The sequence below is a fragment of the Triturus cristatus genome, chromosome 3_1, assembly GCF_964204655.1.
Source record: "Triturus cristatus chromosome 3_1, aTriCri1.1, whole genome shotgun sequence".
NCBI lineage: Eukaryota > Metazoa > Chordata > Amphibia > Caudata > Salamandridae > Triturus > Triturus cristatus.
This window is the reverse complement of record NC_140583.1, coordinates 565,674,150-565,818,328: the sequence shown is the minus strand read 5'-3', so window position 1 is coordinate 565,818,328 and position 144,179 is coordinate 565,674,150.

Genomic DNA, 144,179 nt, shown 5'->3' with positions numbered 1-144,179 from the left:
GGAGTCACTCCTTGAACCCAAGGGAGATTTCTTCAGTCCTCTGGTCTTGAGCAGTGTGTCGAAGGTCCAGGATTCAGCTTCAGAGTTTCATCCAGGGTAATCTAAAGTCCTAAGGACAGGGGTCCCATACTTATACTATAGGGGGTTGGCCATACCCTGGGGACCCACCTATGGGACGGCTTGGAAAGAGGGGTAGCTACACCTATTTCCTTTGTCCAATTTCATGCCAGAGCAGGAGCTGGAAGCCCCTGAACCGGTTTGAGCTGGACTATGCACAGGGACACCAAATGTGCCCCCAGTGCAGGACTTCAAAGCACTCAGCGAGTGCTCCCACCCAGCCCCAATACACATAAGCCTGTCTGGGAGGTGGTTACACCTCCCTGTGACAGGAAACCTATTGTCCAGGCCTCTCCTGCCGGAGTTTCGGTCAGCAGCAGGAGGCCAGACCCGTGTCTGTGGCTGCAGCATCCATTTTGTGATGCCAGGGCCCTATTAAGTTTCTACCGGGTAAACCAGTGCTGTCATGTATCTCCCTCTAGAAGGGTGGGATCATACTCCCACACCAGTTACTGGTGTGGGGGTATGATTCCAAGGTGTTAGACACCAAACACGATGTTTCCGTGCAGCCAGTCCAAAGTTAGCATTTACCATTTGGTTCTAATGCACTTAAGAGTATATGGTCAGGCTGCACTGCTGACAACCCAGGAGAAGAGATTCCGAAGGCTGCAGAAGGGCTCAGCTCATACCTGGGCACCCCCTCACATATAACCAAGCACCCTGCCTTCAGGATTGAGAAGGCCTGCCATAGGGGTGACTGATAAGTTTGTATGTGCAGTATATGGTGAGATATAGTGAACTTATATCTCAGTAAGGGGTGCATGCACCACCTTACCCAGGATGCAGTAGCAGACCTAAGGTGTCATTTTGGGTGGCTTTCCAGGGATGGCATAATACATGCTTCAGCCCCTGGTAGTCCTCTGGGGTACCTATGCCCTGGGTACATAGTATACCATATACTAGGGACTTATAAGGGCATCTCAGATACAATCTGAACTGTACCTAAAGTACATGGAATCATTTTAGAGCAGAAGCAGCTAGGCTGGGGCCCTGAATAGCAGGGTCCCAGCCAGACTGAAGTCGAAAAACAGTGAAACACCAGCAAAAAGTAGGGGTAAAGATGTGAAGCAGATTCTACTCTCCTACAGTCCGGGCGAATGTTGCAGAGTTTTCCGGGGGACAGTGGGAGGTGTTGTCCCAGGTCATGATGCATAGGGCTGAACCAGGCAGGAACAGGCAATCTGGTGGTGAAGGATGCTACTACCTCCTTCCTCACACGGTAATTACTATCCACATCTTACTCCTCTGATACTTCTTCAGTGTCTGGTGTGTCCGGTGTGTGTGGCGGTGTAATGGCTGCATTACTGGGTGCCACTGACACATCAGGGTGCGAAGTTGATGGGGCTGCATCACTGTGTGCCACTGACACATCAGGGGTCGGAGATGTGTGTGTCCAAGTTCCCGCTGCAGTTATCTGGGACTGACTCAGTGGCAGCAATGGCAAGATGATGAACTGCAGGTTATGGAAGATCCCAGATACATCTCGCTGGTGTTCAGACGTGGCAGCCATACTTTCAGCCTGCATCTGCGCCATGGTCTCCATTGTCCTCTGCATCTGTGCCAACTCTGTGCTGTCATCGCTGGTGCCTGTCTGACTGGACAGTTCCTGTATCTGAGAAATTGCCGCAGCGAGGTCAGCCAAGGATTGTCGGTGGGCACGGTGCGGACTGGGGTTGTCCGTAAGGGACTGTATGTGGTCCCTGATAGGACTCAGACACCCACGTATGGCCTCGAATTTGGCTGCTACGAGCTTGAAACCCACCTGCAGCTGATCCGCCAACTCCACCTGGCAACCCAACACAAGGCGTTGAAATTCCATGTATTGTTCATGAGGGTCCTGGGATACAGCCTTGGTTGTGTCTGTCCTGCTGTGTGGTCTGTGTAGGTGGTGGGGTCACCTCGAGGCAGCCTTCCTGCCCTGCTCCTGGGGTTGGCTGCGGAGGCTGTCCATTATCCGTTGGAAGGTGTCTTGACATATGTGCAGGTTGTCCTCTACATCATCAATGATGGGGTTTGTGGTCTGCTCTGGAGTAAGTGTTGATTGTCCCTCTACAATGTTAAGGGGAGATGAAGTTTAACAGAGTTTCCCCTGTATATTGATGCTTTGCAGATGTTTACATACAGACTGCATGACAATGCACATTGTGACTGTTTTGGTGGAGCTGGCTATTTGATGGCAGACAGTGGGATTTTCGGCTACATGATGGATGTGTTGTAGAACCCGTACATTATCATCACACAGTGTCAGGCAATGCCAGATGTGAGTGGACAGTTACTACGCACAAGTGGAACCTGTTGTGTCCTCTGTCCTGTGGTGTACGTGTTACACTTTGTACCACATAGCCGTCATTGCGGATTTTGTGGCCTTGTGCATTGTTCGTCTGCTGCATGTATTGGACAGCATACATTGTGGGTGCACATGGATATGTCAGAGTGTGACCTGCTCCTTTATGGATGTAATCCGCACTGGGCCACCTCCATGTCAATTCATGCACCATGTCATGTATTTTGGCTGCTGCCATGCTATCGGTCATACAGTGTCACTTGCATACTGAGTGTGGCACACACAGCCACTGCTTTTCTATATTCATCAAATGTGCATGGCTCGGTTGTTTCGTTGGTGATTTGGATGGGGCCCATATGTGCACATAGTGGATGGGGGCCTACTTGGTGTTCCTATGTGTGCTGCAGTGTGCCAAGGGTATCAGGGACATGTTCCACAAGCATTGCGGGTGTGCAGCGTGCTACACATAATTGTGCATGTGTGCATTGTGCCCATCTCCCCCCGTCCCCCAGTCCCTGGTGGTTACTCACCCTGTTGCTGTTGGGTCAGGTCATTTCGAGCTGTGTCCAGGCCCCCAACTCCTGCTACCGTCTCCACACCAATAACTATGGCCACCATTTGCTCCAGCTCATCCAACTCCTCCTGTGACGCAGAAGGCGCACCTCCAGTCGCCCTTGCTGCCTTCCTTTTGGCGGCGAGCTTCTCCTTGGTTTGGCTGTGCACTTCATACCAGCGCCTCTTGACCTCTTCCTTTTTTGACCGCCTCAACACTCTGACTGCATTGATGTTGGTGACGATGGACTGCCATATTTACGTTTGGGTTGCCAGTGACGCAGTGGAGGTGACGAACAGTTGTTGATGGTGTTCTAGCACCTCTGTGACGATGATCCGGTCTTCCTGAGCACTGAACCCTGTCTTCCTCTTCCTCTTCTCCTTGCCCTTCCCCGAACATGGGGTTCCTGGCTGGTCCTTCGTGGGGCTTGTGGAGTTCGGTTTGTCCTCAGCACTCGCTCCGGGTGCATCCATGGTGCTACGCAGTTTGAATAGGTTTTGATGTTTTTTTTTTTTGCTTTAATAGTGCATTTTCCCACATGACGCATGGGAATTGCAGGCCTGACGCTGTTTTTTGCTGATTTTGGAATCGCGCTTTGCGGCATCGCAACTTTTTGGGCGTTCGTGTTTCGCATTTTTTGTTTGTCGCTTTGGTTTTTACGCTGTCATTTGGCACGTTATCATGCTGCTATCGCATGGTGCTACCGGGTTGGGAATTGGACATTAAGACGGTGTTATTTTCTCGCGATGGACTGCGATATGCAAAGCTGCGTTAAGCTAAATTTGAGATGGTTATCACACGTTCTTGTGACTATCCCCCCATGTGTCTTGTTACTGTTTGTGCTCACTGTACAGACCTGCTCAGCCACACTGACATTATTTGTGAGTTTTCTCATGCATTGCTGTCACTTGAGCCATTTTTGGCTCCAGTATGGTATGTGGGATGTGGAGTCATACCATACCCGATCTGTGCTTCTGATGCCTACCCATTGTGAGTGACTCCTCTATGTGTTTGTGTACAGTACACTTCTGTCCTGTCCACTAGGTACACACCACTTCAATCTCCTGTCACCTACCGCTTGGGTTCCCAGTGTGTGTGCCTCCCCACCACTTCATTTGTTACACTATGCTTTGTGGTACTGATCTATGCACAGGACCAATGTGCCATTCAAGACAGTTTCCCAATTAGTTATGTGTGATTTGCTTGTACTGGTTAGCAGTCATGGTTGCTCATGTGCAGTGCAAATATGTGTGCTGCACAGTCCTCTGGTCATGTTGTTTGCACCTAGGTGTCCCTGAGTTGTGCATCTGTGGATGTTGGGTAAGCTGTATGTGTGTCTGCTGAGGTACTGCTACCCTTCCTGAGTGTGATGTTGTCTGTGTGCTGTGCTGATTTGTGTTGTGGGAGTACATGTTGTGGCACTGAGATGTGTGTGCTACTGATTTGGTTGGTGCACACACTGCTTGGCCTGCATGCAGTGCTGTCAGTGTATGTTTCTTTGTACTTGCCTGGTGTGCATCCCCCTGATGTCCAGCTGAGTTTGCAATGTGATGGATTGGCATGTGCATCTGTTGTGTTTTTGTTGTGGATGTATGCAGTGTTTGGCCTGTGTTGGCTCTTTCTGCTGACAGATGCTGTGTGTGTGTGATGTTCTATTTGTATGACATTGTATGTGAGTAGTTTGTGCATTGTGATACATTATGATGTGTGTTGCATGTGTAGTGTGCATTACTTGTGTGTCTGTCACATGCAGCAAGGTGTATTCTTGTTACTGGGCTTGTTTTAGGTGCAGAATAGTGCTATGTCCTCATATAGTTGACCTGTCACTTGTCAGGATTGTGCATGTGCATGCTTGTGGTACACTATGACAACATGTTGACTTGATGGGTGGTGTGGTGCCCCGGTCTGTGTTAGCTTATTGTCCCATTCATCCCAGTTTGTGTTCATGATTGTTTTGAGATGATGCAATTATTGTTTGTGTTGGGGTATGGTGTTTGTGCATTGGTCCTGACTGACAATGTTGTGTACTCCTGTTCTGGCTGGGGTCCCATTGCCTTTCCAATGTCTGGGTGGCCATATGTGGACTTGTTGGACTTCTGTGTATGTTGTTTGTGAGGTTTGTGTTTGGGTATTGTTGTTGTGTCTGTGTTGGTTCAGGCATCCCTGAGTGTGTGTGTGATGTTTGTGGATGGACCAGTGTGATTGGTTGTCAGTGAGCTCACAGGACATAATTTGCACCATTCTGTGTGTTTTACACTGGTGTTGAGTGCTCCAGGTGTGAGGTGGCTAGAGGAGGGGTATGTGTGAAGGTCCAACTTGGGTTGACAGTCAGGGAGTATGACAATGAGCCATGTGTGTTGTGCTGATGACATACACATGTCAAGTAGCTTGACACAGATGTGTGGCTGATCACTGTTTGACTTCAGACACTTCCTATCATTCCTGTGCCTATGCATGGCTTGACTTGATGTCTTCCTGAGTTGTTGCACAAAGGTCACTTTGGTTTAATTTCACTCACTGTGCCACCCATGTCTGATTTGATGGCCTAAGGGTGGTGTGATATGTTCCTTCTCTTGCATGTGATGTACACATGCTTTGTGGCTTGCTCCATGCCTTTCCAGCACTGTCCACTTCACTTTTGGCTAGCCAATGTATTGTACTCCATTGATGATGACATCTGGTATGTGTATGTAGCTGTGGGTCAGTGTGGGGTGTGTCTGAGTGACTTGACAGGCAGTGTGGACAGTTCAGTGTATGTTCATATGCAGTATGAGTCTTCATTTTGTGATTCGAGTTAGTTTGCTTGACATGAGTGGAAGGTAGGTGTAAGGAGTAGGGATGCCCTGCCCCTGAGCTTCTGTGCAGGGTGTTCCTCTTTACCCCCACCTTTTAAGACTGGCTCCCGGGTTGCTTGGTGTGAGAGGTGCAGGGTCTGGCTACACCTGGAAGATGAATTGTGCAGGTGGGGCACAGGAGGAGCGCACAGCATGTCTCCAAATGGGTGTGGAGGGCAGAGTGTGTGAAGGGTGGAGGTGGGGCCCTGTAAATCTTTGTACACTGCCCATGCCTGGCACCGGCCCTGCCTACTACATTGTGCACAGATTTTGCCACGTCTGCACCGCTGCGGTGACGTGATAGGGACATTGCAGTGATTTCGCGGTTGATGGGTGACCCGGATGCAGAGGGGTGATTTTCTTAAAGGTAGGGCATGTGTGGGTATACTTGGGAATGTGTTCCAGTCTCCACCAGAGTGTCTGGTGTGGACAGTAAATGTATGTCAGCACAGGAGTTGTGTGTTGTGGTTGTGTGCGGAGTTGTGTGATTGCGTACCTGCGGTGTTGTCCAAGACGGTCCATTATTTGCCGTTAGTGGATCAGGAACAGCACCGGAAAGGCTTGTAGAGCTAGATCCATTGCGGTCGAGCCTGGTTGGAGGGGACTGGGAGTCTGGTTTCGCTCTCCTCTGTCGTGCTTCCGCGGTCTCTAGTTGGGTCGTTTCTCCTCTGCAGTGTGACGGGCTGTTTGGAGCATCTTGATTTGTACGGCCGATGGGACGTCATTCCGCACGGCGGTGGGTCTCTTTTGGCTTCCACCGCCGCAGTGGCGGGCGCATATTTCTGGCAGTTCACGTTGCACCGCGGCAGACGTGAAACGGGCTATGTTTGCCGATTGAAATATTACGGGCACAAAGACCGCTGCTGGAGTGTGGATAATGTCATTTTCCGCCACCACCAGCACCGCGGATGTGCCTCCGCCCACCATCCTAATGAGCCCCTTGGTAAACATGTTGGGCCTATAGCTGGTGCTGCTTTATCATTCTCCTGCTTATACATTCTAAGGGGCCCATTACGATGACGGACGGAAAAGCCATCCATCCTCCATGGTGTCGGAAAAAATCCCCCCGCATGACCCGCGGCATTTCTGTTGGTCAAATTACGATGCAATGTACACAAAATCTGAGCACGGCAGATGGATGTCACAAAACACCATCCAGCATGGTCGGAAAAGCTGAAAATCCGAAAGCGGCGGATGGGTAAATCTGTACAATGGCTCAAAAAGACCCCTCCTGCCGCGGCATGACCTCATGGCCAATTACGATGAAGCAGCCCGAGCAGTGCCATCCGACTGCCTCGCACGTACACAGGCCAAATGAATGGTGGGCGTAACCGACCCCACAATAACGCCGAAGTGTGCCTGCACTCCCTGCTGCCCTCAATCCCAACACACACGCCACAATGACACACCCCAACATGCTCCTGGTAGGGAAAGCCATGCGCAGCATGGAAGAGATATCTGGAGGTCATCACCCATGTGGACACACCCACATACCACAGATGAAAACCAACCCTGTGCCAGCAGCCCTTGCACACCACAAGCTGAGACTGAGAGACAGGACATCATTGACTCACACTGCACAACATCACACCCACCTATCCCCACACAATGCCACTCACACCCACACACCTCACACACTACACATATCTACACCATTACCTTGCACCCTGCACCCCTCATTCATTTGTACCATGCCCCCCAAGAAAATGCCCAACATCACCGATTCAGAGTTGAACGTGAAGCCAGACGAGACAATCAGGGCAGAACCACATTTGTTTGGGCACCTGGTCCAACACACCCAACTTGCAGGCAAGAATCAGATGTGGGCAAGGAGCCACAGCAATGCCAATGCCGTAGGGACCACCCTAAACACTGTGCGTGATATCAGGAAGCGGTGGGGCGACCCCAAGGGCAGGGACAAGTATCCAGCCCGGAGGAACCATGCTGCAGCCCAGAGTACTGGTAAAGTCCCTCCCATTCCACCACAAACCTTCACTGAATGGGAGGAGAAGGTGCCTGCCATAATGCATCCATAGAGTCTCACAAGAATCGGGGGGGACTGGAGGCTGGTAAGTAGGGGTGGGCGGAATTTGCGAAAGCGACTTTCGCAAATTATCGCGAAAATGTTTAAAATCTCCGCAAACACGCGGAAATATCGCGAAGATGCAGAAGTTTTTTTCCCGCCCGTTCGCGGTATTTTCTGCTTGTTCGCGGCTCGCCAACTTACCCATGCGGCTGCTTGCGGGCGTGGCCATCTTGTTTTCACTCTTCTCGCGGTGCATGATCGCGAGAAGAAAGACGTGATCGCGCGACGCATGACGTTACTGCGGGCGCGAACTGTCGCGAGACAGCTCAAATGGCTACCAACAATCCAACGTCTCGTGGAGAACGCGACCGGATCAGGAAAACTTGTCGGCGAAAGCGGGGATTCAGGGAAGGCGATCGCGCGCGTGTGAGAATGTATTATTTTCCAGCGCGAGCAAGAACCAAATTATCGCTAAGCTGCGGAATGCGGAAATTTTGACATTTTCGCGCTCTCTGCGGAACACGAAAATGTCAAATTATCGCAATTTCCGCGAGCGCAACGGAAATTTAGCCCAGGCCTACTGGTAAGTACCAACAAAATGATCACATCACACTACAATACACCGTTGTGCACAACAAGTGAGCCCCAATCACCCGCCCACATCAAACTCATGTGGAATGCACGCTTACAATATGAATGAATCAAAAGGACAGCATCCCCTTAATCAGCTCAACCTCACATGTAGGTGGCAGCTCATGCACCCTGGCCTCCCTCCCGAACAGCGTGGCTCACCCTCTCCACCCCATGGCCATGTGGCAGCTAGCACTGTTGACCGTGCCTACCAACAGGTAGCTAGCCATCTCACTGGGGAGGGGGATGTTGAGCCCCGACCGCAACACCGCAACTCCCACATGGCCCTCTGTCTCCCCTCATAAACAGCATGGAGCCAAATGACCCCCACAAGGATGTTGCTGCTCATGAGTCTACAAATGAGTGATTTCCAGAGACAAAATTAATCCGCAAAGGACTTCACTTCCCCACAACGCTCACCTGGCATGATGTCATGCTGTAACTACTCCACCAGTGAGAAGTGAGGAGTGTGACCATGCGCACATCGATGTGCCAGCAGGACGAAGGGCCCGCCTGTGGCAGGGCACGAAAGAAACCCATACCGAGGCCCACTCAGAAAAAGGGACGGTGCACAGCACTTGTGAGAACCGGCCCCCTTAAGCCCTGTATGTATATCAACACCATGTGTGACTGATGACATTCTGACATGAATGCCTTGTAAAGCCAAGGCAAAAGTCATGTCACCTCAATTCAAATGTGGCAAACATCAACAGCTAAGTTGTGCTGTGCGCAGAACATTCTGACAAAGTTACCTAACTCCAAAAGGTTAGCAACAGCCGGCGACTGTGCCATGGATAATCCCAGTCAACCCCCGCCCAGAAGGTGAAGCCTCGTATGCAGAGTCCCTGGTCTGTTCAGGTGAGGAGGACCTACATGGCCACTCCTGCATGCACAGGCCAGGCACTACGCATATGGTAACAGTTGCACAACGTGTCCTTTCTGTGCCATTGTTCTGCTAACTCCCCCATAAATGATTGTGGATAGTCAATCGTGGCTTCACATTCCCACAGCGAAAGCATACTTTAATGAGTGTTCAGGCACAATGAGCCTCTGTGTAGACAAGTAGTCGCTCCCACACCAGCCCAAAGACCTTCGGATATCAGGTGTCTAGACTGTCTTGCACAATTCAGTCAATGCTGAACACGGCTCGTCCACTATTTTCACAGTGAACTGACACACAGAGTATTGATAGTGTCTGATACCGAAGGCTGTTGCATACTTTTTATCAGACTTGTGGGCTCTGACCTTGTCCCTTTCATCCATGCTTTTCCGGAATTACAACCGGGTGTCAGTCCTCCAATTTGCACACTGCATTTCACGCTTTCTGACCATTACTTTGGCTGTACAGCTGAGCGCTGGGTCTGAGATTGCTCTCATGCCATGTCTGACTGTACAGTGGGCCAGGCCGAGCCCGGTCTGTTGCAACTGTACCGTGCCCGCATGCAGCTTCTCGTTGAATGTGCCCCACTGGCTGTGCTGTGCATCAGTTACAGTCTAACATTCCGCTATGCCTACTTCACCTGTATTCAACCTGTCTTTTCCTGCAGAAGATGTCTGTTTCAGTGGGCCATGGAAGTCTGCCTATCAAACACATCCCTTGCTGACCTTGATCATGAGCTGTGGGTTACTCCTTTGTTGGTCCACGTGCAAGACTGCTTTGGTGAGACACGTTTATGGGATGCCTTTCAATGTGTCAGGCAGGCTGACAGCTGCGCAAGTGCATTTGCGCAATGGCTCCTGTGCCATGCCTACATCGAACCTCTCTCAGGTTGCGATGGGATGCTCCTTGCCACCTCGTGGTGCAAGAAGCACATCTGTTCCTTCATACTGCTGGATTGGATGGCAGTCCTCTTCACTGAAAAGGAACTGGATCGTCTCTTGGAACTGATTGCCTTCGAAGCTGCCTGTGCCTTCTTGGATTTATAACTACTTTACAGCAACAGGAACTGTTGGTGACTAATTCAATCATCGTTTCCCTTTCTTCACGCCTCCTGACAAGAATTGGCAACCAGCTCTCTGTCTTTAGCCACTCTGCATTGGCTCAGACTGTGCTGCGCTCTGCGGTCTATTGCGCTTGGTACCACAGACCAGGGCAAGTAGAGGCTGTCATTTGACCGTTGAGGACATCATCGTCTGGCCCCCGATACTCTGAACACACGTGTGTAATGATCTACTCCGCCTGTCATATCACTTGCATGTTGATGGGGTGTTAGTGTTTGCAGTTCCTATAGACAGGTTCACTTGCCTGTGGTGGTACGAGGCTGATGTGTGTGCCATTAATGGCTGCTATCAACATTTGGGAGGCCTCCGAGGGAGGCCCGGCTGAAGGAATCTTAATTTGTGTGGGCCACTGCGTGCCCGAGTTGTCACTTATGTCTCTTGCCAGACCTGCTTCAGGGCCCCACTTTGTCTCTCCTCAGTTTTACAAGGGCCAGGGCGACGCATTATTTCCTTCCAGATTCTGTTACTAGATGTTGTCACTCTCAAGACGTGTGTTTTTTCCATTAGAGGTCCTCCTGATGGGAGGATGAGGTTTCCTGAGGTGGGAGTTTCAGGCAAGTGACACTTCTCATGCTCTCACTCAGGCCCTCCTCCTCGGATTCCCTCCGGCCACCCTCGTCCAGCGCCCCTCGTCTCTCCATGGCTGCTCACTCATGTGCATTTCATTTGTTGTATGGCGCTACTGATATGTGTGTAGGGTGTGACAGTGTTTTAAATCATGCACACATTGTACAGAGACAATCAGTCATGCAAGTATGTGAGTACATCAGTCAACAGGGAATGTCACATGAGCCAATGAGCATTGCAAAGTGTGGTAATCACATGTCATCCATGCTGGTGGGCAGGATTTTTGAGGGAGTTTGGTCAGGAGAATTACTGACTCAGGACGTGTGTGAAGACATTTGCAGGCAGTGGCAGCTAGGCACACTGCACGCCACACCAGTCCGTGTGTTGGGTGTGCTAGGGATTACAGAAAGCCAGATTCTCACCCTCCTGAATAATTCCTTGGCGACTGGCCTGGTCCCTGCAAATTTGAAGGAGGCCAGAGTTACTCCTCAGGGCAGACAGGACCGTATTAAAAATTACAGGCCTATCTCCCAGCTTCCCTTCCTGGCGAAGGTTATGGAGAAACACGTCTTGATGACCATTTCAGCATTCCTGGAGAAACACAAGCTTCTCCATGCCCGCCAGGCAGGCTTCAGAGCCCATCATAGTACGGAGCTGGTTATGCTATCAGTTCTGGATGAACTCAGGATTAAGGCCGACACCAAAGAATCAAACGCCCTGATCTTATTAGACCTGTCAGCGGCGTTCAATGCGGTCTGCCACCTAAAGCTACTCACCCGGCTGACGGACTTGGGCATTCAAGGGCAAGTCCACAAATGGCTAGAATCCTTTCTATCAGGACGAACGCAGAGGATCCAACTTTGCGAGCAGGTACCGGAAAAGGGTAACATCTCATGCAGGGTCCCTCAAGGCTCCGCACTGTGCCCCCTCCTCTTTAATATATACCTGCAGCCTCTGGTGGCTGCGCTAGCCAAAAGGGACTGCCGAGTATTCAACTACACAGATGACACCCAACTCATCCTAAGGATCGATAACTCGGCCCACGCCCAACAGTCAGCCCTGAGCTTACTCAGGTTCACAGTTAACTGAATGACCGCTAACTCCTTAAAAATCAATCCAGACAAGACTGAAGTCTTAGCCATTTCAACTAAAACAACCCCTGGAGCGATCAGTTCTGGTCACAGGAGCTAGGGGTCACCCCTGACCCGGCACCAGTGGTGAAAAGTCGGGGTATCAAGATCAACTCAGAGCTTTCTATGACCAATCAAGTTAATTCTGTGGTCGGAACATGTATAGGTCTTCTTAGACAGCTGAGGAAACTGGTCCCTCTTCTTTCGGTCTCGATAATGAAAACGATAGTAGCAGCAACTATTGTCTAAAGACATGACTATGGCAACACACTTTATGTTGGGCTACCCTAGAAACTCACTAACAAACTGCAGATAGTGTTGAATGACGCAGCCAGGCTCATCTTCAGGCTGCCCAGAAGAACTCATGCCACTCCCCTGCTGAGTGAGTTGCACTGGCTGCCCATTAAGCAAAGAACGAAGTTTAAGGGTTTGTGTATTACCCACAAAGCTTTTTACGGACACGCCCCAGGGTTCATAAAAGAACGATTACTCAAATATGTGCCATGGCGCGCACTGCGCTCAGCGGAAGCCGGACGGCTGATTTGCCCACGCTTTAACACCACAGCCAAAGGAGTGAGAGCTTTTTCAGTCCTTCTGCCACAACTCTGGAATCAGTTGCCCGTTGATCTCCGGAAAGAACCCAGACTGCTCCCTTTCCGGAAACAACTAAGAACCTTCCTTTTTAGAGAAGCTTTAGATATGGCTTAAAGTCCTTCTAGTACCTGAAGACCTTGTCCGACTCCTTGATCATGCTTTCTCCCTCTTCCAGAGCGCTAAGAGACCTGTCGGTGTATATGCACTATACAAGAGAAAATTAACATAACATAACATGTATGTCTGATTTGCAGAGTTGGTTACCTCTGATTGTCTGCCTATGCCACTGACCCTTCACAATTCAACCCCTGGCCAAGAGACGCCAGTCAGATGTCAAGGGATATTCACACAGGGTTTACAGGTTGGATCTTTCATTACACAACATTGGTACAATGCGGGAGACCTTTATCCTTTTTGACTCCTTTCCTCATTTTAGTCCATCTGGCAAGGAGGCATGGCTATGTATGTAATTTCACTCTCCTTTCCTTGGACATTCCATGTGTGTGAAGACTTGGCTCATGGGTCACACTCTCTCATCCCTTCACAGTGTAGTGAGCAGCTGTTCACTGTTTTAGTTGTTCTGATGTACCAACCACTCCCAGAGGGCTGGCTTACCCCCACCACCATGCCACCCAGCACAGGCATCACTGGACATGTGACTCTGCCAACAAACGGATCCTGACGCACATGCCCTGGGCCAGTTCGCCTATACATGTACGGTGTCTGTGTGGTTACTTGGAATGCATGGGTGCTTCGTGCCACACAACATTACACATGGGATGCACCAATCACTTTTGGCAAATGAGCTGTGATGTGTGATGTAATAGTAAGGGTGCCGATACAAATGCAGTATGTGTTCACATGCACGGTAGCTGGCATTTGCAGCGATGACACACATTGGCCACACTCGAAAGTTGCAGGGTTGCGGTCGCAGCTTTAGGGCCTGCAGGGTGTGGCACACACACTGCGGATGAGCCATCAGCGAATGGGTGCCTTCGGCGTCCATGTTTAGATGTTGCGGTGTGTGCGCTTAGCAACTGCGGGGCTCATCATTGGCTTCAATTGCCTTCAGGGGCACAGAGGGTCACTCATTGGGATTAAGTATGCCTCACACTTTGCATTTGGCAGGTTGCCACATTCATTGCGGTGCTGCCATGCTTGCTGGGAGCTGTAGTTGTTCAGGGGTGGCATGCGTGGGGATGTCTGGTACGTACCTCTGCTGTTGAGCACAGCGGCGTCTTGTCTGCTGGAGGTGCAGCAGGTAGTGCAGCGGGAAGGCCTGTGGCGCAGGATCCATGGCGGGTGTGGGGGTTTAGATGGGTACTGTATCGGCTCTTCCTCTCCGATGTTTTATTTCCGCCATCCGCAATGTGGTGGTTTTTACGCCTCGGTGGGAAGGGCTGTCTGCAACATCGTGATTTGCTTGGCAGACGGAACGTGCTTCCGCATGCGGGTCCTGGCCTGTTGGCTCCATCCACCACCCTTGCGTACGCAAAAAATGTGCGGAGCCTGACAGACGCGGGCGGACGGAAAATGGCCTCTGTGGGTCCATTGTGATTTGTTGGTTGCAATTACCGCACCTGTGGTGGAACACATGACAATTTTCCGCCACCAGCACAGATGGGCTTCCGTCCGCCATCGTAATGGGCCCCTTAGTGTGTGAGTGTATGTGTGCGTTGCACTCTATGGGTGGGTAAAGAGTCAGAATTTGGGGCCCGATTCAAAGTACTAACTTAAGACAAAATCCTAAACTTACTACCATTTTAGTATTTACAGAAGGCACTTACTCATTTTGGTATTCACAGAAGGCACTTACTCATTTCAGTATTCACAGAAGTTAGGAGTCCTAACTTTAGGACTCCTAAATGCCTTCTGTGAATACCCAAAGTCTTAAAGTTAGGATTTTTCTCAGTTTAGGAGTAGTAAAGTTAGGAGTCCTAACTTTAGGACTCCTAAATGCCTTCTGTGAATACCGAAAGTCTAAAAGTTAGGATTTTTCTCTGTTTAGGAGTAGTAAAGTTAGGAGTCCTAACTTTAGGACTCCTAAATCCCTTCTCTGAATACCAAGGTGCCGATTCCAATCCTGTAAAACCCGGGTACGAATGGTCGTACGGAGCGTGTTCTCCGTACGACTCGAACCCCCCGGGAAATCCACCATACAAACCAGCAAGTACGATTCGTACAGAAATACCATTTACGTACGATTTGTACAAAACACCGTGCGGCTAAAAAATACCTACTATTCTGATCCTGGACAGCGCGTACGCAACGTCCGTACGGAGTCAGGCAGCGTTTTTCGGACCAGCAAGTACGATTTGTCCCTACGTCATTCCGCACAGCAATTTTATTACGGCAGCTAAAAAAAGCCAGAAACCTGAGTCCGACGCGAAAAAGGAGCCCCGGTACGCAACGGACAGACATGGACCCCATCCTACGTGTCATCCCGGCCCTCCTAGCCAACGACCTGGTCCACCGAACCCGACGCACATGCCGCAGACGATGAGAACAACACCCATGGGTCAAGGGGGGGTGAGGGGCATTAAACATACCCCCTACCCAAATGAAAACATACAATATGCAGGACATACATTACCTCCAGGGTCTGGTCACTTCGGGGTGCGTGTCCACCAATCCCTGCGTACCGCAACAACGGAAGTGGACGTGTACGCGTACCCCTACGGCACCACTACAATGGTGGTCCGGACCGTACCCACGCTCTGAGGGCATGTGTACGGTCCGTACCACGCGTACCCCTACGTCACCACTACAATGGTGGTACGGACCGTACACATGCCCTCAGAGTAGCCATGGGCCAAAATTTCTGTTCTGTTCGCAGAAATTGCGATAATTTTACATTTCCGCATTCCGCAGCTTAGCGATAATTTGTTTCTTGCTTGCGCTGTAAAATAATACATTCTCGCATGCGCGCGATCGCCTTACCTGAATCCCCGCGTTCGCCGACGAGTTTTCCCGATCTGGTCGCGTTCTCCACGAGATGTTGGATTGTTGGTAGCCATTTGCGCTGTCTTGCGACAGTTCGCGCCCGCAGGAACGTCATGCGTCGCGTGATCACATCTTTCTTCTCGCGGTCATGCACCGCAAGACAAGTGAAAACAAGATGGCCGCGCCCGCGAGCAACCGCATGGGTAAGTTGGCGAGCCGCGACCACGCAGAAAATACCGCAAACGGGCGGGAAAAAACTTCCGCATCTTCGCGATATTTCTGCGTGTTTGCGGAGATTTTTACATTTTCGCGATAATTTGCGAAAGTGAATTTCGCAAATTCCGCCCACCCCTACCTCAGAGCGTGGGTACGGTCCATACCATGCGTACCCCTACGTCACCACTACAATGGTGGTACGGACCGTACCCACTCTCTGAGGGCGTGTGTACGGTCCGTACCATGCGTACCCCTACGTCACCACTACAATGGTGGTACGGACCGTACCCACGCCCTCAGAGCGTGGGTACGGTCCATACCACGAGTACCCCTAGGTCACCACTACAATGGTGGTACGGACCGTACACACGCCCTCAGAGCGTGGGTACGGTCCGTACCACCTTTGTAGTGGTGACGTAGGGGTACGCGTGGTACGGACCGTACCCACGCTCTGAGGGCATGGGTACGGTTCGTACCACCATTGTAGTGGTGACGTAGGGGTACGCATGGTACGGACCATACACACCCTATGAATGCGGAGGTATGGTCCGTATCACCCGTACCCCTACGGCACCTGTACATTTTGACTTACGGCCTGGTGCAGCATATTACCAGTATATTGGGGTGTGTGTATGCCCAGGACAGCAGTGTACTGCACCAAGGGGGCGGGTGGGTGGGTGGCTGCATAGGATTCCCAGCAGTGGACAGACATGTGAGGGGTGGGTGCAGAGGAATACTAGCAGTGGACAGAGACATGGGGGTGGGTGCCTATCACTCCCAGCAGTGGACAGAGACATGGGAGTGGGTGCGTATCACTCCCAGCAGTGGACAGAGACATGGGTGTTGTTGCCTATCACTCCCAGCAGTGGACAGAGACATGGGTGTTGGTGCCTATCACTCCCAGCAGTGGACAGAGACATGGGGGTGGGTGCAGAGGAATACCAGCAGTGGACAGAGACATGGGGGTGGGTGCCTATCACTCCCAGCAGTGGACAGAGACATGGGGGTGGGTGCAGGGGAATACCAGCAGTGGACAGAGACATGGGGGTGGGTGCCTATCACTCCCAGCAGTGGACAGAGACATGGGGGTGGGTGCCTAGCACTCCCAGCAGTGGACAGAGACATGGGGGTGGGTGCAGAGGAATACCAGCAGTGGACAGAGACATGGGGGTGGGTGCCTATCACTCCCAGCAGTGGACAGAGACATGGGGGTGGGTGCAGGGGAATACCAGCAGTGGACAGAGACAAGGGGGTGGGTGCCCATCACTCCCAGCAGTGGACAGAGACATGGGGGTGGGTGCCTTTCACTCCCAGCAGTGGACAGAGACATGGGGGTGGGTGCAGAGGAATACCAGCAGTGGACAGAGACATGCGGGTGGGTGCCTATCACTCCCACCAGTGGACAGAGACAAGGAGGTGGGTGCCTATCACTCCCAGCAGTGGACAGAGACATGGGGTGGGTGCCTATCACTGCCAGCAGTGGACAGAGACATGGGGGTGGGTGCAGAGGAATACCAGCAGTGGACAGAGACATGGGGGTGGGTGCCTATCACTCCCAGCAGTGGACAGAGACATGGGGGTGGGTGCCTATCACTCCCAGCAGTGGACAGAGACATGGGGGTGTGGACATCATCATCAGATGACCACAACTCCATGGGTGTATGTACGCATCCCTAATTTTCAACTATGTTGATAGTGCCATAACAACACATCACTGACAGCAGTGTCCCACTCCCAGGAGGCTGGATGTCTTTTCCCCACTGCATGACACACCACATGTGGGTGTGAGGACAAATGACACATGCATACCCACCCCTGGTGGATGCAGCACAATATACACACTGAGATCATGCCACAAGACTGTCTAGTCATTGCAATGCCTACTAAACTAAGAGAGCCAAAGGGAACACACACTGTCAGGCACATCCCAGGACTGATAGGAATGTACAGGTGCTCGGACAGCCACCAAGATGTTGTCTCTCATGGAAGGAATAAGGTGGAGTTCCCACAGATACAATGCCCACAATTGTGAGTCAGGTGCCCAAATACCCTGCAGAACAAGTACCACATGTGTGCTAGGCTGGGATTACACACATGCATAGTGCTGAAAAGGGAGAATTTCGCCATGAAGGCATATCCACATACTCAATACACAAGTACAGTGACTAGCAAGGATGGCACAGACGATGCAGCCGGAGACATTGCTGAGCAGGCATGGCCATAGTTGAAGGGATCCATCACCAACAAAGGAAATGTAGACACAGGTCAGCACAACAATTGTGCAACTCTCTGCAGGGAAGATGTCAGGTGCCACAGAGGAAGGAACACTCCTTGGTACAATGTCTCAAAACACAAATAACACACACGACCAAACATACTTTGCAGAGACCTTGTGATGGCACGCAGATACCATGGTCCACCACATGACCATCAGACTAGAACATTTCTCTGAAACATAACACATTACCACAACACCAACTCCTGGAGCCTCAGCACCAACATCAATACCTGAAATGCAATAGTGTTCAAAGTAAAAAGAAAATGCTTTATTCAGCATAAAACAACATTTTGGAAATAACAATATATACAAAGGCCAATGGCCAGTCCAGAATAGAAGTCCTTGGGGGGGACACATGGGCATGCGTCTCCCCTAGCTTGCCTGCACAGTGGAACCCTCAGGTTCGTCGACCGGGGGGGGCATCATGTGGGGAAGGACCAGGCACCGCAGGGACAGGAGATGTAAGGGTAGATGTGGTGGGTGCAGGGCTGGACGCCTCCACCACAGGGGATGGGGCAGCACCAAAGGTGGAGGTGAGCTCGGCGCTGCACATTTCTGCCAGGTCGTCCAGAGTATCCCCTGCACCGGAAGAAGCCACAGGCACAAAGGAGGGGGGGTCCGAGGGATGGGGTGCAGCGCTTCTGGGGGAGGCGGTGGACATGGGGGTGAACTCAACTCCCCTGCCCGTGGAGTCCCTTGCCTGCTTGCGGGGTGGTGACACAGTGGGGCTGGGGGCCAGCACAGACATGTAGCTTTCCTTGTCTGACTGTGTGGCAGGGGAGCCAAGGGGAGTGCTTTTGGAGGTCCTGGGTCGTTAGGCATGCGGACTCAGACTGTGGCTGCGGGTATATCTGTGTGCCCCTGACCCAGTGGGTGTGCCTTTATCCCCCTGAGTGTGCGTGCCAGGAGGTGTGTGCTTGCCCTTACTTGGTGGTGTGCTGCCTGTGTCTGGTGGGGTGCGTGCTTGGGAATGTCTGGGTGTGCATGGGACAGGTATGGGAGTGGGAAGTGTGGATGGGGCTGGTGTAGGGGGGGACAAAGCGCTGCAGGAGACTCACTGCTGCCGTCAGTGAAGAGTCCATAGACCGCAGCAACATCCGTTGGTCAGACATCGTTGCTGGCATGCCCTCCATGAACGACACCATCTGTGTCAGCAGTGTGGTGTGGCCATGGAGGACATTCAGCATTGATGTCTGCCCAACCTGCAACTGCCGCTGAATGTCCACAGACTCTGCAGTGAGGGCAGCAGGGGTGACAGGGGCAGGGGGTGCAGTGCCTGGCTGGAAGGAGACATGGTGGTGCCCTGCACGGACAGAAGGGACCGGAGCAACTGGGAGGGTGGTGATGGGAATGGAGGAGGCGGGGATAGATGTTGAGCTGCTGCCAGGTGTTGTAGCAGCCTCCGCCCCCTCGATGAGGTCAGCCTCGGACCCGTCAGCATCGTAGTTGGGCTCGCCACCAGACAGGTCCTCCGACTGACTAAACTCGCCCTCCGTGCCACTTGCTCCCGCAGACTCGCCAGCACTGGTGGCACCGGTGCTGGATCCCTCCTCCAGGTCCGTGCAGGTGTCTCCCTCAGTTTCCTCCAATGATGCTGTGGGCAAGGTGAAGATACAGAAAAAGAATCAGTCACCTGTATACATCTGACACATGAGTCCAAACAAAATAGGTCACAGTGCATATCAGGCAATGCATCATGAGTAACATCTAGATGACTCTGCACATATGTAAGCCCTGTGCTCCCCAGTTGGTTGGCTAACCATGCCACTTGGAAACAAGGAAAAGTAGGACACTCCAGCCAGAAACTTGTCTGAGAAATATACTGAGAAGCTAGCGTCTGGGAACAGTTGAGCCCAGCAATAGTATGAAGTCATGCCACCTCTTGTTTACCGGGAATGAAACAGTATTGGTGCACCCAAGGCTAAATACCAAACCTCAATGCTAAAGGTGTCCCCACACTCAGGGACCTGTAAGTACTTTGGAAACCCAAACAAAATACATTTTGATCCCTTGGGAATCACACCACTTTACACAATCGACATGTTTAGAATGTGTGAATGTGCCACTTTGTGAACAGAACACACATGTGCCTGTATAAAAGAAGTCTCACAAGGAGGTGCACACCAAACTACATACACCCAGTCATTGTATACGCTGCCAGCCTTATTCAAAGAAGCCACTGTTAGAAAGAAATGGTGTTTCAGAAAGTACATATACATGGGACCACGGCGGTCTGGATGACTTGACACTCGTAAGTTGGTATCACCAACAACCAAGGACTTGCACAAATTCCACCACACTGTGGGAACATGGATATGTATAATTTGAAAACAAGTCTTATTCGAACTGTGCCTTTCTTTAAAATGTGCCAGCGTGTTCCCTGAAAGTGTAAAGGTGGTTTCTTGTGCACTTCCTTGGGAGACATCGGTCATGCAGGCACATCATTGTCCTTCACAACAAAACATCAAACTCAAGCATTGAAAACATGAAGACATGTTGACAAGTGTAGTGAGTGCCAAGGTACAATACATTTTGACTAACAACTTGAATCATGCCACCTGTCACATGGCCATCCGTACCATGATGACACAGTTGGCAACACATCTGACCCACTGCCTGTCATGTGGAGTGGCACACATGTCCAAACACAGGCCAATGCATAAGCTAACGGGCCTGCAATTGTGTTGTAATAAGGCATACCTGCACTGGGGAGACACCCCCATGGCAATCCTGAATGTCCACACAGATGTCAGCACACAAAGACAAAACTACGTAGCATCTGGACCACACACTGGTGCCAAAAATGGATGAGCTGGAATCGTGTATTTAAACAAAGCACAACCATTAAACCCTGCACAACATGACTGGGTCACTGCATGTTGAGTGTCTGTCAGACAATTATCACACACAGGTCAGACCTGGAAAAGGAGACATAAGGTTTGGACATGTAGGCCTCGCCCGCACAAACCCCCCATACCTGAGACAATGTGATTGAGACAGATCAAGAAGTGACACCTCTTAATCAGGGTCTACAAAAATGTGCTGCAAGAATTCCCAAATGTACTCCACATCACCTCGTGAGGCTGCCAACACATATTTGTGACAAACAACCATCAACAGATAGTTGTGAATAGACACACAGGCACTGCCCAGTTTGAGTATGCACAAGCCAAATGGGGTCACCCTGTACAGTGGACACATGTAGCACACTTTAGATAAATACAAATGAGGCCAGGGAACAATGCCACAGAGGCCAACCTATGCTGAACACACAGAGAATGGGCACAGTGTTGGATGACACACATGATTACGAGGCAAGGGTGTCTCAGGGGACTGTAGTGGGCACTGCTCCATGGTCCTGGAATGATCTGACTGTAACATGAGCAACCTTCATGGCACTATGCATATCTCCCACTCATGCACATCATGTCTGAGGCCACAACATCGGTCATGCATGCTGCAAGTATGTTAATTTGAAACCTCACACTCCTATGTTGAGACTCATCATCAGTGCCAACAAATAGGGACCCCCAAATGACTGAACAGGACAGGGCACAGGCAAGGTACCAACACATGTCACAGACCACCCCCACACATGATACAGAAAGCAATGTGCACTTGGATTAACTGGCAGCCTAGATGACCATGTGCAATAGGGATTACACACAGACCAGGGAACACATGTCAAGGAGGGGAAGGGAGCAATAACAGCACCGGTTGACTGGGGGAACAGGCTATGCACTGCACATATAAACCCTGGCAGTGTATCCAGGCAACTGAGCACTTCCAAAAGCTGGTGACACACAACAAACACACATGTACCTATCCCCTCCTTGCTGCTGTCTCTCCTGAAACTGCCTATCCATGTCAGGGAAGACCACCGCCAGGACACGCTTCATCTGGTGGATCAGGCGTCGGCGCCCGCCGTGGGGGTGTGGAGGTGAGTGCCCCAGCTGGACCCGGGCGATCCTCTGGGTCCAGCACCGGATGTCCTGCCACCGTTTTCTGACTTGGGCTAGGCGCCTACTGCGACCCTCCGCTGATCTCACGGCCCTGACGGCCCGCTTCCAGATCTCCCCCTTCTCGTAGGCAGTTACCTGTGAGGATGACAAAGTGAGACAACATCACTACACCTGCTCCATGTAAGAGAGACACACATTTGAACATCATTGATATGTTGAACAGGGCATAGGATGCTGCGAAGGAATAGCATCTTTGTCAGATGGACATTGTCCTCTGTGGAAGCCCCAATGTAGTACATGGCATTGAAAGTACACAGGTGGCATGAGGGTTGCGACACACTCCATGATCATGGCACACACAGTGCATCACAAGCAACACCAGGCTGATGGACAGCACCTCCAAGCAGTTACATGCCCCAGGCCACTGACGCAACCTCAGCAGAGTACACAGACTCACACAGGCACAGATCAATCACCTGGCATTGGCAACAGTGGATACAAACCTCACTCTGCACATGTGCCACTTGCCTGTGGGGTTTCACAGGTGTGGGGCTAGCTCAGCAAGTCAGACACACAGCACGGCTTACTTCTCACATCAGATGGGTAGAGCTGTAGCCTCCTCCATGCAGCTGTGGTGCAACACTTCACATAGACACTCACCCACATGACAAGGAACATTCACACACATTAATGTCCAGGGGGCGTACACATCACTTGGATACTCTCACCACAGCTCCACTCAACTCACACACATCTGTGGGTACAGTCACCTGTCACACCGGGGGTACCCTGAATCACCTCAGGACTATAGACCAAAAATGCCACAAAGGATTAGCCAGGCTGAATGTGTCATGCACTATGCAGTGAATGTCACAAAAAGCACAATGCAGGTGAGGAGTGCACACATGAACTACATCATGCTCTGCATGAAAGACATAAGCCATTCCCCCACCCCCCCGGACCCACTCTAAACAACATTGCATGCCTGTCACACAATGCCAGAAGGGACAGTCACAAAAAAGGTGCACAGTCAAAGGTAGTGGAGTCAGCACTCACCTGCTCCGCTGGTCTCCCATACAGGCTGGGGTACTGTGGGAGGATGACATCCAGCAATGCCTCATTCTCCTCCTGGGTGAATGGCTGGGCCCACTCCACAGACCTTGACATGGTGCCAGAGGAAGCACAGACAGCAGCAATGTTGTTGACAGGAACGTTGTGCAGGCAAGTGCCCTCTCATGGGTTCTGGCTGACTTATATATGTCTTGCTGAGGGGCATTCATTTGGAGGAATACATAGTGATTGGTCAGATTCATTTGCATCTTACGTTTACTCCAATCCCTGTCCACATACACCAGTGACAGCATTTGCATCGTTCAAATTTTGAGCATCATGTCAAGTCAACAACCACTTTGCAACATTGTATTTTGTGGCCAACTGACTTTTCCAGGACACCTCTGTATCCATGACAACCAGCATGCATTTAGTGCCCAATACTTGTCCCTTATGTGTCCCCTATGTGTCAGGCTCACCTGAGGTCTCTGCGGGGGCAGGAAGCAGGAAACAGAAGACAATTCCCAACTTCCCTCCACCACCAGTCTGCCCAACAAAGTCAAAGCAGAACAAGTGGATGGGGGGAAGAGGGGAGACAAGGGAATGAGAAACAAGGCAGGTCCAGCGCACCTCCAGCACCTCGAGAGCCCCACTGAGATCCAAAAGAAGTCCTGCAAACAAAAGGTTACGTTAGCAGACAGCCAGCTTAATAGACAGGGCAATTAGCCTTGCAATAACGACTAAACAAGTGTCCCAGTATCTACCTGTACTTCTCCCCTCTTCCTCTGATGGCCAAAAAAAAGGTGATAACAACTTAAACGACCAGTGTGATGCTCCTAAACATAAAGAAACAATAACGTTAAATATACACACACTATGTGCTATAAGAGAATTTATAGAGGATGTACCCACTCTTCTTACCCTCTCAAAGTAAGTGTCGACATGGACTGTCATGTGGCAGCAATAATCCCCCTTGGTTGTTAGTAGCACAACCAATAATGTCCACTCATACTCAATAATGTAGGTTGTTCTCGTCACAACCCTATGGACTTCTACGATACCTATTTGCGGCTAATTGCCATAATGAGCGGCATAGGTAAGGCATAGAAGAAAAGGATATTCTTTCCGTAACGTTATAGACATATAAGACAATACAACATGGATTGATAGGCACAGCAGAAATTGGGGTGCGGTTGTGTGTAGCGGCGATAACATATAAGAAGAGGCAGATGCCACAACGCCTTTGCAACAAGCCCCTGTTTTACCCACCACGGGAGCCTGTGGAGAAATGAATATCGAAGTGCTACCGAAGTGAGCTCCAAAGCGGCTCGCTGAAGGAGCTTCAATGGAGGGATAAACCTCTCTAATGAGCGTGAGCGCGTTACCGCCTTAAATAGGTGAAGTTCCCTCGAAGGACCATACTTCCAAACTCAAAGTGTCTCTGGGGAATTCAGTTCAGATAACTCGCCTCTACGATCCGAAACAGGAAGACCGGAATCCAACGCAATGCTTCTCCACTGACGAGCGAGTCCCGGAGGCGGAAGGGAAGGCCTGGAAGTGACGTGTTTCCTCAACAACTAGAACGCGAAGCGTCAAACGTTCCGACGCGATGCGTTTTATTCCGGGGAATGCGGAAGTCCGGATGCTGCCGCAACTCCCTCTCGAGCACAGGTATGACACAATGTAATTTTCGAATCCACACACAGGTAGGGTGCGTTTCACACTTACCCCCACGGCACCAGTTGCACAGTGCGATTGACACATACATGTAGGCACTGGTAGTACACGTACCGGTATGTGTACTACCAGTGCCTACACGTACGGGTACGTACTGATAGTACACGTACCCATGCGTGTACTACCAGTGCCTACACGTACGGGTACGCACTGGTAGTACACGTACCCGTATGTGTACTACCAGTGCGTACACATACGTGTACTACCAGTGCGTACACGTACGTGTAGGCACTGGTAGTACACATATGTGTAGGCACTGGTAGTACCCGTACATGTACGCACTGGTAGTACACGTACGTGTAAGCACTGGTAGTACACGTACGTGTAGGCACTGGTAGTACACATACCCGTATGTGTACTACCAGTGCCTACACGCACGTGTACTACCAGTGCGTACACGTATGTGTACGCACTGGTAGTACACGTACGTGTACGCATTGGTAGTACACGTACGTGTACTAAGGTAGTACACGTACGTGTGTACATTCTGTACCACGCGTGCTCCTACAGCACCACTACTATAGTGATACAGACCGTACTTGTACGGTTCATACCACACGTACACCTACGGCCCTACAACTCTAGTGATACGGACCGTACACACGCCCTCAGAGCGTGTGTACAGTGAGTTTCACACGTGTACACTGGTGATAGGATGCGCACACGAAAGGAATGGAGGTCTCAGACTCGCACTAGGATGTACATCAAGACATTGTCATTGCAGTCCTACATGTGCAGGGCCTAGGTGTGTCAGGCAGTGATATTGCACATGTCTCCTCATGTATTTGCACAATTCATGTGTGATGACCTGTGTACACATGTCATGTGTGATGGGGCACTATGTGGCACACTTTCCCTTCACACTTTGCACATGTGTGCATGTACTACAAACGTGTCAAGCACAGCATCACTGGTATGGCACAGTCACCACCACCCGCAACTGTCCCCTGATGCCAGGGCCAGGGACACTAACAACTGACATTTAACGACCAGCGTGCCCCGATGTGACTATGTCATGTGTGTGTCATGTGGTCCCATGAGCTTGCTGTTGATATTCCGTCAACTGCATCTGCTGTTGCTGCATCCAACATGTGTCTGTGTGTAGATGGGCATGGCACACATCTACGCACACCATGCCACATGTGGATTCCCACGTAACGTGTGTCTGTATGCATCGAACATGATATTTAGACATGAGGACATATCTGCGTTGTCTCAATGTCTGTGTTTTCTGTTTTCACGTGTACCCCTTCATCGCAATGTGTGTGATCTGTACATTTGACATTCCATGTGACCTGTGCGTCTAGCTTGCCATCAGGTGTCTGTGTGAGATGACATCCTTCAAATGCAGATATGTGGATGTATGTCACTCTTGTGATGTCTCTGGCTGTTCATTTACACTGGCCCACAGCTCGTTTCAGGGCATGTCATGTAGACTGGCCAATCAACGGGTGTAGCTTGCTTTTCGTAGGAGTATCGCCTGGCTGGCATACGTGTCCTGGATGTATTGCACAGACCAGACTCTGTACTTAGCAGATGTGTATTAGCAGTTGAGCATGTGCTCAGTTCATTGACATTGATGTTGTTATGTTCTCACTCTTCGTTATTCATTCCAATTTTCTGCAGGGCACCGCCTGTCCCCAGACCAATGCCAGACTTGGGTGCCATGAGGGAACGTGACTGCATACGATGTTACAGATTCACCCAACAGTTGATTGAGGACTTGACAAACACCACACCTCCAACCGCGACACAGGTATCCTACTGCGCTGACGCCAAAGATGAAGGTGATGGCAGCCCTACATTTTTTTGCCACAGGTACGTTTCAATTCACCATAGCTGATGTTGGTGGCATGTCACAGACGATGTTCAGCCGTGTCCTGCATGATGTTTTAGCAGCCATGTTGGGGCACCTGGATGAATTCATCCATTTTCCGACTCATGAGGAGTTGACAGGTGTCAAGGGTGATTTCTATGCCCTGGTAGGGATGCCCCATGTAATTGGGTCCATTGATGGAACACATGTGGCTTTGGTACCACCACAGGCACAGGAGGTAGCCTATTGCAACCGTAAACATTACCACTCTATAAATGCCCTTGTGGTGTGTCTTGCTAACATGCTGATTTCCCATGTCTGTGCACGTTTTCCAGGGTCAGCACACGATGCCTACATTATGAGGCATAGCAGGGTGCCACAAATGATGCTGCGACTGCACAACGAACGAGAATGTCTTGTTGGTGGGTATGCTCTGTTTGTCCTGTGTTTTGCGGTATCTTTGTATCTTACGGCATCTCCTGACCGACTTCTTTACATGATGTTTCCATGTATGGGACTCTGGCTATCCCAACATGCCATGGCTGATGACGCCTCTCCGCAACCCAAGATCAGCTGCAGATCACCGTTACAACAATGCACACGGGCAGACCAGGAGAGTGATTGAGAGGACGTTTGGCCTCCTGAAGAGCCGATTCCGGTGCCTTCACAAGACAGGCAGGTCCCTCCCATATGCACCGGCAAAGGTCTGCAAAATCTTCCTCGTCTGCTGCATGCTGCACAAAATGGCAGTGGAGAAGGCAGTGCCACTCATCCTGGAGCAGGATGAGCAGGAACACCCACCCGTGGAGGATGAAGGGCTTGGTCATGGGGCAAGTGAGGAGGAGGATATCTGGAGTCAGCTCATACGCAACTTCTTCTCATAATGGTGAGTCACTGGGTCTGAGTGTGCACGCTTTGATCCTTGTGTGGCATGTGTTGCAATGTGTGTGTCCAGCTGACTGTATGCTAAGTGACTCATATGTGTGTTCTGATGTGTCACTCGAGTGATGATGTAATTCCACACATTTTTGCTGAGACACTAAATTTTCAATTCGCATGGTGACAACATTATTCCTGTAGAGTAAATGACCATGTATGCGGATAACAATCTTTTAGATGACTTCTTGTGTGTCTGTCATCCACAGGTTCTTGCGCATGTTGTCTGGTCGTGTCATCGTTGGCCTCCTGCGGACATGGGGAAAAGTCATTTTGGGTAAGGATTGCAGCAAGGCATTTTGGGGGTGGTACGTGTTTGGAATGTGTGGGTACTGCTCCTGTGCATGTTGTGTTACCATGCATACATGTCAACTCACCATGGGGCACATGACATGTAGCATGACTCCCATGAATTGATAGTCAACCTTCGTGACAGTCATCTGTAATGGTTTGTGGATTCTGATGAAGGCATCAATGTGTGTAAAACTTCCCTCAGAAACATATGGGATGCTACGGGTGGACATAGTGTGGGACATCCCTATAAAAGGCTCAATGGGGAATTGCAGCCTCTCCTTGTGCAGCAGGGGGTGTTTGGCTCATCCCCTTAACTTGTGTGCCAGTTCATTTGGATTTACAACATCTGTGTTGTAAAGGGGGTGTCCAGTGTAGGTCCCACATGTTCAGCCAAATGACCTGTGAGTCTGTTCATATTGATGCATTTCCCTTAGTGTTAGCCTGAGTAATAAAGGTGTCACTCACCCTCCAAGGTGCCTCATCTCTGTCAATGCAGGTCTCTTGCCACTTTGCATGCAGCATCTCTGGCATGGTTGTCAAAGATTGTGCATATGAGTCTATGTGTAGTTTGGCAACATGCATGCAGTTCTTCATGGGTTAGAATCTATATTGTGCATGAAGTCCATGGTTGTGTATGTATTTGGGCATGTTGGTCCCCACAACGGGCCGTCAACGCCTGCTGAGGGTGTGTCTCCTGTGCGCAGCTCGGCCTTCTGTTTCCTGATCCCGTGTCAGTCATCTTGGGTGATTGTGCATCCATTTTCTCTGGGTGTGCCATGGGTAACCGGACACTCCTTCCTTTACATACGCCTGTTGCAGTTGTCCTTTCTGACATCCTTGTCTTTGTGTGATACTTTTGGCATAGTTTGCAGAACATGCTGCCTGCTGCTGCGGCCCCTGCAGCAAGGGCCCACAAAGTTGCCGGATTTGGCAACACACACGCCTCAAGGATGCTCCTCCCTTCCTCCCTCCACCCATTCATTTGGCTGTCATCAGCTTGTCTGTGCCACTGTTGCGGCCACGCGGTGCCAAAGGCAGGACTGTCAGCGCATGCAACATGCACATTGCACGACCCTCATGTCCTTGCATGACCCACATCACACTACAGTCTGATGTTGCAGCCACCCTCCAAGCAATGTCCATCCGAAAATCAACTGCCTGCTCTCAGGCATAACCTAAGCACACACACGACACCTTTGCATGCTGAGTGTGCAACTCCAACTGCCTACACAGCGCTGCCCCACCTTCCAGGCCCTGTCACACCAACCAGGTCATGTCCCTCCTACTCCACACCGGCTCCGTACACCAGCAAGGCCATGGGAGTGGGACTCAAGCCTTCAGCATGTAGTATAGTGGCGTCATCTGGCACATGGCCCAGGGCTCATCTCTCAGCGTGTCAATCTTCATGGTGTCCAGGCCCCCCCCTCTCCACCATCACATGCGCACACAACCTCATCATAAGCTCATATGCCATTGACAGCCAGGTGCTCCTCACCCTCACCAAAGACGCAGCCATTACCAGTTCCAACATTCAAGAAGGCATGAGGTCCGTTGATGAATGGCTGAACATCAGCCACCTGAGGCAGGACTTGTACAGGACTGAGGTAATCATCTGAGCATTGTCCCCTTACAGCTGGGTCAACTCCTTGTGTCCCACCCGCCAGGGCCCTACACAAGCACCCAGTGGCCATGCCCATGCACACAAGATGGTGCGCTCACATTTGCCATGCAAATCACCAGCAGCTGTACCTCATGCTGCAACACCCTCTGCATGATGCACATGAGCCACAGATAGATCCACTCCAAGGAAAGACAGACCATCCCCCAGGTCCACGACAACAGCCGTGTCAACTACTACCCCGCCCTCTACGGAGCAAGTACATCCAAACTCACGGGAAACTTGTCCACATCCAGGGTGCATCTGCACACCTAAGCTTCAACATGCCGCACCCCAGCCACATCACCCTCCACCTGAGATAGCTGCAATGGATCACTGTCTGCTGCAGGATGACCTTCTGACTCCTCAACCACACTCAGGAGGCAGTCCACAACCCCAGACCCCAAACAAACATTGGACATCTGTCATCCGAGACCCCGTTGGGCCAACTCCGTGCATCCAACCTTGCCCTGGCCACCATTCTTCACATCCACCGTACTCCAGCATGCAGGACATAGTTCTCCCACCTGGCCAAACATACCTGGTACTCCCTGCCCGCGAACATCCACATGAGCTATGACCTCTCCGCCTTAATGATACTCTTCCAAATTGGTCTGTCCGCACAGTATTGCAAGCCCCCCTCAGCAGCTTGAGGCCATCACGGGTGAGTATTGTGCGCCATTGTCTGTATTGGATGATACATTGTGACACATGTGTGTCCTGTACCAGACTCAGATCCCCGGGTATGGATGGCTGGAGTTAGCTCAACACTCAAGCATAGTTAGACATTTCCCCACACGTAGGTTGTGTACTCATGCAAAATGACTGCAACATATAATTCAAGAAATTAACTTTTATTCTCGGTGGGGGGCGTGTTTAGTGTGGAAAAATAGTTGCTATACAGTGTGCATAGAATCCAAAGTTCACAGGGGGAGATGGGATCCTTGTCATTTGAAGTCATCAGAGTCCAGACCACAGTGTTTGGCATCATTGTTCAGACTGTGACCAGCAAGTCCATGTGGCAGAGAATGTCATTGAATGAGGTGCTGCTGTTGCACATGAGGGCCAGGTGCCAGGCCAGGTGACCTGGGAGATGTAGATGGTCCGCTGCCTCTCACGGTCTTTCCGTGGATGACCCACCTTCCTCGGGGGACCCTCAGATGCAGGCCTTAACGATGCTTGCGACGCTCCGTCGGACGAATCCTCCTCCTCCTCCCTCCCTGTGGCTGGTGGAGGTCTTCGCCTGGGGGCACAGGGAGGGTTGCCCATGTTGTCGGCGATCCGATGGCGTGAACGGCTTATGTCCGTTTGCACCGCCAGGAGCTCAGCCAGTCTTGCCTCCATCCGTCCTTGGTGTTGTTGTTGACTGGTGTGTTGCTCGGCCTGCTGGTTCTTAATCTCTGTGAGGGTCTCCACTATCTGGCTGATGGCCCTGGTGTCACGCCGGTATGTGTCCAGGATGTTGCGTATGTGTGACATACCTGTCCCTTCAGCTGGCTGGTCAGGTTCTCGCCTCCACCTGCCTCCACTCCCACCACCCCTGCCCACACGAGCCTGGCCTGCCGTTGTGGGCACATCGGGTATACGGGACCCCTGAGGGATGGCAGTTGCGGGGTTGTCTGCCTCCTCCTGGGTGCCCGGAGAACCTTGTCCCTCCAGGTCAGACTGGCTCATTTGTTCAGTGCGGGCAGGGCTCCTGGGTGTCTCCTGGGATGTGGCAGGAATGGGGGTGGTGGTTGGCACAGATGTACCTGAAGCAGGAGCTGCAGCGGCTTGGGCACCAGAGGGTCCAGGTGGGTTGGGGTCATCCACGGAGTGTTGAGAGTCATCGCTGCCGGTGGGATCAGCTTCCTGCCGAGCCTGGGACTGTGATTCTTCCCCCCCATTGTTGGGGGGAGATCCATGACGTTGCCCTGTGTGTGAGAGAGAGACAATGTTAATGCTGTTTCATGCGACATCCATGTTTCATACATATTCAAGTTGGCACAGTTTCTCCAGGTAGTTGGATGTGCCTAGCATTCCTCTCAATGTTCACTTGTGGATGGGTATGTTGCGGGGGACAGATTGATATATTCTCCTGAGGGTTTGCCATGTAGATTTTTGGCTGTGATGCTTCTTTGGCTATGGATTGATCTTGTTGCATCACATATCCATTGTGAGAGTGGGTAAATCCATTGCCTGCCCCGGGGGTGTGTGCTTGTGTAAGGGGTGTGTGTGACAGGGCCTGCTGTTGGGTGTAGTGTGATTTGGCATTGGGTCTCCAGGTGATGTGTCTGTCCCCTCATGGAGCATGCTGGCATGACAGTGAGTGTGAGTTCCTGTCCTAGATATCTGAGCTTGTGGTGTTGGTGTTTGAGTTTACAGTGGTCACAGGAGGGCCTTGTGCTGCCCACAGCAGGGCCAAGTGTCAGCTACCGCTGTCAGTACTTAGCCAGTCCCTGTGCATTGAGCATGGTGCATGGGTATGTACCTGGGCGATATGGGCTGAGGGCAATGATGTCTGCTTCTGAGTTGAACAATGTGTTTTTTAAGCCCCACCCTCCCAGCATCACGGACATCCAGTGTTGAGTTTGTGGTTCGTGTAGCCTGGGACATGGCCTTGCTTTGTGAATGGGGCATGCACATGTTAGTGGCATGAGCGTTGTTTTTGAGTGTGGTTGTGTCAGGTGGTGAGGGCTTGGGGGTAGTTGCGTGCATTTGGTGTAGTTGAGGTGTGGATGCCATTACCCCCATGTTACGTAAGTTGTTAGTGTACTCACCAGGCTCTGCAACCCCTTTGACTCTGTGTACTCCCACCGGCGGAAGCAGGACCATCACCTTCTCCTCCCAGGGATGGTAATGTACCGGTCTGCGGGGCAGCCCACCTCCAGTGATGTTGCTCTGGGCATAGTCCTCGTTCATTTTGCGCTTGACTGCCCTCCGCAGATCGTACCACCTGGCTTGGCATTCATTCCTGGTCCTTCTGATGGGCGCAACAGCATTCACCCTATCGACGATCCTCTGCCACAGGCGTGATTTGCCTGTTTGCCTGTTTGGATGTGCCAGGTCAGTCACTTAGATGTTTTTTCTACTGTAGACATGTTTTGTGGTGTTGTGCAAGTCGAATTGACCCTCCTTGTGGTGTTTTACAGTGTCCTGGTTCTGTACAAGTCGTTTGCGCGTATGTAAGGTGCGTACATATGCGATGTTGTTGTACAGTGCTCACATATGTTAATGTTAATGTTAAGGGGAATTTATTAAGCGCGCTGACACCATGAGTTTCCTGGCGCTGATAGACTACCAAGGTTGTGCAGAGGAGACTTAGCGGGGATGTGAAAAAAGCAGGGTTTTCAGAGATTTCCTAAAAGACAGAAGAGAAGGCTCAGTCTTGAGAGAGAGTGGAAGGGAATTCCACAACTTAGGTGCCAAATGGATAAAGCTGCGACCGCCTAGTCTAGAGAGTCTGAAGCGAGGAATAACCAGAAGCTGGAGATTGGAGGACCTCAAAGTACGGGAAGGACAGTAAGGGGTAACCAAGGACTTCACAAAAACCGGGGAGGAGCCGGTACGGGCTTTAAAAACCAGGCAGCAGACCTTAAAGGCTATTCTTTCACTGATAGGCAGCCAGTGTAATTGGTGGAGCAGAGGTCTAGCCGACTGCCATCTTGAGATTTTGAAGGCAAGTCTTGCGGCCTGGTTTTGAATAATCTGTAGCCTGGAAAGCAGGGATTTTGGGAGGCCAAAGTAAAGGGAATTGGAGAAGTCCAGACGGGACATCACCAATGCTATTATGACCTGTAACAAGGCTTCCGGGGTCAAAAGGTGGGCGACTTTCCGTATTCTGTAGAGCTGGAACATACAGACGGAGGTTACAGCACTCACCTGAGCCTTGAGATTGAGCTCAGAGTCAATAATGACCCCAAGACTCTTTACACAATCAGCTGGAAGAGGCGGAGGACCGAGCTCAAAGGGCCAGAACTGAGGACCCCAGTGGGAAACGCTCCTCCCGGGAAGGAGGAGCTCAGTTTTCCCAGGATTGAGCTTCAGTTGGTTTTGATTCATCCAGTGCTGGATGTGTGTCATGACCGCCTGGAAGTTGGTGATGGCGTCAGGGGAGGTGAGGGGGAAAATAATTTGTAAGTCGTCTGCATAATTGAACACGGTGACGTCCCACCTGCCCAAGGAGTGGATAAGGGGTTGGAGATATAAATTAAAGAGAAGGGGAGACAGAGATGATCCTTGGGGAACGCCGCACAGCGACGGGGCACTAGTAGCTCTGAAGGGGCCCAGTTTGACAGCTTGAGATCTTCCCTCAAGGAAAGACCTGACCCAAGTCAGGGCGAGCCCACGAATTCCAGCTGACTCGACATGGTGGAGTAAGATGGCATGATCCACCGTGTCGAAAGCTGCCGACAAATCCAGTAGGACCAGTGCCTGGGAGAGACCTCTGTCAGCATTACTTCTGAGGTTATCCAGCACTGCGAAAATGACAGCCTCGGTAGAATGGGCTGGTCTAAAGCCCGCTTGATTTATTTCCAAGAAATGGGATTCCTCAATGAATTGCGAGAGGCAAGCAGTGACATGTGCCTCTAAGATTTTAGACAGGTAAGGCAGAAGGGAGATGGGCCGATAGTTTGCGAGGACCGCAGGGTCCGCGCCAGGCTTTTTCAGCAAAGGCGCCAGGATAGCTTCCTTAAATGACCTTGGAACTATTCCGGAGCTAAGAGAGGCGTTAAGTAGGGATAAAACATTGTGCGGGAAAGTGTGACAGATCTCACGGAACACTGAGGGAGGGCAGCAATCTTTGGGGGAGCCAGATTTTACACGCATAGCCAATTTGGCCAGAGAGTCGGAGTCAAGAGTCGGGAAACAAGTCAGAGTAGAGGTATTAATAGAAGGGACTGCGGCAATAGCCAAGAAGGGAGAATAAGGGATAGAATCTTTGATTGCCAAGATTTTATCGATAAAGAAGGAGTTTTGGGCATTGCATGACTCGGCAGAGGGGGCCTGGTTGGGGAGTGTCCTATCGTCTGATGTTAATTCAGCAAGAACCTTGAATATCTCTTTGGATTTATTAGGGGCAGTTAGTATTCTCTTAGAGACAAAGGCGGCCTTAGTGGTGGTGATGGCATTTTTATATTCCTTACGTGCAAGCACGTACGCCTCCCTATCGGTGCTAAGGTAATTGCGTCTCCACCTACGCTCTGCTTGACGTAACTCAAGATGTTGAGATTTCAGGGCTGAAGTAAACCATTTATGAGATTTACTATGTCAGGAGCGAGGGAACCGAGAGAAGGGGGCAAGTTGGTCGCTAGCCATTGTGAGCCAGTCGGTGATATTTGCATCCAGAACTTCGACCCCTAAGCTGTTACTAGGAGGGGGTTGAGTCTCTGCGAGAAGGGAGAGGAAGGCAGGAAGATCGAGAGCATTCCATTTCCTAGCGGCCCCATCCCTCCAAAGGCGGCAGTCTAACCAGGCCCTTCACAGAGATGGAGGTCTCAATCAACGAGTGATCTGACCAGACACATGGGGAAATGATCGGGCAAGAGAGTGATACCCCCAGCGTCCAGATGTGATCCAGAATGTGACCTCCGATGTGAGTGGGAGTGGTAACATGCTGGGTCAAATTTAAGCTGAGGAGTGCCTCGGTCAATTCGGTAGCATGGGGGCCGGCGTCAGCCTGTTTGTACCAATAATTAAAGTCACCGAACATGGCAATACGAGCAGAGGCAATCATCAGGGCGGCAAGCTGATCACTGAGAGCAGCAGGGAACGAGGGCATAGGGGTGGGCGGACGATACAGAACAATGAGAGTCAGGGCTCCAGCTTCAGAAGCTAGGCTGATGACAAGGTTCTCAACCTCAGGAAGACAGAGCGAAGAAGATGCAATGAATTTGAGATCTTTACGTATGATTGCTGCCACGCCTCCGCCGCGGTGAGCTGTAGGCCGATTGGCATTCAGCATGTAGTAGCTAGGAGGCAAGGTTGCCAGGATATCAGGGAGGGAGGAATGAGACAGCCAAGTCTCGGTAAGCAGCAAGACATCAGGGTTCTCAGCTGTCAAGAGAAGAAATATATCGGGGTGATGTTGAGGGAGGGAGCGTGTGTTAAGATAGAGTATGCGAATACAGGACTCAGGCTGGGACGGGGTAGACAGAACCTGATGTGTAAGTCGGGGTGCATATGTATCAGCCGAGATGCCAAGAGACACTAGGCGATCCCAAATTGTGGTAGAAAGTGCACAGGGTGGATGCTGCAGCGCTCTAAGTGTGGCAGCTGAATGGATGATGCGAGGAGCAGCATTCCAGGGCCCTAAGCCCGTCAGGCCGCGGACGGGCGCAGACGGGCTTAACTCAGGCGCAACTCCGGCGCGCCTACGTCGCGCCTGCTGCGCTCGTCCACTGCGCTTCCGATAAGGGGCTGGGGTACGGTGCTGGGGTATGGTGCGTACATGTACGGGGCTGGGGTACGGTGGTGGGGTATGGTGCTGGGGTACAGTGCGTCCAAGTACGGGGCTGGGGTACGGTGTTGGGGTACGGTGCTGGGGTATGGTGCGTACAAGTACGGGGCTGGCGTACGGTGCTGGGGTACGGTGCATACATGTATGGGGCTGGGGTACGGTGTTGGTGTACGTTGCTGGGGTACGGTGCGTTCAAGTATGGGGCTGGGGTACGGTGCTGGGGTACGGTGCGTACATGTACGGGGCTGGGGTACGGTGCTGGGGTACGTCGCGTACACGTATGGGGCTGGGGTACAGTGCGGACATGGTGGGGGGTAAGGTGCTGACATATGTGGGTACGGTGCTGACATATGTGGGGGGAGGGAGGGAGTTGTGCGACTGGTATCCCGGGCACAAGTTTACCCGGATACAAGTGGTACGGTGTTCGCTCCGTACAGGGCGTTTTCCATGCGCTTGTGTATTCGGAAGGGCGGGACGGATCGTACTTGCTCGCTCGGACTTCAGTTTTACGATTTGTATGTAAAGCTGTCCGGGTACATCTCGTAGACTTTTCCCGAAGCGATTCGTATGTATTTTTCGCGTACGATTCGTACTTCACCGGTTGTACGGGACTTGTACGATTTGTACATGAAAAAATACGGATGCGAGTCGTACGCTAATTTTTTATAACGGATCGGAATCGGCACCCAAAAGTCTTAATGTTAGGATTTTTCTCAGTTTAGGAGTCCTAAAGGTAGGAGTCCTAACTTTACCACTCCTAAACTGGGGAAAAATCCTAACTTTAAGACTTTCGGTATTCACAGAAGGCATTTAGGAGTCCTAAAGTTAGGACTCCTAACTTATGTGAATACTGAAATGAGTAAGTGCCTTCTGTGAATATCAAAATGAGTAAGTGTCTTCTGTGAATACCAAAATGGTAGTAAGTTTAGGATTTTGTCTTAAGTTAGTTCTGTGAATCGGGCCCATTGAGTTGGAAATGTTGACTTGCACTAATATTGTGTGCAGAATATCGAGATACAGAAATATCGACTGCAAGAAAATCATGATCAAGAATATCGAGTTTAAGGTAAGAAATATCGGTTTCAAAAATATCAAAGTAATTAATATCGTTTGCAAGAATATAGGGGTCCATTAGTAGGTCGGGCGGATTGCCACCGCCCGCATGGCGGTGGCGATCTGTCCGACATATTCCCCGCCCGCCTTCCATTTCCCCCGTCATATCAGTATGGCGGGGGTACTGCGGCGACGAGTCAACTGGGCGGACACGGATTTTTTAAATGGTGGCGGTGTCTGCTAGACACCGCCATCCATATTTGCATGCAGGCGGGGAGCAGCCTTTCCGTGGCTGCATTGTCGCCATGGAAAGGCATGCGGGAATCACATTTGGAGGCCCGTTGCGGGCCCCCAGGAAGTTCAGGGGGTGCACATGTGGGGTACTTAAGGTACCCCCCTCAATTTGCATGCGCAATGCGGCAGGCACCGCGCTGTGCCTGCCACGTTGTGCATGCAAATGCACAACATGCATTTTTTGGCATTGCGGTGGGTGATGCTGAAAGCACCGCCCACCGCAATGTTAAAAATTCAGGATGCGCCCGCCAATGTGGCGGGCGCATCCTAATCAGCCCCATGGGACCGCCGCACTTATGGTGGGCGGTCCCTTTTTACGTCAGGATGGCCATCCTAATGATGCCCATAGTTGTTTAAAAATATTGTTTTTTTAGTTAGTGTTATGTATTTTAGCATGTACTTTAAATATATGTGCTCTATTTTTTGTCTAAGTATTGCAATTGTTTTTTAATGTATGTGTTAAATTTTTGAAGGTATTAATTTTATTTTAATTACATTTTGCGTTTTAGGGGCTGATTACGATGGCTTAACGATCGCCACTGCCGTGCCAGTGGTGGCGACTGTCACGCCATCGTAACGTGAATTACCAACCGCCATATTACGATGGCGGTGGGTATCGCGGCGGATGGAAAATCCGTCCAACGCTTTTCCGCCAGTTGGCAATCGTTCTGATTGCCGACCGGCCGGAGCTGTGGCTCATATTATGATGTGTTGATTTCAAGGCCTTACCATTGCTGCCATGGAAAGGCTGGTGAGGATTTGCTTTGGGGGCTCGCTGCGGGCCCCCGGGGGAATGGGAGGGTGCACTTGGGGGGGTATGTCCATTCACAAGGTGGCAGGCACCGCGGGGTGCCTGCCACGTTGTGCATGGAAATGCACAACATGGTATTTTACCATTGCAGCAGGTGCTGCAGCCAGCAGCACCCGCCGCAATGTTAAAATGCCATATGCGACCGCTGCGGTGGCGGTCGCATCATGATCAGGGGTGCGGGACCGCCGCTTGGGAGGCGGGCGGTCCTGTTCCCACTAGTCCGCCTGCCATCCCAATAGGTGCCTTAGTTCGTTAGTGGGTTGCAGGTTTATAGGAGAATAGGGTGGGAAGTAATCTTATTATAATAAATTGAATATTAATATTTATTTATTAGTATATATTTAATTATTTATTTTATAGTGTTAATTGTGGGAATCAATTTATTATTAATGAATTAATAATTGGCTGTTAATTTTTATGAATTAATTAATTGGTAAATATGTTAATTGTGTCATTTTTTTAGGAGCAGGGTGTGGGTTTATGGGGAAAAGGGTGGGATGTAATTTAATTATAATTAAATTATTAAATTTTTTTTATTAAATAATATTTATTTATTTAATATTTTTATTGTTAACTGTGAGAATAACTTTTTTATTATTAATTTATTAATTGGTTGTTTATTATTAATAATTAATTTGTAGTTATGTTGATTGTGTTATTTGTTTAGGAGTGGGTTGTGGTTTGATAGGGGAGTAGTGTAGGATGTAAATTAATCTTAATACATTTATTAATATTTTTAATATGATATTTATTTTATTTAATTTTATAGTGTTAATCGTGTGAATGTATTTATTATTAATTATTTATATTTTGTTTGTTATTTGTTATTAATCGATTAATTAATTGTTAATTAATTATGTTAATTGTGTCAGGTTTTAAGAAATTAATGGTGGCATTTATAGGGGAATATGGTGGGAGGTAATGTATTTATAATTAATTAATTGTTTGTTAATTAATGCTAATTAATTCGTTACAATTTAAATATGGCAATTGTGTAAATATTTTGATATGTGAGTTGTGGGGTTTATAGTGGTTAGTTGTGGGTAGTCATTTTTTAAAAATTAATTCATGATTTGTTGTTAATTGATATTAATTTATTAATGTAAAATTAGTTATGGAAATTGTGTAAATATTTTTAGGTGTGTGTTTTGGTGTTTATTGGTGTAGAGGGTAAAAAGTAATTTAGTTTAAATTAATTAATCATTACTTGATCATTAATATTCATTTATAAATTGATAAATATTTTTTGTAATTATTTATTTTTATTTTGTTGGGGTATTTACGTTCGATAACTGTAATGGTTGGTTAGTACATACATTTTTACCTTTTTAAATGTCTTTTTTAATGATTAATTATTGTTTAAATGATAATTTATTGTGTGAATTATGGAGGTACACTTTTTGTTTATTTAGATATGTGTTGTAAATTGTGCGGTGTTATAGGGTAGGAAAAAAATATTACATTTATGTAATAAATATTTTTTTTTATTAAAATTAATTTCTATTCCAAAATATCTATTTGTTTGTTAATTTTTTGTTAAATTAAAAAAAATCTTTCTATGTACATTTTGGATTTTTTCTACATTATAACATGTTTCTATGTTTTGTAAATTTTTATATTTTTATGTATGTTTTGTTTCTTGTTTTTTTGTTATATTTTGTATTGTAGTTGATATATTGTTTGTTTTTAAATTTGAATTTTCTTTAGTGGGAATAGTAATTTTTACCCCTCCGCTATCCAACACTTTCCCTACTGCTGTATTCGCAGGAGTGGGAATAGTAATTTATACCCCAACACTATCCAACACTTTACCTACTGTTTTACTCATTAGAGTGGGAATAGTAATGTTTACCCCTCGACTCTCCAACAGTTTCCCTATTGTTGCACTTGTTGGAGTGGGAATGGTTATTTTTACCCCTACGCTATCCAACACTTTCCCTACTGTTGCACTCACTGGAGTGGGAATAGTAATATTTACCCCTCAGCTATCCAACACTTTCTCTACTGTTGGACTCACAGGAGTGGGAATAGTAATTTTATCCCATCCGCTATCCAACACTTTCCCTACTGTTGCACTAATTGGAGTGGGAATAGTAAATTATTCCCCTCTGCTATCCAATACTTTCCCTACTGTTGCATTTGCTGGAGTGGGAATAGTAATTTTATCCACCCCACTATCCAACACTTTCCCTACTGTTGCACTAGTTGGAGTAGGAATAGTAAATTATTCCCCTCCGCTATAAACACTTTCCCTATTGTTGCATTCACAGGAGTGGGAAGAGTAATTTTATCCCCTCTGCTATCCAACACTTTCCCTACTGTTGCACTTGTTTGAGTGGGAATAGTACATTATTTCCCCCCGGTATCCAACACTTTAACTACTGCTGCACTCATTGGAGTGGAAATAGTAATTTTAACCCCTCCGCTATCCAACCCTTTCCCTACCGTTGCACTCACTGGAGTGGGAATAGTAATTTTATCCTCTCCGCTATCCAACACTTTCCCTACTGTTGCACTCACTGGAGTGGTAATTATAATTTTTCCCCTACGCTATCCAACACTTTCTCTACTGTTGCACTCAATGTAGTGTAAAATGTAGGTTTAAAAAATATTTAATATTTTTATATTTTTATTTATAATATAATTTTTTTAAAGAATTTTTATGTTACAGGTGAATGAATATATCTATTTATTTATAATTCTTAATATATTTCAAACATTTTATAATCAATTAGAGTTATTGTTTATTAATTACTTGTAAGTAAACATATATATTACATTTTATATATCTATGTATAATTTATTTTTAAATTACATTTGTGACATATAATTGCTAAAATTTACAACTTAGGGGCCGATTCCGATTCCGGCCGCAAAACGAACCGACCGACACGGACCCGGACCGAATACCAACCGACACGAACCAGCGCCGTACGACCCATGCAGTACGATGCAATGCAAGTGAATTACAACCGACACGTACGGAATACAAGCCGTATGGAAAATAGTGATCCGGCCGGAAAACCGGTGCGATTTTCACCGACCGACATGAACCCGGAATCAACCCGACCGACCCGTACCTGTGATGTACGATTAGCGCAGTACGATGCAATGCGTATAAAACCAGACCGACTCGCACGGAGACCAAGCCGCACGACCGACACGCACAGACAACCCGGCACACAAGCAATAGAGACTGCCGCGAACGACGCGCACCAAACACAGAAGACAGGCAGCGTGAACGAGGCGTAGAAGCCCGCACGAGACAACAGCAGCATCCGTTTCCGTCACATGAATGTCTTCTTCATGCCTACAAAACACAAAGGAAAATGCACAAAAAAAGGACCAAATAAGCAATGACTAAGCCAATAAATACCCCCCCAAAAAACATGGGACAAAGACACACCCACAACTCCAACTATATAAAGGACTACAATCACTACCATCATCCCTTGCAAACAGGAGACACAGCCAGCAGCAAGCACCAGTACACAGCAACCACAGACACACTCACAACTCACCCATAACACAACTCACACACCATCAGCACCTCATACAAAAGCACACACACATACACATAGCAAAACCAACACCAAACCATCATCACTTGCACCCTCACACACACATCCCCCACCACCACCACCCATCACCATGCCTCCAAAGAAGAATCCAAAGTTTACAAATAGTGAGTTAGAAGTGCTGGTAGACAAGATCATCAGCGTAGAGCCACATTTGTTTGGTACATTGGTTCAAAGGACCCCCATCTCACAGAAAACCAAGATGTGGGCGAGGATTGAGGACAAGGTGAACGCACAAGCACCAACGTTGCGCACAAAGGACGATATCCAGAACCGGTGGTATGACGTGCGCAGGAGGGTCAAGAAACTCATCTGGAAAGATCACGTCCTGAGTCAGCGCACCGGCAGTGGCCCTCCTGCAAAACCAGTCTACTTCAGGACCTGGCAGGAGAAGGTGCGGGACATCCTACCACCAGAAAGCGTCCATGGCCTAACAGACATCCCAGAGCCTGGTGAGTACACAAACAACATAACTAAGATTGTGTGGCAAGGGGACACTGAAACCATGCACTGCAAGCAAAGCTACACTAACCAATAGATAATCAACCCAAGATGTGTATGCCAGTCACACAAACACAATACCTGACATCTCATAGAGACTGGGGACTGTGTCATGACATGCACCAACCTACAAACAAATAGAGCAAGCCAGTGGCACTAAGCCAAATACACCCAGCCAGACAGTTTGCCACCACAAACAAACCACCTCACAGTGCAGCTGACTGTCAGGAAGGAATAGTGGGGATGCAGGTGAAGTGAGTGTAGATAAAAGCATGATGGGGCCTGTAGTCACAGATAATGCCCCCCCCCCTCCTGATTGGCCCGTCAAGACCCCTCTGAAACATGCCCACATCACAGGGAGTGGAAAATGACTGACAAGATGGCTGACACTGGCTCCTGCTGTGGGGAGCACAAGGCCCTGCTAGGGCTTGTGTGCAAATCACAAGCAGGACACCACTGACTGACATCCTGAAAGACAACGTGCATGCCCTACAACGGAAGCACGTTTCATGATGGGAAGGAGGACTGACAGCCCTGACCATACTACTCAGCATGGGGAGACACCCCCCAACACAAACTCCACACAACTCACCGGGTACAATGCATTGACACACACCTCATTGAAATATCAGCAAAAGATACCCCGTACTGGGTGCTGCTGTGTGAAGCACAGGGGCTCACTTGGGACTTGTAGCCAAACAAACACCAGGATTTCACAGTCAGCCATCTTGCCATTGATGTCACACCCCCTCACAGGGAAGCAGAGTCAAGAGGGAGGAAGTATGGGCATTCTGGGAACGGGGGTGTAGTCAAGAGTATGATGGGACTCGCAGTCACACAGAGCCTACACCCACCCACATGGCCCTGCAAGATCAACCTGAACCATACTCGCCCCACAGGGAGTGGGAAGGGACTGACAAGATGTCTGACACTGGGCTCTGTTGTGGGATCACAAGGCCATGCTGGGACTGGTAGCCAAACAAACACCAGGATTTGACAGTCAGCCATCTTGCCATTGATGTTACACCCCCTCACAGGGAAGCAGAGTCAAGCGGGAGGAAGCATGGGCATGCTGGGAAGTGGGGTGTAGCCAAGAGTATGATGGGACTCGCAGTCACACACAACCTACACCCACCCACATGGCCCTGCAAGATCAACCTGAACCCTACTCGCCCCACAGGGAGTGGGAAGGGACTGACAAGATGTCTGACACTGGGCTCTCTTGTGGGGAGCACAAGGCCATGCTGGCAAATGGCCAACAACAAGATCAAACTCTGTCTGTGACAAGCTGGGAAAAATCAGTGTACAGGCAGGCATCTGTTTGAAAAGTAGAAAATGTCATGTTTGTGAACCAATGATGCATGTAGAAACATAAATCACATTGTGTGTCTTCCAAACACAGGTCGTGCTGGGCACCCAGCGCCAAATGACGAGGATACCCAGTCCCAGACTCTGGTGGACACTGAGCTCTCTGGTCTTACTCTCTCACTGTCCTCTTTGGATGATGACGACCAACCTGGCCCCTCCGGTGTGAGCCATCATGCAGCACCAGCAGCAGCAACATCTACCCTCCCTGTACCCACGCCTCCAGCATCTGGACACTGACAGGGCACCCCCGCCAACACGGACAGACCAAGGACAATCAACACCCACAGCTCAGGGACACAGGACCGCCCGGAAGCTACAGCCAACACCACCAGCAACACCACCCAAGGGGTCCCAATGTCACCTGTGCGTACCGCCGCTGGTCCTGCCCATGTGGAGAGGGGTGCTGGGAGGGGTGGGAGGCACAGGGCACGCCTTGCAGAGGGGTCTGGACTGCATGATGACCCCCAACTGGCACGCATCTTAGATGCGTACCAGGATAGCACCGGAGGATTTGGCCAGGTAGTGGGGATCCTCAAGGACATGCCACACGAGCAGGTCGCCCACCATGCCCGCATGGAGGCAAAGTGGGATGCCCTTACTGCGGTGCATCGGGACATACTACAATGCCTCCGCCAGATCAACACCAACCTGTCCACAGCCCCCTGTGTGCCCACAACATCTGTCGCAACACCATCTGCCAGCGCCACAGGAAGGGAGGAGGACTCTGGCGGAGAGTCCCACATGAGGATTCTCCCCCAGAAGAAGAGGTGTCGTCCGAAGAAGGACATGTGAGAGGCAGATGTCCCAGCACATCCCCCAGGGCCTCCAAACCTGTTATGGACAATGTTCTTTGTGCGCAACCCGTTCACCTTGTCCAATCGCACACAACTCGTCCACATTACATGGAGGGTTCATGTTGGGCCAATGTAGCAGACGACTGTGGACTTTACTCTGGACATTTCATCTACCAGCACTTCCAACTCCAATGTGAACTTTGGATTCCCAAACCACTGTACAGCACCCACCATCCTGTGCACTTCCCTCACATATGTTTGTAAATAAACTCACCAGTACACCATACTTGCCTCTGTTGTGATTCCAACTTGTCATGTTCAGGGCGAAGTCGATCTGCTACACAACACAGTGCATGCCAAATACTGCAACAATGTGACCAACGTAAGGTAAGTCATGGGGATGTGACACATGTGAGGAAGACACACCACTATGGCAACACAAAACATACTCACCATGGCCATGTTACTCGTCCCACACAATGATGTTGACCTGAAACACATTGGCATGCACAGACACAACACCAAGCACAGTCAGTGGCAACAAGTCCACAGGTAAGGTAAGCAGATGTCACTCAGATGTGGGAAGACAGACAACGCACATGACAAAGCGTAGCACAGGTTCATTACACATCAGCAACACGTTTATTCCACACTAGTTGCACGGTAATTCTACGTAACAGTAGACACACGCTCACAATGTGTTGGAGAATGGAAGTTCAGTTGATGGGAATTGTCAACTTCCACACTGGTGTTGGCTTCTGGGTGTTGGGGGTCAGTGTTGACCACACAACAGGCAAAGGACCCTGGGAAGGACAGACAAGATACAGTCAAAAGCACAGAAGAACAGGGGAGAAATGCAATACACATGCACAAAACATGTTGCAAAACACCTACACAAAACACCTACACAAACACTAGTTAGCAGTACTACCCTATTGTGGAGTACACACCACCTGAATGGACACATCACAGCACACATCCAGTCAAGTGGCACACAGAAACACTCAGACAGCAACAGAGCTGGCTCAACACATTCCAGGCTACCTCCATACATTGAAATAACAACCCTGGAAACTCACATTCAGGTGAAGAAGTTGTTGATGTGCTGGGAGCGGACGTCACCATCATCTTCATCATCACTGGCATCTTGGCCCAGGCTGGGATCCTCCATAGGTGCCGGACGTTGGTCATCGTCATCCTGGATGAGAGGCACCTCCTTCCGCACCGCCATGTTGTGTGGCATGCAGCAGACCAGTATTATTTTGCACACCTTTGCAGGCTCATATGGGAGTGCCCCTCCGGTCTTGTCCAGGCAACAAAAGCGGCTTTTTAGGAGGCCGAATGTCCGCTCAATCACCCTCCTTCTCCGACCATGTGCCTCATTGTAGCGCAGCTCAGCTGGTGTCACAGGGTTCCTGAGGGGTGTCAGCAACCACGACATGTTGGGGTATCCAGAGTCACCTACACACATAAACATGAACAAGTAGCTGAGTTTTGTAGGAGTGCGGAATACAACACTGACAAACACACACAATGAGAAACAATCAGTACACACCGACAAGCCAGACACGCTGAGCTGGTATCTGTGACATCAGCATTGCAATGTGACTACTCCTCATAATGTAGGCATCGTGCGCTGAACCAGGGAACCGTGCACACACATGTGTGATCAACATGTCAGCAAGACAGACCACCAGAGCATTGATCGAATGGTTGTGCTTCCTGTTCTGGTATGCCTGCTCATGTGCCTGTGGTGGTATCAGGGCAACATGTGTCCCGTCAATGGATCCAATGACGTTTGGCATCCTCCCCAGTGTATAAAAGGCATCCTTAATTTCAGGGAGTTCATCTTGGCTCGGGAACTTGATATACAGGTCAAGGAATTGCAACATCCCCTACAAGACATCGGGTAGCACCCGACTAAACATCGTTTGCGACATACCACCAGCAGTAGCCACAGTGTACTGGAAGGTACCGGTAGCAAAGAAGTGCAGGGCTGCCATCACCTTCACCTCTGGGGTCAGTGCTGTAGGGTATGTCCGGCCAGGTAGCAGATGTGGCGCCAACTGCACCGCCAACTCCTCAATCAGTAGCCTGTTGAAGCGGTACCGTCTGATGCTGTCACGTTCCTGCATGGTTGCAAGGTCTGGGAACGGCCGATGGACAGCTGGTGCCCTGCAGTACAGAGAAGTACAGGAAGATTGTCAGTACATCCACCCATGTGGCCATGACCACGATCACTATCACATGCTAGTTCATGACATTACACAATGTACTGAGGTGTGTGCTGTTGGTCATGGACACATAAGTCACCTACAAGACCACCACCTCACATCTCAATTCACATGTCCACCTGAGTGCCAAGTAGTGCAATGGGCTAATAATCTGGCTGTGTCACCCAATTTATGCGCTGCTGCAACGTTCAAAATACCCACCCCAGTGACAAATGAGGACTCATGTCTCCCAGGGATCACAGATTTTTGCCATGCAGAAACCCAGGCTCCCTGTATTGCCACATCAACACAGAAATGGACATGGCGTAGCACGTACACACCTCAAGGCAAGCGTAAGTCCCACAGGTAGTGGCCACTGTTGTTCCTGCCGGCCCTACATGTACGTCTCTTAGACACACACCCCATCAAGGTTGATGCATATACCACATGGATGTGGAGACTGTCACCCATTGGTAACATGTGATCAGACACATCTGAGACACAACATGCACACAGACTGTGGGTGCACATCAGTATTGGGGCTACAGGTCTCACTGTGATGTACATGCCATCACCCCCAGGACTCAGAGGGTATGTGACATGTCTTAAACATATCCAACCTGACACTGTGGCCTTCACTCATGCCCATTACTGTCCAATTGCACATCAGAGTGCTAATGTGCACAACACACAAAGGACTCTGCCCCCATGTACACGTGCACAGCGTGGGAGTGGCTGCACAAAGTGCCAGACGAAAAAACAGCTGTGGCCCCCTCAAACACCCAGGGAATGCAGCCTCACATGCCATGGGACACTGTGTGGCCAATGCCATAGTGTGGCAGGTGTGTGCAGGTGTCCATGGCCAGTATATGTGTGTTGCATCCGTCTAATAGTCACACTAATGAGGTCCGACGCGTGTGACAATGCGTACGCATTGCACGGGTCATGACCGAGCCGTGCGTAGGCCTTGTCATTGCATACAATGAGGTCCGACGATGGCGGCAATGCGTACGCATTGCATGGGTCATGACCGAGCCGTGCGTACGCCTTGTCATTGAATCCAATGAGGTCCGACGCAGGTAACAATGCGTACGCATTGCACGGGTCATGACCGAGCCATGCGTACGCCTTGTCATTGAATCCAATGAGGTGCGACGCGGGTGACAATGCGTACGCATTGCACGGGTCATAACCGAGCCGTGCGTACGCTTTGTCATTGAATCCAATGAGGTCCGACGCGGGGGACAATGCGTACGCATTGCACGGGTCATGACCGAGCTGTGCGTACGCCTTGTCATTGAATCCAATGAGGTCCGACGCGGGTGACAATGCGTATGCATTGCACGGGTCATGACCGAGCTGTGCATACGCCTTTGTCATTGAATCCAATGAGGTCCGACGCGGGTGACTATCATGCGTACGCGTCGGACAGGCATGGTCCGAGACAGGCGTACGTCTTGGCCATTGAATCGTATGGAGACGGGTGCATGACGCGTTGTACAGTCAGTTGAATGAGCCGGGCGCACCCATTGGCTCAGGACTGTCATGGAGACGGATGCGGATTCAAAACTTGTACGAGTTGTGCACTGGAAATTCAGTTGGATGCCTACAACAATGTTGCAATTTCAAGTGTTCCATGAAGGCGAAGATTTGAACGCTGCGGAAGGCGTGTACGAGTCGTACTTTTGAATGGATTGGCCAGATTCATAGGATGCAACCGTGTTGGACCTATCACTTGGGACACATGGCACAGAGTCTGCCTCTGCAGCACAGACATAAGGCTGGCTGGCCCCCAGGGAGCTCACTTGCCTGCACTACATGCTACTGGACCACATCACCGCTACCACTGCTGCTGTCTATGCATCCTCTGGCTCCTGCTATGGCACGTACACTGGAGAGGGCCTCAGACTTCACTGAGGAGGAGAACCAGGCCCTGCTGGACGGGTTCCTTCCAGAGTACAGAAAGCTCTATGGGACACCAGGGGAGCAGGTGAGTGTGCTGTCCACTGCCTTCCTAATTATGCATGTTGTCTGACTAGCAGCACTAGCAGTGTGTACACCAGTGGCAAGCATTCTCACTGACTACTTTCATGCACCAAAGTGTGTAGGTACATGTAATTAATAGTTTTCATGCTGCTAAAGTGCATTATTGCAAGCTTATACTATCCAGGCATTGTTAACATGTCAGACATGCATGTGAGTTTTCATTCCCCATGGTTGCACTACCTGTGTAATTTATTTCCCTTTGTGATGATGACATGTATATCCAATAGTGTGCTGCACAAATCTGAGGCATGTGTGTTAATGTACTTTTCACTTTGTGATCCTCACAGGTTGATGCCCACCAGAAGCAGGAGATCTGGCTGACCATCGCCCGGGCTGTTCGTTCTGTGGGGGTCTACAAGCGCCGGATCCGCAACTGCCAGAAGAGGTGGCAGGACCTTCGTGGCTGGACCCGGAGGATAGCTAGAGTCCAGCTGAAGCAGTCACCTTCACGCAGGAGGGGCGGACACCGGACCCTGACTCCCCACATGCTCCGGATACTGGCAGTGGTCTTCCCGGACCTGGATAGGCAGCTGAAGGCCAGACAGCAGCAGGAAGGGGGTAAGTCCATGCCTGATCTGTGTACTATGTCTGGCATGCAAATAGCAGTCTTTTGTCATGGTCACACTTCCACATTACGTAGGTCTTGTAGTCCCAAAATCAGGTCCCTCATTTGTGTGATGCACCCTCCTCATCTGTTCCACAGGTGTGCCCCTACAGTCTGTTGCTTGTGTCACTAGGGCACTGTGTCCCTGCAGTCAGCTATGTTTCAGGTACCAGTCAGCATCAGTTCCCGTGACTCTGTTGTGTGTTTCATGGGTGGGTCAATTGTTTACACAATGCCTGAGATCTGACATGTGAACTGTGTGTGCCCTTGAGATGTGTACCAATTGCTGGTCTGACTCACAACTTGTTCTGGGGTATTCAAAACAAAACCATGCAGCAGGGGACTCCAATTTTTGGACATCAGGAGTATGTTATCAAGTATGTCACAATTGCTTAGCCACCTGACTACTGTCCGGGGCAATACACTGTTTCACTTAGTCCTGCCCAGTCATGCCCCCTCAAGGGCATTCAGAAACACTCTGTAATCCCACTCCTGTGTATGAAATTGCAGGTTGTGCTTAGTGACATGTGCCCTCAGGTGTGTGCCTCTGTGTCATTAGGGTGTGGCTTGTTGCTACCTACAACTGGGGTGTCCATGATTCCGAGGGTCAGCATGACATCTGAAATGTGACTGTGGGAGACAAGACCTGTGTGACATATAGGTGTGTGATCATCTGACAGCGCACAATGGTGTATGCAACTGTGTCCCTCATGCAGCTGGGTTATATGCATGGCAGACTGTGATGTGTTAATGCGCATGGATTTGTGTTTGCTGAGACTCATATGAATGATTTGCATGATTTGGGGTCTTCTTGGTCCTGGATATGTTGTTTGCATGGGATGGGCAAGGGCGCCGGTCATCTGCAGAGTCAGATTTACCCCTGAGCTAGGATTGTGAGTCAGTGCATATTGTTGTTGTCTGGATGCCCTGCCCCTGTGACAGGAGACAGTGTTGACTGACTTTCAGGGCATCCCGGTGCCATGGCATTGAACTTGCTATGAGTGAGCCTGCGTTGTGTTCAAGTGTGCACCATGCACCTCATTGTGGCCTTGCCCATCAGGACATGAGTACATCATAGTGTGTGTTGCTGGCATGCATCCCAAGCATGTGAAATGAGTCTCTGCCCATCCCTTCATCCGGACACCTGTACTGAGTCAGTCGCAAGAGATGTGCTGTGTGTCTAGTGACATACTCCTACATGTTCACTTACATGTACAACTAATGTGTGGGTGGTGCATGTTGGCACATTGGTGTGTTAGCATCCAACCTGCAACGGACATATGTGTGAAAGTCAAGGAGGGATATGTGTGCCATGGTTGATGTTGAGAATGACATTTGTCTCATCCTAAACAGTGTTGCACTTTGAGCTGTATTCTGCTGATGATGCCAGGGCTTGCCCTGTGTTGTTATGTACTCACTTTGGTGTGTGCAGTTGGTGCAGGTGACTGATGTTGTTCTGATACTTCCTATTCCTATCCAGATACATCTACGGCCACAAGAGGGGACAGCTCCACGGACCAGGGGGAGCCACAGAGCCTTACAGGGAAAGAAGGAGAGGAGTCAGGTGGACCCTGTGGCACGGAGGGCGAGTTGAGCCACACAGAGGAGTCGTCAGCAACATCCTCCCCACCTGAAGGCCACAGCAGCTCTGAGGATGACTCCCCTGTGGAGGCGGGTGTCAGCAGCCACCAAACACCAGCTAGTGAGGCTGTCTCCGCCACCACCACCACCCTCCCATCAGCTCCCATCCCAGAGGTCCCTGTGGGCTCCCGTGTTTGTGAGCATGTCTCCTTTGTGCCAGGGACCGCACCCCCTGCCCCTGTGTCCCCTGCTGCCCTGAGTGAGGAGTCTGTGGACTTACTTCGACAGATCCATGTAGGGCAGACGTCGATGCTGAAGGTCCTCCATGCACACACAGGTCTGTTGACACAACTGGTGTCATTCATGGAGGGCATTTCCTCTGGCATCTCTGCCCTACAGAGGACCAACCAGTCCATGGCCTCCTCCCTGACGGCAGCAGTGTCCCTCCTCCAACCCACACCCCTCCTACCCCTGCACCACCCACGATTCCTAGCAGCCTTCCTGTCCCAAGCACAGAAACCCCCAACCAAGGGCTAGACGTGCACACAAGCAAGCGTAGGGGACTGATTCCACACTCACAGGGACTGGTTTGCTGACACACACACAGTCATCCACAACCACTCCATAGTCCTCCGAGACCTCTCCCTCCCAGCCCCCTTCCCTTGCCTCACCTGCAACCCCATCCCCCCAGAAGCTCTTCCTCTGTGACCATGGCCTCTTCCCCACTGACCCAGCAGATCCTGACTACAAGGGGAAGAAGAAGTCCCCACACACAGAAGGGAGTGCCTCTCACACCTGGACACCCTCCCCCAGGCACAGTCCAACCAAGACGCCCACCCGCAAGTCCCCACGGCGCAAGGAGATCAAGACCCCCCCACCACCACACAGCTCCAAGGCAAAGTCTCTGTCCTCCATCCCCCAGGCCACCCCTCCAGAAGTTCCCCCGCCACTCCCTGCCGCGGGTTCCCCCACACACAGATACACCATCCCCAAAATGCTAAGGGCATCCCCCTAGCACTTTCTCCTCCGCACCTGGTCAGACAGTTGGTGCCACTGATGTGGGGACCGTGTCCCCCCCTGCCCTGCCGACCTCACCTGTCCCCCATTCTGCTCCCATGGATGTAGGCACTGCTTTGGAGTCCACGACCACCCCGTCTGACTTGGGCACTGCAGTGGTCAGCCAATCCACTCCATCTGACCTGCCCACTGGAGTTGTGCCGGCACCCACCCCATCTGACTTGTGCCCCACAGTTGTGACAGCACCCACCACTTCAGTCAGCTCCACTGCAGTTGCAAGTGTCTCGCCTGCATCCCCCACCTCTTCACTGCCTCCTTCTGCTGCGCCCTGGTCCTGTCCCTGTGGTGTCTGGCCTGCCCCCATGTATGCCCCTCCGAGGGGATGACCCCGGTCCTTAGCAGTGCAGGCAAGCAAGGTGTGGCAGTTGTCACTCTAATTCACTCCTTGCCATTTGGACATGGACTGGCCATTGGCCTTTTGTTGGAACAGACGTTTCGCTTTTCATATGCTGAATTTAGCTGTACATCATGTTGATGTTGTTTTACATGCCCTTGCACCTGTAATGTTTGGCTTACAATGTTGCATACTGATGTGTTGATGTGAGGTACTCCCTGTGGTCCATGAGATATGTATCCTATTCTGGTGGGTATCCATGTCATCCTTTGCAGCTACCTGGGTGTGTCTGGATCAACTATTTGTGTACATCTCTCTGGGAGCATTTCATTGGCATGGTCACATCTGTGGCTTGCAACCCTGCAAATGTGATGTGCTTCCCATTGTCCAAATTGTCACTTCCACATACTTCGTGCTCATCACTACTGGCCCGACAGGTGTGTGCATCATTGTAATAGGAGCAACTGGGTCCTCTGTGCAACTTGCTAGACATATGTTTTGGATATGTGCAGCTGACTTAGGGGAGACTCCCGTAGCCAGGCTATTGTGACCAGAGCCTTCATTGTGTGGTAACTGATGGCTGACTGACCAAGTGTTCTGCAGACATGAGTGGGACTTGCGGTGAATATGTTTTGCACAGCTGGGCTCCCACAGAAGTTGTGTCCTCTCAAGTTAGTGTGTTGTCCAGTAACATAGCCTGGGCCCATGGTGTGTATTGTATGTGCATGTGTGTGTGTCCGAATCCCTGTTCATACACAGACAGGGTTCCCTTGATATGTTCCTGTTGTTGATGCTTGCTGAGTGGTACTGGGTTCATCCCACTACTTTTCCAATGGGCTACCAGATGTGTGGGTGCATGACACACTACTCTTAATTGGTGTATCATCATTGTGATTTGTCTGGTGATGTCATTGTCAGACACAGATGGGACACAGTCAGGGTTCCTCAAGGCACTTGTTTGTTCGCAATATCATGTAGTTGTCCCTAGGTGGTAGTTTTCAGTGATTGAGATATTTGTATGTGTGTGTGACTGCTCCCACTTGTCAGGTTCACGGCAGCGATGCTGGCAGGTGTCAGCATGGGTGCCTTGTGTTCCTCCTTGGCATCTGTATAGTCCTGGGACTGTGGCAGGGATTCTGAAGGTTACATGAGCTTTGAGGTCATGGCCATGTACCGCATACTATGCAGTGTGTCTGTCATCCCCCTGGGTTGTAAACAGTCCTTGGGTGATGTGTGTGTGTGCATCTTAGTTCCTGGCAACATTCCTGTGTTTGTCATGGGTGCATGTGCAATGTCACCTGTCCATATGGACTTCACAGATACACATTGTTGCAGTTCAGGTGTGTGGTGTTGATGGTGGACTGATGTGAATGTTTACATGGATGGTCCCCTAGTTCACGTTTGTCCATGGATGAGGGGCCATGCTGAGTGATTTGTGTTGTGTGATGTACGTTTGTGGCACAGGACACATGTCTGGGTTTCCCAGTTTGTACGACATCTGCCTTTGTCATCACAGTGGAGGTGTCATGCATGCTTGTGTCACCCCACTGTCTGGTCCCTGGGGGTAGTGGTGTTGTGTGTCAGTCTCTTGCTGTGTTAGTTGGTGTTGATTCCAGCTTGTGTCACATGTGTCTGTTGTGCTCCCTCTCCTCTCCCAATGCCTGATTGCCCACTGAGGGTGTCCCAATGATGGTTTACTTTTGTATGGCACTGTGTCCACATCTGTGTCACTGTGGTTCAGCCCCCCTCATGTGTTGTGTAGTTGCCTGGGGATACTGTGACACACACACACACACATGTTGTGTCTGATGTGCAGTGTGAGTTTGCCTGTTTGTGCATCTGCACCAGTGCATTGGTATTGCTGTTGTGGGCCTTTGTCTGGATGCTGCTTCTGTGATTTTGCCTGCTGTCCCTGTGAGTCATTTCACATCATTGTGCAAATTCATCCTGGTTGTTGGGTGCCATTGCTGGCATGGAATGTGAGTTTGTGAGCTGACACCTACAGTCTACACATGTTGTTTTGATTGGTGTATCTATTTTCGAGATGTGTGCATGCTTGGTGATGGTCACTTCTGCTGTTGTGTCATTGTACGCTGTATGCATTGTCAGCCCCCATGTGTGGTGCATTAATGCACATGGCCGAAAGTGTTATGTTTTCACAGCACTGTTAGCCTCACCACATCTCTGTGTGTATGGGACACAACCACTAGTCTGCCCAAGAATTGTTTGATGTGTTGGGAGCAGGGATCATACATGCTGTTTGTTATTTGCAGCTTTGACCATGATGACACTTACCTTTTGGTCACTGTGATGAGGGGGGTTTGGTCCCCATCACCACAATGCTCCACATCTGCTGCATTTTGTGAGCCCCCACTTAACTTCTGCTCTACACAGTGAGGGGGTGTTCTTTTTACATTGCCACAGTGCTATGGTGATACTTGCCTTGAGTATGTCACACTCATGTGTTGGTTACACATGTGCTGTTACTTACATTGTATGCTCGTAGCCATAATCACTGTTGTGGGCATTTGTCACAGACTACACACTGTTGTCATGATGTCATGGGGGATGTATTTTGCAGACATACCTGATGTTTGCGTATGCTGGATTTGTTGCGCCTCACCCATCCTATGGCTGGGAGTGGAAGGGGTGATGGGCAACAGGACCCTGTGAGTGGGGGTGGCAGGGGTGATGGGCAACAGATCCCCTGTGAGTGGGGGTGTCAGGGGTGATGGGCAAGATAAGCCCTGTGAGTGGGGGTGGCAGGGGTGATGGGAACATAAGCACTATGGGTGTGGGTGGCAGGGGTGATGGGCAACATAGTCCCTATGGGTGGGGGTGAGAGTAGTAATGGGCAACAGGTCCCCTGTGATTGGGGGTGGCAGGGGTGATGGGCAACATAAGCCCTATGGCTGGGGGTGGCAGGGGTGATGGGCAACAGGTCCCCTGTGAGTGGGGGTGTCAGGGGTGATGGGCAACATAAGCCTGTGAGTGGGGGTGGCAGGGGTGATGGGCAACAGGTCCCCTGTGAGTGGGGATGGCAGGGGTGATGGGCAACAGGTCCCCTGTGAGTGGGGGTGGCAGGGGTGATGGGCAAAAGGTCCCCTGTGAGTGGGGGTGGCAGGGGTGATGGGCAACATAAGCCCTGTGAGTGGGGGTGGCAGGGGTGATGGGCAACATAAGCCCTATGGGTTGGGGTGGCAGTAGTGATGAGCAACAGGTCCCCTGTGAGTGGGGGTGGCAGGGGTTATGGGCAACAGGTCTCCTGTGAGTGGGGGTAGCAGGGGTGATGGGCAACATAAGCCTTGTGAGTGGGGGTGGCAGGGGTGATGGGCAACATAGTCCCTATGGGTGGGGGTGGCAGTAGTGATGAGCAACAGGTCCCCTGTGAGTGGGGGTGGCAGGGGTGATGGGCAACATATGCCCTGTGAGTGGGGGTGGCAGTGGTGATGGGCAACAGGTACCCTGTGAGTGAGGGTGGCAGTAGTGATGGGCAACAGGTCCCCTGTGAGTGGGGGGTGGCAGGGGTGATGGGCAACAGGTCCCCTGTGAGTGGGGGCGGCAGGGGTGATGGGCAACATAAGCCTGTGAGTGGGGTGGCAGGGGTGATGGGCAACATAAGCCCTATGGCTGGGGGTGGCAGTAGTGATGAGCAACAGGTTCCCTCTGAGTGGGGGTGGCAGGGATGATGGGCAACAGGTCCCCTGTGAGTTGGGGTGTCAGGGGTGATGGGCAACATAAGCCCTGTGAGTGGGGGTGGCAGGGGTGATGGGCAACATAAGTCCTATGGGTGGGGGTGGCAGTAGTGCTGGCCAACAGGTCCCCTGTGAGTGGGGGTTGCAGGGGTGATGGGCAACAGGTCCCCTGTGAGTGGGGGTGGCAGGGGTGATGGGCAACATCATCCCTGTGAGTGGGGGTGGCAGGGGTGATGGGCAACATAGTCCCTATGGGTGGGGGTGGCAGTAGCGATGAGCAACAGGTCCCCTGTGAGTGGTGGTGGCAGGGGTGATGGGCAGCAGGTCCCCTGTGAGTGGGGGTGGCAGGGGTGATGGGCAACATAAGCCCTGTGAGTGGGGTGGCAGGGGTGATGGGCAACATAGTCCCTATGGTTGGGGGTGGCAGTAGTGATGAGCAACAGGTTCCCTCTGAGTGGGGGTGGCAGGGGTGATGAGCAACAGGTCCCCTGTGAGTCGGGGTGTCAGGGGTGATGGGCAACATAGGCCCTGTGAGTGGGGGTGGCAGGGGTGATGGGTAACATAAGCCCTATGGGTGGGGGTGGCAGTAGTGCTGGACAACAGGTCCCCTGTGAGTGGGGGTGGCAGGGGTGATGGGCAACAGGTCCCCTGTGAGTGGGGGTGGCAGGGGTGATGGGCAACATAAGCCCTGTGAGTTTGGGTGGCAGGGGTGATGGGCAACATAGTCCGTATGGGTGAGGGTGGCAGTAGTGATGAGCAACAGGTCCCCGGTGAGTGGGGGTGGCAGGGGGGATGGGCAACAGGTCCCCTGTGAGTGGGGGTGTCAGGGGTGATGGGCAACATAAGCCCTGTGAATGGGGGTGGCAGGGGTGATGGGCAACATAAGCCCTATGGGTGGGGGTGGCAGTAGTGCTGGGCAACAGGTCCCCTGTGAGTGGGGGTGGCAGGGGTGATGGGCAACAGGTCCCCTGTGAGTGGGTGTGGCAGGGGTGATAGGCAACATAAGCCCTGTGAGTGGGGGTGGAAGGGGTGATGGGCAACAAAGTCCCTATGGGTGGGGGTGGCAGTAGTGATGAGCAACAGGTCCCCTGTGAGTGGGGGCGGCAGGGGTGATGGGCAACATAGTCCCTATGAGTGGGGTGGCAGTAGTGATGGGCAACAGGCCCTCTATGGGTGGGGGTGTTAGTGGTGCTGGCCATGCAACTCCTATGGTGGGCTGTTGTTGTGGCCAGGATGTGGATCCCCTGTGTGTGTGTGCCATTTTGCGTGTACGTGTCGTTTGTTTAGGTTGTAGGTGTCTGAGTTACCGCCTGCGCCGTCGGTGTCGGTTCCTGAACCGGTCATAGATGTAGAGTACTCGTATGACCTGTGCAATGGGATTCATGATGTGTTCGTGTCGTACACGCTGCTTGTTGCTCTGTCTCGTACCCACTGCAAGCTGGTCCATCTTGTAGCCGTGTATTGATTTGTGGCATGAATCGTAGCTGATATGCTTGTTTTCCGGATGCTGTGACGTGCTCTACGTGACGCCTGTCCGGCGCGTAGGAAGTACGCATCGTACTTGTCATGCCGGAAACTGCTATGGATACTGCTTCCGGGCGACACGGTTCCTCTTTAGGAGTTACGGCTCGGACGGAGAATGGGTCTTGATTCACAGCCTACATGTCGGTCGTGTTTTTGGCAGTTATGCGCATCGTACTTACTCTACAGGACAGACCAGCTCCGGGTACGTGTCGGTCGCAGGGTAAGGCTACGGACAGCTGTTCGACCGGCCATCGGAATCAGCCCCTAAATCTAAATATTATAAGTTACATTTATTTTACATTATTTTTTATACATATAAAAAACCGATATTTTGTACTTCGATATTTTTAACAACGATATGTTTTCCAGATAATTTTGTACTTACCATTATGAAGATAGGAGGTCAATATTTTTGACAAAGATATTTAGGTCACAATATTCTGGTACTCGATATTCTGTCAGTGATCCCTTTAGGTGGGTAGGTGTGTATGGGTGCTGGTGGAAGTTTGTGAGGATGAGCCTTAGTGTGTGTCAGAAGGAGTGAGATTGTGCAACTGTGTGTTAGGGAGCAGGAGGCGCTATGCCACTTAAAGGAAGAAATTCCTACTAGAGATAAAGTGATGATGTTGATTTACCCTTTAGGGACTGGGGGGCATATTATCAAGAAACGGCGTTAAAAATATCACCGCTTTAGCGGCAGAAAACTGCCGCTAAAGTGGCGATAACGGACTTGATAAAATGCCCTTGAGAATTCCAATAGAAGTCCATGTTCTGGTGTCAACATGGGCTTCTATTGGAATTCTCACGGGCATATTATCAAGGGGTTATGTTGCCCATCACTCCTGCCACCCCCAATCACAGGGGACCTGTTGCCCATCACTACTGCCACCACCACCCATAAGGGACTTCTTGCCTATCACTACTGCCATCCCCACTCATAGGCACTATGTTGCCCATCACTACTGCCACCTCCACCCATAGGGGACTTCTTGCCTATCGCTACTGCCCCCCCACTCATAGGGGTATGTTGCCCATCACTACTGCCACCCCCACTCATAGGGGACTTCTTGCCCATCACTCCTGCCACCCCCACTCATAGGGGTTATGTTGTCTATCACTACTGCCACCCCCACTCATAGGGGACCTGTTGCCCATCACTACTGCCACCCCCACTCATAGGCACTATGTTGCCCATCACTACTGCCACCTCCACCCATAGGGGACCTGTTGCCCATCACTCCTGCCACCCCCACTCATAGGGTGCTGTGTGACTATCAATATCAACACCCCCACCCATAGGATGGGTGATGTGCTACACATCCATCATTTACCAAAATTAGGTATGTCAGCAAAATACATCCCCCCTAACATCATGCCAACAGTGTGTAGTCGGTGACAAATGCCCACAACAGTGAACATGACTTCGAACATACAATGTAACTCATCACATGTGTGACCAAACACTGAGTGTGGCCTACACAAGACAAGCATCACAATAGCACTGTGTCAATGTGCACTAACTCCCCCTCACTATGTAGAACAAAAGTTAAATGTGGGGTTCCAAACTGCAGCAAATGTTGAGCATTGTGGTGATGGGTTCTAACCCCCCCCCCCCCTCATCACAGTGACCAAAAGGTAAGTGTCATCATGGTAAAAAATGCAAATACCAAACAGCATGCGTGATTCCTGGTCCCAACACATGAAACACTTTTGTGGCAAAGTAGTGGTTGTGTCCCATACCCACAGAGATGTGGTGAGGCTAACAGTGCTGTGAAATCAAACATACTCTCGGCCAGGTGCAGACAAGCACCACCCATGGGGACTGAAATTGCATACAGTGTACAATGACACAAAAGCAGAAGTGACCACCATAATGCATACGCACATCTCGAAAAAAGACACACAAATCAATGCATCCTGTGTAGACTGTAGGTGTCAGGTCACAACTCGCATTCCATGGCAGCAATGGGACCTAACAACCAGGATGAATGTGCAGAATGATGTGATATGACTCACAGGGACAGCAGGGAAAATCACTCAAACAACATCCAGACAATGGCCCACAACAGCAATACCAATGCACTGGTGCAGATGCACAAACACAAACAGGCAACCTCACACTGCACATCTGACACAACATGTGTGTGTGTGTCTCAATATCCACAGGCAACTACACAACACATGAGGGGGGCTGAACCACAGTGACAAAGATGTGCACACAGTGCCATACAAAAGTAACCCATCATTGGGCCTCCCTTAGTGGGCAATCAGGCATTGTGGGATGAGAGGGATCTTAACAGACACATGTGACACAAGCTGGAATGAACAGCAACTAAAACAGCAAGAGACTGACACACAACAGCACTACCCCCAGGGACCATACATTGGGGTGACACAAGCATGCATGATACGTCCACTGTGATGACAAAGGTAGATGTCGTACAAACTGTGAAACTCAGACATGTGTCCTGTGCCACAAACGTACATCACACCTACACAAACACAAATCACTCAGCATAGCCCGTCATCCAGGGACAAAAGGGAGGTAGGGGCCGAGCCATGCAAACATTCACATCTGTCCGCCCTCAACACCACATACCCTGAACTGCACCAATGTGCATCAGTGAAGCCCACATGGAAATGTGATATTGCATATGCACCCATGACAAACACTGTAATGTTGGGAGGAACTAAGGTGCACAGACTCATCACACAAGGACAGTCTACAACCCTAGTGAATGAAAGACATACTGCACAGTATGCGGTACATGGCCATGACGTCAAAGTTCACGTAACCTTCGGAATCCCTGCCACAGTCCCAGGACAATGTAGAAGCCAAGGAGAACCCCAAGGCACACATGCTGACACCTGCCAACATTGCAGCACCGAACCTGATGAGTGGGAGCAGTCACACACACATACACATGTCTCAATCACAGAAAGGTACCACCTAGGGACAACTACATGATATTGCGTACAAACAAGTGCCTTGGGGACCCCTGACTGTGTCCCATCTGCGTCTGACCACATCATCACCACTCAGAACTGACAAATCCCAATGATGAAACACCAATTAACAGTAGTGTGTCATGCACCCACACATCTGGTAGCCCAGGACAAAGATGTGGGATGAACGCAGGACAACTCAGCAAGCATCAACAACAGGAACATATCAAGGGAAAACAGCCTGTGTATAAACACGGATGTGGACACACACACACATGCTCACACAACACACACCATGGGCCCAGGCAATGTCACAGAACAACACACTTACTTGAGGGGACTCAACTCCTGTGGAAGCTCAGCTGTGCCAAACATAGTCCCAGCAGGTCTCAGTCATGTCAGCAGAACACTTGGTCAGTCAGCCATCAGTTACCGCACAATGAAGGCTCTGGTCACATCAGCCTGGGTACGGGAGTGTCCCTTAAGTCATCTGCACATACTCAATACATATGTCCAGCAAGTTGCACAGTGGACCCAGTTGCTCCTACACCAATGATGATAAATACAAATGCTTTATTCAGCAAATTTGAAATGCAAATGCAAAGTCCTTTCAAAACAAAGGCCAATGGCCAATCCATATCCAAATCTCAAAAATGTGATGTGAGTGACAACTGTCACATGTTGCTTGCCTGCACTTCTAAGGACAGGGGACATCCACTTGGAGAGACATACATGGGGGCAGGCCAGGCACCGCAGGGACAGGATCAGGGCTCAGCAGAAGGAGGCAGTGAAGGGGTGGTGGATGCAGGAGAGTCACTGGCAACCGCAGTGGAGGTGTTTGACATAGTGGGTGCAGTCACAACTGTGGGGCACAAGTCAGATGGGGTGGGTGCCGGCACAACTGCAGTGGGCAGGTCAGATGGTGTGGACTGGGTCCCCACTGCAGTGCCCAAGTCAGACGGGGTGGTCGTGGACTCCACTGCAGTGCCCAACTCTATGGGAGCGTAATGGGGTTCAGGTGAGGTCAGCGGGACAGAGGGGGCCACGGTCCCCACACCAGTGGCACAAACTGTCTGACCGCGGGGGTGGGAGTGGAAGAGCAAATGGTAGGGGGGGAGGGCCTGAGCATTTTGGGGATGGTGTGTCTGTGGGTAGGGGAACCTGGGGCAGGGTGTGGCAGGGGAACCTGTGGAGTGGTGGCCTGGGGAATGGAGGATGGAGACTGTGTTGTGGAGCTGCGGGGTGGGGGGGGGGTCTTGCTATTCCAGGTCCAGGGGGACTTGCGGGTGGGGCCCTCAGTCTGACTGTGTCTGAGGGAGGGTGTCCCGGTGTGAGGGGCACTCCCCTCTGTGTGTGGGGACTTCGTCTTCCCCTTGTAAGCTGGATCTGCTGGATCAGTGGGGAAGAGGCCAAGGTCACAGAGGAAGAGCGTCTTGGGAGATGGGGTTGCAGGTGAGGCAAGGGAAGGGGTCTTGGAGGGAGAGGTATTGGAGGACTGCGGAGTGGTTGTGGATGCCTGTGTGTGTATTTGCAAACCGTCCCCTGTGAGTGTGGTATCAGTCCCCTGAGGTTGTTTGTGTGCACGTCTAGACCTTGGTTTGGGTGTTTGTGTGCTGCCCGTGTCTGTGGGTTTTGGTGAATGTGCTGGTGTGTGTGTGCTTGGGACAGGTAGGGTGCTAGGAATCATGGATGGGGCAGGTGTAGGAGGGGTAAGGGACTGTTGGAGGAGGGACACTGCTGCCGTCAGGGAGGAGGCCATGGACTGATTGGTCCTCTGTAGGGCAGATATTATGCCCGATGACATGCCCTCCATGAACGATACCAGTTGTGTCAACAGACTGATGTGTGCATGGAGGACACTCAGCATTGATGTCTGCCCTAAATGGATCTGTTGAAGCAAGTCCACAGACTCCACACTCAGGGCAGCAGGGGACACAGGGGCAGGGGGTGCGGTGCCTGGCACAAAGGAGACATAATCCCGAACACGGGAGCCTCCACGGACCTCTGGGATGGGAGCCGATGGGAGGGTAGTGATGGTGGTGGTGGTGGCGGGGGCAGGGACAGCCTCACTAGCTGGGGTTTGTTGGCTGCTGACACCCGCCTCCACAAGGGAGTCATCCTCCAAGCTGCTGTGGCCCTCAGTTGGGGTGGATGGTGCTGAGGACTCCTCAGGGTGGCTCCACTCGCCCTCTGTACCACTGGGTCACTCCAACTCCTCGCTTTCTGTCCCAGTCTGGCTCTGTCCTGGTCCATGGCGCTGTCCCCTCCTGTGGCCGTGGATGTATCTGGATAGAATTAGAACAACGTCAGTCACCTGCACTGACCGCACACACCACAGTGAGTACAGCACATCACAGGGCAAGCCCTGGCATCCTCAGCTGAACACTGCTCAAAGTGCTCACACTTTTGTGAATAAGCCAATTGTCAGTCTCACCATCAACCATGGCACTCATATCCCTCCTGGACTTGCACCCATATGTCTGTTGCATGTTGGATGCTAATACCCCAATGTGCAGACATGCACCACCTACACAGTTGTTGGACATGCAAGTGAACATGTAGGAGTTTGTCACTATACACACATCACATCTCTTGCCACTGACTCAGTACAGGTGTCATGAAGAAGGGATGGCCAGAGTCTCATTTCACATGCTTGCGATGCATACCAGCAACACACACTATGATGTTCTCATGTCCTGATAGTCAATGCCACAATGGGGTGCATGGAGCACATTTGACCCCAATGCAGGATCACTCATAGCAAGTTAAATTTCATGGCACTGGCAGGCCTGGAAAGTCAGTCATCACTGTCTCCTGCCACAGGGGCAGGGCATCCAGACAACAACTGTATGCACTGTGTCGCAATCATAGATCATGTGTAAAGCAAACTCTGCAGCTGACAAGTGCATTTGTCCATCCCCTGCAAACAACATATCCGGGACCCAGATGACCCCACATCATACAAATCAGACATATGAGTGTCTGCGAACACAACTCCCTGAACATGACCACCTCACAGTCTGCTGTGTATTAAACACAGCTGCCTGAACTTCACAGTTGCATACACCATTGTGCACTGTCAAGTGATCACACATCTCTATGTCACACAGGTCTCGTCTCCTATAGTCACATCTCAGATGTCCTGCTGACCCTCAAACTAATGAACACCCCAGTTGTCCTGAAAAGGAAGCCACACCACAATGACACAGAGGCAGGCACCTGAAGGCACATGTCACTAAGCACAATCTGTAAGTTGATACACAGGAGTGAGAGTACAGAGTGTTTCTAAATACCCTGGAGTAGGCATGACTGCCCAGGTCTACATGAAACAGTGTATAGCCCTGGACAGTAGGCATGTGGCTAAGCAAGTGTGACACACTTGATATTCATACTCCTGAGGCCCAAAATGTGGGGCCACCTGCTGCATGGGTGTGTTTGAAATACCCCAGGCACAAGTGGCGAGTCATACCAGCAATTGGAACACATATCAAGGGCACACACAGATCACATGTCAGATTTCAGGCATTGTGTAAACAATTGACCCACCCATGAAACACACAACAGAGTCACGGTAACAGATGCTGTCCGGAACCTGAAGCATCGCTGACTGAAAGGACACAGTGCCCTAGTGACACAAGCCACAGACTGTAGGGGCCACACCTGTGGATGAGATGAGGAGGGTGCATCACACAATTGAGGGACATGAGTCCTGGACTACCAGACCTACGTAATGTGGAAGTGTGACCAGGCCAAAAGACTGCAAATAGCATGTCAGACATAGTACACAGATTAGGCATGGACTTACCCCCTCCTTGCTGCTGTCTGGCCTTCAGCTGTCCATCCAGGTCCGGGAAGACCACCGCCAGAATCCTGAGCATGTGGGGGGTCAGGGTCCGGTGTCCGCCCCTCCTGCGAGGAGGCGACAGTTTCAGCTGGACCCTTGCGATCCTCCAGGTCCAGCCCCGAAGGTCCTGCCACCTCTTCTGGTAGTTGCGGATCCGGCGCTTGTAGACCCCCACTGATCTAACTGCCCGGGCGATGGTCAGCCAGATCTCTTGCTTCTGGTGGGCATCAACCTGTGAGGATGACAAAGTTAAAAGTCCTTTACCACACATGCCACATATTTGTGCTGTACACAGTTGGATATACATGTAGTCATCACAAAGGAAAATGAGGTACACAGGTAGTGCACCCATGGAAATGGACAAATGCCCTGAATGTCTGACATGCTAACATTGCCTGGGAAGTTAAAGCTTGCACAAATGCACTTTTGCTGCAGAACACCTGTTCATCACATGTACCTACACACTTTGGGGGTTGAAAGTACTCAGTGAGTACGCTTGCCACTGGTGTACACACTGCTAGTACTGCTAGTCAGACAAAATGCACAATTAGGAAGGCAGTGGACTGCACACTCACCTGCTCCCCTGGTTTCCCATACAGCTTGCAGTACTGTGGAAGGAGCCCGTCCAGCAGGGCCTGGTTCTCCTCCTCAGTGAAGGGTGGGGCCCTCTCCAGAGTACGTGCCATAGCAGTAGCCAGAGTATGCAGAGACAGCAGCAGTGATAGCAGAGATGTGGTCCAGTAGCATGTAGTGCAGGCAAGTGAGCTCCCTGGGGGCCAGCCAGCCTTATATATGTGCTGCAGAGGCAGAATCTGTGCCATGTGTCCCAAGTGATAGGTACAACACGGTTGCATTCTATCAATTTGGCCAATCCATGGAATTGTACGACTTGTACACATCTTCCGCATCGTTCAAATCTTCACCTTCATGACACCCTAGAAATTGCAACATTGTTGTAGGCATCCAACTGAATTTCCAGCACACGACTCGTACAAGTTTTGAATCCGCGTCCGTCTCCATGACCGTCCAGAGCCAATGGGTGCGCACGACTCGGTCAACTGACTGTACAACGCGTAGTTTGAAAATCCACACGCACCCGTCTCCATATGATTCAATGGGCTATGCGTGCGCATGGCTCGGTCCATGCCTGCATGACGCGTATGCATAATAGTCACCGGCATCGGTTCACATTGCAGTCAATGGTCAAGGCGTGCGCACGGCTCGGTCCATGCCTGCACGACGCGTATGCATAATAGTCACCCACATCGGTTCACATTGCAGTCAATGGCCAAGGCGTGCGCACGGCTTGGTCATGAACTGTGCAATGCGTATGCATGATAGTCACCCGCATCGGTTCTCATTGCAGTCAATGGCCAAGGCGTGCGCACGGCTGGGTCCTGAACTGTGCAATGCGTCTCTGTAGAAGTCACCCGCGTCGGTTGACATTGGTGTGACTTTTTGACGGCTTTCACACACAATTACTTGCCAGGGACTCAGGTGCACACCTACCACACTACAGCATGTGCCACACTGTGTCCCATGGCATATAAGGTTGCATTACCTGTGTGTGTAGGGGGGCAACATTTGGTTTGTTGTGTGGCACTTTGGTGCAGCCACTCCCAGGCTGTGCACGTGTTCAGGGGGACAGAATCCTTTGTGTGTTGTGCACATTACCACTATGATGTGCAACTGTACAGTTATGGGCATGAGTCATGGACACAGTTGCAGGTTGGATATGTTTAGGACATGTCACATACACTCTGAGTCCTGGGTGGGATGGTATGTACGTCACAGTGAGACCCATAGCCACAATTCTGATGTGTCTCAGATGTGTCTGATCCCACCTGTTCTGGATATCATCCTTTGTGCGCAACATTGGTGCTTGTGCGTTCACCTTGTTCACAATCCTCGGCCACATCTTTGTTTTCTGTGACATGGGGGTCCTTTGGACCAATGTACCAAACAAATGTGGCTCTACTCTGATGATTTCATCTACCAGCACTTTTAACTCACTATCTGTGAACTTTGGATTCTTCTTTGGGGGCATGGTGATGGGTGGTGGTGGTGAGTGATGTGTGTTTGGGAGGGTCCAAGTGAGGGTGGGTGAGTGTCAGTTTTGCTAGGTGTATGTGTGAGTGCTTTTGGTGAGGTGCTAATGGTGTGAAAGTTGTGTGATGCATGAGTTGTGAGTGTGTCTGTGGTTGCTGTCTGATGGTGTTCTCTGCTGGCTGTTCTCTTGAATTTTCAAAGGATCATGGTAGTGATTTGTGTCCTTTATATAGGTGGAGTTGTGGGTGTGTCTTTGTTCCACTTTTTTGGGGGGGGATATTTATTGACTTTGTCATTGCTTGTTTGGTCCTTTTTTTGTATTTTTTCCTTTGGGTTTTCTAGGCATGAAGGAGATGTTCTTCTGACCAAGATGGACGCTGATGTTGGCTCGTGCGGGCTTCTCTGGGTCTTTCACGCTGACTTTCTTCTGTGTTTCATACGCGTCGGTCGCGGAGATCTCTATTGCTTCAGGTCCCTGTTTTCTGTGCGTGTCATTCATGCGGCTTGGGCTCCGTGCGAGTTGTTCTGGTTTTACACGCATTGCATCGTACTGCGCAGATCGGACATCGCGGGTACGTGTCGGTCGGGTTCATTCCTGGTGCGTGTCAGTCGGTGCGAATCATGTCCTGTTTCCGGGCGAATCAATGGTTTCCCTACGGCTCGGTCATACGGTTTGTATTCCGTATGTGTCGGTTGTAATTCACATTAGGCCTGGGCTAAAATTTCGTTCCGTTCACGGAAATTGCGATAATTTGACATTTTTGCATTCCGCGGAGAGCGCGAAAATGTCAAAATTTCCGCTTTCCGCAGCTTGGCGATAATTTGTTTCTTGCTCGCGCTGTAAAATAATACATTCTCGCGCGCGCGCGATTGCCTTACCTGAATCCCTGCGTTCGCCGACAAGTTTTCTTGATCCGGTCGCGTTCTCCATGAGATGTTGTATTGTTTTTAGCCATTTGCGCTGTCTCACGACAGTTCGCGCCCGCAGTGACGTCATGCGTCGCGCGATCACGTCTTTCTTCTCGCGATCATGCACCGCGAGACAACTCAAAAAAAGATGGCCATGCCCGCGAGCAACCAGATGGGTAAGTTGGCGACCCGCAACCATGCAGAAAATCTCGCGAACATGCGGGAAAAAAACTTCCGCATCGTCGCGATATTTCCGCTTGTTTGCGATAATTTTAAACATTTTCGCGATAATTTGCGAAAGTGGATTTCGCAAATTCCGCCCACCCCTAATTCACATGCGTTGCATCGTACTGCACGGGTCGTACGGCGCCAGTCCGTGTCGGTCGGTCTCCGTTCCCGGTCTGTGTCGGTCGGTACTTTTTATTGCCGGAATCGGAATCGGCCCTTAAGTGTAACAATGTCAGCAATTCTCTGAGTGGAAATCAAGGTAAGCTGGTATTCCATCTTTCCAGCATATATGTCCCACCTAACACCGATGTACACACCACAAAAGAGACTTCTTCATTATGTGAGCTTACTGGCAAAAAGTAAGATATGTAAAAATTGGCTCCTACCCACCACCCACAGACTGGTGAGCTGGTTAAAGTCACTGTAGTATGCGAGCAAAGTAAGTACAGACTCCAATGTAAGTTCTGGGAAAAATGTCTGGTAAACGTTATCGAATGGTCACAAATCAATTGATAAACTACGACAGTATGTCCGATGACACACTACAGGAGAAACCAACTAGGGAGGTTACCAACACGAAAGCAAGGTTTATAACCCAATATACAGTACATAGTGGTGCCATCTTTAATATCTTTCGGAAACATTAGCACCTTTTGACCGAAGTCTCAGTTTTGAAAGATTCAATTGAAAATAAACCATCAATCGGATATAGGAGGGGTACTTCTTTGAAAAAAACCTTGTGTCCTAGTTATGTAATCACACCAAGAAAAACACAAACTTGGTTACCTGCTAAGCCCAAAGGTTTTTTTACATGTGGGACATGTAATATTTGTCCCTCAGGTAAGAATAAAACTCTGGAATTCGGATGCAACATCACTAAAAGGTTCATGATTGGTCACTTCTTGAATTTTAATACCACATATGTGGTGTACGTTCTAGGATGTAGATGTGGAACTATTTATGTTGGCAGTACTATTCGCAGCTTAAAAATAAGAATTCAAGAACATCGACGAGCCATAAAAACTAATGACGTTAGGTATCCGATTACCAACCATTATGTTAGAGAACATCCAGAGGACTTATCTTTCTGGTTTCATGCCATTGATCATGTCCCGGTAGCGGTGAGAGGTGGCAAATGGATATGCCGTTTGTGAGCTACCAGCCTGGGGCACAATACAGATGGGGAGATGCACTACTTTCTTTAGCGGTACTGTTGATGCCTCCCTGAGAATAGTGTTGGGTTCATTTACTTTCATGAATATGTATCCTGTGTAGTGGAGTTGACTTAAACGATGTATATCGTGGGACAGTTGTTACATGGATGACTTTTTCGTTAGTTTCGCTTGTTGTCTCATCTTTTCTTCTTCTTCTTCTTCTTTCTCTTCTTACAATGTTCGGATATTCTCTTTTCTTTCACATATTTAGTTGTCTGCTATGTTTTTTAGATGGATTTCTTGATTTACGTTGATATTTTGTTATGTGTTATTTTTTTATAATTGTTTTCATTTTTTGTTACAAAATGGTGTTATGTAATGACGTTTTTGGGTCACACAATTTAATATTGTTGGATGGAGTATGGATTATTTATTGGTTAATTAGTTTTATGTTATGCTTTTTTTTATTTTGGACTGTTTTTCCTAAAAAACCTCAATTGATTTGAGATATTTGTCTTTTGTTGAATAACAAACGATTGAGGCGAATTTATCATATTGGTATGCCGCTTCGTTTATGGCGCTGCCGTTTTGATATTCTTGCTCGCGGTATCTTTGGGATTGTTTTTCTTAAGAATCCTCAATTGATTTGAGACATTTGCCTTATGTTGTATGACAAACTACTGAGGCGAATTTATCATATTGCTTATCCGCTTTGTTTATGGCGCGCGGTACCTTTAATATGTCTCCGCCATTGTGATATTCTTGCTTGTGGTATTTTTTTATTTAGTGTGGTTGCGGAGTAGTTCATAACGGTATTGGTTTTCGCTATTAAGTGATAAAGTTGGCTTTATGTTCTTATGTTTGCTAATCAAGAAACTTTCATATTTGGAGTTTTATTTTTAATTTTATTTGTGACCCGATTGGGACATTTTGTTTAGCATCTATCGGATTTTTTTGATTTGGTTATTGACTCTTTCTGTCAATATTCTTATATGAACTTTACTGTAATTCGTAGAGGGAGTATAAGAATATTTCACTTGACACCGTCCTGTGACGTTCTTCTGACCAAGACGGACGCTGATGTGGGCTTCTCCGGATCTTTCACGCTGACTTTCTTCTGTGTTTAATACACATCGGTCGCGGAGATCTCTATTGCTTCAGGTCCCTGATTTCTGTGCGTGTCGGTCATGCGGCTTGGGCTCTGTGTGAGTCGGTCTGGTTTTACACGCATTGCATCGCACTGCGCAGATCGGACATCGCGGGTACGTGTCGGTCGGGTTCATTCCTGGTGCGTGTCGGTCGGTGCGAATCATGTCCTGTTTCCGGGCGAATCACTGGTTTCCTTACGGCTCGGTCATACGGCTTGCATTCCGTATGTGTCGGTTGTAATTCACATGCGTTGCATCGTACTGCACGGGTGTATACCTTTACAATATGGCGTCGGTTCGTATGAGGTTTATGGAGGTCTATGACGATTTGGATCGGATCGATCATGTGCACGTGCTGATGCACGATGGGAATGGTTAGACCTATTTAAGGTTTCCGTACTATGGCACAGGGTTTGATCTCTGAATACGAAGAGGACGCCAACCGTGATATGGTAATAGGGACCTTCTTTCTCGCTCCAGTTTGGATCGTAATGCGAAGTAGTTGCATTTTGTGTTGCTCTCAAAACGGGCTGGCTGAACGGAGGTTATTGACATGATTAAATATACCCCTCTTTGAAAGGCACATTTTATATGTGCCGCTGTAGTACTTCAACAGTGATCAATTAACCGATGATTTTCCTCCTCTATAAGGGGCCATTTGACTTTTGGGATGTACATGTGGCTCACATGGCAGTTGAATTAACTACTTGCCACAAGGTGCATTATATGAACATTGCGCGTAACGCACAGTGTTTTTATCCGTTTCTATTTTACATATATCTGAGAGGTTATTTTTTGAGTTCGTTTTAGCAGACAATTCACGATCCATTATATCTTGCCTACACTTTCGCGACACTTTTGTACTTTAGGGCGAGGGGTGAACGTTTATTTATGGCGATTCCCTTTCTCTCTTTTTAGGAAGGACGCCCATGATTTTGGCTTGTCAATATACAGTTACTCATTTTGTTGTGCCACTACCACTAACTAATTACGGAGGTAAGACTATGTTTATAACATAAATATATGATGGACCCTATTTACATATGTATCACTAGATTCGCTTGAATTTGGAACTATGTTTTTTTTTCTTTCCTTTGTCCAAATAGGATTGTGGGCTGACATTTTATTTAAATGAATATCATGGACTCAGATGCACTAGCTTATTGAATTATAACTACGTTGTTGATTTGAATATTGTTCATCGCTAACGGAGGTAAGATGTTGCCTTTAAATGCGAAGGGCTCCGCACGGGGTGTTTTTTGGGGGTATCACTTGAGATGGTGATATTCTTTTACTTTTAGGTACTTTGATTTTGTTTTGTTTGCAATTAGGGTTGTGGACCGGTATTGGAGGTTATTTGATACGTACCGATCTAGGGGGGTCTATATTTGCAACTTTATGGCTTCTATTATCTAGAACGGTAAGACATTAACTTAATGGTATATGTTCCTGCTAGTCAGGATTAAATATTGCATTAATCTTTCTAGCCAAATTTCTCAATGAGAAATGTGATCCCTTTATCTTGTCTATATCTCGGCCCTAAAATATTTTGGATTGTTGGAATCAGTACCACTTTGGACTTAACATATGATAAATCTTTTGGTAAGAATCCTTCAATTTTTGTAATGGGCTTATGTTTAAATGGTTCTTGAGTCTTTTGATGTTCCTTAGATCTGCTATTATTGAGATATGCCGAAATCTTGGCACACATAATGGGTGTTTCTCTGTTTTTTCTTTTCTTTTCTTTTTTCTTCTTTCTTTCTTTTTTCTGTCCTTTTGTGTTTTTTTGTGTTCTTTTCTGTCGTTAAGTGCTGTACTGTTTTTTCCTTTTTATTTTCCCACTTTTCTTTTTCTTCCTTTACGTTTTATTTATTTCTGGTTCTCTCAATGGATCTTGATATGTGGTGAATAATGTTCGTTATTATATCCTGTTTCTTTGTACTTTCTAGTACTGCAATTTTGGTATATTTCTGTTTCTCAAATTATTACCTTTATGCTGGTTTTTTATTAATGTTGTCATTGTTTTTATAATTGTATCCTTGGTTTTTGTATTTAATTAATATCTTCAATGTTGTATTCCTTTATACATGTTGTGGGTTTTATTTCTGTAAAGATCTCTGTGTTGTGTTTTTTGTTGTATATTTAGTTTTTATATATATGTTTATATTTATGTTCTTTCAGCCCTGACGAAGTTCCATTGGAACGAAACGCGTTGGCTGTGGTTGAATTTTAAAGATTGAAAAAAAGAATAAAGGATAACTTTGGATAAATTGGAAGCGTTTTTTTGACTTTACTCTCTGGTGCACCGTCCCTTTCTCTAAAGAGTATGTCCGATGATTATAACCCAAAATTGCTTGGCTTTTGCAGTGAGTACCTATCTGGGGGCAGAAGACTTTGGCTAAATTCAGCTCCGGATGTATAAAGGTGGACTCGTTAGAAATGTCATGCACATCTGATGGGGGCATGAGGACTACAAACAAAAGCGGAAAAAAGAAATGGAAAGATACAACATTGATCTTGACAGACATTGAGGACTACTATCAACACATATAAGTAACGCCAATCGGTATGGCTTGTGTGATAAGGTGAGGGAAACAGATTGGCATTGCCAATGCTTGCTCTAAACTTGTTCTGAAGCTGCATACACTTGAAACTTCAAATGTAAGTTAACAGCATTCTTCTAAAAGGCCATATGCGTATGACCTCTTGCAAATACATCAACTTTATTGCTGCTCATACCCAAAGACACGCACACCAACGTTAATGATCTCACACATCCGTGCACATGTTCACTCATGAGGCTACAGAGATCATTGAAAATGCAGCTCCACTCTATTGAAACCACTTAGCTTGATAAGAGTAATACAAACAATTCACTCTTTATGTGGGTATAATCTAATATACGGATACTCAGCTGAAGAAAGCAGTTTTCATATAGCTCCTAATTTGGGTACTAGTTTTCGAAAAACAGAAAGCTTATCCAGTGCCTTGAAACTTGATGAGGGAAATCCACCACACTTTGGGGCATATTCTCAAGGATCTATCGCCGAGTTATCGGCATTTTATCGCAGCCAAAGTCGTAATAAATTCATTGCCCCATTCACAAGATGGTGCTAACAGCCCATATCACCAGTTTACCTGCGCTAGCAGTCGCAAAAAAAAATCGCCATAGATGACTCTAACAACTAACGCTAATGAGATGCAGAGTAGGCGTTCCCGTGCCAAAAGCTGCGACAACACCACTCCGTAACATTCTCAACGACCAGCCAGATCGGCGATAAGAAGACAAAACATGCGATAAGGCTCCTCAGCTGCAGGATTTTAACACATGCTCTTACCTGGTGTAAAGTCAGATGACAACCGGCACCAGACAACCCCCCCACCCCCCCGGGCCCTACCCTAGGCACCCCCCCTTTGGACAAAGATATTGCACGTCAACTCTACAAAATCCCGAACCAAACAATTCACATGAAGTCACAAATCACAACACCTAACATACATGTGTGGACAGAAAAAAGAGAATCATACATTCATCTTAGAATATCCAAATAATGTGTTTATTACTGAATAAACCCAAAACAACAATTCTGAAGAATCATGGCGGTTCTTCTCAAGACATTCTGTAAGTCGCAGCCTGCAAGACAAAAATCTAGATAAGAAGGTGTGTCATGCGCTCATCAAAGTACAGAGAGAGAGAGAGCGAGAGAGAGATAGAGATAGAGTTAGAGAGAAAGAGAGAGAGAGAGAGCGAGAGAGTGAGAGGGAGAGGGAGATAGAAAGAGAAGTAGAGAGAGAAAGAAAGAGAGGGAGAGAGAAAGAGAGGGAGAGAGAGAAAGAGAGGGAGAGAGAAAGAAAGCGAGAGAGAGAGAGAGTTCCGACACTGCAGACCCAGGCCTCACTGCTCACCTGCAGTCACCGGTGTGTCTCCAACCACGTGCCAGTGCACACTGCAGTCCCCCAGGTCCCTCATCTGAAACAGTTTCCAAAGACATGAATGGCAGAGTCCACACAGTAGCACATGCCATCCGCGCTTGCCCGCCCCTGTGCACACAGGCTGCTGCACCCCAGTCCCTCCTGCTGCCCAGCGGTGAGTGCCTGCCCCTGCGCAACCAGACCTCCGTGTCTCTAAGAGGGCCCACCACGTGCCGCTGGGTGCCCCAAGCCCGGGCCCGTGACCATGGCACCCTCCACATCATGCAGCCCCGCACCACGGGCCACCAGGTCACACACTTGATTCTGGGTCTTGATTTCACAATGGCAGAGATCACATCAGTGCACACGGCTTCATCGAGGCTTCACACCCGCTCAGCTCTTGAGGTGCCACTAACTTTGTGAACCGCGAGGCAATGCCACGTGGCGGAGGCCCGCACTGCCCACTGGCTCAGGCCTACACTGCGGTCCAGCAAGGCTCACACTAATCCTTACCATTCCGGACCGCCTAGATGGCGCATCATCTCATGCTGCACACCTGCTCAGCACTTTAGGTTCCCCTACCTCAGTGCACCGAAAGACACCGTCCCGTGGCGGTGTGCCTGTGCCTCGCGCAGTGTATTTGGTGCCACCAAGTCTGTGCACTGGAAGCCATGGACCCTGTTAGCATAAATGCAAAGGCAACCTTAATGGAGAAACGGTGACGGCGCAAGTGACAAGTGGAGAAAGCAGCGATAGGTGCAAAAATATGAGGTGATATAAAATATATACAAAATAATTGGTTCAACACAATGATTATTCAAGATAATTTATCAGGTTTTAGAGCAATTTCGTGAACCAAAGTTGAGTGTGCGCCATTAATTTCACTGAAATAATGGTCGACGGCATTTCGATCCTTGTAAGTCAGGATCATCTTCAGGACCTGGTGGCCGATTTGGTCAGTACTGCGTGGGAAAGGAAAGGAAATGATCAGGGCGATAGAGGACTGGGGTAGTCAGGGGGAAGTGGAGGAAGGGAACAACAATGCCTACCTGTGGCACATGAAGAGATGTGGACAGACGGGAAAAGGAATGAATCAAGAGGGATGGCGTGTCCTTGAGTAAGAGGCAGCGTAAACGTATGTCTGCGTGTATTTGGGTAGTCTGGGGAGGCAAGGAAAGAGAAATCAAGGTAAAGTTATTTACCGTGCAGAAGAGAAGAATGCGGTGGGACTGTGCGGGTGAAATGACAAACTCACCCACTGGTAACTCGACGACAGAATCGTCGGAGGGGCGCAGGGTCGGAGCCCCGAGCCTCTGCAGGGGAAACAAGCAGCATCCTAAGAAACCAAAGGGGTTTTAACATGAATGCGGGATGAGACGGGGCAATTGAAGGAATTCAAAAGGCAGCGGGATTCGGCGACTGCCGATGCTTACCTTGTATTATGAGGAGGCGTGCCGGAATGAATCCGTGTAGGGATGGTAGACGAGTATCGCCGGGCCACCTCGGACGTGTGCGGTGTCTTCCTGTGTCTCCTGAATGTGTAATGGACACGGTACAATATAGGGTCTAACACTTCCTGGGTGCGTGTCACCTGAACACGCTAGTACTCCGTGGAGAGGAAAGGGAAGAGCTACTTAGAATAATGGTCTCGGATGAGAAAGAATTCAACATCGTCCATAGATGTACGGTTGAGTTGGCGTAGTTACATGTAGTTAGAAAACAGTGTTTGCGACATCTAATCCATCATATGGAGTCAATTGAACAGTTAAAAAGTATACAAGGTTGTGTAAATAGGTTGGGAAAAATGGAATGGAATTCACAATAAACAAAAAGAAATGTATTATAACAATTTCAATGCAAGAAAGGTTAGTCAAATAATCAGCCTGGTAGTGACAAGGAATAGGTTGATTGGAGAAGTAAAGCAATTGGTGAAAACAGTACATCAAGAATGAGTACATAATTCAAACATTGCATATAGCGGGCAGCAGATGCTGAAAGGGGCAGTCTCACATGTTTGAGTATGGGGTGGCTAAGGGTACAATGGGGCTGGGCAGTCTATTGGGCAGAGGTTCACAGGAGTGTTGGTATGTCGGTTCTGGGTAGTCAGCAGGTTGGAAAACAACAAGTATAGTATGAAACCTGGAGATCACACCTGAATGGAGCTATTCCACTCATCGATCGTGTTCAGGCCCTGGTTAAATGAGTTACAGCGTGTAATCCATTTACATTCACTTTTGTTTTCCTTTCTGTAATGTCATGTACATGCATATATATTAGTTTCAATTAAATTCGGTTGAGACATTGTTGTTAAACTTTCTCATACTTACCCAGATCTCAACCTGGTCTATGGGTTATACTCCTGTGGTTTTTACAACAATCCGTTGTAGTGTCGGCGCCACCCGGACCACAATCGGCAATGTGTCACCCTGTGACCCAAGTCCCACAACATAAGCAACATGGACATAAGGGGGAATCACTACCCTACATTCATCCATACTTCCACACTTGAAAGATCATAGACATGACACATCTGTGTGAACATGAATGTTTATTGCACATTAAGTGGAGTTTTGAAGCTGGAGCAGTACAGGGCCATGCAAACCCCACTTTACATTGTTGGCCCGTGGAGGGCCAGCCTGAGTCCTTCAGGGAATGACAGGAGAGGAGGAGTTCAGTCCGCAGTCTGATAGCTATGTCATTGGTGAACAAACAAAATATGGCAGTCCATGTCGAGGTCCAAGGTGAGTGTCGCAGAGTGCATCGGGGGACAGTGGAAGATGATTATGCAGAGGACAGAACCAAGCAGAAACAGGTCATATGGTGGAGATGGATGCTACTGTGTCCTTCTGACCACGGAGGCAGATTCATCCGCATCTTCGTCCTCTGATGTTTCATGTGCCTCACATGTGGGTGGTGGTGTTCTGTCTCCAGGAATGTGTGGCAGTGACACCTCAGGGGCCGGAGGTGGAATGTCTGCCGCACTGTGTGGCACTGACACATCAGGGGCCGGAGATGTGGATGGAGTGGTAGCAACAGCATGCATCAGTGCCAGGCCTTGTGGCAGCAATGCCATGAGAATGGTCTTTAGGGCATTGAGGAACCCGGCTACCTCTCGCTGGTGTGCAGCCGTGGCAGCCGCTCTTTCCACCCACGTCCGCTCCATGTTCTCCATGAGCCTTGTCATGTGTCCCAACTCCCGGGCAAGATTGCTGGCGCCACTCTGATTAGACATTTGTTCTTGTCTCAGAGTCAAGATGTCAGCCATGGTTCGTTGGAGAGCATGGAACGGACTGTGGGTGTCCGTTAGGGACTGTGAGTGGTCGCTGATGGGACTTAGACACCCACTTATGGCGTCTAGTTTGGCTGCCATGCGGTCAAACCCCACCTGCACCTGTTCAGCCAGCTTCTCCTGGCACCCCAACACACAGCTCTGGAAGGCCATGTGTTCGTTGTGGGGGTCCTGGGAGGCAGCCGTGTTGGTGGGTGCTGCCTGCTGTGTGTTCTGTGCAGGGGGTGGGTTCTCCTCATAGCAGCTGGGCTGCCCTGCTCCTGGAAGTGGGCTGCGGAGGCTCTCCACAAGCTGTTGGAGGGCATCGGAGTCAAAGGTGTGGTGTTCCTCTTCGTCATCAGAGAAGAGAGGTTCGGCCTGCTCTGCAGGAGTTGTTGGATTACCCCCTGCAATGTGAAGGGGAGATGCAGTTTAACAACGTGTTCACATGTATGTTGACGCATTGTATATGTTTACATTCAGACTGCATGACAGTGTACATTGTGACGTTTTGGGGGGAGCTGCCTATTTGAAGCAGGACAGTGGACATTTCGACAACATCACGGATGTGTGTTTGTACTTGTACATTGTCAACTCACATTTCCCTGCAATGCCATATGTGATTGGCCAGTTTCTACACACAAGCGGCACCAGTTGTGTCCTCTGTTCTGTTGTGGACGTGTTGCAGTTTGTGCCACATCGTTGTCAATGTTGATGTGCTCTGCATGTAATGCGTGTGTGCCGCATTTTGGGGGAGTCGCCCCTGCAGCTTTGATTTAGCTGCTCCTTATCGCTTACATGCAGTGTCCCTCTGACTTCTGTGCTTATACAATGCTGAGATGTTGCATACTTGGGTGCATTGGTCTCTTGGGGGGAACAACCTTTACAACGCAACTTTTACAACGCACTACCATTACAACGCATTTTTTACAACGCATAATCCATTACAACGCATGACATTACAACACATGACACTACAACGCATTTTTAAAAACTACCTTTACAACGCATTCCATTACAACGCATACTACCATTACAACGCATACCATTACAACGCATAATATTACACTATACTATCCAACACTTACCCTACTGATGCACCCCCTGGAGTTAGAATAGTAAATTTTACCCCTATACTATCCAACACTTACCCTACTGATGCACCCCCTGGAGTTAGAATAGTAATTTTTACCCCTATACTATCCAACACTTACCCTACTGATGCACCCCCTGGAGTTAGAATAGTAATTTTTACCCCTATACTATCCAACACTTACCCTACTGATGCACCCCCTGGAGTTAGAATAGTAATTTTTACCCCTATACTATCCAACACTTACCCTACTGATGCACCCCCTGGAGTTAGAATAGTAATTTTTACCCCTATACTATCCAACACTTACCCTACTGATGCACCCCCTGGAGTTAGAATAGTAATTTTTACCCCTATACTATCCAACACTTACCCTACTGATGCACCCCCTGGAGTTAGAATAGTAATTTTTACCCCTATACTATCCAACACTTACCCTACTGTTGCACCCCCTGGAGTTAGAATAGTAATTTTTACCCCTATACTATCCAACACTTACCCTACTGATGCACCCCCTGGAGTTAGAATAGTAATTTTTACCCCTATACTATCCAACACTTACCCTACTGTTGCACCCCCTGGAGTTAGAATAGTAATTTTTACCCCTATACTATCCAACACTTACCCTACTGTTGCACCCCCTGGAGTTAGAATAGTAATTTTTACCCCTACACTATCCAACACTTACCCTACTGTTGCACCCCCTGGAGTTAGAATAGTAATTTTTACCCCTACACTATCCAACACTTACCCTACTGTTGCACCCCCTGGAGTTAGAATAGTAATTTTTACCCCTATACTATCCAACACTTACCCTACTGTTGCACCCCCTGGAGTTAGAATAGTAATTTTTACCCCTATACTATCTAATACTTACCTTAAATGTAATTTAATATTATGCGTTGTAATGGTATGCGTTGTAAAGGTAGTATGCGTTGTAATGGTAATGCGTTGTAAAGGTATTTTTTAAAAATGCGTTGTAGTGTCATGCGTTGTAATGTCATGCGTTGTAATGGATTATGCGTTGTAAAAAATGCGTTGTAAGTGCATGCGTTGTAAAAGTGTGCGTTGTAACGTCATACATCCGTCTCTTGGTGGGAGTTGGGGGTCTGGGGCATGGGTTGTCCGCAGATGTGCTATGCTTAGTTGCGCATTTGTGACATTGTGCTCATCTCCCCCCGTCCACCCAGTCTCTGGTCATTACTCACTCTGTTGCTGTTGTGTCCGGTCATGTTGAGCAGTGTCCGGGCCACCAAATTCTGCCACTGTCTCCACACTGATAACTGTGGACACCATTTCCTACATCTCGTCCAGCTCCTCCTGTGGCACTGGACTCCCACCTTGAGTCTGCATTGCTGCCTTCCGGTTGTTTGTGAGTCTGCTTGGTTTTGCGCTTCACATAATTCCAGCGCCTCTTGACCTCATCCATTGTCCTCTTCAGCACTCCGACTGCATTCACCTTGTCCACGATGGTCTGCCATATTCCATTTTTAGTTGCCAGTGACACAGTGGAGATGACGAACAGTAGTTGATGGTGTTCTACCACCTCCGTTATCAGGATCCTGGTTTCCTGCGGACTGCGCCGCTTCTTCCTACTCTTCTTGTCCTTGCCCTTCCCTGACCCCGAGGTCCCAGGCTAGTCCTCCGGGGGGCTTGTGGGGTTCTGGTTGTCCTCTGTACTTGCTCCTGCTACCTCCATTGTGCTTCGCTGTTGTTTGGCTTTTGTTTTTTTCTACTTTTATAGTGCATTTTCCCACATGACGTGTGGGAATTGCAGGACTGTGGGTGGTTTTCGCTGATTTTTGTATCACGATTGGTGTCATCGCTACAATTTTCGCGTTCGTGTATCACGCTTTTGTGGCGTCGCATTGACACGTTATCGTGGGTCTATCGCATGGTACCGCCGTGGTGAGAATACCACGTTAACACAGAGATATTTTCCCGTGATAGACTGCGATGTGAAGAGTTGCGTTAAGCTAATTTTGCGATGGTTATCACACGTTCTTGAGAATATCCCCCTTTGCGTACCTTTGGACAAACCACCCTGACAGCTGTTCTGATGGTGCAGCAATCATCTCTGCCTGTGGCTATCATTACATTTAGAGTGCGGTACTCTGTGAGGGTGGCGAAGGTTATGTCCTTCACCAGCCTGACGGACGGCATGCTGCCCACCAAACCCTGAATCAGGCCCTTCCTCTAAAATAGCGGTCACCTCCCTAAACAGGCACCTCTGAAAGATTATTTTCGGTGCGACTTTGATCCTAAATGTTCACGAGTGAGTGTCCTCGAAGACATGCAGGATGCTCTGTTTCTTAGGGTCTTCAGGTGTTACTTTATTATGTGCATGATTGAAGCCGCACTACTTTTCTTCTCGCCAGGTAGAAGCGAGTTTGCTAGTCTCCCTGGTTAAGGGCAGCAGTTCCAGCATTACTGTTGCTGGCAGAAGCGCTCCTGACTTTGTGGTTCCCCGAGGGGTGCAATAGATTTGTTCATGCTGCTAGCAGGGCAGGGACACGCTAAAAATAGACCCCTGATAGCGCAGCCGTGGGCATGAATGCTGTCAGCTAAGGTCGCTGTGTTGGCTGACTTTTCCAGCGAGTGAGGAGGGGTGGTTAAGGTCAAGCTAGCATGTGATCTTTTGACTATCTCTGCTTGCCTCGGGCGTGGATAAAAATACAAGAGGCATGTGTCATGATGTGAGAAAGGATATTGCTCAGTCAGATACTTAATGTACGGCTCACACTTAGAGCTCACAGTGTGCAAAATAGTATACATTTTTCAAGGCGGGAAAGAGATATTTCTTCCTTTGTACACGTTGATAAAAACGAGTTTAAGAGAGACACAGAAGGAAAATTGGACAGTTTTTTTTTTGATCCCATGTATCACTAGCTCTTTTATATTTAAAGATCTTTCAAATAAATACATTTTAAATTATAAATCAATTCAACTTGTGAGCATAGTTCATTCTGAGAAATGTAAAGCAATACAAGTTAAATTTTACCCTGATTTCCACTGACACAACATCCTCTAGTAGAAAGGCCCTGCTCACTTATGGAGATGCACACCCCCCAACACTCTACAAAGGGTTATTTTGTATGTAAATGTATCTCTCATACCCAATGCTATCGTAATAAATGTTTTCAGAAACTGTGCGTTAAATTAAAATGTATGCGCCCCAATTCTCAAAGTCAAGCACTATTTTTTCTAAATTCATTTGTTTCCTATCGCTGTAAAACACAAAAGAAAGATTAGAGGAAAATCATTATTGTCATCCTGGACAAGTTGTAAATGCGTTTTATGTTAGCTAAAGTGCCTGAAAATTAAAAGTTATACTACTGTCTATTGAGTTTCCAAATGCTAACAATAGAACACATCACAACTTTAAACAAGATAGCAAACGGCATGCTTGTTATACGAAGTTTAGCTTCATATGCTGGCATATATTCTAGAACAGTGCACACAATATTATGCCCTTTCAGTAGCACGAAATGCAAAATAGGCTATCAAAAAGCCTCCTAGTGAGCCAAAAAGGCTTAATTTGCCAGGTGCATGCTTGAGATACTTAATCAGATGAAAGGAATCCAGAACATTTTCCAGCAACTAACCAACTCATTTGTCATAACAAGCAGTCTCTGAAGGGCTTCTTGAGTTCTTTGCGTCCTTAAATGCCCAAACTCCTGATTTAATTACTAGCACCCAGATGAGCCACTCTCTCCCATAATAACCCTTATCCTCTCTCTAGTGCTGCAATCTCTCATCGTGTCTTCATATCTTCGGAAATTGTTGAACCTCTTTATCTGATCTTCAAATTCAAAGAGTACAACTCTTCAATAGACTGCTTCTCGGTTTCATGCCTCAAACAACTATCCACCCCCAAATGTCATCAATGCCTTCAAGCTCTTTGGCCTTGTTTCGGATACACTTTCAGATTATTTCTTTCTGAAAATAAACCATCTGCTGACACAGTGATACTGACAACTACCGACCAACAATAAACCCCCATTTGTTGTACATATGGGAAGTGAGGTGACGAGAGACCTTCGAGAATATGGAGAGGTAAGCCTCCCTCTCCGTGACCACTATTCTGAACTCTGCCATGCAAGTGTTACCAAAGCCACCTGTACCAATATGAGGAACGAGCTCACTTCACACCCGGATGTAGGCAACAAGACTGATGGCAACTTCATAATACGGCTGGAAAGCTGGGCACATTCAGCTGGCATTCCTACAGCTGCCATGAAGATATTGCACTCAGTTATTACCAATCATAGCCAAAAAGTCAAGCTTAGATGATGCAAGTCCACTTCATACTGTGCATGTTGTGGCATTCCTCCAGAGCATAACCTTCTGACGGCATACATATCTATTTGAAAACAGTTCAGAAATTGAGTGTGTTCCAATGGGTTAAAGCAAGCTTTCTTTGCATGAATGGTCATAGACTCAGGGTCAGGTACTATGATTTAAAGATTTCCCTTTGACAGGCTATTATGTCTCACCAAGTGCAAGGGCCTTGGTGATCCTCTTTAATGCCAGTCTCAGTTTTGCTCTTCAAGTAAACAGTGTGAGTGTGAAAATGCAGCTCTCTATTCACCAAAAAATCATTCCACTTCTACAAACAGATCACAGACTCAAACAGATGAGAGCTAGTATCCTAGCATGCCTCAACTATTGTAATACCACTGCATCAAGTCTTACCCAAACATTCACTACGAGAATGTAAAAGAGACAGTGTGATAAAGTGGATTATTAGTTGTGGTCGATGTTAGTCCATCACAAGTAATTATTGCACTATTCTTTTTAGGCCCAGGGTAAGTCTCAGTAATTTAAAACTGAGCTAAACCAGTGGTAGCTAATGCACAGAGCAGACATGCCTAATGTAAGAAATTGAATAATAAATTTAAAAGTACTATACCAGTGTTAAAATGTTTATATTTGGTAATAAAAATAGCGATAAACATAATCCAAACCACCAACCACAAGCAACTGGTCATGCTAGACCTATAAAAGGATAAGGATTAAGGCTGACAGTGATGGAGCGTGCGTCAGATATACAGGTTACATTGTTCCCAGTCACAAAGTTACATTCACACTTAAAACCTTTTAAGGAAGGTATAGCTCTCCCTTACCCATAGGGAATACCCCTATCTATTTTTGGCAGCATTTTCTCTTTGCTTGTCAGCAACCAATTCTGCACTGCATTTCCCTAACCCAAAAATAACATAGCAAAACCTTTCTTCCCTTGTGCAGAGCTGCGCCCAACCAAAGGTGGGCTAAGGGATTGAGAAACCCCTCCTCTGTGGTAATTTAAAACCAGTTCTGATGGAAACTCCTCTCCCAATAAGAATGATGTCTGACTAGCTAGAGAGACAAAAGATGGGGCAGCCCCAACTACACCTGCCTGTGACTGGTAGGCCTCTTTTAAAAATCCCGGGTAGTGCCCAGATAGCCACTCTATCAACGGGAAATAACACCTCCCCACACCTAAGACCTTTATCTCAACTCTGAGAGTAAGTTCACACCTCACCAAGGAGCTATTCAGCTGCTGGGTGACAGCTGAAAGGTCATGCAACCAGGCTTCTGGTGTCAGGGAACGAGCTTATCAACGCCTGCCACATCGTTCCCAGAACTACATCTCCCATGATGCCCGCAAATGGGAGGGGATATAGTTGCGGTGGACGTGCAGGACGATGCGTGTAGTTTTCGATTGGTCCGGTTTCTCTTTCTCGGCTGGGGGAGAGAAGGCAATGTAGGAAGACGCCAATTGTGGACTGTTGCTGTAGAGCTTTAGGCGGGCACCAAGACGGCGGATTAAGCTCGGCAGATGCGTGAGTACGCCGGTGTGTGTTCAATGAGCTGGAGTAGGCGATATCTTATGGCAGTAGTGTGCTGATATCTCGGCCATAGCGGAATGCAGTGGTACGGATCCGCGTATTGCCGTGTATGGTGCCATTACCTGGATTGAAAAGGAAACAGAACTAATTTGGGGCATAGCGGAGTACAGCGGTGGGGTAACCGCATAACACCGTGTATGTTATTATCTCTATTGTGGTTGTTAATACGGAACTTGCCACTTCAAGCAGCGGAATACAGCGGTGAATCAACCGTGTATTGCCGTGCAGGGGAATACTGTGCTTTACTGGAACCTGAGCGTTTTTCCTTTTATACTCAGCGGAATGCAGTGGTGAGGAAACCGCGAATTCCTGTGTAAGAGGTGGATTACCCGTTTGTTTTGAATTCCTTGGAACTACACATAATAGATATATGTTATTGGATTACAAGACGACACTTATAGCGTAGTGTGGGGACGATTCAGTACTCATGTGTCCTCTGGGGATTCCCATTTTCCTGCGCTTGTCTTAAAGCCCTTTGGTATGTATGCGGTATGCATGGTGGCATATTTTTTTATGGTAGACTAGATCCTAAATGTACTAATGTAGCTAACTGTAGCCCTTCAAAGCAACAACACTTCTTCTGTCAGATTTGCCAGGAAAGAGTATTCTAGGACAATTGAGCAAGCCAAGCGCATTTGGGAAGAAGCGCACTGGCAGCATCTTAAATCCGCCTCCCTTTTGAAAGATGCCACATTGTTCTGGGGTCTCATCGACAAAGGTAGCCGAAAGGGCGCTGATTCGATGCCCAATCACATCACGGACCAGCAGTGGCACACACATTTTCTTGGCCTGTATAGCGAGGGCGATAGTTATGTATCTTCTAACTGCGAGAAGCCCCATCTATTTTTGGAGGATCCATCATTAATTGTGATCCCTGAGGCTGTTAGCCCATCCGGTCTTTTTAAGTTCAACGAGGTCTCACTTGCTATTACAGGGTTAGCTTCAGGAAAGGCGGCGGGCCCTGACGGCATCCCCGGTGATCTCCTCCTCCAAGAACCAAAACTATGGGCTGATTTCATCTTGCTCATATTGAATTTAATTGCTAGAGGTCACCTTGTCCCGGACTCTTGGAAGGGTGCCGAAGTGGTAGCCATATTCAAAAAGGGGAACAGGGAGGATCCTGCCAACTACAAGCCGATTAGTTTAATCGACGTAATACAGAAGGTGGTTGGCAGGGTCCTCCTTATGAGGGTAAGATCGTGGATGGATGATGTCAGTGTGCTCTCGCACTTTCAGGCAGGTTTTAGACAGAGGGTGGGCACGATGGATCAGGTCTTCCGGTTCTACATGATCCATTGGAAAGTAGTGGTCATTGGGAAAGGCAGCCTATATTTGGCCTTCATCGATCTCAAGACCGCGTTTGACCTGGTCCCTCGTGCCAAACTCTGGCAGGTGTTGTCCGACTTGGGCCTTCCACCCTTGATTCTTGATATTATCAAGCGCCTCCATGAGGGGAACTACGCTAAAATTAGGTGGGGCAATCAGGCTCAGCTGACAGAAAGGGTGGCGGTGAATAGGGGAGTACGCCAGGGTTGTGTGCTGGCTCCAACTTTGTTTTCCCTCTTTATAAATGGGGTGGTTGACCATTTGAAAGAGGATCCATCAGATGCCCCAACCCTGGCAGGGGAGAAATCCCCTACCCTCCTCTTCGCCGATGACACCCTTTTGATGTCTAAAAGCCCAAGTGGTCTGCAAAAGTTGCTTGATAGGTTCAGCAAGTTCTGTGATGCACGGGGTTTAGTGATTAATACCACCAAAACAAAATTAATGACACCATCCCCATCTAAACGTTTTAGGAATGGCATCACACTTAACGGTATGCCACTAGATACTGTAGAATCTTTCGATTATTTGGGCAACACGATGAAATGGAACAGTCATTTAGCTAAAATGCTCTCTAACCATAAGAGGGTGGTGGGGGCAATTCTAAGAGAACAGCGGCTTTCCTTCAGTAGACCAGTAGTCCCAGCCCTTGTGGTCTACGATGGGAAAGCTCTACCCTCAGCACTCTACGGGCGGAGCTTTGGGGGTTTGAGAATGTCAGTGACCTGGAGAAATCCGAGAACCATTTTTTTAGAGGACTGGTCTCTCTCCCATCTTCCACCCCCCTGACACCACTTCGCAAGGATTTGGGCAAGCGCTCTATTAAGGACATAGCAAGACTGCACCCGCTGCTCTTTTGGGTCCGTTTGAGATGCACCCCTGAACTGGCCAGCTATGCCGCTGCCCTGAATGAGATCATTAATTTAAATACAGGCAACAAGGTCAAATGGATCTCTAAACTAAAGCAGTTGGCAACAGATATTGGATATGGGGAGGCATGGTCTAGCCAGACTCCACCCGCAAAGCAAATCATTAAAAAAGCCTACTGGGATTGGGTGAAGGGAGAGGAAGCTCGAAACCCCAACCGAGGGATTCTCACTGACCAGTTCCTGGAGCACAAGCTTGATGCAAAAACTGCGCAGTATCTCGATTTTATACATTCTCCACGAGACAGAATGCTATACATGAAGCTTAGGTTTGGAACCCTCCTGCTTAACACTTTTGGAGCAGGTTGGAAAAACCAGAGCGCAACATCTGCCAACTGTCCCGGGTGCTCCGCCCCCAATGAATCCATCCCCCATTTCCTCTTTGCATGCCCGGTTTATAGGGCGGCAAGGAGGAAATGGCTTAGTCCAATCTGTAGGAATTTGGGTTCTGTGGACCATTCGGATGGCGCTACGTTTTATCTTAACTGATGCCTCTTCCCTTGCTCTGATCTGTGGGGTAGCCACATTTTTGGGGTGTGCCTGGAGGTCATGTACCAAATTGTCAAGGCCTAGCAAGAGTTAGGCCTCTAGAGATATATGAGTATTCTGTTTTGCTACATCAGGAAGTGTTTTTTATGGTCTTTTATTTGTACAAATTCTCTTTTTATATCCTACTTTTATATTGTTATATGCTGTATAATGATGGACTTTTATGTTGAATCAATTTTGCTCGTACTTTTATGATATTTTATATCGAATAAAGTGATATACTACTACTAATGTTTGTTAGTTCTTTATTTCAGGTCTGATGCGTGATATGTATGACGCTTGGTGGTTTCCTAAAGATCATATAGAATGCTATATTCTTTGCCAGGTAAATGATGCATCTGGTGAGACCATACTGAGAGTAGATGTGGTGTAACCCTGTTTATAGCTGTATTATTTGTTGTTACAGGTTCTATTCCCCTGCTGAACCTTCCCTCTCCTTTCCCTCGCCTGATCACTCGAACACCCTGTATAAATTGGGGTGTTGGTGATATCAGGAGGTGGACACTTTCTTGCTGCGACTGGATCCTGCGGAGCGTAACCTGACATCTAGAGGCTTTAGGCAGATTAAAGATGACCCTTTAAAAATATCTTTTGTAATATAAGTAGTACAAATCTGGTGTTTACTTTACCAATCAATTTAGTTTGTACTAAATATTTTAAAAGGCCTAAGAATTAACTTTTTAGCTTGGTCCTAGGCATGGTTCCAGTGCTTCCCCATGGAACAGCCAATCCTGCTACATTGAATGTAGCTTTTTAAGACCTTGTTACTGCAGGGACATGTTTAACATTAAACTTTCACATGTCTTACTTTCAAAAACCATGCACCCTGCCTTATGCACATTTAAGGACTACTTTGGATGACAAATTAATCTTTAAAGGGAGGGTTTAGGCCTGTCAAAGAGCATTATTTTGGCAGGTCAAACTTGGAGTTTAAACCTGCACATCCCCGTTATAGGTGGCAAGCCTGCAGCAATATCACTCCTGTGGTGCCACAATGTTTGTTGCTGTCCACTAAGGACATTTAACTTATACGCCCTGTGTACATTTTGCACCATATAGTTGAGACTTACAGGTAAGTTAAATGTGCTAATTAGGTGTATAGCCAATTTTGATATGTTGTAGGGGTCAGAGTACATGCACTGGGGCTTTTCTAGAAGAGTTCTCTTGCGCAAAGCCAAAACAACAGCAGCACCATTTAAAAAAAAAAATGAGAAGGATGGTGAAAAAAGAAGCATTTCAATACAGGAAGCCTTTAGATTTGCCACCAAATCAGACCCACTGTTTAAGCATTCAGTCACTCCGAAGAGTTTCCTGGATAAAAAATTAAGTTCTTGTCTATTCATGAAGCAAAGTCTCTTAACATGTGCATACATATACACCTTGTTCTGCCTCTTTTAGAGCCAATCATGCAACGTCTGTCCACCCAATTATCCAACGACCATTCATCCAATCAAAACATGGAGGCAGATCACAAGACATGCAAGGATTCAGACTATAGAGCACTTTTAATTTGAATCTGAGACGATCGACCCATGGTTCAGGAAACTGTTTAAATCCTGCTCTATAGATACAGGTGTTTATCTTAAATAATCACAGGGAGGGTTTGCTAGAGCGGAATAAGCTGCACTTTCTTACCCGTATACCCTTCTAAAGTAATTGAAAGGAGACCTGCATTGTTTAATGTGGTTTCTAAATACAGAACCAAAATGTTCCTTTTTTCCACTTACGCCGTTGTTCTAATCGCTCTATTTTTTTTTAACAAGCAAGGAGCAATTTTGTGCTATTTTTCATGCAAACATTTGAAATTACATTCCCAGTTTGATGAGTTTTACACTCAAGTTCGAGACTAAGAAGAAACCAAATTTATATGTGTAAATGTATCTTCCTTTCTCTGTTAAATATATATAGCACTTGCACTCCAGAACACAGTTCAAATAAATGTATTGAAAGAGACGCTTTTTGATCTGACGACATTCCTCATGACCACATACAAACAAGAGTGTGCACTATCACCTTTAAAAACATCAAACAGACAATGAAAATAGAAAAGATACTATCAAATCATCAACCCCATAAGTTGTGAGAGCAGACTACTTTATTAAGCCAAAATCTTTGTACATGCAATTGAACAACTTCATTCTCAAAGAAAAAAACAATTAATGTCATGAAATTCTTATTGATTTGAATTAAAGTAAACATAATCGTTCTGTTCAGACTCCTTACGCAACCATTCTGACATGATTAAAAATGTTACTTGTTGATTTCTCGAACCATCAGAAGTATTTCAAATTACAAGAAACTGTTTTCATGTCAATTTTAGAGCAAATAATCATGTTAAGTTTCAAGCCGACTAAACCATGTTTGGTATCGTATTATATCAACCTTACTGGCCAAGTGGTCTAATAAACATAGTTATAAGCAATCAGCAGATTTATCAGAAACTTTCTACATCCCATGCAATTGGTTCCATGTGGAGTCTTTACATACGATGCTTTTCCAAAAGAAAACTGTTGGCAAAAGTATTTTACACGCTCACAGCCACCACCGAAGAAACCTCAAATGGAATTTACCCTTTGGGGAACTTTCAATGGCTAAGCAAATCTGCAGCTCACAATTAATTTACCAAGAAGAGGATCATGCACCACCTCCACGTTGGCAGCATGGCATTCTCAGCAACAAGGGGGGGCTTGAATTGAAGTCATGCAGTCCGCATCCTGGATTTATCAACATTGCATTTTATTGAGCCCCTGTGAAAAATGTGACATACGGCTGGTCATACTTGAGAGACCAGCATTGCACAGCAGTAATTATTACCAGCCAGGAGCAGCAGGGGAGTGCAGCCAGCAGTAGCGGGTCGGAGGACACGAGACACACTGATGTGGAAACCAACATCGACCCCCTGTAACAAAATCGGCCAAAACCAGCCCTAGCAAACAGCTAGGCCGCAACCCCCTGCTCTCCCCTCCGGGGGCTGGCCCAGCAGTTTGCCAGGGCCGGTTTCGGGTCCCAGTCCGACCCTGGCTGTCGGTAAGTCTCTGGGGTGGGACAGAGAGGTTTTGTCAGATATTGTGATTCTGTCAGGTTCTTAACACTCTAAGACATGGAAACCTTATCTGTTTAGGCACATGGACACATAGGAGGGCACAGGTTACCCATATTGATTAGATACAGAGGGAACCAGAACCCATGCTCTACCAAGGGTCACAGGTGAAAGAAGATTAGAACCTTTTCTTGCGTACTTTTGACTTGATGTACCTCTCCAGCCCGTGGTTTGGCATTGGAAAGTGACATACAGAGACAATTAGCTGCAAAAGCATCATGTTTAGCAGTTAATATGACAGGCATTTGCAATGCAATAGGTCTTGCATTTGCAAGAGTTTGAAATATTAGCATTGTAAATGACAATGCCTTTTATTTATTGTGTTTTGAAAACGTGCAAGCGGTGCATAAACACGCAGTTTGTGCTTACAGGCCTTGCTTAGCAAGGCTGTCAGTAACCTCGCCTCTTTTACTGCCAGGCTTGCTTCTTGAAAGCAAGGACTATAAGCACAAAGTGTGTGTTTGTGCACCGCTTGCAGATTTTCAAACCACAAATAAAAAGCATTGTCATTTACAATGCCAATAGCTCAAACTCTCGTAAATGCAAAACTTATTGCATTGAAAATGCTTGCAATTTTTTTCTACTTGTTTACTTTTAAATCAATTGTGGCACCCGCACTTTAGTTTAAGATATTTAAAGCTAAAGCGTTGGTGCCGCCAGCATATAACAAAAGAAAAGCACGGCCGCCATTATTCTTGCCGAGGCGTGCTGCGTTGGATGAATAATAACATTTTCAAAAAAGTATTAGGGAGAGCATGTCCTTGCTGCGTTGCAGGCAGGACAAACCTATTTGCAGCAGTGCACTCCTCCGTGAGAAAAAGAGCAATACCAGCAGCGTAGCAGCAGTGCATACTTTACTCGTACACACAGATAATGTGCAGAGGTAATTCAAAATCATTCTCTTCCCAATTCCAGTACAGTAGTCGGTGCACATGAATGTGCACACCCCCATGTGTACCTTTCTCTTGCGGTCTCACAATGTCCGGACCCAATGCCAGAGAAACATAATGAAGTGAAAATAGTAGGAGCAGCATGTGGCCTAATCACTCCACAGGGTAGTGGGCAAAAAGAATCTGTATGAGCTGGGTGTGAGAACTGCTTAGCTCCTCTCGCCTTAGAGCACTGCACAGGTCTTGGAGGAACAACATTATGTAATGTAGCCTGAAGAGAATTTTTTTTTAAATACTTACCACTTTGCCAAAATGTAAAAATCATGCATTTAGGGTGTAAGGAATTGGATTACTCGTGGTGAGAGACAACCCACCACAGAAAAAATTACAACCCATGCCAGATGAACCCTTGAAGTCACCAAATTAACCTGCGCTCAATCCCTTGCTAACCATGGCACAAAGAAAATAGGCCTTATGAAGGGCAACATGTAAAGCTATTATGTAGTACCAAAACAGTAATATAGTAAAAATGCAAAACAGTAAAAATCCAAAACCTGATGTTCCTATACAGGGTGGCGCTATAAGCTTCAGTGACGTCACACCTGTTCCGTTTTTAACAAAGGCGAGTTATTAAAAAAGTTTCAGATACAATCTGGCGCCTGGAGATATTCTTAAAGCGAGGAATCTGCAGGTAGAGTATGCACCAGAAAGAATACCAACAAAGATAGGTAACTTTTTTGCTTGAGAGAGTTTGGTAACAAAATCTGACTTACATCATGTGGAAATCATATCATGTAGAACTGGGGCTTCATTCTATAAATTGACGGAAGTGTGAGGACCCATGCGTGTCTCTGGTAAAAGAGTAAAAATAGTGGTCACCTGCTATGTGCAAACAGCGTAATCAGGATATGCATGTATGTAGACAAGTTATGCACGTACACAGTATGTACACAGGATATGCATGTACATGTACGCAATCATGTCAACATTGTGGACTGAAATACACTTCACGGTTACATTATCCACTGCTTTGCAACACCAGGAAAGCTTTTTCAAAAGAGCAGCAATTTGTCAGAAAGTGAAGATGCCTTGAACTTGCTTCCGTATATATAACGCGCCAAATATATGTAAGACATTAGTTTGCCTAGCCAAGCTGGAGACACCTGCTTTGTAGTAAATAAGTAAAGCTATGCTCATAATAGAACACTCCCCTTTTAGGCCGTCTTGAGCAGCTGTTGCGTGTCTGTGTGAGAGGACTGCATTCTATCTTCTTTGCCTGCGTCTCTCATGATTCGGTCACAATCGTATGATCCTGATGTGTGGGCAGGCAGGGTCTGAGGCAAACCAAAGGAAAATACTGATTATTGACCTCAGCCTGATACACCCCCTCAAAGTCTGTGCCTTAGTGAAAACAAGGTGGACACACTATGTGCAGACTCCTTATGTGTAGCAAACCTAAACAGCTCCTCTTCAGTGTAATGCCCAGTAGAGGCAGGGCTTTAAGTGGGCCGGGTCGTGCCGGGCTCTAAAAGTAGGTGCCGAGACGAGTCCCTATCGGGCTCTCGATTTTTGCCCTAACCCTCGGTGAACAGATGCATCTTCACTTTGCGGCAGTACCAATGCTCACTGCCTTTGAGTTGCCTTCAAAGAGACTCGTGTTAGTTCTTTCACAATCTCATTATTTCAAAATGGAAGCATTTTTAATATTATATATACAACCAAGCCATAGTTGTTGCTTATTTATGTTATGCAGCTAACAACCATTGGCAAAGCCAATAGTCCTGGCTTGTTGTAGGTGTAATGTTGCTTGCTGTATTTTATATCTGGCTGCAACGATAGAAACAGCAAAGTGCCAGACAGGGACACACTATGCTAAGAACAGATTTTTAGCTAGAGTGTTTTTATGCCACGCCCAAAATTATTTCGGCCACGCCCCTTTAAAAGACCCCCCCCATTTTTCCATCCCATTTAAAGCCCTGAGTAGAGGTTATAATCCAGAGGCTCTCTAATGCCTGTCTCTACTCCGAGCAAAAGCAACTTTTTGGACCGACCAGCTCTTAAAGTGTGGACTCACAAGAAGCTACCGTGCGGTTCACATTGTGAAAGAGATTAGATTTGAGCAAATAAAAGAACTAAACAAACTCTCGGCACATGACTGTTCTTTCTGCATGGGAAAACTACAAGTTTGCTGACAATCAAACATCGCTCTCATAATGCTCACTACCACTTATCACACGCCCTCTTGGGGGCTGTGCAGGCCCTCTACCCAATTCACTGCCAAAACAATCGCACTAACGGGGGATAACTAAAATAAATGTTGAAGAGACATAAACCTAAGGCAAATTACATTCAACTCGGCCAACAGTGATCACAAAGAGGGGTTTAGAGTGCATGTTATTTAGATCAACATACGGTGGCAATGAGGAATTTTTATACCATGATAACTTTTCTGAACTATCTGAGTTTAAATTGAAACTAATTTATATAACCGACTTGCATGTATTTTAAGCGAGCCTGTTAAAAAATGGTGCGACCTGGGGCTAGCTCGTTTCAACTCCTTGAAACAATAGAATACAAAATAAACATTAAAAATATACGACTAACTGACACTTCTAGATCTGTAAAAAGGCGTTTTGTAAGAGAGGTGCCCTGCAGCGAGGTGTAATGTTTGGCACTAGGCCCGCATGCTGAGAGCAAGGACTCACACAGGACACATAGTTAGTGTAGTGGAAATGGCCACGAGCACGTGCGCTCGGCCCTTTTATTAACCACGTCACCTGACCCAGTGACGTCGGTGGTGGGTGGATGTACAGTGTATTACATGGGAATAGAACACTAGAACGTGTCCTGGCATGGACACTACAGCCCTCCCAATTTTTAATGACGAAAACCCAAAGTCAAAACTTCAACCTGTGGGAAAAAGAAAGATTTACACAGATGTGATACAGTGACCAAACTTCTGCAGAGTCTCTTACGCCTCAGCTGCTTGGAGTCACAGACTCGTTCTTCCTGCCGCGGAGACCAACAGTTCACTGTGGCACCAGCCATGAGTGCTCGATGGATCCTGTCTGTTGACGGCTCTGCCTTGAAGTTGTCCTCACAGTCTTTTCTTCACTTTACTTCCATGGCGACAAACGCAGTTGGAGTTCCTGCGATTCATCTTTCAGTCATGTCCTTTTCTTCATCGGTAGCATGTATTCTGCTTGGCAGACGACTGATTGTTTGCAAGACACCCCTCTCACCATGATGCCCCTCTCGCGGGTGTTCCCCTGCCACGGGATATCCCTGAGGCCCTCTCTATCGGACTTGTCCTGGGCTGGGTGTACTGTATCGTGTTACTCGCACGCCGAGGGTAGCTGTTGGCTCCTGTCTTCGCGTGCGATGTCTTTATCCTCCCGGGACCTTTGCTGACGGGCGGCTGATGACCATCTCTCGTCGTGGGGACGCTCTCTCACTGGCATCCCTGAGGCCTCTGCCCCTGAGTCACCACGGCGTTGTCCAGTGTCCGTGTGACCCCAGAGGTGGATGTTCCGAATGGTCCAGCCTGCTCACCTCTGCAGATCCCAGGTGTGCTGAAGCATCGTGAAGCAGATGGTCTTCTCTCCGTGCCACGGGTGTTCTGAGGACTTGCACTCCCTGTTCTGGCACTTGCCGCCTTCCTTATCTTCGGGTGTGTGAGTAGTCTTGCCACACTCCTCTCTCTTTTCCTCAGTTCTCTTCTCTGTGAGGATGTCGTGTCACTCTGACTTCTTCTCCTCCCACTCTTAACAGTGGCCAACGTGCCACGGATCTATTTCCTTCTTCTCGCCTTCTTGCAGTGGCAACCGTGCCACTCAGATCTCTTTCTTTCTTCTCTACTTCTTGCAGTGGCAACCGTGCCACTCGGATCTCTTCTTTCTTCTTTTTCTTGTAGTGGCAAGCGTGCCACTCCGATCTCTTCTTTCTTCTTTTCCTTGTAGTGGCAACGTGCCACTCCGATCTCTTCTTTCTTCTTTTGCTTGTAGTGGCAAACGTGCCACTCTGATATCTTCTTTCTTCTTTTCCTGGTAGTGGCAAACATGCCACTCCGATATCTTCATTCGCTTCACGACGTAATCTGGACCGTTTCTGTTTTCCTCTGGTCTGGCCAGTCTTCTCCATGCAGCGCGCGCACTCTGCACGTGTTTCCCCTGGTCTTGTCCTCGTCCGAGGACACTCTCCATCTTCCTCAGCATCCCGAGTTAGCGTCGTGACCTTTTCTTCGTCTTCTCCTTTCACCGGCTACTTTGGTTGTCGAAGTTCGTGGGGCCATATTCTTGGTCTTCTTCGTCCTTGAACTTCTTGGACCACTTGACGGTCCACTCTGCCGATCACTGGCAGGATACCTTCGGTCTTTCGTCAGACCTCTTGTTCTGTAATTTCACTGACCCGTGCGTCGGTCACCTCCTTTTGCAACCCCTGGTGGGTTGGCTTCTGTGTGTTGACCACCTGGCTGGTCACTTGTTGATGTGATGTCCACCCTGACCCTTGCATCAGTCACCTCCTTTTGCAACCCCTGGTGGGTTGGCTTTTGTGGTGCGACCATTTGGCTGGTTGGCTTGGCTTTTGTGGTGCGACCATTTGGCTGGTCGGCTTGGCTTTTGTGGTGTGACCATTTGGCTGGTCGGCTTCACGAGGTGCGTCACGTCGTGTGACTACCTGTGTCTTGTCGGGCGCTGGTGCGTGCTTCTCTTCGTACCGTTGTGGTACATCTTCAGTGTAGCGTTGCTCCTTGCGCCGTGTGATCTCTGGTTGTGGTAGCTTCTTGGCGTCACTGGGTGTGCCCTCTGCCTCCTTACCCTTCAGTGTCATTGGATGCTTGCCGCGCACATCTTCTTCAGTGAGTTCCTCTCTGTTAGGCGCTGCTGTGTACCTTCGGCGTCCGGGGTACATCTGCGCCGAGTCCTTTAGCTCTCTCGAGGGTTCACTCCACTTGACGCGGCGACAGCGCAATCCTCGCTGGGGTGGATGTGGCTTGACCCTTTTTCTCTTCCTCCTTGTCACTGTGGGATGGCACTGGATCCCTCTGGCACACTGTCGTCTTCCTCCATGGCTTCCCCTTGTTTGCAGACTTGAACATGCAGTTCACCTTCCTTCTAGTGCAGTTGCTGGAACCGGCCACTAGATGGCAGTGTAGGGTTTTCACAGGCACAGGCAGTCCTTCCAGTCTAAGCTAACTTCTATTGCAGAGTGCTTCTCTGGGCCACATTTCTGCCTCTTCCCCACAGCTCCTGACGGCCACTCGGGAGGACTCTGACTCGGTGCGTGCCCGTCTTTTCTTTCCTTGGGGAGGGGGGGGGGGCTTAGTAACTTGGTCCCTCGCGCTTCCCTTGCTGCGCGGGGACACGCGTTGCTACTGGCAGGCCGTTTGCTTTGCTGGGGGCGGGGCTGGCTTCAGTGCATGCCGGCCGTTGTCTCCTTTGTAACTGCAGGCGGGGAGGGAGACACTCGCAGGCTGTCGGTCCTGCTCTGTCCTCACTGCGGCCCCACAGCGGGGTCTGTCTTTCGCGTGGCTGCCGGCCACGCGCGCACTGTCCCAGGGGGCGGGACACTACCACCGACTGCTGCTCACGCCACGATAGATCACAGGCTGCCCTCTCGCCAGAACCACCGCACCTCCTCCCGAATACCGGTAGGCCTTTAACTTTAAATCTGAGTGGGGAGCAAGGCGCCATGGACCTGTGGTCTTGCGGTCTAGCTGCGCCGCTTCGAGCTCATCGCTCTGTCAGCCACTGCTGTTCCCCTTCTCCACCCGCCGCCTCACCTTCTCTATGCTGCGCGGAGGAGGGTGTTAGTGCTGTTGCACTTCACTGCGGGTGCTGTCGCCGATGATGCGAGTTGGGCACCCGTCCTGCCTCACTCGCAGGGATCTCCTCCTCCATTTCGGACGCGGGGTGGGCTCCCGCGGGCCTTGGCCGTTACTTCTCATCGCGGCTCACCTCTTTGGGCTTCACTGGGCCCTTTCCCCGACAGGGCTCGTACGACGCGGGGTGGGCTCCCGCTCGGCTGCTTCACACTTGGGGTTGCCACATTTATCGCGCAGCCTCGTGTCAGTTCCCCAATACGCGGCCTCACCTTCGGCCGGCAGACCTACTCCTTTCCGCGGGTGGGCACCGCGTGGTTCACGCCTCTTGCGGGGGTCGCAGCCGATGCGGGTGGGCTCTGCTCGGCTTGCCTTATTTCAGGGCACTTCCGGGCACAGCGGCAGGGTCGGGGTGGGCACCCGACTTCCTCTCCTTCACTTTGGGGCGGTGTGTATGCCCGCAGGTCCTCGTGGCGGTGCGGGGTGGGCTCCCGGTCACCGCTCACGCCCGGGCTCTCTCGACGGGCACAGGTCGCGGGTGACGGCAGGACAACGCCACCATTGCGGGTGGGCTCCTCTGCGATGATCGCCTCCCTCTCTCTGGCACTGCTGGCTCTATCAGTGCGGGGTAGGCTCCCGGTCCTTCCTCACGCCCGGGGCTCTTCACACGCCCGGCGGGCGATCAGGCGCTGTTCTCGCCTGCTCGGGGGCACCCTTCACGCGGGCAGCTCTCCCCCTTTGTTCATAGCTGGGCTGCTGCACGCCAGGGCACATCCCACCCTCGTCGCCAGTGTAACGTTGGGCACTAGGCCCGCATGCTGAGAGCAAGGACTCACACAGGACACAGAGTTAGTGTAGTGGGAATGGCCACGAGCACGTACGCTCGGCCCTTTTATTAACCACATCACCTGACCCAGTGACGTCGGTGGTGGGTGGTTGTATAGTGTATTACATGGGGAAAGAACACTAGAACGTGTCCAGGCACGGACACTACACGAGGCACCGGTGAATGCTTATGGGAAATACAAGGCAGAAGAAAACCGGTCCAGTCAACACCCAGCTGTCTTGGTTTCAATTGGTCCCAAACAATTCCTCTACAACATGTTTCAGGTTTGCCATCTCATAACCCGAGGTATTCACCCTCTTTAAGCAACCCTTACTTTATCTCAGGAAATCCAATCTTTCACTAGTTCTGAAGTGACCTGAATGTGTGGCGCTTTACAAGGGTCTTACCTAAAAAAACATTAATTCAGGCTGCCGGTGCCATAATTTAGGTGGAAGAACACATCATCCACTCAGGTAAAATTCCCTATCCGATAGTCTCCGGACCACTCTCAACATCAAAACAAGCATTGGCAAGGTCAGCAAGTCAAGCGGGCTCCTGCTAAAATATTAAGCATGGCGCCTGCTGAAATATTAAGTGTTGGAAATGGCCCTTTTTGGAGGGTTATCCTCAAACGTTTTGATTCTTCCTCCCATTTTTTCCTGACCTGTCTTTGTTGGTTTTAGGACGCTGAGCTACTTACCACTGCTGATCAGTGTTAAAGTGCATATGCTCTCTGAGCAAATTGTGTTATGGATTGGTGTTTCAATGATTGGCATATTTGATTTACTGGCAAGCCCCTAGTGAAGGGCACTGAGTGTGCCAGGGCTTGTAAATCAAATGCTACTAGTGGGCCTGCAGCACTGATTGTGCAACCCACTTGAGTAACCCTGAAAAGGTATCTCAGACTTGCCACTGCAGGGTCTGCACGCAGTTTGTAACTGCCATGTCAACTTGGCAAGTGCACCCACTTGCCAGGCCCTCATCTTCCCTTTTCCTACATATAAGACACCCCTAAGGTAGGCCCAAGGTACCCCTGTGGGCAGGGTGCAGTGTATGTGAAAGTTAGAACATTTACTGGTGTGTGTGACATGTCCTGGTAGTGAATTACAGTGCATTTCGTTTTTCGCTAAGGAAAGGCTATCTGTCCCATGGGGTAGATTGGGAGTTTATTTATAACATCTTATAAATATAACGTTTCATTTGGACAAAGTAGGAAAGTAAAGTTTAGTATGCCTGAATTCAGAGTGTAAAGATGCATCATTTAGTAAAGATGATTTTTATATTGTGTGTTTGAAATTACCACTTTTAGAAAGTGGGTATTTTTTTGCTTAGCTACCCTGTCTGCCTCTGCTGGTTTTTGGCTTAATTGTCTGGCTTTGGAGTGGCAGGGGCTGGGGAGGTGCATTCTCTCAGAGAGCCACTGTGGGAAGGTTGATGTGTGTCCTGCCTTTCATGAATGGGTCAGGGCTGGGTTGGATAGACCTGAGCTGAATTCAGAGTAGTGGGAGGAGTATTCACTAGCACCTAAATATGCCTGGTCTGCATTTATAGTGGTGGGAGGAGATTTCCCTTGCACCTGAATAGGCCCTGTCTGCCGCGGACAATGCTGTCTCCACCTCCTGCTGGGTAGCTGCACCAGAGAGGACAGAACTGGTTTTGGCTGAGCACAGAGTCTCGCTGCACCAACAGAACAAATACATTTGATGTATAAATATTGGGGCCCTGACCCCGGTATTTTAGATTACTGCTGAACTAAGGAACCTCCCAGTAAGAAGGTCTGGAAAAGTTGTCAGGAGGGACTACCACTTTGCTGCGTGCTTTGCTGTGCTGGCCTGATGCTTCATGCTTCTGTCTTGGGCAGGGAAAGGATTGGAGTGTACTTTCATCATCCTGCTGTTAGAGTTTTCTCCAAGGGCTTGAAGTAGAGCTTGCCTCCTGTTGGAAGTCTCAGAGAAATCAAAGACCTCAAGAGAACTCGTTAGAATCAAGGAACCTGCCAAGAAGAAGATCTGTAAGAGCTACCAGAAGGAGTACTGCCCCTTTGCTGTGTTGTTGCTTTGTTGGGTTGGCCTGCAGTTGTTGCTTCTGCCTTGGGCAGTGAAAGGACTGGACTGAACTTTCTTTACTTGTGCTGAGTATCTCCAAGGGCTTGAAATAGATCTTGCCTCCTCTTCTGAAGTTTCAGGGACTTCACCAACCTCTGGGTACCGCTTCTGGAAACGCTATTTCAGTTGCCACAGAGAAGGGAAATGCATCCGACTCCGTCACCGACTCCGTCGCTGGCTCTGTGTCCTGACGGCAACGCAGAAGGCACAGTCCGCATCTTGCACTGCAATCCTGGTCTCACCGACAACAACTAATGCCGCCACCGCACCTCTGCTTGCACTGTGACCTGTGGGCACCGCACTCCGCACTGCCACACTTCACTTCACCAACCTGGTCTCAGCGTCGCTGCTGCTGACTTCAACACCTGTTACTGCATTGCGGCTGGGGGCACCCCTCATGACTTTCACAACACATTGCCTCGTCCCCCACAGCAGTCTGGGCTTACTGACATCAGCTCCCGCTAATTGGCTCTGTCGCTGGCACTGCAACCTGACAGCACCGCATCGAGCACCGCCTCAGCCTGAACCGTAAGCCCTGGTCTCACCGAAGCCATCTGGACGATTGTGACCGAGCTGCTGCCTGCACTACATCATGAGGGCACCGCACCCTGCACAGCTTCCATTTTGAAAACGCAACCGCGACGGTTGCCACAACCCGCTCGCAGCAATGTGCCAGCCACTACAGGAAAGGTCCTGTTACCAAGTCTGTCCAAGCTTTTGCTGGCCCATACCGACGAGGTAGCCTGGAACTGTTAGACTCTGTTATTTTCATCATCACGGTTGCCCTGGACAGAGCTACCGACTCGTACGAACTGCGTTCTTGAGGTATTTCTGCAATTTTATGGATATCTTGCAAAGTATATATTTTCAAAGTACTGTATGTTGGATTTTTATCATTTTGGTCTTGTTTAGGATATATTAAAATATTGGATAATTTTCTAAACTGGTCTAGTGTTCTTTTGTAGTGTTTTCACTTTATTAATGTTGGTTATGCGCAAATGCTTTACACACTGCTTCTGAGATAGGCCTGACTGCTCATGCCAAGCTACCAAGGGGGTGAGCAGGGGTTACTTTAGGAGTGTAACTCCCTTACCCTGAATAGGAAGAAGGGTCCCTACTTGAACAAACGTGCAAAATCTTGCCAAATAGAGACCCTCAATTCTAACATTAAGCATGGAGCCCGTATTGCTGCTAATGTTGAAAGGTCAGCACGTGCCCGGGTGGGAGGGATGGCACTGAGGAGCAATCTGCAATGCTTGTAAAACAAAAAGAAAACGGAAGGGGCGGGTGTTAGAATGGGGAACCTCTGGTTGGCACAGGTAGGTACTTGTGACAAGCAGCGGTCCCTTCTTCTATTCAGGGCGAGGGAATTACCCCTTCAGAACAACCCCTGCTCACCCTATAGGTAGTGTGGCGCGAGCAGTCAGGGCTAAACTTCAGGGCGCTAGTCAGTTAAGCATTTATGATCACACACAGTAAACCACACTGATCCCCCACAAACGGACACCAGGCGTAAGTTGTATCAAAAATACGGATGCTTTATATAAAAGATTCTTTGTTACGCAGGCATGTACAAGACCATCAATAACGGTTACGAAATGGAAGCCACAAGATGATAATTAGGCACTGTTCTTGTCTTTGGTAACTTATTCGATCACGAGCGCTTCACAGGGCTCGGTTGAGTCGGTCCAGTCACGATGATGCGCAGGGCACCCAGGGTACAGTGATACGGGGAAATCAGAACGTTGCGGACCCCGAGTCCGATAGAGAGTTCACTGTACCTGGGAACGTGCGATGTGCTTGGACGAGTCTTCAGGAGAGATGCAGGTTCTGCACCTCGTGGGTCTTCCGGATCAAGAATTCAGCGGGCGGCTTTCGGTAGACAGGTGCGGCCCAGGGCCTCCGACACGGACTGTGCGGGAGGTCACTGCGGAGGGCGGCACGGTCAGACTCAGGCTGGGAGGTGAAGCGGGGCGGCCGGATACGTTACGACGTACGGGCGGCCGTCCGAGGCTGGATTTCACTTCCCCACTAGAAATCCGGCGGGAGGGCGAAAGGGCACCAAGCGCGCTCCAGTAGCAGGCAGGTGACAGGGAAGCGGGACGGCCAGACTCGTGGGTCCAGAGCGACTCAGGTAGAGCGGGGCTCTCGGCGAGTGGAGGCGGCCAGGCTTCTGGGTGTCACGGCCCTAGGAGGGATGCGAAGGTGCGCAGGGCACTCCGGCGGGAGAAAGCACACGGCTCGAATTCTCAGACGAGCGGAGACACGGTGAACCCACTGGTCCTGGGGTTCAGTTCAGGGGGCAAGCTCTTCTTCCAAGCCCTTGGAGATAGTTGAAGAACAAAGTGCAAAAGTCTCTTTCAGTCTTTTTCCTCTCCTTCCTTAGCAAGGCACCTACTGCAGGCCAGTCCCTCAGGTCAGGGAAAGTTACTCCTCCTTCAGCTTCTTCCAGGTCCTTCTAGTCGGGCAGAGTTCCTTCGTGGTTCAATCTGGATCTGATTTCTTAGGAGCCAGGCTCCTACTTTTATACAGGGATTCTTTTGTTCTTTAGCGCCAGGGGGCCTGGGCCTGGCTCAGTCCAGTTTTGGAGCACTCTGTTGTGGTGACTTGGCTTGTTCCTTTCAGCAGCAGGGCAGAGACATCAGCCGCTCCACAGGGGGCGGCGCCGGCTTTGTGGTGGCAGAGCACAGGTCTATTCAAGAGTCAGGGTGCACTCCTCCCACCCATCCTGGGGTAATCTCCCTACCCACCACCTGGCAGCCAACCTGTCTCCTGGAATCCCCCAGCCCTGCTCCTGTACCGTTGCTAGGCAGAACACACACACACAGCAGAGGCAGACTGAGATGGTTAGGCACGCAAAGGCTAACTTTCTAAAAGTAGCATTTGCAAACCCAGGATATTAAAATAACCTTTACTAAAAGACGTATTTTATTATCCTGAGTTCAGGCATACTAAACATGACTTTCTACCATGCTCTCTGAGTCCACTGGGGTCACAGCGTGTAGCGATCCCAGCAGCCCATTCTGGCCTATGGAGAGCAGGTAGCCTTCAATAGTGAAAAACGACAATGGCTGTAATTCACTATTAAGACATGCCACACCATCAGGGCATGTCCTACCTTATACCTACAATGCACCCTGCGCTCAGGCCTACCAGAGGGGTGACTAACATGTAGTTAAGGGAAGGTTTAGGGACTGGTAAGTGGGGACACTTGCTCAGTCAGCGCGACGGTACCAGACCGCGCGCAGGGTCTGCAGTGGCAGACCCTAGACACATTTTACCCCGCTGCTTCGGTGGGTGGCACAACCAGTGCTGCAAGCCCACTAGCAGCATTTGGATATACAAGCCCTTGGCACCCCTGGTGCACTCTACTAGGGACTGATAGTAAACCAAATAAACCAAACGTGGAAGTCAATTCACATAATACATTTTACCATAGAGAGCACTTGCACTGTGGCACTGGATGGCAGTGGCACAGTGCCCTGAGCAGCTAACATCAACACAAAAACACATTGAGGCACAGACAAAAATGGAAGGGTGACCCACGCCAATGGTGCCAGGTCTAACACGTGTCCCCTCCAGCTGAAAAGTGGGGAGAACTACCCTACCCCAGGGAGTTCTGCATCACTAAGGCGGAAAAACCTGGACAGACCGTCAGCATTGGCGTGATCTGTGCCAGGGCGATGCTCCACCGTAAAGTCCATACCCTGTAGGGAGATGGACCACCTCAACAGTTTTGGGTTCTCACCCCTCATTTGCATCAACCATCTGAGGGGCCTGTGGTCGGTCTGAACCCGGAAGTGAGACCCAAACAAGTAGGGTCTTAGCTTCTTCAGCGCCCAGACCACAGCAAATGCTTCTCGTTCTATCGCACTCCACCTTTGTTCCCGGGGAAGTAGCCTCCTGCTAATAAAGGCTACGGGTTGGTCAAAGCCCTCCTCCGTGATCTGTGAGAGAACAGCCCCTACACCATGCTCTGATGCATCCGTCTGCACCAGGAACTCTTTGGAGAAGTCAGGAGCCAAGAGCACGGGCGCCGTGCACATGGCAGTTTTCAGGGTGTCGAAGGCTTTCTGACAGGTGTCAGTCCATATCACTTTTCTGGGCTGCTTCTTCGAAGTCAGCTCTGTCAAGGGGGCAACGATGCTGCCATACCCCTTGACAAACCTCCTGTAGTACCCGGTGAGTCCTAAAAAGGCCCTCACCTCCGTCTGGGTCTTTGGGGGCTCCCAAGCCAGGATGGTTTCAACTTTGGGTTGGAGGGGCGCCACCTGGCCGCTCCCCACTTGGTGTCCCAAGTACACCACTGACCCCTGCCCGATCTGACACTTGCTTGCCTTGATCGTGAGGCCTGCTTTGCGCAGCGCCATCAACACTTCCCAGAGATGTTGCAGGTGTTCTTCCCATGTGCCGCTGAACACTGCGATGTCGTCCAGGTAGGCGGCGCTGAACTCGGTCAGCCCAGCCAACACCTGGTTGACCAACCTCTGGAAGGTGGCAGGGGCATTCTTCATCCCAAAGGGCATCACCCGGAACTGGTAATGCCCATCTGGCGTAGAGAATGCGGACCTCTCTTTGGCCCCATCAGTCAAGGCGATCTGCCAGTACCCAGACGTTAAGTCAAACGTGCTGAGGTACCGTGCAGCCCCTAACCGATCGATGAGCTCATCAGCTCTGGGGATGGGGTGCGCGTCAGTCCTCGTGACTGAGTTGAGTCCTCGGTAGTCCACACAGAACCGGAGTTCGGGCGTGGCACCCGGCGCTGCAGCCTTTGGGACCAAGACCACTGGGCTGGCCCAAGGACTGCTGGAGGACTCAACCACCCCTAGGGCAAGCATCTTCGAGACCTCCTCTTTGATGCAGGCCCTGACCCTGTCAGTTACCCGGTAGGCCTTGTGCTTCACAGGTAAGCTGTCTCCCGTATCCACGTCATGGACGCACCAATTTGTGATACCGGGAACCAGGGAGAACAGGTCGGGAAACTGCCCCAGCAGCTGGCGGCAGTCACCCTGTTGCTCAGGGGTCAGGGTGGGTGAGAGGTTAACTCCATCCACTGACCCGTCTCGCTCTGAGGCTACCAAGAGGTCAGGAAGAGGCTCGGACTCCTCTTCCATCCCCTCATCGGTGGCCAAGAGCATGCCCACTTCGGACCTCTCCAAGTGGGGCTTCAGTCGATTGACATGTAGGACCCTTAAGGGGTTCCTCGGAGACCGCAAGTCCACCAAGTAGGTGACAGAACTCTTGCGCTCCACAATCTCAAAGGGTCCTGTCCACTTGTCCTGGAGTGCACAAGGCTCCACAGGGGCCAGGACCCACACTTTTTGGCCAGGTTGAAGCTCAACCAGAGTGGCATTCTGGTCGTACCACCGCTTCATTTCCTCCTGGCTGGCTTCCAGGTTTGCCTCAGCAAGTTGCCTGAAACGCCTAGTCTGGTTCCGGAAAGCCAGCATGTAGCTGTATACATTCTGGGGAGGTTTCCTGGGAGATTGCTCCCAGCCTTCCTTGACCAGACTAAGAGGTCCTCGTACTGGGTGGCCATACAAAAGCTCAAAGGGACTGAACCCTAGAGACTTTTGTGGCACCTCGCGGTACGCAAAGAGAAGGCATGGTAAGAGGACGTCCCACTTACGCCTCATGGGTTCCTCGAGACCCATAATCATGCCCTTCAGGGTTCGGTTGAAGCGCTCAACCAACCCGTTTCCTTGTGGATGGTAAGGTGTGGTGAACTTGTAGGTTACACCACACTCTTGCCAAAGGGACTTCATATATTTCGATATGAAGTTGGTCCCCCTGTCAGACACCACCTCTAGAGGGAATCCTACTCGTGAGAAAATTCCCATCAGTGCCCGTCCCACCACGGGGGCCGTCACTGTCCTCAGAGGGATGGCTTCAGGGTACCGGGTGGCATGGTCCACCAAGACCAGGATAAACCTGTTGCCCATGGCTGTCTTGGGGTCCAGTGGCCCCACAATGTCAATCCCCACCCGCTGGAATGGGGTACTGACCACAGGGAAAGGTTGGAGTGGAGCTCTCAGCTTCCTTCCACTCTTGCCACTTGCCTGGCAAGTCTGGCATGTCCTGCAGTGAGTGTCAGAACTCCTGCGCATTTGGGGCCAATAAAAGTGGGTGACAAGCCTTTCAAAGGTCTTGTCCTGCCCCAAATGTCCTGCTAACGGTACGTCGTGAGCCAGCCCCAGTAGGAAGGCTCTGAACTTCTGGGGTACCACCAGCGCACGGGCTGACCCCGGTTCAGCAACCTTAGGCTCGGAGTATAGGAGGTCGTTCTCCCAGTAGATCAAGTGAGTTCCGGACTGATCACCATTGGCCTGGGCTGCAGCCTGCTGCCGCATACCCTCTAGAGAGGGGCACTCTTTCTGCTCCCTGCAGAATTCCTCCCTGGTGGGGCCTCCTTCTTGCTGCCAATGGGTCAGCTCAGGCAGGTCCCCCAGTTCGGCTATCTGTTCCCCGGTAGGCTCCAGGGCATCCCCCTCAAGGTCTGCTTCCTCCTGGGCCGTGGGAACGTCAGGAGCCGGATTCCCGTGCCTCCCTTGCCCTCTCTCTAAGGCCGGTTCCTGGGCCTCTCCCTCAGGCTCCAGGGTTCCTTCAACACCCCTACCGGCTGCCATCGACCGGGTGGTCACACACGCCCAATCAGGCAAGCCCACCATCCGCAGGTGAGTCGTCTTCTCCACCTTTTCCCAAGGGGAGCTCTCCAAATCGTTACCTAGGAGACAATCAACAGGCATGGCCTCTCTCACAGCCACTTGCAGAGTACCAGAGACCCTTCCCCACTCAAAGGGAACCTGAGCCATTGGACACTGACTCTCTGTGTTGTCAGCGTTGACAACACGGCAGAATGCGTGCGGGACAACCTGCTCTTGAGACACCAGGTGCTGCTTGACAGCAGTCACACTGGCTCCAGTATCTCTAAGAGCCCCCACCCTTTTGCCATTTATGGTCACCCACTGCCCATACTTTTGAGTATTGGGGGGCAGCTGGGCCTCAGCGACCATCTCACGGTCTCCTAATGAGACTAGGGTCATCTGTACGGGATCCCCCGCCCCTTGGACGTCTATCTCCCTCCCCAAGGCTACACTATTCACCTGCTTGGGGGGTGGAGCACCAGAGGGTGCTGGTTTACCATACAGGGGGCACTTGGGATCCACGGAAATGTGCCCCAGGTTGTTACACTTGTAACATCTGAGGGGCCCTCTTTGAACAGGGTTACCTGTCGGGGCCCCGGTCTGCTTCGGGGGTGGGGGTGGCTGAGAACCTTTCCCTTGGTTCCCTTGGGAATTACGTTGGGGCCCTTGGTAGAACTCCCTCTGTTTACCCTTGTCCCCCCCACTCTTCTGCTGGGGACCCTGAACACCTTTGGCGGGGCCTCCCACGGGACCCTTGTGGACCCTGGTGCTGATCCAGCGGTCCGCCTCCTCAGCAAGCTTCCTCGGGTTGGACAGCTTGCTATCGATCAGGTGTTGGCGTAGCTCAGGAAAACAATTATCCGACAAGTGCTCCCATGCGATTAAATCAAACAGCCCTTGGTAATCATCCACCTTGCTACCCTTCACCCAACCATCCAGCGCTCTGCAAAAAAAGGTCACATATTCTACATAAGTGGTACCAGGTTTCTTGGTGCAATCCCTAAATCTCTGTCTGTACAATTCAGGAGTCAACCCATACCTTGTCATAAGAGCCTCCTTCATGTGTGGATAGGATGTGTGGACATCAGAGGGGAGGTCTAGCAGTGTGTCCCGCCCCTCACTCAGGAACCTTCCCCACAACCCCGCTCCCCAATCCTTCTCAGGGACCCGGTGGGAGGACATGGCTACTTCATAGGCCCTAAACCACTGCCCAATATCATCCTGCTTATAATATTCTTTGACTACATCTTTAGGAATGTGCACCCTTGACTCTGTTGAATTGCTGCCACCAGAGGGTGAGTTGTCTAAACTCCTGGCCTTGAGATCCAACTCCCTCATTTTTACCTCATGCTCCATGGCCAGTTTCTGCCTTTCTCTCTCCATTTGCAGTTTTGCCATCTCCACCTCGTGTGCTCGGGCGGCACTCCTGTCGGCCAACTCCTCTGGCGACAGGCCTCTGCTAGGCTCAAACACACCTTCGGGGGGTATCACCTCCCGGGCATTCTCTGGGAACTTTGATTCGTGCCAGGCTCTCAGTGCTGTCACGTACTGATCCTTGTTGCTTAGTCCACTTTGCTTGATTCTGTACTTGGAGAGATATCCCTTCAGGACATCATTTGTGCACTTCCTCAGTGCCTCGGGCTCCCAATCGATGTCATCTACTCCAGAGAATACAGAGGGCGCTCCGCCTCCGTTGACTGAGCTAGGCATGGTTCCTTAAGGTGGAGATTTTTCTTTAGCAACAACTGTCACTCAATCTGTGGCTGCGTTCTAGGTCTGCTCTACGTGGTGATCAATAATTCACTGTATGTAAATCATAAATGCAAATTCGAAATCCCACCGCTGCCACCAATGTTAGAATGGGGAACCTCTGGTTGGCACAGGTAGGTACTTGTGACAAGCAGCGGTCCCTTCTTCTATTCAGGGCGAGGGAATTACCCCTTCAGAACAACCCCTGCTCACCCTATAGGTAGTGTGGCGCGAGCAGTCAGGGCTAAACTTCAGGGCGCTAGTCAGTTAAGCATTTATGATCACACACAGTAAACCACACTGATCCCCCACAAACGGACACCAGGCGTAAGTTGTATCAAAAATACGGATGCTTTATATAAAAGATTCTTTGTTACGCAGGCATGTACAAGACCATCAATAACGGTTACGAAATGGAAGCCACAAGATGATAATTAGGCACTGTTCTTGTCTTTGGTAACTTATTCGATCACGAGCGCTTCACAGGGCTCGGTTGAGTCGGTCCAGTCACGATGATGCGCAGGGCACCCAGGGTACAGTGATACGGGGAAATCAGAACGTTGCGGACCCCGAGTCCGATAGAGAGTTCACTGTACCTGGGAACGTGCGATGTGCTTGGACGAGTCTTCAGGAGAGATGCAGGTTCTGCACCTCGTGGGTCTTCCGGATCAAGAATTCAGCGGGCGGCTTTCGGTAGACAGGTGCGGCCCAGGGCCTCCGACACGGACTGTGCGGGAGGTCACTGCGGAGGGCGGCACGGTCAGACTCAGGCTGGGAGGTGAAGCGGGGCGGCCGGATACGTTACGACGTACGGGCGGCCGTCCGAGGCTGGATTTCACTTCCCCACTAGAAATCCGGCGGGAGGGCGAAAGGGCACCAAGCGCGCTCCAGTAGCAGGCAGGTGACAGGGAAGCGGGACGGCCAGACTCGTGGGTCCAGAGCGACTCAGGTAGAGCGGGGCTCTCGGCGAGTGGAGGCGGCCAGGCTTCTGGGTGTCACGGCCCTAGGAGGGATGCGAAGGTGCGCAGGGCACTCCGGCGGGAGAAAGCACACGGCTCGAATTCTCAGACGAGCGAAAACACGGTGAACCCACTGGTCCTGGGGTTCAGTTCAGGGGGCAAGCTCTTCTTCCAAGCCCTTGGAGATAGTTGAAGAACAAAGTGCAAAAGTCTCTTTCAGTCTTTTTCCTCTCCTTCCTTAGCAAGGCACCTACTGCAGGCCAGTCCCTCAGGTCAGGGAAAGTTACTCCTCCTTCAGCTTCTTCCAGGTCCTTCTAGTCGGGCAGAGTTCCTTCGTGGTTCAATCTGGATCTGATTTCTTAGGAGCCAGGCTCCTACTTTTATACAGGGATTCTTTTGTTCTTTAGCGCCAGGGGGCCTGGGCCTGGCTCAGTCCAGTTTTGGAGCACTCTGTTGTGGTGACTTGGCTTGTTCCTTTCAGCAGCAGGGCAGAGACATCAGCCGCTCCACAGGGGGCGGCGCCGGCTTTGTGGTGGCAGAGCACAGGTCTATTCAAGAGTCAGGGTGCACTCCTCCCACCCATCCTGGGGTAATCTCCCTACCCACCACCTGGCAGCCAACCTGTCTCCTGGAATCCCCCAGCCCTGCTCCTGTACCGTTGCTAGGCAGAACACACACACACAGCAGAGGCAGACTGAGATGGTTAGGCACGCAAAGGCTAACTTTCTAAAAGTAGCATTTGCAAACCCAGGATATTAAAATAACCTTTACTAAAAGACGTATTTTATTATCCTGAGTTCAGGCATACTAAACATGACTTTCTACCATGCTCTCTGAGTCCACTGGGGTCACAGCGTGTAGCGATCCCAGCAGCCCATTCTGGCCTATGGAGAGCAGGTAGCCTTCAATAGTGAAAAACGACAATGGCTGTAATTCACTATTAAGACATGCCACACCATCAGGGCATGTCCTACCTTATACCTACAATGCACCCTGCGCTCAGGCCTACCAGAGGGGTGACTAACATGTAGTTAAGGGAAGGTTTAGGGACTGGTAAGTGGGGACACTTGCTCAGTCAGCGCGAAGGTACCAGACCGCGCGCAGGGTCTGCAGTGGCAGACCCTAGACACATTTTACCCCGCTGCTTCGGTGGGTGGCACAACCAGTGCTGCAAGCCCACTAGCAGCATTTGGATATACAAGCCCTTGGCACCCCTGGTGCACTCTACTAGGGACTGATAGTAAACCAAATAAACCAAACGTGGAAGTCAATTCACATAATACATTTTACCATAGAGAGCACTTGCACTGTGGCACTGGATGGCAGTGGCACAGTGCCCTGAGCAGCTAACATCAACACAAAAACACATTGAGGCACAGACAAAAATGGAAGGGTGACCCACGCCAATGGTGCCAGGTCTAACAGCGGGGTTGCTAAAATTAAAGCGTGCCATGCTGGTACAAAATAAATAAACTCATACATATTGAAAGGAGCAAGTTGCAAGGAAAATAAAGGCGCGCTGTGGCAATGAGGAGCAAGCTGCCTACAAAACAACAAGCGACTTCCAAACTGACATAATACAGCCAAAGAACTGGAAAGTAGCATTTGATAAAGGCATGCAAGCAGCGTGCGCTCCACTGCTCTCTCCCAAGGCAAGGCAATACTTCATGGGAGTTATCTTTAAAAAAACAAGGTGCAACATGCAACACCAATCAGCCGTTAAAAAACTCTAATTTTTAAATGACACACAGATAAGCCAATCCTAGGCAAAGGAGGAGTCAGATTCCAGAAAGAAGATACAACAGATCACCTACAGCGCAAGCGCTGTTTAGGCTCAACCTAAAAATGAGCACAAATGCTGAGAACATTAAAACAGATGCAACACTCCTGGGGCAAATAGGGAAACTGTCCAAACTGGACATGAGCATATGGTGTGAGGCAACCTCACTGCAGAATTACCTTGATATGGACATGGTGCCAAGAAGGCTTAGAATCTTTACAGTACCTACATATGAGGACACGGATCCCCTCATGATGCAAGAATGGGTACAAATCCTCACTAATTGCTCAAAATCTATTTAAATAATTCTAATAAAGTATGCATAGTCAGACTTGGCTAAAGCTCTCAAAGAAATAGCGGAGATGAAAATCTGTCTCATAGCGCAGAAAGAGCAAGATCAAATCGCTAAATTCACCACAGAGATGTAACAGAGGCTAGAGGAATTGGAAAATGATATAACAGTGTAAATATGCACCTGACACCGCAGACTACCAGACAGGGTGCATCCTTACGTTCAATAGAAAATTCAATGACATTTAGAACACCACCAAAAGTAACTTGGGGGATGCAGCAGCCCTATCCGCAGCGACCGAGAGACCGCAAATGACACAGACACATGAAGTACATCAGGGACCGAGGGTCCAGGAGATAACAGAAATGCAATTTATTTTCAACAACAACTCTGCCTCCTAACAAGGTTGCATGGCAAACCCTCTACCAACCCAGGGTAAGGCTCAAGAGGACACGGCAGAGGTTGGAGAGGCAGAAGAAGAGGCAACAAAGACAAAAGAGAAACAGGAACAACCCCGAAGGGAATGCAGAGAGGGGCACAGCCATTGGCACAATGATGGTGGGTAAAAGCACAGTTATCGACCTGTCAGACAGAAACCTCAAGGAGACTGAACTGAGGTTTTAAGATTTGGCCTTAACTTTCGCTTTACTGGTTATTTTGACTTTGCATCCACAAGAATGGATCTTTTTAAATGTATTAGACTCCTTAAACTCAAGTTTATTTTTTAAATCTAGCACAGCATAGAAGAGAAGGGAAACATCTAGGTCAAGCCCACTCTCATTTGATGAACTCAGCAAAGGCAATGTAGATTTTCTCACTACTCTGGTGGAGATGTAAGATTGTGAAGCCAACACTAGTAATGTTGAGCAAATGTTACATGATCTGGGCATTACATTTAAACATAGTACTCTCACTGAATTCAAACCCAAGTTGAAATTTACCCCAATGATGAGTTTCAACATTATCGTTGCCTTTCACAAAAAAGTAGTTCTTGAACTTGGGAAACTGCAATCCAGGGTGAGCAGGGCGAGGAAAAACATCACCTGGTAAGAGAGGAAAGCCGTAGATAGACTTGCCGATGACAACAGCATAGTAATTCACGCCGCAGACAAGTGAGGGAACATAGTGGGAATGCCAACTGGCATGTATCTGGACGAAGCATATAGAAAACTTGGTGACAGTAGTTGCTGTACAACCATAAATCTAGCAATACCAAGGATTTTCTCAGGAGAATCGTTGGTATCAAATGGGAGGTCTGGTTTTCTCCTGATGATGCTGGACGTTAAATCATTGTATACGAGTTTACAAAATCAGGATGGCATCAGAGCCTGTAAAAAATGTTTGAGAGCCAGGCCACTCTGTTCTTTTGCCCACACACAGATGCTTCTTGAGATGATAGAGTTTTCTTCCACGAATAACATCTTTACTTTCAAGAAAACACTGTACAAAAAGCCATCGGGGACTGCAATGGGCACCTGCTTCACTCCCAGCTACGCAAACCTACTGATAGGCTGGTGGGAGGAGCAGTTGTCCACAGCACCAGAATTCAGAGAAGACATGAATAAGCTCATACTTTGGGTGCAATTCATAGATGATCTCTTTCTGATTTGGCAGGGAAGTTAGCATGATACGATCAGGTTTGTGACCCGTCTCAATGACAATGATTTAAATCTTGACTTTTCTTGCAGTCTCAGTATGGAACACATTACTTTTCTGGATGTGGAGGCAGACTTATTGAATAACAAAGTAACCTCTCGATGACACCATAGGCTGACAGAAGGAAACAGCCTGCTTCATGCCTTCAGCAGTCACCCAAGTCAGCTAAAGTGGAGCATACCATATAGGAAACTAGTATGAGTTAAAAGGAACTGCAGCGATGAACAAAAGAAGATGATTGAACGTTTCACAAAATGAGGTTACCTAAAATTGGCCCTTGAGAAAGATGTAGACAAAGTTAGTATATGCTCTAGAAATGAGATACTGTTTGTATCGAATAGAACAACCAGGGCAGACAAAATAGAAAGTCCAATCCAATTAATTACTACGTTCAACAGTAAATCTGGGAGCGTAGGTGGCATACTAGTTAAAAACTGGGATCTCCTGAAATGTGATCCTGTCATTGGGGATACTATCAGTAAAAAACCAAGCATTATATACCGTAAAACCAAATTACTACGTGAAATGCTAATGAAGACAGATATACACATGCTCACAAAGACACCCAATAGAATAGGGCAACCTCTTGCAGGATTGTACACATCTGGCAAGTGCAAAGCCTGTGAACAATCCACTAACTGCAAAGGGTTTCCTGTACCCCATACCAAAAGATGAAGGCCATAACTCATTTTATGACATACAGTACATACAGCCTTTGTTATTTACATTCTGTAATTCCCATGTGAGCTCTGATACATAGGGAGTGCAATACAGCCAGTACATAAATGTATCATAGAGCACACAAAAGCGATTAGGAACTGAGACAAACACTGCTCCATTGCTTGCCACTTTGAAACACATCACCAAAGTGACAGAATGAAACTCAAATTCTTTGGTGTCAAACACACCACATTGGACCCCCCGGGGGGGAGACAGGATTGCTACACTTAGGAAACGTGAATCCAGACGTGAATAGAACTAAACACGGAAACCCCCCATGGTAAGAACTCCGACGAGGAACTGCATGTCCATTTAGAGTAATACTGCTTAAATTTTAGTAGTTGTTCATACAGTATGCTGGTTTTTAGGTCTCGCCTGACCCAGCGCATGTGCTGGTCTGGCGAGACTTATTGAGAGGGCTCCAAAAAGTGCTACCAGGCCAGCCTAGAGCTACAGTGCATGTGCGCAGGCACGCGCACCGCGCTTTACCGTGATTACTTTCACTTTGGCCGCTTTGCATAGCCAATAGGTCTCGCTTTTGGGACCTTATAAGTATTTAGTTATGCAACTGTTGCATAGCTAAACACTTATAAGGTCCCAAAGGCGAGACCTATTGGCTATGCGAATGCTTGTTAGATATTGTTACCTAATGTCTTGACCTTTGGTTATATTTATGATGTGACGTTTTCTGCACTGTGGGATATCTGTTTTGTTCTGCTTTCATACAGGAAAGAGAGAGAGGAAAGGACTGTCCCCTTGCCTGCCAGGTTTGAAAGGAGGCCCCGGCTTGGGCACCCTACCCTTTTCTCCTAGGACACTTCTGACACACTGGGTGATATTCTGTACAACATTTTCATGTTCCTATATGTTAAATGGACACTGGTAATGCCAGCAACGTCAGCATTGACAATTTTGCTTTGTATATTTTGTAGCTACGACCGCTTCTTCATTTAATTTAATCTTATATAGAACAGCTGGTTTGTCCTTTAGCACACTTATGTGGTCTGCTTGATTTCTAGCAACAAGAGCAATTTAGTTAGTTTTGGGAATCCCCATACATTTGCCCAGTTGGTTTTCATGTAGTCTCCTTCTAATTGTCATATTATGCCCTAATACTTTGTACTACCCTGCGGAACTCAACCCCAGGTCTTCTTTCTTTGCCCACTGGGACTGCATCACACTTTGACACTTTCGCACAAATTGTTCAGGGGCAGTTTTATCTACAAATCGCGATTGACTCTGGTGGCAGGACTAGACCACTGGGGCTGCATCCCACCATGATACTCTTGCAAGTATTGATTAATTGACTAATTATGATCGACCCTGATGGTAGTGTTATGCACACTATTCTTTTTTACAATCTCTTAGCACATGTGCGAATCACACCGTCCTGAAGACATCTAACATCTGGCAAAACCAAGCCACAAGCAATTTACCTCTGTGGGGATGTACATGACCAAGGGGGACACTTGCCGGATTTATGTTACTCTGTGAAATGTTGTGAATGGCTGTGCTATTTTCTGTGCATTGTTTCATTCAGATCGTTATGTGTTATTATGCAACACAAGCATGACAGTGCTGAACATTTCCTAACATTTCCAAGTATTTGTTGTATGTATCCTTAGTCTATGATGGTGGCATATTTTCGTTGTTACACTGTTTAGCTATAATGTCAGTACTCTGTTTACCATCTGCACTTAATCAGCGGAGAAAATCTTAAGATTTCATGTTACGTGGTGTCGTACTTTGATATTTGGGACCGCGTAGGAGACAGGGCCCTACCCCTGATTATTCATGTATTAGCAAACCGCGATTGGTCAATGCGGTATTTACAAGCGCTTTGCATAACGTCCCATTGCCAAATGCACTATGTATACGTTATTATACATTGACTCCGTGGGTTCCATTTTGGAAGCGGTGGCCATCTTGTGATTGCCCTCACATAGGCTATAATGAAGCAAATACGGGCCTCACAGCACATGTGCCTTTCCATGACTCTTCTGTGACCTGGGCAGCTTGGCTCTGCTGCCCCAGGTCAAACTGGTCTCACGAGTTCCCCTTCCTCCGGCCACCTGTGATTAGCATCAGGGCTTGACACACCATAAAGTCCTTTCATCGCACACAAGCCTCCGGCTAATCACTTTCGCACCTGCTTGTTCCTGCTTTATGGCCTGTTTCTCAAAACAGGAGATGCTCATGTTTATTGGGGTCAGTTGATATCTGATGTGGGGTCTGAGCCTTGCTGGGTAAATAATTGCGGGCTGGCTGAACTGAAATGTGAGATTGCAATCATGACTCTGCTTGTTCTTTGAAGTAAAATATGTGAATGACCAACTGCAAGAGAAGGGCGGTGTTGCCCAGATTCTGTATAAAAAAGGAAACTGGTTTCTGTTCTGGAGACTGCCTCATTCAGTTGCTAAGGCTTCTGTGCGACGTAGTCTCACTCATTTGAGTTTAATAAAGATGTCTTTTCATATTTCAGCTTCTGTTGCCAAGTTCTTTGTGATATTATCAAGATATGCAGAATTTTATAATACCACATCAGGAAGTACTGAAAGTCATAGGGTGCTACCCCTAGCACCTCTGGGGTCTCAAAAATTGGAGTACTTCAGTTTGGCGCCCACCAGCCGGGCCTCATCAGAGAAGTGACTTTCTGTGGGAGTGATCTCGTCAGGAGACTGAAATCTACTGGAAGGACAGAACGGGATTCTACCAAGAAGGTACTCTGTGCACAGGGATTCTGGAGATTCTTTGATTATGTAGTCCGGTATATTTCTGCTCTTCCTGATTTTGATCCTCCACATGATGTCACTCAAAAGGTGAGAAAAAGAACCCTTTTGGCTTGAGTATTATAAAAGACGTTTGGGCATGTAGAACTTGACAATTAGAATTTGGATAACCTTTTGATTATTAAGAATAAGAATTAAGTATAAGTGGGTCGCTCCCAGTCCTTTGGTTCTTTGGGTCTTTAATTTGGTTATCGCAATTACCAAAGCCGAGGGGTTGGTTTCTTGGTTTCTGATTTGGTCATTGCAATTACCAAAACCGAGGGTCTCGCATATTTGCGAGTTTATTAGTAGAGATAAACCCTTGAAGTTTGAAGCTAGATTAGTGAGCTATAAGATGCCTGATCTTAGCAAATTGGGAAATGTAGCTTTTGGTTTGTATAGGTTTTGATATGCGAATTGCAATTTGCGTAGGCAGGTAATGAGGAGATATTTCTCCATTTGGTTTTGATTATAATACTTGCATTTTCCGCAGTATTTTTGGCATGCCTGTTTGTAAGCTCACATGGAAAAATGTGTTGCTTTTTGTTTTAAAAGGTACCATAGTGTGGGAAATATCTAAATAGGTTAGATTTAAAAACATATTTCTTCCTTGGTGATTTTGTATCCCCAGGGAATTAAAATATGACATAATACAAAACAAGGATCGTTCGTTCTGCGCAGTTTCATGAATGAAGATATGCAGAACGATTTTTTGTGGTGTTCTGCTAGGCAAAGCTAGTGAATTGAGCGCATTCACTACTTCTTGGACATGCATCTGTCTGTGGGGCTGTTTATGCAGCCTTTTGGAACACTATTGAAAAGCGTTGCTTGCAAATATGACCTACAACTAGTATTTGCAAATGGTTTGTTTCAAGTATAGTCTGTGAGCTGTTCTTTCTTTCTGTCATGCGTATTGATTTGTAAGTCAACTGTGTGTTTAAATGTCTGTGGTTTTTTTCATTAGTGCAACTTCCGTAAGTAAATTGCGACGGCGCTATTTATGAAAAATGGCTAAAGCGCGCTGTATTGTCTGTTTAACCCCTTTCTGTTTATGTCTGAAATGAGCTCAATATGTGTTTGTGGGTCTTCTGATGTTTCCAGTCTGTTAAGTAAATTGTTGGTTAATTAATATCAAGTACAAACTTAGAAAAGGAATCCAGAAATGAACCATGTGATGTGCTAAAATAGCTATATGGTGCTCTTTAATTTATAGAATGAGCAATTGTGCACATATACAAAACTGCCGTTAAATGCTTAAAGGATAAAATTAGAAACACATTCAATAGATATAAATCAGGCCCCAAAAACGAAATTATCTATTTTTGCAAAAGTAAATAAATTTACATCATTTTCCTTAGATGCATTGTATTAGATGTTCACAGGCAAACTTTTCAGCTGCAGTATATTTGATAGGAATGCTCCTTCAGCCATCACTTTCCCAGTTAAACACGGGTGGAATTTGGCAGAACCGTCCTTTTAAATGAAAGTGGCGCAAAAATGTGACGCGTTTCAAATTGGGCTTATGCACTTAGGCTTGTGAGTTAAATGTGTCCAAAATGATAGGCAAGGGATGCAGCTTGTTTTTTATACATGGAATTATCACAAAAACGAATAATTGGGATTTTTTAAAAGAAAATTATTAATCATGGGAAAAATTATTTTAAAAAAAATAAGTGCTTTTCAAAATCGTTTTTTGATATTTATAAAGCTTAATACTCATACTATGACCTCCTAGCATTAAAATTTGATTTAAGTTGTGTTGCATCACTAAAATGACAAGCATTCGCGCGTACAATTTTCCCTTGGCGCAGGCGCAAACAAGCTCATTTTTATAAAGTATAAGTTATTATTTCCAATGCCTGACTCATGGGTTATGTAATAGACATTCTGGTAATGCATATTACGCAAGAAAATTGTAGGATATTCATTTTTTAATGCTTAAAATATCAAAGTCGAATTTGGGTAAAAAGACTGTTTCAATTGCATTTTCTTTCATTCAGAGTACTGTTTAAAGTGTCTCAGGCTTCAGTAAATGCATACGTTTAGGTTTTGATATATATTTACAGGTTGTGCCTTCTTATGATTCAATGAGTCAATGTGCCAGTACAAAGGCTTGTTTTAATATCAGGGTTGAAGGTTCTAACTTTAGCTGTGTCTGTCACGATACTACTGAACACGCTATGAAAAACAAGACCTTTTTAAAAACTTGGGGAAATTAAATAAAATATGGTGTCGCAACCCGCAACTATTTGATGTTAATAAAAAACGACCTTAATGGAGTCAGCACCCACATAGAGAAAGAGAAATGGAGAATTTTTTTTTGATGAAGGAAATAGAGGATGTTTGTGAGCAGGTACGTGATGAAGTCAGTAATGATAGAGGGGTGGAGAAATGTAAAACTACGGTTATAGGAACTGGGTAATACGTAGGAAGGAGAAGAACAATTGGGAAAGTACAATGCCGTGGAGGGAAGAGAGATGATGAAGGGGAGTAATAAAGACATGAAGAGTAGCGTGAGGAAGGTTGTATTGACGAAGGTAATAAAGAGGAATGTGGTACCGGTTTGAGTAAGTAGGAGGGGAAAGATGAGATTGCAGGTTCTAGCAGTAGGGGTGAAAATATTGTAATTACCTGGCGGGAGGCACTGAGTTTCATATGCTAATATGAAAGCGATAAACAGAGCTTGAATAAAGGCAAATGACTAAATGATGAAGAAAATATCAAAACTCATTGCGAATACAATTCACAGTGCCAGTGGACTGGGGCAGAAAGCGGTCTCACTTGCTGGAGTTCAGTCTAACTTTAGCTGGGCCTACTGAGACGTTCATTCATTTAAGGTTGATGAAATGTATATCATTGCATAGGATTGCAACAAGCATTTATTCTAAAAACTGGTATGTGTGTTATTAAGTTTTGTGAATTATTCACAGTACATGTAGTTTAACAATCTGGGAATAGGGATAATTTTTTAGCGCCTAAAAAGGAGAAATTATTTTTCAACATAGAGCGAATTATTGCAAGTTAGGAGGAATTAGGAAGGCCTTCTGGCTTTGACGAATTCAGAGTGTCAGAAGCTGGGGGATGGGAGAGCTGCAGAGGCTGGCTCGGTCATGCTGCTGAGATGCTATCTTTCCCGTAAACAATGGAGTTGACATTTATGACTTTTTAAATTAGGGCCTTGCCTCTGTGGAATGCAGAATGCCCTTGCTACACGGGCCTCTAAAGGTGGGGTTTCTGGTTTCTCCATAGCATCACTAAAACTAAAGAACTTAATTCCACCGGAAAAATATAGCAAAGGGGTTTTCTTTGAAAGTCCAAACATCATGTTAAATGCTTTGCTGATACATTGGTGCTCTAAAAAAGAAAATAGAATGATGCCTGCTATAGTTGCTCTTCTTTAACAGAAAACGAAGTGTTGCATTAAGTCTTAGACAGACAAAAAGATTCTAAAATGTTTGTTTAAGGCTACATGCCTAAATGTGAACGAATTGCTATCATGAATTGTTCTTGCTAGTCCTGTATGTTAGAAGAGAAACAGTAGAGTTATGTTTGACAGCAGATTTCCATTGCCTGGTGATCTACTGTCAAAAAGGAGGGTAAGTATTTTAAACCTGACAAATTAAACAGGCCCAAATATTGGGTTTTGGGCTGCAGTTTTACAGCGCATAAAGTACATGACATGGTGTTGTGTGTCACCGCTTTTTACATATGCTATTGTTTTGTCTATGCTTTTTTGTGCTTGATATACAGCAAGTATATCTGATGGCTTGATGTTTTGTGCGTTTTTATTATTTTTTGCATGTTTTCGTTGTTTTTGTTGCTGCTTTTTATACTATTACAAGTTTACCTGTGTTGTGAAGGGGATGGTCATGACGATGCCCATCGCTACGCAACAGTCGGTTGAACTTGTTCTGGTTACTAAATTCCACAGCTAATGATATTTCATGCTGTGAACATGAGAGGCAACACTTCACCAGTGCATGTCTAAATTGGCTATAATGGTATTACAGAAAACTAAAAGAGATCTACAGGATCAAAGTGTGTCACCTGTCACCTGTCACCTGTCACGTTACTGCCCTTCCCTTAAAGGAACAGGCAGCCCTACATTTATGTATCCTTGATTGGACCTAAGGATGAAATTATAGATCTGTGACTCAAGGTGGCCTCATTTCTATATTACATGAGGTAATGGTGTCCTGTCTCCTAAGTAGCATATGGCCTTTGCTTCTTGAAAGGAAACTAGGTTTTCATTTTTCCCTGCAGAAGGAACTGGAACATTACCTAAGATTACCGTATATGGTGTAGTCGCCAGCGGTAGAGTTAAAACGTATGTGACTTTGGCCTTTTGTGTATCACCCGTACTCTTGGTGATGTCACATGCCTGACTACCACCCAAGTAAATTCTTGTCCTTCCTATAGATTTTTATTTTTTATTGCTTTTGTTTCTTCCCTGCCCAATGTTGCATTATGCTTAGTGATTGGGGATTTTAGTTGTGTTCTAGTTCCAATTCCCTTTTCCGTATTCCTTTCACCAGTCAACCCATTTATTATTGTAGGTGTATTGTTCAGGTACATACTTCCAGACTGCAGTGATGAACCAGGAACCCCCATATTATGTACAATTCCCTTTTGCATGACCAGACTGGTTTCCAAGAATTTTCCTTAGGCCTGCTTCAATGTTTTCCAGCCTGACTGTCAGGATAGCGATAGACTGGCTAACTGACTCAATATTATAGTAAGACAAGTTTTCCATACCAATAGGAGATATCTTGCGTTTACCCTTTTGAACATGACGAATTTTCAATGTTTATTCTTAATGTGGTTTTTGCCCTTTTGCTCCTGCTGCTTTAATTTTTGGTGGGATCAGATGTGTTCTAATCATGCAAATATCAGGATTTTTGCCTTTTGTTTTCATATCTGACTATTAGCCTGTGTATTGCCTAGTGCACCTGATGTGAAAGGTTTCTACATGCCTATGATAATCTGTACCATGTGATTTCTCTATTGAAATGTCCTAGATAAGGAATTTAGAAACACTTATATGTAATCATTGAAAAAAAAATGTGTTTGCCCCATTAGACAATGCCACCATATGTGAGACATCCATTTAGATAGAATTCTCGTGTAGTTATCTACCCTTAGATGATGGAGGCTCTCACACGGAAACCCAATTGAAAAGATTAGAGACACCGTTTTGCCTACTGCCTTTTTATTTGTATTGCTTCCTGAGAAAGACAGTGTATTCTAGATGAAAATTGTCCCATGGCATGTGGCCACTCTTTTGAAAATCACAGGCCACCTGTTTACAGTCCCCTTGTTGTACAATGAACTGTTTAAAGCATCGCACTTGCTTCATCAGAAGGCGTTCAACATCAGAAAAGATGGAGGAGCTGGTTTTGCCACAGAACCAGAATTTCAGTACAAGAGCGCCTGTCATGTGCTGGTAACCTCTGACAGTGTGCAGTCCCTTGAGCCCCTTGGCCTGAGTTTTTGGCCACACATACCCCCTCTTTTCCCTTGCTCCAATGGAAGTGCAGTGCACCGGCGGATCCAAGATTGACAGAAGGCACTACATTCCAGTGCCCATGAAAGAGCAGCCTGAGCGTCCTCTGACACCGAATGATGAGTGTTGGATCCTGAGAATGGTCCCGGGTCTGCACAAGATGATCTGTGCCCATGACCAATGAAGAGCATATTATTTGTAGTGTCTGCAGCAGAGGAAAGACACAGGTGCACTGCCTTGAAACATTGAGACCCTCGAGTGAGCTGTGAGTGTTTGCCAGAAGGGCACTCCAACTGAGCAGTACTTTCTTTTTTTCATGAAAGGCTTGAATGAAGAGGCCCATGCAAAAGAAAACAACAGAAAAAGATTTGATGGACAATAGAAGCCTGCCAGAGAGGCTTTTTGAACGGACTCTGGGCATAGGTGGTTTCACAAGAGGTTTCCGTGTGATTGTATAGACTAGGTGTTAGAAGACTGTTTGTTTTGCTGGCATTGTCTAGTATAAGCAGAATAAAATCCATTTTCTGTGGAAGGGTACCCCCTTTTCACCTCAGAGCATTGATGAGGGTCACCACTGTTTCACCTGAACATAAAAATTATTGTTTCATCTGTAATAGTGGTTACTACTTTCTCCCGTTGTCTCTATGTTTTTAATAACGAGTTTTCTAGTGTTTTTCTTTTAAACATGATGTTGTCATTTATGGGTGGGATTGTTTTTCTCTACCCAATTGACTTCTGCACCCGCTTCTCAACCTATGTCTTTTCCCACTACTGTTTCTTTGCACTCTTTTCACCCTTTTCCTGAACATGAGCAGGTTACAAGACCAGAATTTGCAAGCAATTCTTCTATACAGCTTCTGTATCGACACTAGTTAGTAGTGAACATCACTAATTGTTGAGAGTGTGATCTTATGCCACCTAGATAGAGGTATTCCTTATTTTGTCCTGCCATATGTGGCCTTTGTGCTCCTTCGTGTTCAAGGAGACCTGTCCAGAGAGAGAGTTACCAAGTACTAGGATTTTGCTCCATCAGTAACATCTTGATGATCTGGTGAATGTAGACCTGGACTAAGATCAGTATGAGTATAGTGATTGCCCATGTAAGGGCAAAAGGAGGGTCTGTCGTACTTTGATATTTGGGACCGCGTAGGAGACAGGGCCCTACCCCTGATTATTCATGTATTAGCAATCCGCGATTGGTCAATGCGGTATTTACAAGCGCTTTGCATAACGTCCCATTGCCAAATGCACTATGTATACGTTATTATACATTGACTCCGTGGGTTCCATTTTGGAAGCGGTGGCCATCTTGTGATTGCCCTCACATAGGCTATAATGAAGCAAATACGGGCCTCACAGCACATGTGCCTTTCCATGACTCTTCTGTGACCTGGGCAGCTTGGCTCTGCTGCCCCAGGTCAAACTGGTCTCACGAGTTCCCCTTCCTCCGGCCACCTGTGATTAGCATCAGGGCTTGACACACCATAAAGTCCTTTCATCGCACACAAGCCTCCTGCTAATCACTTTCGCACCTGCTTGTTCCTGCTTTATGGCCTGTTTCTCAAAACAGGAGATGCTCATGTTTATTAGGGTCAGTTGATATCTGATGTGGGGTCTGAGCCTTGCTGGGTAAATAATTACGGGCTGGCTGAACTGAAATGTGAGATTGCAATCATGACTCTGCTTGTTCTTTGAAGTAAAATATGTGAATGACCAACTGCAAGAGAAGGGCGGTGTTGCCCAGATTCTGTATAAAAAAGGAAACTGGTTTCTGTTCTGGAGACTGCCTCATTCAGTTGCTAAGGCTTCTGTGCGACGTAGTCTCACTCATTTGAGTTTAATAAAGATGTCTTTTCATATTTCAGCTTCTGTTGCCAAGTTCTTTGTGATATTATCAAGATATGCAGAATTTTATAATACCACATCAGGAAGTACTCGAAGTCATAGGGTGCTACCCCTAGCACCTCTGGGGTCTCAAAAATTGGAGTACTTCAGTGGTGAGATGAATTTATGACTATAATGTTTGTTAGAAATGGGGTCTCTAGTTGGCAGTGGTTTGCACCCTGTACAATTAGGGACCCTCAATCTAGTCAGGGTAATGTCACACAGCTAAGGTAACCCCTGCTCACCACCTTGGTATCATTGCATGAGCAGTCGGGCAGATCTCAGAGGCAATGTGTAAATCATTTGTACAAACACACACAGTAACACAGTGACAACTCTTCAAAATAAGCCCACACCAGTTTAGAAGAAATAGAAAAAATGTATCTCGGTAAAACAAGACCAAAATGGCAAAAAATCCAACATAGACAAGTAAAGATATCACTTTTCAAAGGTTAAGCAAATGTAGTCCATTGAAAACTATGGATGGTTCACTTTTAGCACAAAGTATCTGGGTTGCATCAAAATCAAGGATGAAAACAGGTGCAGGTGAGGTCCCAGAAAAACAAAGCAATGTGTGGGTCTCTTACTCCCAGGGGAGGTGATTAGTCGGTTTTACTGTCAGGGGAGGTGATGAATTGGTTCCTTACTGCTATGCAGGGGAGGAGATACACATGTTCCTCACTGTCATGGGAGGTGATGTGCAGATTCCTTACTAGAAGGCGAGGTGATGCATTGATCTCCAGACAAGTGGCCTTGGTTACTTACTGTTGGGCAATGTCGAAGAAAAGGCAGTGAAGTACGATGCGTTGAAAATCCAGACACGCTATGCGGATGCAGCGAAGCAGGCGCTGGGTCAATTTCACAGCTGCGAAGCAGGCAATGCATTGATTCTTCAACCACACAGCAGGGACTGTGTCGGAGTCAGAGCAGGTGCCACAGATGTCAATGACACAGTGCTGGGGACTCGGGCTGCAGTGATTGTAAAGTCCCATTGCAGGTGCTGCATCAATTATTGGTGTTGCATTTGGAAAACATGCGCTAAGAGCCGACGCATGGATTTCCTCTTCAAATCACCAGATTCTACTTCCAAGGGCCCAGGAACTGGATTTGGCACCACTTGGCAAGTCAGGGATCTCATCAGAAGAGCTCGTGCACTGGTTCATGAAGTCTTTGACTTCTTAACAGGAGGCAAGCACACACAAGCCTAGAACAGATGCAGCAAGCAGGAAGCCAGCACAGCAAAGCAACAGGCAGAGTGCCAGTCCCTCCTACAGCATCAATCTTTTCTCCCTTGCAGAATGTGTTTAAGTCCAAAAGTGTTCCAATTTTGGGGTGTCAGAGATCCAATACGTATACTCCTTTCTGCCTTTGTAGTATGAAACTTCACAGGAAAGTCTCAGTAGTGCGCAAGACCATGCCTTTCCCTGACCTGGCTCCAGACACAGCAGAGAGGGCTAGAGACAGAGTTGTGTAAGGACAGGCACAGCCCTATTCAGGTGTCAGTGATACCTCCTCCCATCACTCTAGCCCAGGAAGACACATCAACCTGGGGATGGCCCATTAGGATATGCGAATCATACTTCAAATTTCTTTGGGTGACTGTCTAGAGTGAATGCACAAGAACTCAACCATCATCCTGACACAGATGTGGATTCTACAGACAGGCAGAGGCACAAACGGTTAATCAAGAAAATGCCCACTGTCTAAAAGTGGCAATTTCAAGCACGCAATTAAAAAACCTTCTTCACAAAAAGATGTTCTTATAAATTGTGAGTTCCTAGACCCCAAACTCCAAATCTTTATCTGCTCCCAATGCGAAGATATTTCAAGGCAATCCACATGTTACCCTGTAGGAGAGATAGTCTTTGCAAAAGCGAAAAATGAAATTAGCAGTATTTCACTATTAGGACATGTAAAACACGCCAAGAATTGTCCTACCTTTTACATGCACAGCACCCTGCCCATGGGGCTGTCTTGAGCCTACCTAAGGGGCGACTTACATGTAATAAAAGGGAAGCCTTGGGCCTGACAAGTAGGTGCACTTGCCAGGTCAAAATGGCAGTTCGAAACTCCAGACACAGACACTGCAGTGGCAGGTTTGAGACATGTTTGCAGGGCTACTCATTTGGGTGTCATAATCAGTGCCACAGACCCACTAGTGCTACTCACACAAATGATGGACTGAATACTTATTACATCAAACATTCACCCCCAGTTAAGAGATCTGGGTTAAATCTGTTGTTCTTTTGCTCACCATGCCACCCCAGTTTAGTCCCAGCCATATGCAAATCAGTCATGACCCTGCTCCTCATGGGAGCAGTCCAGCCCGAACTGCCATGCCAGGTTTGCCATGGACCAGAAACAAGCATCCTGGGACCGATTTTGGGATATTACCCCTCATCAGCCAGGCTAGCTTGAATCCAGTGGCACAGTGAGCAAGGGACCCGCTTCTGGGCATACTCATTCCACTGAGGGTGAAAAGTGCTGTGCAAACAAATGATGGACATAATGCTGAAGAAATCATACATTCACCCCCACTCAAGGGATCTGAATTAAATCCATTGTTCATTTGCTCACCATGCCAGCCCAGTTTTACCCAGCGAAATGCATATCAGTCGTGTTCCTGCTACTCATGAAAACAGTCCAAACCCAACTGCCAAGCCAGGTCCTCTCTGGGCGCGAAACAAGCATCCCAGGATTGGTTTCGGGGTTTGTGTTCCCATGAGGATCAGGGTCAAGACTGATTTGCATATAGCTGGATCCAAACTGGGCTGGCCTAGGGAGCAATAGAATGATGGATTTAACTCATATCTCTTGACTGGGTGAGCATCTCTAATGACATCACTTATGACATCACTGATGACATTATCTAGTGACTGTGAGTGTTTTTTAAATGTTTCTGGGTGTTGAATATACATACCAAGGTGTATTGATGATTCAGTGGGTGTATGAGTGCCTGCATGGATGATTCAGTGGGTGTGTGGCTGGCTGTATAAGTGGGTGATTAGGTGTCTCAGTGAATGTATGGGTGAGTGACTATGTTGTGAGAATGTCTATATCAGTCTGTTAGTTGGTGTCTAAGTGAGTACATGGGTTGGCGAGTGCATTCCTGTGCAGCTGTATGGATGTCTGAGTGTCTGTGTGGGTGGGTGAGAGGGTGTGTGACTGCCTACATGGATGAGTGAGTGGATGAATCAGTGGTTGTATGGGTTAGTTAGTGTGTAAGCAAGGACTGTATACATGACTGTGTGTATGGCTGTGTCGGTAAGTGAATGGATTTGTCAGCAGTATATGGGTGAGTAACTGCATATGTGAAAGGCAGTATAGGTGACTGCTGGAGTATGTGAGTGACTGTATGTGTGAGTGAGGGATTGTGATAGTGGCTGTATGGGTGAGTGAGTATGTGTTAGTATCTGTATGAGGAAAAGGACTGTATGTGTTTGTATCTTGGTGAGGAAGTGGCTGTGTTATTGGATGGGTAGCTGTATGAGTGTTTCAGTGGATATGTCAGAGGCTGTATTAGAGAGTGAGTGGGTGTATGAGTGGCTTTATGGGTGAGTGAGGGGATGTGTGTGTAGACCTATGAATGATTGAGTAGGTATGTAAGTACTGGTATGTGTATGTCAGTGGTTTGGACAATGGTAGCGTGGAAGTTGGAGTGGGTGCTTTAATGGTTATAGTGTGGTGTGAGTGGGTGTCTCGGAGATTCCGTGGAAGACGTCATCAGTGATGTCATCAGTGATGTCACTGACAATGTCATGAGTGATGTAATATGTGAGATCATGAGCAGTGCATTGCATGGGCATACGTTTTAACTGCTGATTTTCTCAGGATTTGTATGAGTGAAATGTCAGCCTAAGTATAACTTCCCTGTAACCTTCATTTATTTCTAAGGTTTTTAAAATTCTATTTCCTAACTGTAGCCTGTACACATTGAGAGTGGGAGGGTGAGTGGTTGTATGTGTCAATGATTGGGTGTGTGAGTGGCTGTATGGGTCTGTGAGTGAGTGTACAATGTCTGGGTAATTACGTAAGTGCATGTGTAGTGCCTGAGTGATTGCATGAGTGCAATTGACAAGGACACACTGTGAATACTGGGTGTTTTTGACAAAGTATAAACCACATACATAGACATATTTTACATAAAGTTTCAGTGTAGCTATTTATTAAGATACTGATTTAAATTTCCATTTTGTAATCATTTGTTGAAATAACGACATCAAAAATTCATTTTCATTATTCACCGCCACACCGGATGTCGCAATGACATCAGTAGTCATAAATACAAATGATACAGTGTAAAACAGATTTATAGACATATTTTACAGAAGGTTTGAGGCTAGCTCTTTAGTAACATATTGGTTTAACTTTATTTTAAAGTTTCAAAAAATAACTTTCAACATCAAAACTCACAAATGGAACATAATTACCAAACAAAGATATTTCATTGGTTTACACAGTTTTACACCTAAATAGGTGAAGTATAGCATATGAGACAAGACATTTTCTCGGGGCACAGTAAAAAAATATTCATATGGTACAGCAAGTACCACAGAGAAAAAAAAGGAGAGGGATCATCAGCTTCCAGACCTCCAGACCTCCAGCCCCTGCTCCCAACAACAAAGTTCCAGCTTAAATGGAGAGAAGATGCTGGGAAGAGCATTGTACTACTTTCCGCATGAACTATAACACCATCCTAACAGCTGGGAAGCAGTCTGTTTATTTAATTTTCCAGAATGTGAATAACCATTTTTGTTAATTTTAATTCTTCTTTTATGCAGCAGTTCAAGTGCTATGTAAAAATGTAAACAAAGAAAATATATTAGGATTTAATTTTTAACATTAGGCAACCAAAACAAATTACAATTGTGTAGTGGAAAAGAGACTTCTTAGATGCAACTTAAGGCTGCTGGTATTATAGAACCTCGTTTAGTTTTTATCTGTAGTAACAGAATGTAGTCCTGTAATATTTTATAAATTCATTTGCATCAGTTAAAAACAGTCTTTCGTTTCTAACAACATGCTTTAGATAATACCCATAATAGGCTGAATAATACCTCAGAAACTCATAATTCATATACATTTCAACACAATAACACATTTCGTTATCGTAAGTTATCCTAAAATCTTTGGTTCTAGAAATAGTAGATATAAGTTTGTTAGCTTTTTACATAGTCTTGATTTGAATGACATCTCTATGTCATTGCACTCAGCTCATTCTGTTTGACAACATTAATATATTGTGTAGAGTGTAGAGGTTATATTAACTGCTTGATGAAATATGTTTGCTATAGTTGTGAAACTTCTTTTTGAAATGGCAATTTGACCAGCTACAAAGTTTGTAATTTCAGTTTCTAATCTACCATCCAGTCAGCATCATTCTAGCATGACTATGACATATTTCCCATACATTTGCAATAACAATATACACCTACGTTTTAATCTGAAGAATATCATATCTTGATGGGCGTTTTGGGTTAAATTTTCAAAGGTCACAGCTTTACAATCTGGTAATGTCAAATAAAGGAATTGTTCTGAATTAATGTCACTGCTACAGGTGAAATCACAATGTTCACAATTATTGTTCCATTTATAACATCCGATCCTTCAACCTCACGCTGGCCGAATCCCCTTGCATCCACAGAAATAGAGCAGGCAGAAGATCTTTCTCCCACATCACAGCCAAGACCTGAAACAAGCTACCAGCATATCTGCGGACCCCCCCACCCAGCGCCTTGAGACCCTCACTGGCAATTTGACCAGCTATAAAGTTTGTAATTTCAGTTTCTAATCTACCATCCAGTCTGCATCATTGTAGCATGACTATGACATATTTCCCATACATTTGCATTAACAATATACACCTACGTTCTAATCTGAAGAATATCATATCTTGATGGGCGTTTTGGGTTAAATTTTCAAAGGTCACAGCTTTACAATCTGGGTAATGTCAAATAAAGGAATGGTTCTGAATTAATGTCACTGCTACAGGTGAATTCACAATGTTCACAATTATTGTTCCATTTATAACATCCAATCCTTCAACCTCAGCTGGCCGAATCCCCTAGCATCCACAGAACTAGAGCAGGCAGAAGATCTTTATCCCACATCACAGCCAAGACCTGGAACAAGCTACCAGCATATCTGCGGACCCCACCACCCAGCGCCTTGAGACCCTCGCAGGTGCGTAGCTCGCTTACAATTACCCTGATTGATTGATTGATTGATTGAACATAAACCAAATAATTCATTGATATTAACATCCTCTTCTTCTACTAGTCCTAGCATTACCATTAAAAATTATTGAGCATCCTGCTGATCCATTTGAAAAACACTACTAATCCAGTACAGTAATATACCTTTTAGACCTTTCTTCAGCTCTGTTGGAGTTAACTTGCCTGTCTTTGGCTCCATACAGACTGTAGCCGGAAATGGATGTTAACTCTGGATAAGAATTTCCTCATAAACATTTAAAACCTTTAAGTGGTTCTGGAATAGGAACCAGTATTGACTTGTTATGCACAGCTCTAACTGGCATTTTATTATCCTCTAATTTATTGTAACAGTCCTTACATATAACTTACTGTGTGGACAAGACAAAGGGTTCCTCTACAAATAGCTACACAGCAAACTTTTGCCAGTTATCATTATTTGCCTTTTCACTTTTTACATACAAGTCAATAGGTCGTGTTTCAATCTTGTAGTGAGTGTATCGATAACATATGCAACCATACTCTGGTTTTTCAGAGCACACTGTGTTACATTTTGTAATCTCTTCTTCAAAGCTATCAACTATAATACCTGTGTCCTGCTCTGCAACTCCTCCTGTTATCAACTCTTCATTTTCTGTAAAGTCCTGTTCTGGACAAAAAAAAATGAAACTGCACATTATAGCAAACCTTTTCTACCTCTGCCATAATACCATAGAAAAGTGCTCTGTTAATTTCTTCTAAACATGAGGCAGGAATTTTCACATAGTACAACCTTCTAACTAAACTTCACATTGTTGAGAGGTGTACAGCTTACATCCTGAAATGAAGGAAGGTTCTTTGCCAAACTATCTTTGATAAACAATGTACTGAGTGTCCCTCAAAATTTGTATGCTTTCTAACCTTGCAAGAATCCAATCCTTGTAAAGTAATTCTTTTGTGTTTTAAAATTCACCTTTGAAAGATGTGTAGACATTTTCTTAGAATATCAATGGATTACTGTCAAATACTACAAATATTACTATAATACCATTTCTATACAGGGCCTCAGTACTCCTTTCCTGTACCTCTTTTGCAGTAACTTATTCTAGATTTCTAGATACCATCCCCTCTTTCGCTATAGGAGTGTCATTCTTCATTTCATAACATCCTCCTCTTTCCTCAAAAGCATGAAGTACTGTGTTATACTGGAGATAGCTTTCTTCATTAAAGAAAGGCTCTGCATGCTCTGTAGTAGAAGTACGTATCCATTTGCCACTAAACAATGCACAAAAGTTACTTCTATTGACCAATCTTTTCTTCTGGCTTTGTCTCCTTATGTGCAACACTATTTTGACAAGAGTCTTCACTCATTTATAATCACAATGAAAAGCTTCCTCTTCAAAGCAAAGGCATTATCAACTACTCCCTCAACTTGTTCTTTCTGTTTCAGTGCATCTGTTCTTTTTATTTTCTTCTTCATATTTCTCAATACATTAACACCCACTTGATTACAAACCATCTTACACTTAACCTGCTAATGTTTCCTGGTTAATGTGTGTCCATCTTTGTTACATTCTTTCCTGTTCTTGTAATATAGATTGTGTCCACTCTTATTGTTTGTCATAATTGGGTTTGTATTTACATTATTTTCAAATCTTTGCAGGTGTCCTGATATGTTTAGAAAATTACTTTGCCCTCTTACCAATAGCTGCTTTTTCTTTCACAACTTTTTCAGCATTTTTAACCTTTTATGTGTTACTTCTGTTGCTTTTTCCTACAAACATTTTTAGAGATTCTAATTAGCTGTAGTTATGCATATATTGTTCGGTAAAACAAAATAAGTATATTTCAATTTTTACTCTAGCCAACGTACCAACTGCTTTACTACTGGCTTACACATAATACAGACACCTTTTTCTGTTATGTTGCAGTTAAAAATCTACAGATGAACCTAACTATATAACCACATGCACTTCCTTCAATATACCAGACCCAAAGCAAAACATAAAACTTTATTTATTAGTTACCTTATAACATTATAGCACCCTTTCCTACAACACAGCTGCACCACACCAGTTTATTCCTTCTGTAATAAACTTTAAAATAAACATCAACCAAAGTGCAGAAGTACATGAAGTATCCTATCACTGTAATTTCAAAAACACAACACAAGACCTATTTGTGTGCCTCTCTACCGTTGTCCCACTGGTGTAATTAGTATCTCAGCACTTTTCCATTTAAACGTATCACATTTAAATGTTGTGAAACAGTGCATATAAAAATCAGCACATTAATCTCTATCAGAGCATGTAGCTCACTAATTCTTCTGAGTACATGCTAAGAGTGTGTGACAGGTTGCATATATAAGTCACTAGATGGTTCTAAAAGACTTCATATTTCTCATTAAAATGTATCAATACATATGTTTATGGTTGAATATATGAATACTCCCTGGATGATTGAATGAGTGCATAGGGTAATGCCTAGATGATTCCCTGAGTATGTGAGGACTCCATTGGTCATTCCATATCTGCATGTTTGCATGAGTATATAACTACTATCTGGGTGTTTGGATGAGTGCATGAGTAGTGCCTGAATAATTAGAAAAATGCATCACTAATGCCTCAATAATTCAATACATACATACATAGTGGTTGGATGATTAAATTAGTGCAGCTCTAGGGTGAAGATGATTTCAGGAGTGCATGCGTAGTATATAGTGATTTATAGCGTGCATGGATAGTACATATGTGTTTGTATAAGTGCATACATAGCATCTGGTTGATTGGATGAGTGCAAGAGTAGTGTTTCAGTGATTGGATGAGTATATGGCTGCTACCAATGTTTTTTGGTTGAGTGAACAGGTAGTCTCTATGTGTTTAGATAAGGGCATGAGTAGTGCCTGGATAAAAGTATTAGTGCATCAGTAGTGCCTGGCTGATTAGTTGAGTGCATGACTAGTGTCTGAATTATTGCATGAGTCCATTGTTAAAGTTTGAGTGATTGCATGAAACAAGTGTACTACTGGGGTGATTATATTAGTGCAACAGTATTGCCTTAGTAATGGAATGAGTGCATAGGTACTGGATGGGTGATAGGTTCACTGCAATGGAACTGCCTGCCTAATTGGATGAGTGCATGGGTTGTTCCTCAGTATTTCGATGAGTGCATGGGTTGTAAATGGTTGATTGGATGAATGCATGGGTTGTGCTTGGCAGTTTGAATGACTGCATTGGTACAGATTTGGTGATCGTATAAGTGAATGGATAGTATCTGGGTGTATAGATCAATGCATTGATAGTACCTGCATAGTCCAATGACTACATATGTAGTGCCTACATGATTGCAAGAGCGTATATGTAGTGCCTGGGTAATTGGAGAAGTGCGTAGACAGTACATAAGTGATTCATTGAATCCCGTAGTAGGGACTGACTGATTGGATGAGTGCCTGGCTTACTGTGAAAGTACCTCCATTGTTGTTAGATACATAATTTTCACGATTGTAAATGACCTATGCAACTCTGAGAGAACACTCCCCAGTCAGTCTCCGACTCAAGAACTATGTAATTCCCTGAATAACTATTTTCAGGACAAAATCTCCACCATTAGAGCTAGCATCTGTACTAGTACTCATACAGAACCTCTGTCCAGCGGGCCTACTAACTCCGCAACTCTATCTCATTTCCCGGTCATCTGCCCTCGGTTATTTTCTGACCTAATGACCCGTGTCAAATCTGGGTCTCCAAACGACTGCTGTCCCCCCAAAGTTATGAGGCTTGCCCTTGCTATCCTCTCTCAGCATGTGCTTCCCTTCTTTAATCAATCTCTGGCGCAAGGCTCGGTCCCTACAGCCTTTAAGAACGCTATAGTGGTTCCTCTGCTGAAAAAGCCAGGGGCTGATCCTTTACATCTATCGAACTATCACCCCATCTCTCTCCTCCCTTTCTTGGCTAAAATCTTAGAGTCTCATGTTGCAGGCAGCCTCTCTTGTTTCATTGAACAAACAGAATACCTAGAGCCCCGCCAAGCTGGTTTTCGGCCTGCCCACTCCTCGGAATCAGTGATCCTTGCAGCACTGGATACCCTTAGAGCTAACTCAGACAAGAACATCCCTCAGGCCCTGGTGCTTCTAGATTTGTCGGCCGCTTTGGACACGGTCGACCATAAAATCTTGTTGGACTGTGTCACACAGGCCGGCATACAGGGTCCCGCATTCAACTGGATATAGTCCTTTCTCGAAGACAGGACACAGGTGGTTTGCCTCGGTCCCTTTACAGCCCCCAAGCTATCCACCACCTGTGGAGTGCCACAGGGCTCGTCCCTGTCTCCACTACTTTTCAACCTATATCTTAAACCATTGATTCACTCACTGAAAGACAGAAAGGTAACTACTTTCAACTATGCTGACGACCTTCAGCTAGTGTTCACCCTGGACTCCGTCGATTCTGCTGCTGAATTTCAAGCCACCATGCTTCATATCCAGCGCTGGATGGATCTCAATCATCTCAAACTTAACCTGGGCAAGACTGAATTGGTCCTGCCTGGGAAGAGTGAGACTCTATGGGGCCACCATTATTGGGCTATCGAACTAGGAGCCCCCCCAAACCCTCATCCGCTGTGAAGAGTCTGGGGGTTACCATTGACTCTGATCTGTCTCTCAAGGGCCAGGTCGGTGCAGTGGTCTCCTCATGTTTCTTTCAACTGCGTAAAATTCACAAGATCGCCCATCTGCTATCGCACTCTGCACTTATACAAGTTGTCATCGCCTTGGTCCTCTCACGTCTCGACTTTTCCAACTCCATTTATCTTGGCCTGCCCCTGTTCCAACTTAACCGTCTCCAACTGGTGCAGAACCAGGCTGCAAGATTAATTTTTAAACAACCTAACTGGCATTCTGCCAGACCTTGGCTATCTAAACCTCACTGGCTCCCTATAGCCCAACGTACAGCATTTAAGACTGGTTGTCTGATATTCAAAGCACTATATTGCAGGAGTCCCAAATTCATCAGTGGCATGATTTCTAAACATACCCCTGGTGCAACTTGCGCTCCGCACATCTCCATCTACTGACTCTGTCCCTCTTCAAGCTCAAACGTCAAGGTGGCCGCAGGTTCTCATACCTCGCCCCTAAATTGTGGAACACTATACCCCTAGCAATCAAGAGCTGTGACAATCTGTTAGGTTTCAGAAAACACTCAAAACTTGGTTATTCATGCAAGCTTATGCATAGGTTCTCTCGCTGCCAACATTACTCAAGTTTAGCGCCATGAAACCTTCTGGTGTCCATGCGCTTTTACAAGTTCCTTATAACATAACATAACAGTTGTGATTAAATATATGACTCATTGTTTAAGTCCTCCTGTCAGTATAAAACTACCTGTTTTAGTGTATATATCCTTTTCTACTGAGCTATGTGTGAGTACTTAATATATATTTGTATTCATGGCTCTATAAGAGCAAACATTGCTCTGCTATGCAGTGTGCACTTGCATCGGTAATTTTCTAAAACTGAAAACAACAATTCTCACTTTTTCAAAGCACAAAACCTTCTCTTAATGGCATAGCTACATTATTTCTCAAATGTTTCCAGTGTCTTAAAAACATATTTTCACCATTTCTTAAAGAAAGGTTACACACCAATTGAAGCTACCACTAGAATTCTCAAGAAACATTCTGCACTATTAACCTCCTTAATTTTAAACAGAGTCATGCTTAAAGAAATGTACCACCCTTACCATTTACATACAATTTTCAGCAGTCTAAAAGAACATAGATCTTCATGTAAACATATATGTGATTTCATAACTGATTTACACCTTCGGGCCATCTTTCCAAAAATATATAGTTCTCTACATCTTTAATTAAACTCAAGACTCTCATCGTACTTATATCTTCAACCAGAAAAACCCTTTCTCACCATCTAAACATATGCAAACCAGTCATATAAGTTACAAACCACATTGACAAACACTTCCAAATACACACCTAGCAAGTATTACTATTTTATAACTCATTTACAGGCACAGCACATTTTCTTATGTTTTATTCATGATTACACTACTTCTGTTAAGTAATGTGACTAAAAGTACTACAGTTCCCAGAATGCAAATAACAGAAAACTGTCTTTTCTTCACATTATGCTTAGACATTTAAAACATTTTCATTTTTAAAGACATTGCTCATGGTAACTTTCAACAGTACTAACATCTTAAACACATACCCTCTGCCAGATACAGTTCATCTGATATCTTTTTCTACATCACTGTGATACACTTTTTAATCAAACTCCCAGAGACATCTTCATTTATAATGTACATTGTTTAAATAATTAAAAAGTTACATACATACCAGTGAATTGAGTTTGTAGATTATATTGTTGTTTTAGATCCTTCTGGATAGTTTTGAGACTGTTAAAAATTGTAAAAGCGACCTCTAAGCACTACGACAAAACTTTCCCGCGTTCTACAGAATAGAAATTGTAAAAATGTTGTATTTTTGTAGGGAGCCTTATTCTTCTTCTCCTGTGGAATACTATAAACTCACCCTGTATATTCATATACTGTGTGTTTATAGTACTTCAAAGGGTTTGGCCATCTATCTGTGTGACAAATTTACAATACATACTATAGTTATTTCCGTAGATAACTTAGTACCTCACAGTTTGTTACACGGCTAATGTTTCATAAAAAAGTAGTTGCCCAAAAAAAATTGTATACATTTTGCTCTATGTAATGTTTTGATGAAGCGTACATTTCTAGGTAATATCATGTCATTTGTGTTTAACAGTTTTTTACTGCTGATTGTTGTTGTGACCTCAAATGATGTAGTGCGGGAGCGTTTCATGTAGCACTTCTTTTCTACTTTATCTAAAAGTAACTGCTGACCTTGTATATTAACAAGAATATGGGGCAACACTTTTACAAACTATAGCCGACAAAAAAAGGGAGGGTGTGGCCACACTTAAGAGATATTTTATGAATTGCGTTTTTGTTTGTCACCCCTCTGATATATACAGCTTCATTTTCCTAAGAAAGTATATTAGTGATTGCTTAATAAAAACTTTTTCAAACCTAGACTGAAATTTTTGAAACGCAACCACACCTCCCCATCAGAAAAGTAAACACCGCATTCTAAGTAAATAGTGCTTCTGGGAAGTATCCCACCCGCAGACTTAATAAAGAGAAGTCCGCAAAACACTCTGTTATTTTCCTGCCTTGATTTGTAAGGCCCACGCAAATTATATAAATGGCCCTTAAAATATATAAAAAGCAATTTTTCCCTTTACAGTCCCTATAAACCACCTTGAGAGCACTGTACAGAGTTAATAGTGTCCCTACCCTCCCCTATTTTTCTGTTCCGTACTCCTTTGAACTGCATCACAAAATGGCTGACAACAGTGAACCGTTCCCAGCCAATAAGGAGCAATCTTGTACTCGTAAAACTTCAGTCAATAAAATGTCCATGGTGTTCCACAGAGGAGGAGAGAATGGCTGCCAACACTTTTACTTTTAATGCTTCACAGCCAAAGAACATTAAGCTTGGGAAGCTCCTGCTTGGAACACGTTACCCAATCAGATGTCCCTGATACTGCGGAGAGGGGGAGGGAATGGCTGACAACACTTCTATTTTCAATGGTTTACAGCCAATGAACATTAAGTTTGGGAAGGTCCTGTTTAAAACACGTCACCCAATCAGATGTCCCTGATGCTCCATGGAGGGGAGGAAATGGCTGCCAGCACTTCTACTTTCAATGGTTCGCAGCCAATGAACATTAAGCTTGTGAAGCTCCTGCTTGGAACACGTCAGCCAATCAGATGTCCCTGCTACACCGTGGACGGGGAGGAAATGGCTGGTAACACTTCTACTTTCAATGGTTCGCAGTCAATGAACATTAAGCTTGGGTACGGTCCTGCTAGGAACATGTCAGCCAATCAGATGTCCCTGCTACTCCGTGGAAGTGGAGGAAATAGCATACAACACTTCTGCTTTCAATGGTCCCACATAATATTAAATTTTGTCTAAGAAAGTGACACTGTCCATGATAAAAGTGAACACTGCATCATTAGTAAACATTACTGCGCATTATATTCACCGTACAGACTGCTTAAACTAAGACCACACTGTTCCTACTATACCCCACTATACAATTATTCTCTTATTTTCCGCACCGCACATTCACACTACCTTTGTGTGTACTAGGGGTGGGCGGAATTTGCGAAAGTGACTTTCGCAAATTATCGAGAAAATGTTAAAAATCTCCGCAAACACGCGTAAATATCGCGAAGATGCAGAAGTTTTTTTCCCGCCTGTTCGCGGTATTTTCTGCATGTTCGCAGCTCGCCAACTTACCTATGCGGTTGCTCGCGGGCGCGGCCATCTTGTTTTCACTCTTCTCGCGGTGCATGATCGCGAGAAGAAAGACGTGATCGTGCGACCAATGACATTACTGCGGGCGCGAACTGTCGCGAGACAGCGCAAATGGCTACCAACAGTCCAACATCTCGTGGAGAACATGACCGGATCGGGAAAACTTGTCGGCGAACGCGGAGATTGAGGTAAGGCGATCGCGCGCGCGCGAGAATGTATTATTTTACAGCACGAGCAAGAAGCAAATTATCGCTAAGCTGCGGAATGCAGAAATTTGGGCATTTTTGCGCTCTCCGTGGAACGCGAAAATGTCAAATTATCACAATTTCCGCGAGCGGAACGGAAATTTAGCCCAGGCCTAGTGTGTACCCTACACACTGCTGTCCGCAATACGGCGCATTGTTTTCCCGACGGGATTTCCAGAGCCTACGCCACCTTGCCGCAATACCGCGCACCATTGTTCTGCGGATGTAATGTCCATGGCCTACGCAACATTCAAACTCCCTGCCACTGCACCGTACAGACTGCTCAAACTAAGACCACAGTGTTCCTACTATACACTCTTATACAATTATTCTCTTTTTTCTGCCCTACACCTTTCAACTCAGTCACAAAATGGCTGCCAACACTTCCTCGTTTCAACAGTTCACAGCCAATCAGCCGCACGCTCGTGCTCGTAACGCCTCAGCCAATCAGATAACAGAACTCCCAAATATCGATATCTGTAAATTTTGCTATTACTCTAAAAATGCTGAACGGATTTACCCTATTTCAACAAAAGAGTGTTTTCTAGACCAAGACCTTTCTCCCTACCAAATTTGGCACAATTCCATTCAGCAGTTTGACCTGTAGCCTTGTCTAAAGCTTCCTATGGAAATTGCATTGAGAAAACACGTTTTGGGACCCCCCTTTTTTCGCAGACCTCCCTTGACAAATCACCCCCAAACTTTCAAGATGAGAAATGAGAAATGATGAGGCCCTGGGCATTCTGACTCCTTCCATCATGGTATCAAGACACCGTCCCCGACCGGAGACCTGCTGTGCCACCCTGTCATGTGCCACCCTGACAGAGGCACCCTGAAGTCGGAGCTCGCACCAGCATGTCGTTGGGCACACCGGTGGTGACAGGTGAGCAGTAAAGCCTCGGTGCGCAGGAGCTGCAATTGAGCACAGTGAGGGGGAAGGGGCTGTGGTGCAGCAGCATGGGTGCACAGGTGCAGGCATGCGATGTTGCCATAGATAATAATGTAATCTCTGGCCTCACTCATATCTCTGTTTCATTTTAAGGACTTGCTGGACAGCACTCTTTCTCGCAGACCCCAGCGTCCCACACACACGGGTGACGGGGGGAGAACAGAGAGGGCTGGGTGCAGTAGGCCGACGCTCTAGCTCCTCCTCCCTCTGTTCTTTTGACTCTACCTCCCCTTCTCCCTTCCACCCACTCGCTTTCTGTCCCATTCTCACTTTCTTCCTTTCATTCCTACTACCTTTCTTTTTCTCTTGGACATGGCACTCAAACTTATGTTTCTTTTTTGTCTCGCAGGTTTTGTACGCTGCTTCCGGAGGAGTCCCACCCACTTTTTTTATGTTTTACTGTTGTTTGAACAAAGTTGTGTTTCCATTTATTTGTGTTGTTTTAATAAAAGTTATTTTTTTACCAATAAATAAGTGAGTATATGGGTCTTCTTTTTCTGACAACACTTGTCTGTAGTTTATTGTGAAAATCGGCAGTTGATAGGAGGTTATGAGGGAAATCATTTGTAATTTTGCAGTGCACCTACCAAATATAAACCAACAGACTATTACATAAATGAAGCCTAGGTAATTCTACAACTGCAAGGGTTCTATGAGTGCATCACTTTATAACACCATGAGTACTGCCCGTGTCATTACAGAACCAAAAAGGCACTGCCTAGAGACACCGAGGCTTCAGGGACTGGCGACGTCCACCCTGCATATTTAAGTAAACTCCCGGAGGGTGGCGATCCCTGGACTTGAATTGGCCTCGAAGCCCCCCAAAACCATTACTAAACAATACCCGGGGAAGTGGTGATCTCCAAGGCTGCGAAAAGTCTCTGTGCCCTCCTGTGCCTAACTTACATGTGAGATTAAGGTCCCCAGTGCTGCAGAGACCCCGCAATATAATAATAGGATTGTCCCCGGAACGTTACCCACCAGGGGGCTCATTTAAATGAACGGGTGAGACCCCGCTTCATTTTTTTTCTCCATTTTTACCATCCAGATCCGCTTTATTGAAGCGATACAAGGTTTTCCTCCTTTCGCCTCAAAGAGGCAAACAAGTATTTGCTATCACAGGGTGGAAGCCATGCTCTGCAATGCACTGCTGATGACGTCACATATTACATTACTCATGACATGGTCAGCGACATCACTCATGACATCACTGATGACATCTCAAATGACATCACTGATGACATCACTGATTACATCATCCTTGTGATAGAGTGGCAGACCTCCTCTCACCCTAATATAACCTTTGATACACACACTCAAAAATACAAACTTACATTTTCAAAACAATGAACATACCGATACCAGTTACAACACACCTGTTCAGTAATTCCAAGATCTACACACACATCCACTCATTCACCAACAGTCCCTATACAGTCACTCATACATGTACTAACTCATCATATGTACTCATATACCTATACATCCTGTTACACACCGCCACTCATCCATAGAGTTACTCACACACATAGTCACACATGCAAACAAAGTATCAAACATCCATTTACTTGCATATACAGTTATACACACACTACCACACCTACTTCTACAGAGACTTACACATACTTACTCTCTTAAACAATCACATATAGAAACACCTACTTATTTGTACAGGAACTCTTCCAATCTCTCACTCTCACATATACTCACTTATATACACCAATACTCACATATAACTAGTTTAAAACATATGTAGTTACTCATAAAGAAACTATTGAGACAGTCATTCACTCACTAACACACCCATACACACATTCATCCACCTATACACTCCTGCACACATGCTGCCTTCAACACATACAAACAGTGAGTCACTCATGCATGCATCTATGCACTAAGTAATACCCCTCACCGAACCATACAGACACTCATACCGATACTCCAAAAACCAACTAATAACCCATATAGACACTCATGTAGCAACTCACCCACCCATGCAGCCACTTATACACAAAGTGAGAGACTGATATTGATATTTACATATTTAAACATTACTCACTAACCCATGTATTCACTAAGATACACTTAGTCAGTTATACAATCAATTTTACAAAAAGAAAATCATCCATTTAGACACTTATATACCCATTTATTCTTCCATCTACCTTAAGATACACATATGTAAAACATATTTAATTTTCAGAGAAACACACATTCACTGGATGATGTCATCAGTGATGTCATTTGAGATGACATGAGTGATGTCACTGACCATGTCATGAGTGATGGAATATGTGACATCATCTAGCAGTGCATTGCGGGCGCGCGAGTTATAGTTAGCTGAACTAACTATAACGGGGGAATTTCTATGGTTTTGAACGAGTGAAATGTCCAACTAACTATAACACCCCTGAAACCTATGGTTTTTTCAGTAAATTTTAAAGGTTTTTTAAATGCTAATTTCTAACTATAACGTGCCTGAAACCTATGGTTTTTTCAGTGAATATATATATATATTTATTATACTATGTATACAAGTGAAAATGTCTTGGTCCGCCTGTTTGCCTCGGTGGCACAGAAAAAATGGGTGGAACTGACATCAGCACGCCGACGAGGTCCTCTTATGGCTCCGATGACGTCATACGGTGTCGCGAGCAGAGCTGTGCTATTATGATGTCCTCGTCGACGTGGGAGAGCTAGGAAAGAATTTCCGTGGAATGCTGGTGCAGGGGATATTCACCTAAGTGTTCAGGCTAATTCTTTGGGAGCCACTGTTTATGTTGCCACTCCAGAAACCGAAACCAGTGATCCGAGGGCAGAGGCCTTGCAGATGGCACACGAGGTGGGGTGCCCAGTCGTGTGTGCCGGTGGGGCCGCGAAGTGACAAGCACCACAACCCACAAAAAAGGTAACGAGGGCACTGAATAACACAGGATCTTCTCTTTGTATCTGGCAGGAACAACAAAGTTAAAATGCCCTAGTCCCAAAATGTAGAAGTAGTGCTACAACGGTCTTCAAGAGGACCTGCAATGCCGCTTCTGCCTCCCGTACCCTGGAGGCGGCACATGGGTCACGCAGTACGGTCATACTGCGGTGGGACGCACACTCGTTGACCTCTCATGGCACTGCTCCACACTTCAGGGAGGATGCTTTCCATTAGCTATGTTTTCTGATGACGTTTCGCGCCGGCCCTGTCCAACAACAGAACTCCTTTAGATCCAAACAGACTCTTCCACTTTCTCACCGGAAGTGAAACCAGGCCACGTGGACACTTTCACAATAAAACAGCTGGGAATGCACCTTTCGGTAAAAAAACACATTCCGTTCCTCCTAATTAATCAAATAAACGTATAACACTGAAGAACAGGGGCCAGCTTCGACCAGTAAACAGCTGTTACAATGACTTTTTTACTTCGTGATACCATTACAACGCATGCATTACCACACATGCGTTGTACATCACAAAGTCATTACTACACATTTTTTTAGAACGCATGGTCATTTACCACGCATGCCTTTACAACAAATTTTGTTGTAAAGGCATGTATGGTAAATGACCATGCGTTCAAAAAAACATGCAGACGATCCACGTTGTTGTAAGGAAATAGAGGCTGTTCTGTTTCCTCACAACGACGTGCTGCGCCCCTCAGAGATGACGTGAAGCAAGAACCACGAGGAGAGAGGAACCATGAGGGGTGACAGGTAAGGGGGATTGGGCATGGGGTGGTTTTTTTTCTAGGGTTTAGGGTAGTGCAGTGTTGTTTGGGTAGTGTAGGGGTAGTGCTGGGGTAATGTTTTAGGGTTTAGGGTAGTGCAGTGTTGTTTGTGTAGTGTAGGGGGTAGTGTTTTAGGGCTTAGGGTAGTGCAGTGGTGTTTGTGTACTGTAGGGGGTCGTGCTGGGTTCAAGTGTTTTAGGGTTTGGTTTAGGGTAGTGCAGTGGTGTTTGTGTAGTGTAGGGGTCGTGTTTTAGGGTTTAGGGTCATGCAGTGGTGTTTGGGTAGTGAAGGGGGTCATGCTGGGGGTAGTGTTTTAGGGTTTATGGTAGTGCAGTGGTGTTTGTGTAGTGTAGGGGTCATGCTGGGGGTAGATTTAGTGTTTAGGGTAGTGCAGTGGTGATTGTGTAGTGTAGGGGGTCGTGTTGGGGTAGTGTTTTAGGGTTTAAGGCAGTGCAGTGGTGTTTATGTAGTGAAGGGGGTCGTGCTGGGGGTAGATTTAGGGTTTAGGATAGTGCAGTGGTGTTTGGGTAGTGTCGGGAGTCATGCTGCTGGTAGTGTTTTAGGGTTAAGGGTAGTGCAGTTATGTTTGGGTAGTGTAGGGTGTCATGCTGGGGGTAGTGTTTTAGGGTTTAGGGTAGTGGAGTGGTGTTTGGGTAGTGGAGGGGGTAGTGTTTTAGGGTTGAGGGTAGTGCGCCCAACCAGCCACAATATCTGTGGACAAAGGGGATCCTGACTCTTTTGAACGCTCCACCAATTGAATAATTAGGGTCAAGGGCCCAACCACGTCCACGGCCTATCAATTCCTTTCTTGGGATCCCTCATATACTTGGCGAAAAAGGTACATAGTTTCTCATCAATTTCAGGCGTGTGTGCCACCTTCCCCTTCAGTGAGGGCCTGGGGCATTCTCCCCTCATCATATTCCTGACCTCCCTTTCAAGGGGTTGATGGATTTTCTCCACCACATACTCTGCCACTTTGGTGTCAGGGGTCCACTCCGCCGACCTAGGATGGTAAATTTGGGTAGGCTCGAACATGTCCGAGTGGATCCCATCTCCAACCCAGGACTGAGAGGAGTGGGACTCTGGATGCCAGGGACGCCTGAGTACTTATCCTCATCGGAGGAGAAATCGTCCTCCGATACACCCTCTCCCTCTAAGGGAAACCCGCCGTCGGGGTCTACAGTAGTGGTGACAGCGTTGCAATTTTCTCCGGACTCCTCCTCCCAGCAGGGTGCAT